The sequence below is a fragment of the Cupressus sempervirens genome, chromosome 5 (genome assembly GCF_028749045.1).
Source record: "Cupressus sempervirens isolate cs-2001-9-10 chromosome 5, ASM2874904v1, whole genome shotgun sequence".
Classification (NCBI taxonomy): Eukaryota; Viridiplantae; Streptophyta; class Pinopsida; order Cupressales; family Cupressaceae; genus Cupressus; species Cupressus sempervirens.
In genome coordinates this window covers 1,047,754,654-1,047,898,832 of record NC_143122.1, presented here as the reverse complement: position 1 = coordinate 1,047,898,832, position 144,179 = coordinate 1,047,754,654, and positions in this window count along the sequence as shown.

Sequence of the window (144,179 nt, the reverse complement as noted above, 5' to 3'; positions counted from 1 at the left end):
GTCCACAACTATAGTTTGTAACATCCATTCCATATTGAGTACTTTCATCTTTATGTTGGACGTTCATAGTTTTTAGTACCTGCTAGAGTTCCATAAAAAGAAGCTCTTCATCACAGAAAGGGAACATGCCTTATTTAAAGTTGTGATTTGCACATATTTTCCTTGGTCTAATGGAATCCAGCTACATTTTTTTTTTCTTCTGAACAACTGATTTGCAAACTGATCCATCGATCAAACTGACTGGAATCCACTTTGAGCATTGAATCATCACTTAAAACTCATTTTATCACTATTCTTTTAAACTATGATTCGATGATAGGAAGGCTTGATAATTGGCTTTAAAAAATGACATAAAAACCTAAGCAGGCTTCAAAACTTTGAATATCTTATCTCTCTGACACATTTTACAGGCTTGCCAAATCTTGTCACATGACAACATCAAGGTCAAAAGATATCGACCTCTGAACATGTCTTCTTAAAATTGCCTATAGATGGTTTGAGCTTTGAAAACTGGGCAAATGGGCGTTTGAAGGCTTGGAAACTAGGGAGTTAGTATGTTGTCATGAGGAGAATGTAATCCTATGATTTGGGCTCATGATGAATCACATGGCACATTTGGCGAAGGTCTAAAGTTAGCTACATGGATTTGCATGACTGAAACATTAGTAGAAAAGTGTTTTTTGCAAATGGAATGACCCTGGGAAAGTGTGTAGAGGAATTTGTCAAGTCTTGAAAACTAGCACACTTGTAGTATTTTTAATAGTAGAATGCAAGGGAGAAAACCATTCAATCTAGGAAAATATGGATTTAAAGATATGACATCCTAAACAGGGCTCCTGATCAATCTGTATTTTTGATTACTAGTGAAACCTTATAAATTGCATCTAGAACCACGTTTGAAAACTAATCAAACGGATTCTTCATAAGCTCAAATCTAGAGCATAGCAAGTGTCCGAACCCTAGAAAATGATGCAAAAGGAAATTTCTTATTTGGGTCAACTAGTCAAAAGTTATAACTTGTCAAACAGAGCTACCCAGAAATATCAACAATATGCAGATTTATAACTGATGCAACTGACCAACTTTGAGACATTCCAAACCTAGTCAAAATATGTCAAAATGACTTCAAACTTAGAAGATATGTTCTTTGATAGCATACTAAACATTCCCAAAGTGGTGGGTTATGAAAAATAGCCAAGTGAAAGATATTCAAAGGAAAATTGGGTTCTTTGTCGTTGTTTGACACTTAGGCAAGAAATGCAGAGCTAAGGACTACTCAAAATGAAATTTTGTAGAATGGTTTGGAATGTCAATTTATCATTATAGAAAGCATGGACAGGTTGAATGCAAGGTGTTAGAAACATAAAACACCACCTAGGCCATATTATGACAGCTGGATACATATGCATGAAAAGTGTTCATAGGGACTCAAAACAACTTCAAATTTTGGAATAGACACTCAAAACAAGAATGCAATTTTGAGCACCAACAATGGCTCTTTCTAGGGATGCATGCCCCTTGCGAGCATGAAAAGAAATCAGATCTCTAGTAGAAGCAAACCACTTCAAAAAATTTCTCCAAACAAAATTTTGAAAACAAGGAAACTATTCTAAGATGATGACCTTGAGCCAACAAAACTCCTCCAAACTTCTTACCTCTATCAAAAACTTGATTCTCATTTATTTCTCCCTGAGGTAAACTAAAACTTTCATCACTTTCACCAAACACATAGAAATTCTCTATTAGCTCAGTTGGTAAAATAAAATAAATTTCTTGACTTACATAATGCATACTAGGGACATCCTTAACATAATGCTCACTATGAAAACAAGGGTCAGCATGCTCAAATATACTAGGATCAAACTGATAACTATCTTCAATGGATGAATTATGCATGCTATCAAATTTTGGAAAAAGATTAGACACACCTTGAAATTGTGTATCTCTATGTATGGCTAGTTGACATTCAAATGAGTATCCAAATTTATACTCACCCATTTTATCCTTATCAATGACTAAAACCAGCCAAGAGATCTCCATTGATTCTTCACAATCAGAAAATGAATTAGTCACATTAAAACATTCATCATAAAACTCCATGCAAGGTGTAGGTAGATTTTCGATAACCTTTTCATCTAACACCTCGTCATGATCATCATAATTGAAATACTGATTAACTCTTACCTCAATGAATCATCATAAAACTTATTATGAAGTGCTAGTTTATTTTCAAAGACATCTTCATCAAGCACCTCATCTTTGAGCTCACAAGATGCAACATCATTAGAATAGTCACAGTCACAAATGGAAGAAGAAGAATTAGATTTGTTGTAGTAGTATGACAATGTGTCACCATTAAACTGATCTTCAACTAAATCTAAAACCTCCATGTCCTCTTCAAACAATGGATTGATAACTCCATGCAGGGATCCTCTTTGAACATTTTGACAAAATATGGGCTGATCATCATCAAGTTCTCCATCATATAAAGCATTAGTATAAACCTTGAAACCATTTCCATCACCATTGTCATGAAAACTTTTAGCATGTGAAGAGGAAAAATTAGAATCATCATTATCATCACTTGAAGACATAATATCCACTTCATCAACTAAGCATGTGGAATATAAATCAATATTACTCACATTGTCTTCACTAAGATGATTCAAATGACTTGCCCACCAATCATTTCTTATTTTATCACTAGGTTTTGTTGTAGTTACTATAGAATTACTCATATTATGATGATTATAGCCACACATAACCCTATAGCATTCATGTACACAACTAGGTAATTGATCTTTGTAAATAATCTCTTTGTCCTCACTTTGTGTACATAACTCCTCTTCAAAACTTTCAACTACATGTTGGTTTATACAACTCAAAGATGGAATATCACTTTCATTTTTAGATCTAGAAGAAGAAGTTATACTTTCACTTGGATAAGGACACTTACTTTCCTCATTTCTCTCTTCCTCCTAATCAGCATTAGACCTGTATGAAGAAGAGCATGTAATATCATTTTCCTCACTTTGATTCGAGTAACCACTCTCATCATCTTCTTCATATGACACCTCTTCATCATATACTAGATCAACAACACCATTCACATCACTTGAAACACAAATTTCAGCTTCTTCACCAATATAAAACTAAGATGAATGCCTTGCAACTTTGTGATTAGTTAAATTCTCAACACAAAGAAAATCATCAATTGGAGAAGCAACAACTGAAAATAAATCTTCTATGTATAACTAATCAAGTGAATCAACCTTAACATCTACTACTGAAGTACTGCAAACATATGCACTCTATTCAGCAAGAACAATATTATCTTTTCTTTGAAACAAAGAGACTTCAACTTCACATTCACATGTTTTTGATTCAGAATTTTCAATAAGATTGTCTAAAATAGTAGGGGAACGTATACACTAATCTGCATTTGAATAGTCAACATGACACTGCCCTTTATTTTTTACTTCATTATGCAAGCAAGCAACCTTAGAGAAATGACTCCTAGTAAGTCCATACTTCAAATTATTCTCAATATCCATAGTAGTCATAAAAGCCTGATATAAAGTTTTGGGTTCTTTATCCCTTAACCAATAACTCATTTTCTTATCAAATGCATCAAGATAAAATATTAGGCATACTTGATCATCTAGTCTACATTTCTGAGGGATCTCATTCAAATTTCTTGCAAATCTAATATTAAATTGAATAACAAGTTCATCATTCTCAATACGAATCCTTAAAAATTTACCATATGAATTACATATGCTTACCCTTTCTCCAAATTGCTCCATGAAGGCCGAATGCAACTCACTCCAAGATGAAATAGAACATGTTGGTAAAAAGGAAAATTATTCTCTAGCATTACCTTCTAAAGTTTGAACAAATAGTTTCATGTGCACATCCTCATGAGTAATCTCATAGTCACCCATCAAATCACTAAAAACTTGAATATGCTGACTAGCTGAAACAGTATGGTTCCCATTAAATTTAGGCAAAAAATTTATAATATCATATGGCATGACTTTTGGGAAACTATAAATACCGTCACAACATAATGGCATGTATCTCTTGGTAGATAAAGATCTATGATTTTGGTCAATGGATTGCATACTAGGTGAAAAGAAATTTTCCATCTCTTGCAAACTTACGACTCACCAAAATAACCTTCAGAATTTATAGCTTGCAGTAGATCTGAGAACTCATCTACCAACTTAAATCTCTAACATATTGCTAGATGTAAATACATTTTATGAAACTATCTTTCATAGAATATGTTGAGATGCATTAAACACTTCTCCTACTTAGTGCTGAAAATCACTTGATAGAGAAAACTTTTGTATAACTTACTTTCCTAAAAAGAAATCTCAAGAAAGAGGAAAATACATTAAATGTGATGCTTGAAAACCACTTTAATGATGTGAACAACAACAAATTCAAATTTTGTCTTGATTTAGTAACTCTTGCATAACATCACCCATTTTCTTTACAACCATTGCCAAGGGCCTGAGATGACTTCATCAAATCTGCATTCCAACTATTGCAACCTTCACAACACCCTCAACTTCACAATTGCATTGGTGCAGAGATATAACTTTGAGTCACCACTCACTAAGGGAGGAAACTTTTTCCCAACTTGCACAAAACAACAAGCTGGTCTAGAATTTATAATGAGTATTTGAAAACTCACACACAACCTTAGAATTTCACACCCTTGAAAAAGTGAAAGAAAACTTATTCTTGACCCTTGAATGCACAAAAATACTTTGTGTTCACTTATCTATTACTAATCTTTAAAGATAATTATGCCAAGAATAAGGCACAACTAAGAGACACAAATCTAGCAAGGAGATGAAAAACAACTTACAACTTCTTACTGCTATAGTATTTTCATTATGTCAATCCCCAATAGAATTTATAATAGGTATTTGAAAACTCACACACAACCTTACCATAGTGAAAGAAAACTTATTCTTGACCCTTGAATGCACAACAACACTTTGTGTTCACTTATCTGTTACTAATCTTCAAAGATACTAATGCTGAAAATAAGGCACAATTGAGAGACACAAATCTAGTAGGGAGATGGAAAACAACTTACAACTTCTTACTACTTTAATATTTTCATTGTGTCAATCACCATTTTTTTGGAGTTCTTTCTTGTAAAGAACATATCAGGTGGATTTAAACTTGATACCAGGAAACAAAGACAAGCACAAGCCTAAGGATGAGCTGAATCCTATATTCAACTAGGCTAAATCACAGTTCTAGGCTAAACATTAACAAAGTCAACAAGACTCACTTCACTTTAGGCTCTACTAAGCCAAGGCGGGAAAACCTAAGGGGTTTATCTCATTGACTTGATATTCTTCTCTGCAAGATTGTCCCCTATAGTAGAAATGGTCAATATCCTTCTATGATTTGCTAACAAACTTCTTGATTGCAGTAGCTAATTACAACCAAAGAAAGTAATAGCAAACAAGCCATGACTAACAATTCTAGTTCTTCAAAACATAAAATGGGAAATTGATATTTAATTAAAGTTTGGATCATAGCATAACCTAGGTATGGAACAATAGAGAACATGTAACCTCCAAGCTAACCAGTCCCTTATCCATTGGGCATCAACTAAACCTTCACATATAGATGGATACCTAAAGTATACTCATACATATGATCTATCTATTTGACTTGCAAACAGACATCAATCTTCATAAAAACCCTCATACATATGGTAAATCCCCTTGGTGTAACCCACAATCTTGTCAATGTAAACAAGCATTTACTTGGCTTCTTTGTTCCAACAACAAGTTTATCCTGACATACAACCTTAATGGATTGCAATTGAGTTCAAGCTCTTTGTTCTCAAACACAAAAGATTGCAAATAATAGAAGAAGCAGATGAGAATAAGAATGAAACTAAAAGAAATGAAGCTCTTGCATTGATTTCCTTGGAATCAATACATCATTTGTATATGAAAAATCAATAAATACAAAATGAATTACTGTATAATATGAAATGCTTCAAAAGAAATACAATATGTTGTTCATAATAGAAGAATACTAAGAAAATAGTATCACAACTATGAGAAAAATCTTAGGAAATTGGAACCAGACTAGTCTCACAATTCTCAAAAAATCTCCAAAGAATTGGAACCCTTAGAAAGAGCAGAAAAGGAAGATATATAGTAGAGAAGATATTTCTGGGATTGTCATCTAAAACTGTTAACTGTCCCACTAGAAATGATCTTTAATCTGCAAATTATTGAAACTAAACTTCCTCATCTACTTGCAATTAAAATCATCAATGGTGTAGCAAAATATCTAATATATCTCACTAAAGCAATCAACAAAATATATCATGGAGAACATATTAGGTACACATCAAATTTGAGATGGAGGCTTGAAATTTGATTTTGGCATGTCACTTTTGCCTTTGCCATGAAATCAACTTGTGCTACTGGCAAAAATACAATTACTTTCAACCACCCTCAAAAACATTCAATTCATCCTTAAAGTTTTTGATGAAGTCACATATGATTAAATACAGGCTATATCTAATCTCAACTTCATCTAAAAACATAAATTCAACATTTTCACTGAGAAGCCCTTGGGAACACAAATCTGCTTGTAGCTACTACTAGTTGATACTTGCACAAAATTTGATTGCAAAAATGGAAAATTCGTTCTTTTCTAGTTTTGTCAGTATATTACACTACCTATTTCACACAAAAATAGTGCCCCTAAGACCAATTTAAAAATCTGGCTCCCGAACTAAATCATAGCATTAAAAATGAAAAATTTAAAATGTCATATAGTTGAACTATATAAAACTTTATAACTCATTTAAAATTTTCAACTTCAAAATTCTGAGCATTGCAAATATTTGGATTTTTATATTTAAATCATTTCCCTTTTCCCTCAAATCCCACAGTGCTAAGTGTCGATCTTTAATTTGAAAATCATCATTCAGGCCAGCCCCATTTCATCCTCCCATTTGAAATATGTGAAACTTTGAATAATATGGGTCTAAGATAGTATGATGAAATTGTAACATAGTAGCCCATATACTTTGAATTTTCAATCATATGATGAGACATTGATAAGCATTTTAATTAATTAAGTATTTAATTAATCCTTATTGTAGCATCATATTATGTTGAAAATTGACTCCTAATGATACAAAAATGCCATAATATCTCCACATTAAAAATTGACCTCCTTGATACTATGACTAATCATAACATTAGCACTCAACATTCTTACCTCTTGCAATCTCACGTGAAATCATAGCATCGAGAAATCTTGACATTCACTCTATGATATTATGAAATTTTGTATTATCATAGTTCTCCAAAAATTTTCCTCTAATCATATGAGAGGGCCAAGTACAACTTCATTGACTCAAGTCAACCTTAATTAGGTAGATGGGACAACCCACACATGGACCTCGCTTGTTTCCAAGCAGCTGTCTCAAAGACAACTGACCTATTGAGCTGGCATTATTATGAAAAAAAAAAAAACCTTCCCACCTTACAAATGTGGGACATATGTTTTAAAATGCCCAACCTCCTCCTACTACTAAACTTCAATCAATATTGCACCTTTCATTTTGGTGTGGGACCATTGTGGACATGGATCCTCTTGCAAACCATGGTTAGTCTTCCTCCATGGCATGATCCTCTTTTAATGCATACAATAAACACAAAGAAAATCCTTCCCTACATATTTTATAAAGATCTCCTTGCATGCTCACAAGTTGTGACTTTCTTGCCAATGTGGGTGCTCGACTCCCATTTCATTTGCCTCTGTTGTGGTGGAGATTGCTCTTCTCAAAATGTGGGACTTTTATTGCTTATGTGTGGAGTGAGCTTCCCTCTTTATTTAGCATGAGGTTCCCTATCATCTTCTTGTTGAGCCATGGATGCCCCTAAGAAAGGATAACCCCTATATTCCTTGGATGTGGATTGCCTGTGAAAAGATGGCATACCCCTCTCCAATATTGCCTTGCATTTCCTCCAGACATGGGATTCTATATTCAAACATGAGTTATTTCTCTTGGCATAGAGTTGTTCCCTCTTGGTGTGGACTTTCCATTTAAATCCATCCTTGTGACCTTAAAATTAATTGTTGATTCTAATAATTCTTCCTTTTCTAATCATGTTAGTCATGAGAGATGATAAGAAAAAGTGGTTGGTGAATCTAAATAAAATCCTCTATCCATGTGATCTTGGAAGTCTTGATGTGCATGCTGCTAGCCATTTGCTAAAATTGTATGTCCGGCTAGAATTCCACCTACAGAACCACAACTGCTATCACTACTAGAATGTTGCATGGGTCCATAACTATAGTTTGTACCATCCATTCCATATTGAGTACTTTCATCTTTATGTTGGATGTTCATAGTTTTAGTACCTACAAGACTTCCATAAAAATATCTTCATCAATGAAAGGGAACATGCCTCCTTTAAAGTTTCAATTTGCACATATTTTCCTTGGTTTGATGGAATCAGTCAGACCCCAAAGTGGTTTCGGCTAAAAAAAAATTTATTTCCAAACAATTGGTTTTACCCTCGTCATCCTTCCTCATCCTTCCAAGACTGGGGCATCATGCTACTAGTATTATCCTCCTAGCCACTATATTTTATTCTTCTTTGATATAACATTACTAATGCTATATCAAAGAGGGGCAAAATGTAGACACCTAAAATTGTCCAAATCCCATTTCCTAGCCAATTAAATAAATACTTATTATTTATTTAATTACACTACCCTTAATTAGATAAATTTTACATTTTTTTAATTATCCTAGCCTTTCCTTGATTTAAATAAGCTAAGGTTTATTTAAATCCTAACCCATTCACTTTAATTAAGTATTTCATTTACTTAATTAGTCCTTACATAATCCCCCTTAGAATTAAATATTACATTTAATCCTATTTGAGCACATGGCTCCTACCTTTAACCCTCACCTAACCTCACTACTCTAACATAACCCACCTTTTCTAAACCTACCCACTTCCTAATCATGCTTGCTTGGCATAATCATCTTGCTAATTACCTTTTAATCCTAAGTGTGTGCTCACACATGTGTGAGAGAGGTTCACACTACCCATATCCCTCATGTCTTGCATGTCTCTTGCACACTTTTCCTCTTGCATGAGAGTCAAGGTGTCTCACACATGTGTGAGAAGCCATGCCTTCTCACACCTCTTGCACACTTGTGCTCTTGCATGAGAATCAAGGTGTCTCACACCTCATTGATCATGTCACCATCAGAGGTTTCTCACACATGTGTGAGCATATTGCCCCCTTTGAATGGTCAAAACCTTAATCCATGTGGAGTCTACTTAGCCTCCACCTCATCGATCCTAAGAGATCCTAGCCCTCCATCTTGCATTCAATCTCAGTCGTCCATTGCATCCTTTTTCCTATAAAGGAGAGCCCTCTCCTCATTTTCAGGACATACCATCTACCTCATTGTTATTCTACTAGATTTTTGAGCAACCACATCCAAAAACAATGAAATCATCTACACTTGGTGATTTCATGAGGTTTGCATAGTGATATTTTCAATAGTTTAATGCTCTTTTTATTTCATGTTATCTTTGTTTACATGTTATCTTGCATATTTTGAGGTTTGCATAATCATGTAGGAATAGATGCATTAGTTTCTTAGTGTTATTTCTTTGATTACATTTTCATGCAACACATTTTGGCATGCTCGATGGGACCCACTTCACGGGTTCAAACTAACTATCTAATGTGTCTTTGAGTGTTTTGTGACTCTAAACTTGTAGGTCAAAGGCTTGCATTTGGGGATCAAGTTTCATGAGGAGCCTCTAATCGAGCCAAGGATCCCATCATCTTTGGAGTGCATAAGGGAAGTTTTCTTGACATATAACACCCTATATTTTATTTCTTGTTGCTCTATTTTCAAGTTCTAGAAGTGTATATACATTGAATACATCTTTTTGCTAATAGGAAAAATTTAGGAAAAAAAAAATATTCCTTCTTTGTTCATAGATAAATAGTTTAAAAGAAAAAAAAAAGGGGTGGGGGGTTACTTTATTCGATTTATGTTTCAAAAAAAAAAAATCAAATTTTAAAAAAAAAGCAATTTAAAAAAAAAAAACTCAAAATCCAAAAAAAATAAAATTAAAAACCAAAAAAAATACTAAAAAAAAAATTTCAATTAAAAAATTAAAAAAAATAAATAAATTTAACAGCCATTTGTTTGCTCCCACAGGCTTAGCACCTGCAAGCACCACCAGCGGCGGTGCCCGCAAGTGCGGCCTGCGGCCTTACCACCGCTAAAACCCCCACAAAGCACCGCCATCATTCGCAACCCGTCGTAAGCTTATGCCGCCCCCACTTTCTCACCACTACTGTCGTCGAAGGCACTGTAACCACCTACAATTGCTCGACTGCAACACCAATTGTAACCTTGTAACTCACGGCTCTGCTCTACGTCCTTTTCCCATAACCCCACTACACCTCTTGAGCATCTGCAAACTTGCCATTGTTTCCATTTCCACCAAAAACCCCTCCTTCTCTGCCGACTAGCAGTGTGAAACCCTGCCATGCCAAACCTGTGCTCCTCCCCTTCCCACAACCCCCTATGTGACATCTGCTTGCTGCTCAGCCGTGAGCCACATGCCCACTTCCCTCCTCCAGTGCCTTGCCACCTCCCTCATGCGGCCATGCCACCTACAACCTCCCAACACCATCGCTGAGCACTCTCCTCTCTATCACACCTCCACTCATTCTCCTCCCTGCAGTCATAGCCCTTCTTTCCTGTCCGCTATTCCCCCCAATGCTACTCCACTCTCCGCTCAACCCCATCGTAAATCCCACTCCACTTATCCCGCAGCTCACCCTGCAAATGCTTTGCTTATCCCACTCAAACCCTCCCCTCCACTACCTACCACAAACTTGTCTTCTCGACTCAACAACCTGTGTCCACCAAAACCACTCCGCCACTCTCTCCTTGCTACAAAACCCTCTACTCCCCTGCTGCTCCTCCGCCTATGGTAGAGAAAGCCCTAGCTCCACTTCTATTCTCTTTTTTTTAATTTTCTTTTAATATTTAGCTTAATTTAAAAGCATTGATTGTTTTGTTTCAACTTTAACATTTATCTTTTTAATGCACCACCTAGGTTTCATTTCTTTTTTGTTTAAAAACATCAAAAAAAAAAAAAAAAAATTGCATGACATTCCCCTAACCATCAAATTTTTGCTTGCAGGTCACTAATGTTAGCACTCCATCAGTAGTCCACATGTCCTTTTAGACCATAAGAAGCAACCTTTGTTTTTTTCTCATAACTTGAGCATACAAGCTCCATTTTTGAAAAACGAAATATCATCAGAAAGCTGATTCTGAGCCCATTGTCATGGTGTTGATTTTATGATATTTTGATGTAGTTTATATCTCTAACTTTTTTTGTCAAAAATGAAACTTTGTGCTAACACTTTCATTGCAGGGTTTTCAAGGCACTAACTTGTGCTTTTGCAAGGGTATTTTGTCACTAGCTATATTTCTTGTAGATTTTTTCTTTAATTTTTTTTTGGGAATGAACTTGCATGATTAAACACTTGTCATTGAATGCATGGTTAAATTCTAAAACAATCACACTCAATCTTGAATGCATGGTTAATTGAATATTTTTTCTTTGGAATGAATGACAACATAATCTTGAATGTCTAAGGATCAATGAACATTGTAATACATATTTCATTTTGGTGCTTAAAATGAACGCTCACTCAATCTTGAATGCCTAAAAGGAAATTTGATTCTTTCCTTATCAAATTTTCTTATGCACATGCTCGATTTACTTTCTTGTTGACGAATCCATGCTTTCATTTATGTTGACGATGATTTCAAGTTGGAAATAACATTGTATGGTTTAATCACATGCGTCTTCAACATAGATTACAAAACCTAAAGTTTCATTGGGAAATAACACATGTCTTTTAAAACCCAAGGCCACTTATGTATTCTCTCCCTCACGCCTTCAGGTGATCTTGGGTGCACAAGAAATAAGTGGTCTTGTTTTCTTTTTTTAGGAGGCTTGCTTGGGGATTTCATCACCCCTTGGGATGACCTCAACTCTAGTGTTCTAGCAGAGTATAAAAATCGGGAGGTGAATCAAAAGACACCTCTCTTGGAAGCATAATATTGTCACTCTTGGCTAAGCCCCAAAGAACTTTATACCTTTGGGAAGTGAAGAAGGAGATTTGGGTTACCGTCTCCCCCTAGCTGTGTGGCAGTATTTTCTTTCATCTACATATTTGAGCCTCATGTACCTTGCGTATATCGAGGATGCCTTTAGTTGATCCTTGTACATCCTAGTCAAAACCTTATAGGATTGTTGGTGTGTTTGATGTTCTTGAGTGTTTGAAACACACTTTCCTTGTACATATTTCATTGTATATATTTTGCATCTCAAATTTGAAAAACCCAAAAACATCATAAAACATAAAAATCCAAAAAATTGTAAAAGTTCAAAAATCCAAAAATTTCAAAAATAATTTCAAAAACAACAAAACAAAGTCTTGGTTTAGATTCCCCTAGTAAAGTTTTCAACATCAATTCCACATCACATCTTCTTTCCATCAAAGTCATCACCCTCATATATCTTGTCTTCATCATTCAAACCATTTCCTTGACATCTTAATCATCTCTATTTTTCCACATCATTTCCTTGTCATTCAATCTAATTCCTAATCTTCATCCTAGTCATTTTTCATCATCATCCAGATCCAATTTCCTCTACCAATATCATAATGCATTCTTAATTGAATCCTCCACATCATCATCCTTTTAATCTAATCCCTTGTCAAATTTAGTCATTTTAGATCAATTCTTAATTTGATCAATTTACATATTCCTCCATAATCAATCTTTCTAATTTCATTCACATTTTCTTCTAATTCAACTTTTCATCAAATCTTCTACTTTGGACGTAGGAACATTTTCATAAACATTGGGCTTTGATTCTAATCTCATATTCACTTGTTCACAATCTCATAGGGTTTTTATCAAATCAAATCAAACCCTAATTCAATCAAATCATATCCAATCAAATCAAATCCAATATCAAATCAAATTCAATCAAATCCATATCAAGTCCAATTCAATTCAAATCAAATCAAGTCAAAGTCCAAAGCTCGTAGTCCTAAGTTCATCTTCCATCCATCATCAAATCTTTCATCCCTCTTCCTCTAGCATCTATGGATCTGAATTTGCTTAATCATATGGTTGACAATCTTCAAAGACAATGCAGAGTTATACCTCCCATTCAACTTGCATATCAAATTCATCCTCAACACTTCATATCCAACTCTCATCCACCTCATGTTCATTATTCTTCTACCTTTGACAAGGGAAATCCACCTCATTATCCTTCAACTCCATACAATTTCATTCATAGCCCACACAATTCCCCAAACACAAATGCCCTTGCCATGGAAATGGAATAGTTAAAGAATTATCTCTTAGCAAGCCAATAGAAAAAGTCCACCTTCCATGACATGTGTCCTCTTCCTCCATGTTTCAAAGATCCTAGTCCTCATGTCCCATCCAACCCCAACCCTCCATGCAATGCCCTACCCATACCTACACCTTCACACAATCCTAATCCTCCAAAAACATCATCCCCACCTCATAAGGTGTTTTTCACATCACTCTTGGCTAAGTGCCAAATACAAAATGAAGAGAGCCAATCACCCACAGTGATAACCCCAATTCCACTTCAAGACCTTCATCTAAAGCATGTCACTATAGATTCCTCTTCTCCTCTAGATCTGAGCATCCCTCCATCCCATCATTTCCTTATCCCTCAAGATCCATTTATCTCTCCTATTCTATCTCATTATTCCCTTCCTAATCAAGATCAAGACGTTCCATGTACCACACACCTTACCATTTCCATTCCATCTCAAGAGTTAGCCTCCATAGATCCTCCACTTCATGAAGAGGTTTCTTCTACTCCATCCAGTAATACTCCCCCATGTCAAGATCAAATCACCCCATCTCATGGTTCCATTCCCTCCACTCCATTCAATGATCCTATTCCATCTTATGATCCATGCATTCCACTCCATGATCCTATTCTAAGTCAAGATCAAAGAACCCTTTCATTTTCCTTTCATGATCCCACTCCATCACAAGATCCTTTTATCCCTTATGATACCCCTTGCGATCCTACTCCTCCACATGATCCTATCATACCTATCCAATCCACTCATGAACCCCATATTCCTAGACTCGCATATTGTGCTAAAAATAATAAGTATCACATTGAAGAAAACATGACTCAAGATGTCGGTATGCCTTCCACTCCTTCGAAATCCAACATTCCTCCTTCCAAACCTACAGCTTCCCATCATTCATCTTCCAAGTCCATTCTAGGCCCTTATCTTCCATCCATTCTAGGTCCTTATGTTCCATCATCAAACCCTTCATCCCTTCCATCCATTTTGGGTCCCTACATACATCCATCCACCATTTCCATGTCTTCCATTTCATCCTCTCATACTCCTAATAAGGATCAAGAAAGGCACACGTCCTTGAATTCCTTCCAATGTCCACCATCCATTTGCTCTCCTTCATGCACCCATACCATAGCCAATGAAAGAAAATTGGGTGCTAAAGGAAAAAAAAATAACGTCAAAAATCCACAAAAGCCCAAGGATCAACATGTCCCCTCTAAAAGACATGTCCAAGAAAGGAAAAATCTGATCCAAAAAAAAATTAGAAAGCCAGAAAGGCTCAAAATCAAAAATGCAAAAATTTTGTCAATACCAAAGCTACTTAATGTAGCAGTAAATCTCAAAGAAAGATTCCAAATGACATCTAATTCTACCAATCCAAAGGCTTCCCTCATGCATAAATCATCCAAGCTTCCATCTTCCATCTCCATTTTGGGTCCTTACCTAAATCCATCATCTCCTTCCTCCATTTTGGGTCCTTATATCCCAAAATTGCCTCCTTTCCATCACCCTTCAAGGTGTGTGCCAATAACGATCTTTTTGCCTCCTTCATCCACTTCTTCACAAGTCTTCCAACCTAGCATCCATCAACCATGTCTTCTTCCCACCCACTCCACCCCCTTAATCCAACCTTTTTCATAAGCCATTTTCATCCATTCACTATCCTATCAACATCTATGAGAAAATATTAAAAATTCCTTGAAAATAGAAAAGACATAAATATCAAGGGATACCATCCATGAAAATAGATGCTTGAGTCCTCCCTTCATTTTCTTATCATGTATCCATTTCCTTCCACTTCCACTTATCCATCCATTCACTTTTCCTCTTTCACTTGCACTCTACATTGGGGGCAAGCTCCATCCATACCAAACTTCCATCCTTCCATCTACATTCTTTGATCTTGACTTTCACTTTCCTTTCATTCATCCATATACACTTTTCATATCCCTTGCACATTGCCCATACTTTTTCCTACATACTTCCATAATTCTTCCATATAGTTGATCTTGACATGTTCTCCATATCTCGCATTCCATAGTCCTTCTCATGTTCATCCATTTTCCATCCATACTCCTACATACTTCCATCTGTCATTCATATGTCCTTGATCTTGGTTATCCCATCCATTTCATCCACTTCATATCCCACATTTCCTCCATACACTTCATATCATTATCCCTTTTTCATACCCTTCCTCCCATATCCCTTATCCATTCCCCTTTCAGTCCCATGCTCGTGATCACCACTAGAGGCACAACAACAAAAATGTTCATACATGCTTTGGAAGAACATGCCTTCTCTTCCTCCATACACTAGACTTCCTACCATCTTTCCATTTTCACACACATTTTCTTCCATTTTCATATCCTTGGTATGGAGCATATGGACTCCTTCAAAACATGATCCTTGGCTCTGCATTTTTTGATACCATATCATTTGGCCCCTCATATCCTTTCACTACTCCATTCATCCATTGACTCACATTGCTTTTCCTCCATTTAGCCTGCCTTGGCTTTCCTTTTTCATTTGTCCCAATCCATTGTATTCCACATTCGTTCAATCAATTCATATCTATATATTCTATCTCACATTCAATCAATCTAATCCTTCCAATCACTTCAATCAAATTCATTCATCCTCTAATTCAATCAATTTTCAATTCTTCTAATTCTTTCACATCAAATTGATTCTACTCTCATCATTCTTCATCCTATCAACATCATTCTTCCAATCTCATCCATGTTCATTCTTCTATCCACCATAAAATAAAAAAAATAAAAAAAATAAAAAACTCTCACTATGCAATCAATACTAATTCAATCAATCTAATCTTGCAATCTTGTACATCAATCTTTAATCACTTCATCAATTTGACCCAATCAGCTAATAATCCATTAACCATATTCAACATTATCATGCGATGAATCCTTCCCAATCCTTGGATGTGCATTACACTTATCGTTAGCCTTGCCAACCTTAATCAATCATCATCAATCAATCCATTAATGGGTTTTCAGCTTGACTAGGGGCAAAGTTTTGGTTTGTTATGCCTGATTGCTTGTTACTTGTATGCATTAGTATTTTTTTCATTTCTCATGGTCTTTGCATCCTATAGTCCCAAGAATCATGGTCTTCCATATCATGGTTTCATAAGGAATATGGTTGTATTAGACCCCTATTTTCATGTACTTGACACATTGTCATCTTGGTTCCTCATACCTTGGTGCATAGTGTTGAGTACAATATCAAACTTAGGTTGTTCACACCATTTTAGCATAGCTTTATCGCTCTTTTCATTTTCCCCTTTAGATCCATTTTGAGAAAACATTCATGTTCTCCTAACTTGCATGTCCTCTTGAGGGGGCATACCCTTTCACCCTCATCATCCTTCCTCATCCTTCCATGACTGGGGCATCATGCTACTAGTCTTATCCTCCTAGCCACTATATTTTATTCTTCTTTGATATAACATTACTAATGCTATATCAAAGAGGAAAAAATGTAGACACCTAAAATTGTCCAAATCCCATTTCCTAGCCAACTAAATAAATACTTATTATTTATTTAATTACACTACCCTTAATTAAATAAATTTTACATTTATTTAATTATCCTAGCCTTTCCTTGATTTAAATAAGCTAAGTTTTATTTAAATCCTAACCCATTCACTTTAATTAAGTACTTAATTTACTTAATTAATCATTGCATAATCCCCCTTGGAATTAAATATTACATTTAATCCTATTTGAGCACATGGCTCCTACCTTTAACCCTCACCTAACCTCACTACTCTAACCTAACCCACCTTTGCGAAACCTACCCACTTCCTAATCATGCTTGCTTGGCATAATCATCTTGCTAATTACCTTTTAATCCTAAGTGTGTGCTCACACATGTGTGAGGAATCCTCACACATGTGTGAGAGAGGTTCACACTTCCCATATTCCTCATGTCTTGCATGTCTCTTGCACACTTGTCCTCTTGCATGAGAGTCAAGGTGTCTCACACATGTGTGAGAAGCCATGCCTTCTCACACCTCTTGCACACTTGTGCTCTTGCATGAGAATCAAGGTGTCTCACACATGTGTGAGAAGCCATGCTTCTCACACCTCATTGATCATGTCACCATCAGAGGTTTCTCACACATGTGTGAGCATATTGCCCCCTTTGAATGGTCAAAACCCTAATCCATGTGGAGTCTACTTGGCCTCCACCTCATCGATCTTGAGAGATCCTAGCCCTCCATCTTGCATTCAATCTTAGCCATCCATTGCATCCTTTTTCCTATAAAAGGAGGGCCCTCTCCTCATTTTTAGGATGGACCACCTACCTCATTGTTATGCTGCTAGCTTTGTGAGAAACCACATCCCACAACAATGAAATCATCTACACTTGGTGATTTCATAAGGTTTGTATAGTGATATTTTCAATAGTTTAATGCTCTTTTTATTTCACGTTATCTTTGTTTACATGTTATCTTGCATATTTTGAGGTTTGCATAATCATGTAGGAATAGATACATTAGTTGCTTAGTGTTATTTCCTTGATTGCATTTTTATGAAACACATTTTTTCAGCATAACTCCCTTTGATCTCCCATCCATTTTGAGAGAACATCTATTTTCTCCTAACCCACATGTCCTCTCAAGGGGGCATACCATTCCACCCTTTTCATCCTTCCTCATCCTTCCATGACTGGGGCATCATGCTACTAGTCTTATCCTCCTAGCCACTATATTTTATTCTTCTTTGATATAACAATGCTATATCAAAGAGGGGAAAAATGTAGACACCTAAAATTGTCCAAATCCCATTTCCTAGCCAATTAAATAAATACTTATTATTTATTTAATTACACTACCCTTAATTAAATAAATTTTACATTTTTTTAATTATCCTAGCCTTTCCTTGATTTAAATAAGCTAAGGTTTATTTAAATCCTAACCCATTCACTTTAATTAAGTACTTTATTTACTTAATCAATCCTTGCATAATCCCCCTTGGAATTAAATATTACATTTAATCTGATTTGAGCACATGGCTCCTAGCTTTAACCCTCACCTAACCTCACTACTCTAACATAACCCACCTTTGCTAAACCTACCCACTTCCTAATCATGCTTGCTTGGCATAATCATCTTGCTAATTACCTTTTAATCCTAAGTGTGTGCTCACACATGTGTGAGGAATCCTCACACATGAGTGAGAGAGGTTCAAACTTCCCATATCCCTCATGTTTTGGATGCCTCTTGCACACTTTTACTCTTTCATGAAAGTTAAGTTGTCTCACACATGTGTGAGAAGCCATGCCTTCTCACACCTCTTGCACACTTGTGCTCTTGCATGAGAATCAAGGTGTCTCACACATGTGTGAGAAGCCATGCTTCTCACACCTCATTGATCATGTCACCATCAGAGGTTGCTCACACATGTGTGAGCATATTTCCCCCTTTGAATGGTCAAAACCCTAATCCATGTGGAGTCTACTTGGCCTCCACCTCATCGATCCTGAGAGATCCTAGCCCTCCATCTTGCATTCAATCTTAGCCATCCATTGCATCCTTTTTCCTATAAAAGAAGAGCCCTCTCCTCATTTTTAGGATGGACCATCTACCTCATTGTTATGTTGCTAGCTTTGTGAGCAACCACATCCCACAACAATGAAATCATCTACACTTGGTGATTTCATAAGGTTTGTATAGTGATATTTTCAATAGTTTAATGCTCTTTTTATTTCATGTTATCTTTTTTTACATGTTATATTTCATATTTTGAGGTTTGCATAATCATGTAGGAATAGATACATTAGTTGCTTAGTGTTATTTCCTTGATTACATTTTTATAAAACACATTTTTGCAGCATAACTCCCTTTGATCTCCCATCCATTTTGAGAGAACATCTATTTTCTCCTAACCCACATGTCCTCTTGAGGGGGCATACCATTCCACCCTTTTCATCCTTCCTCATCCTTCCATGACTGGGGCATCATGCTACTAGTCTTATCCTCCTAGCCACTATATTTTATTCTTCTTTGATATAACATTACTAATGCTATATCAAAGAGGGGAAAAATGTAGACACCTAAAATTGTCCAAATCCCATTTCCTAGCCAATTAAATAAATACTTATTATTTATTTAATTACACTACCCTTAATTAAATAAATTTTGCATTTTTTTAATTATCCTAGCCTTTCCTTGATTTAAATAAGCTAAGGTTTATTTAAATCCTAACCCATTCACTTTAATTAAGTACTTTATTTACTTAATAAATCCTTGCATAATCCCCCTTGGAATTAAATATTACATTTAATCCTATTTGAGCACATGACTCCTACCTTTAACCCTCACCTAACCTCTCTACTCTAACATAACCCACCATTGCTAAACCTACCCACTTCCTAATCATGCTTGCTTGGCATAATCATCTTGCTAATTACCTTTTAATCCTAAGTGTGTGCTCACACGTGTGTGAAGAATCCTCACACATGAGTGAGAGAGGTTCACACTTCCCATATCCCTCATGTTTTGGATGCCTCTTGCACACTTTTCCTCTTTCATGAAAGTTAAGTTGTCTCACACATGTGTGAGAAGCCATGCCTTCTCACACCTCTTGCACACTTTTTCTCTTGCATGAGAATCAAGTTTTCTCACACATGTGTGAGAAGCCATGCTTCTCACACCCCTTGATCATGTCACCATCAAAGGTTGCTCACACATGTGTGAGCATATTGCCCCCTTTGAATGGTCAAAACCCTAATCCATGTGGAGTCTACTTGGCCTCGACCTCATCAATTTTGAGAGATCCTAGCCCTCCATCTTGAATTCAATATCAACCATCTATTGCATCATTTTTCCTATAAAAGGAGAGCCCTCTCCTCATTTTCAGGATGAACCATCTACCTCATTGTTATGCTACTGAATTTGTGAGCAACCACATCCCACAACAATGAAATCATCTACACTTGGTGATTTCATGAGGCTTGCATAGTGATATTTTCAATAGTTGAATGCTCTTTTTATTTCATGTTATCTCTGTTTACATGTTATCTTGCATATTTTGAGGTTTGCATAATCATGTAGGAATAGATGCATTAGTTGCTTTGTGTTATTTCCTTGATTACATTTTTATGCAACAGACCATCCATCACCTCAAACTGACTAGAATCCACTTTGAGCGTTGAATCATCACTTAAAACTCATCTTTTTGTTGTTCTTTTAAATTGTGATTTACTGATAGGAAGGTCTGATAACTAGCTTTAAAAACTAACATAAACACCTAACCAGGCTCCAAAACTTTGAACATCTTATCTCTCTAACACATTTCATAGGCTTGCCAAATCTCATCACATGACAAAATCAGGGTCAAAAGATATCGACCTCTGAACATGTCTTCTTAAAATTGCCTATAGATAAACATGTCAAAAAGCTAGAAAATGTGTTTGGTTTGAGCTTTGAAAATTGGGCAAATAGGAGTTTGAAGGCTTGGAAACTAGTGAGTCAGTATGTTGTCATGAAGAGAATGTAATTTTTTGATTTTGGGCTCATGTTGAATCACAAGATGCATTTGGAAAAGGAATAAAGTTAGCTACCTAGATTTGCATGACTAAAACATCAGTAGAAAAGTGTTTTTTGCAAATGGAATGACCCTAGGAAAGTGTGCAGATGGATTTGTCAAGTCTTAAAAACTGGTACATTTGTAGTATTTTCAGAGTAGAATGCAAGGTAACAAACCATTCAATCCAAGAAAATACAAATTTAAAGATATGACATCCCAAATAGGGCTCCTGATCAATCTACATTTTTTATTACTAGTGAAACCTTATAAACTGCATCTAGAATCAGGTTTGAAAACTAATCAAACAGATTCATCATAAGTTCAAATCTAGAGCGTAGCAAGTGTTTGACCCCTAAAAAATGATGCAAAAGGAAATTTCTTATTTGTGTCAATTAGTGAAAAGTTATAACTTGTCAAATAGGGCTACCTAGAAATATGAACAATGGGAAGATTTATAACAGATGCAACTGACCAACTTTGAGATGTTTGAAACCTAGTCAAAACATGTCAAAATAACTTGAAATTTGGAACATAGGTTCTTTGATAGTATACTAAAATCTCCAAAGTGGCAAGTTATGAAACATACCAGGTGAAAGATATTCAAAGGCAAACTAGGTTCTCTGTCATTGTTTGACACTTAGGCAAGAAATGCAGTACTGGGGACTACTCAAAATGAAACTTCATAGAATGGTTTGGAATGTCAATTTATTATTATAGAAAGAATGGAAAAGATAAATGGAAGGTGTTAGAAACATAAAACACCACCTAGGCCATATTACAATAGCCAGATACATATGCATGAAAGGCATTTATAGGGACTCCAAACAACTTCAAAATTTGGAATAGACACTCAAAACAGGAATGTAATTTTTAGCACCAACAATAGTATCATCATCATTCATGCTAACAACATCTCCATTGTTGGACACATCTACACAATAAAAAAGGCTTGTTGAGCTCTCTTGCCATGGTTTGCACCTTTTTTGTCTAAACTATATGTAAACTTTGTTTTTGTTTTGTCAATGCCATAATATTTATTAATTATCTTTGCATGTTAACTTATTATGCTCTACATTTTGGCATGCCCAATGGGAGCCCACAATGGGTCATTCTCTTATCATTTCTATCTATTTTTTTTTCTTACTAACCAACTAATGTGTTTTGTTGTTTGAATGAATTGCAAGGTGATTTGGTTGTTTTTGTAGCTTAGGATAATCATTTGGGAAGAAGACATATCAAGTTAAAACATTAAAATATCATCAAACACCTCCTAATCACTTGGGAAAACACATTTTAGACCATTTTGGCACTTTCACCCTATCTTTTTGTGCCTTTACCACTTACTACTACACATTTATTCACTCCATCAATGCTTTTATTCTATATTTTATCACCTTTCTTCAATCTATCTTGGACCGTCTATGTTCTCTACCTTATTGCACATTCATTCCTTACTCTTGCACATCCATTCATTACTCCTATTCATTGATTCCTTACATCCATTTCTTACTCTCATGCATATATTCCATAATTTTGTGCATCTATTCTTTAATTTTGTGCATCTATTCCTTACTTCTTTGCATCTATTCATTAATTTTGCATATCTGTTCCGTACTTTTGTGCATCCATTCCTTAATTCCATGATTTTGTTCATTAATTTTGTGCATCTAGTCATTAATTCCACACAATTTTTAATTAATTCCATGCATTTGTGCAATATTTTTGTGCATCCATGTAGTAATTCCACACATGCATGTAGTATTATTGCACTTTTGTGTAGTGTTTCTACAATAGTTTGATGCTTTTATTCATTATTTTTGTGCATATTATTATGTATTACTACACATTTGTCCTACATTTCAGCGCATTCATTCTGCCTGTAGGTGCATTTATTTCATCATCTAACCAAGTGTTGTCTCATTTTTAGGTTGAGGAGCATTTTCACTAATATTGTGCTTGTAGGTTTTTTGTTGATTTTTTAAAAGTTTGTTTAGAAAATTTACTTATATGCTTAACCATGGTTTAAAACTATCACATTTCAATTTGGGTATGCAACTTTATCAAATTAAATCTTGAGTGCTATAAAGAAAATTTAAAAAAAACTCAATTTTCAATATAATTAATGACTAGACAGAAAACACAATCTTGAATTCTAAGGACCAAAGGACCATTTTCTATGCATCACACTTCAATTTGGGTATAAAATAATTTCACACATTCTTGAATGCTTAAGGATCAAAGAGCATTGCAAATAGCACACTTCAATTTGGAGCTTAAAAAGAACTCAAAAAATCTTGAATTCTTTAGAGGTAAAACACTCTTATTCCCATCCTTTTCAAAGCTTTCAAGCATGATTTATTTTGTTGACTTGATTTATTTTATTGAACATCATTGTAAAGTTGGAATAAACCTTACATGTTAATCATGAGTTTCTTCAAATCATTGTTAGAAAACCTAAAAATTACAAAGAGGAATGAACTATGTGTCTTATGTGTTTTTCAACACATCTTTGAGTTATAGATTTTTTTTTCAATGTAGAACCCTTTAAATATGTAATGCATGCATCCAAAGTTTCTGGCAAGATCATTCACAACATATTAGGAGTGCTTCTAGTGAGTTCATCATCCTCTAGAAAGCACATCCCCTTTGGATAGAAGCTCCAACCGGTAAACCTCTCTAGCTAGTATATAAATGAGAAGAAAGGTAAACATTTTTCTCAATCTAGGTCAAGTTTTAGAAATGCATTTCTAATGGTAGTTTCAGGTAGAAAAACTTTCCCATGATTTTAGCATGGTCATAATAGATTCTTAATAAAATCACATGCATAACAATTGTTTGACATGACTCCATGGATCTTACTACAAACCAATTTAGTAGCTACCCTTTATCCTTGGTGTGTTAGTCATGGTGGAAGAGAATATAAGGCTTCTCTAAAGCTACATGACATATGTGTTTACCCTAGAAGAGGCATAAGGATACTTGGACTTTATCCCCAAGAGTTACTATCCCTATAGAAGGAGGATTTCTATTTTTCATACCTTGAAGGATCATTGGCATGTAAGTTTGTCGATCAACTCTTGTATCAACTCACCTCTTTGATTAGAGTGAAATATCACACTAGATCCAAAAAAACATCAAGATGTGCTCCTCCTATCAAGCTTAAGGAGAAACACATTGAAACCAAATTGACTATAGGGATAAAGTGTGCTTAGATTGTCTTATTTGTGAAATGACCTCATATTTTTTAAAAATAAAATATACACATTAGTCACCATCAAACCCTTTTGCTAAAGAGATCACTTGTTTGTCTCTCTCAAAGTTACCTTGTCCTTTGAGAGATTTTTTTCTCACAATACACCATATCCATTATCAAAAGAGTCTTATCCTTATTGTTCCAAAATGGTTATTAGTAAGTTCATTCACAACAACCCAAACTCTAGTTTTCTCCACTTTATATCTTGTATTATCCATTGATAGAAATATTTTTTTTCCCAAAGATTCATATTTTCCAACCTAAGTAAAAGGCATACTTAATGTAGTAACTTCCTTGAACTAAAGTTGAGATAAACCTATGGCCAATTAGTGGAAACATCATGTCAGCTGAACCAAAACCCAAGTTTAAAAAGGTCAAACTTAAGCAACCAATAGTCTACAGAGAAATCAAAGTTGGAAGAAAGAAACACACACCCAATCCAAGACATGGAAAACTAGATCAAATTGAGAAAGAAGTTATTGATGTTTCCCTAAAAATTGAGTGTGATAAAAGATTCCAAAACATGACCTTGAGATGCAAAGTCAATCCAAGCCTCATCAAATACACTAGCTACAACCACTTTGATTAGGTCCGTTTTCTTCTACACACACTTTACACTTATCACATCATAGATTTTTCCCTTAGGGTTATCATATAAGTTATCATCCCCTTTAGGAATTTAGACCCATCATCCTGAGATCATGCTTTAGGAACCCATCCCCATCCAACTCACATCATAGATCAAAATCCTCCATCATCGTTATCATCCTTAAGCATTTGGTGTCACTTTGTTAGAGTTGTCTATCCTACATCCTACATCCATCATACTATCACAATTATCTCTTTGACTAATCATTTTCTAGGGTGGTCTATCTTTTTCACTTGTGTCCCTCATCACCTTGAGATAAAGGTTGGGCTAGACATTTGATCATCACTTATCTTTCAAAGGGTCATAAGTCTATCCTAGAGTTGACAATATCATCATATCTTGAGCTTACACATAGGAAAATGTCTCTTTTAATTTGACATTACCATCACCAATCCTTTAGGTCCCCAAGATATCTTAGCATTAGAAGAAAGATCCTCCAACATCCTCCTTTTCATTTATCAAACATCCCGATTATAAGGATTAACCACTGGTAGAAATAAAAGTTACACAAAAATATAACCAATATCAAAAAATAATATAGATCACATAGAAGAGAACATAAGACACAAACAATTAATGTGGTTCACCCAATCCCTAGGTTACATCCACCAATAGAAATTCCAATATTATCATTATCTAGTGATTACAATCTACAATCACTTATAGCTCAATACCATTGCAAGAAGCTACAATATCAACATACATTATGAAATCCCTAACCATAAGCCATTTTCTACAAGCTTTTTTCACTTACAAAATTAGGGCTAGAATAAGTCATCCAATAGAAAAATAGCAATTAATGCCCTTTACAATAGTAGGGTAATTTTTGGCTTCAGGGTCGTAGCCGAGTATGTGCAAGATCATGGCATGCCAAAAAGTGGTGATGTGAAAAATATGTAGTTTTGAAATATTTAAAAACATTTAAAAATCTACTTTGACTTTTTTCACACCCATCTTGATACCAAACTAGAAATGTGATACCTTCCCTAATCAAGTACCCAATTTGAGAACGAGTATTTGATTTGAGAGTGGGTATTTGATTTGAAAATGGGTATCTGATTTCATAATGGGTACCCAATCTATGGGCCAAAATCATGGTGCCAAAATCAAATGTAAAGAGAGTGGGGACCAAATTTTAAGATAAATATTGATTTTTATTTACCAAACTCAGAGGGGGTATCAATTTTTAAGTTATAACAAGTCCTAGTATAATATAGTTATACAATTTTTTTTTTTTGGGGGGCGGGGGGGGAATTATTATATATGGTTCCTAAAATTTATTATATAGTATTAAATAATAATAATAACTTATTATATAATTATTTTATATAGTTAGTACTTATTATATATTATTATATAATAATATATTATAAATATTAATATATAGTAATATATATTATATATATTATTGTTATATATATAATATATATATATATTATAAACCTAGGTTAATAAACTATATGTGTTAGTATAAAAATGGTTTTGAAACTTGAGTGCCAACACACTTAACCACTTTCTACATTGAAGCCGAGTACACTATGTATGCCGAGCCACAAAGTGTGCCAAGTCAAGAAATCCATCAGGTGCCGAGTGATCTTTAGGTTTTGAGCAACCTTTAGGTACTGAGTGAAGATCAAGTGCTGAGTGACTAGAGGTACTAAGCATGATCTAGGTGCCAAGTCATAAATGATGCTGAGCAAGATAGGAGCATATACAAGAGCAGAGTTACAGAAGGTGCTGAGCATCAGGAAGTAGTAAGTACCGAGTAACTTAGAATCAACATATGAGTTTGTAACTTCACAAACTCATATGTGAACCATTTTCATGGCTGACATATGATGAATCTCAGAGGATTTAAGTGATAAGATCAAATCATTTATATTTCCTATGCAATCTTCATGTAGCCAAGAAGAAAAATGGAGAAGGCATGCAACCGATGATAAAAGTGCAAGGAATAAGCAAAAATCAGAGATTAAATATGGATCATAGATCCATGTCTAACCCTAAGTATTTGAATGTCTTTATAAGGAATACTAAGTCTCATTATATGGAAAGGGACTAAGGTGTGGAAGGTAAACTATTTTCAGAGTGAAGTAAAAAAAGACTTAGAGGAAGAGATTAGTAGAAGGATATTCAGTTAATCAAAACAAAGCAGGGAATACAAACGAGTATTAGATCTCAGAGGATCAAGGTTAGAAGAAAGTAGATCAAGTGCCTATATTCAGCAATCAAAGATTGTAAGCTATCAGGTTTATTATACCTAATACTCTTTAGCCATTGTATTAGAAAGGAAATCCTATGATGATAGGTTAGCTTAACAACTATTTTGTAGATCCTTTAGCTAGGTGACTAAATCCTTTGATAGGGTAACATTTTATGTAAAGTGATTGTAAATCCTTTAACCAGGTCACTATTGATACAATGTAAATCCTTTAACAGGGCAGGCCTTTAACAGGGTAGACCATCAGAAGTGGTCAAACATTATTACTGCAGTGATTTTGTGGGTATCGTCCCCACCCTAGTTTTACCTTCTTATTTTTGGAGAGTTTCTAGGTTACCAAAATCTCAAGTGTTATGTGGTTATGCATATTTGCTTCTCATGGTTGCTTAATGTTTATATGCATGCATGTTCATTTCAAAGATATGTTATTAAGGATTTAAAATATATTAGAAGCTAATACTTCTAATTCAACCCCCCCCCCCCCCCCCCCCCCTCAGAAGCATTCTTTCCAATAAGATATTCCAACAATTGGTATCAGAGCTTAGTTTCTCTCAAAAAGGAGCCTAACAGCTTGGAGGAAAAGATCTAAAGATGGAAGTTTTCAAATTTGGAAAGATCATTGAAAACCACATGATAGATGTGCATCTCACTCTACAAAAAGTAGAGGAAGCTAGAATGGAATTAAGAAAATCTTTGAAAAGAAGAAAGGAGATAGCCATAGCTGAAAATGTCATACACTACAAGGAGATTGATACCACACAAGTGTTTTCCAATGGAGACACTAAAGAATTTGATGCAGCAATAGCAGAACTGATGGAGAAAAATGAAGTTCAAGAAGAAGAGATAAGATCTCTCAAGATGGAACATGAATCATAGGCCATAATGTTATGTGAAATCATTGAACAAAAGAAAAGAGCAGCTGAGGACAAAATCATGATGGAAGATGACAAAAGAAATCTTGCAAATAGACTAGAAAAAAAATGTACTGAATTAACAAGGATCTCAAACATGAAGATGGATACACTTGCTCAAATGATGAACCTTCATCATGAACTTAATATGAAAGATATTGAGATCTCTACTCTGAGGATGCAGAATGAACAATTGCAGAATGAATTGAACAAAGAAAAAGAGATAACAGAGAATTTTAACAAGTCAAGTGAAGCCATAAAATACTTTGAACAGTTGCTGAAATTCCCAAAATCAGCCCATGATACATCAGGACTTGGATACAATAGCACTGAATTTGGTGAATCATCAAAGAGTGTTGAGAAAAGAAGTGACAAAGGTAAGGATTCTAAACCCACTTGTCATTACTGTAATAAAAATGGACATACTACTAATATTTGCGGGAGTAGAAGAATCAATCAGCCAAACACACACAAAAGCAAGAGTTATTATCACAAGTGGAACATGCAAGGACATATCACACAAGATTGTAAATCCAAAATCCCAAGAACACAAAGATTTGATGGACATTGTCATAATTGCAAGAAATATGGACATAGGGCATTTGAATGTAGATCAAATCCTACATTGACATCAAATCAACCAGCAAAAGGGAATGAAAGTCACTACCATTAGGATTATAACACCAGGTACAGTTGTCACTATTGTTAGGAATATGGACGTATACCCCAGCATTGCATAAGAACACATTTCAAGGGGAACTATAAAAGATGGTTGAGCTAAATCACATGTTTTAGTTGCTTGAAAATTGGTCATACCAAAAAAAACTGTCCTACAAGGTCCAAAGCACCAAATACTGAAGCCAACAAAGGAAAAGAAAAGATTGATGTCATAAGAGGACAAATGAATAAGACTTCAAAGAAGAAAGATGAGTGTAGTACATAAAGCTAAGGGATCACTTCACCAAGTGATCAAACTTCATCAAACTAAGCATAAGAGAGATATATGGGACTGATATACAAAGTTATATCATACATCAGTCCCAAGACAAAGAAGCATTGAAAAGAAGAAATAAGCATAAGATAAGATGCTAAGATTAAACTTGAACAATGATGCCGAGTTGTCTTTGGATGCTAAATGAAATTGCTTTGGATGTCAAGTTATCAACAAAGTAAGTCGATGTCGAGAAAGTATAGCTACCAAGTGGATGCCGAGTTGAAAAACATTTAGAAGCCGAGTGATAGGTGTAGGTACTAAAATGCATTAAATGCAAAAGTTTATTTTTCCGCTTAAAAGTAAAAATTGATTCATTCTTGAGCCATTCAAATGAAGAGCGATTTCCTTGAGCACGATTGAGTAAATTTCAAGCTTTCAACTAGTGATTTGTAGTAATTTAGCATCTACCCAAGCGATCTAAGTATCTATCCAAGTATTTCCTTCAAGTGCTGAGTTTTATAGTTTGAGAAGTTTACTTTAATCGTTAAAACCCTAGTTCAAATATAAATGGCGTCTAGTTCAAAAATGACCCAAGGGAAAATAAGCCATGAGATTCAACTTTTTAGCAACGAAGTTGAGCAACCTGAGTTTAGACCTATACTAGAGGTTGCATACAAAAATGATCCCACTGGTACCCTATCTGCCATCTCTAAAAAAGTAGTTATGGTTCAGGATGTGCGAAAGTTCCATAATTGTAAAATAGGAGCCATAGCAGATTTGGAAATCTTTAATGCTTATGACAAACTCTGTGAAAATGGTATTCTGAAAGATGAGTTTGCTGTCATAGAAAAGAAGGGTTTAACCAAAGCCCTAGTTTTCCCAATCGTATTAAAAAATGAGTGGATACGCATTATACTCAGTAGAATCCATGATGGATCATTTTGGTTAGAACAAGGACCAGTCAAAATTACTAAGAAAATGGTTCATGGGGTTACAGGTTTTCCAACCCTAGATCGGGCAAAGACATTAAGAAGTGAAAAGAAGGAAACAATTGAGAAAAACAGAGGTGCAAAATGGAACAATAGAGGAATGACCATAGATACTATTACTGATCCCCATCTAGACTTTGTTGTAAGGATAATATCACAAAAGTTTTACCAATCTAGTAGGTTAAATAGTGTACCCTACATAGCAGTAGGTGTGGCACATAAACTTGTAAAGAAAGACCACACCTATGACCTTGTAGAGCTCTTGTTGCAATAGATCAATGAAAATCTTGGAGCTATTAGAAAGTCCAAGGGAGCACAATGTAAATTTGGTTCAATGTTGATTTGTATGTTCTTCTATGTAATGAAGGAATTCCCTTTATTTGGCAAAATCAATTGCAGTCAGAATAAAACCATTGTTGATCAAATTAATGATTTCATTGGACAAATGGGAGATAGCTTTGATGATCAAATGTCTATCTATTTTGAGGATTTCAAAAATGCAATGAAGAAAAGAATGAGAATACTAGTTTCACTAGTAGAAAAGCATATAAATGACATATGTTTTCTTGTTGATATTGATTACACTTACATTCAAGTAGTCCTTCCAAGAACAAGATGGCTTAGACCGTTGAGATATGAGCTCAATGTTGACCAAGCTTTTGCAGCCATCACAACATTACTTGCAGAGGAAATGGAAAAATCTACCAAGGCATTTGGAACATATGACATTGTAAAATCAAGAGTTGTTACAGAACTCAAGACAATCTCAGCAGTAAAGAAAAAGGACAAGCTAGTAAAGCAGATAAAGAAGAAATTTGGTGTTGGAGAATCAAGTGCAGTAGGTGAAGCAGAAGAGATTAGTGAAGGAGAAGAAGAAGGTAAGCCAGAATAAGAGCCACTTGAATTGCCTCAAAGTCAAGGTGAAGAGAAAGATGAGAGTGTCGAGGAAGTAGAAACCAAGGAAGCATGCATTAGAGGTAGAGTCATCAAAAGGAAAACAAAGACACCTCCTGCTTCTCAGCCTTCACCAAAGAAAGTTGCCATGCAAACACCTAAGAAGCCAACAACCAAAGCTACAACAAGGGCCTCTACCCAAAAGGCTAAAGAGGAAGCCACAAAGAAGAAGAATACAAAGGCACATGAAGAGCCAAAGAAAAGGAAAAGATATGTGGCCCAACCTGATACTGATGAAGAAGATCATACTGAAAAGGTAAGTCCTCCTAAATCTTCAATTGATATATTATATGAGAAGATTAGGAATGGAGACTTAAATGAAATTAAAAAGATTGATTTCAATAAGTTTAGTAAAGAGGAACAAAATAGCATAGAAGAATCAGTCTATGCATTAATGGCACAGTTCAAGTATACACCTCTTAAACTAGATGGACAATTACCAAAGGAATTGTCTAAAACTATAGAAGATAGATGGCATTTCTATCTAATGATGAAAAAAGAGATGAGAAAATCAACCCTAGCGAACCTACTACCTGATTTAACAAAAGAACAGGTAACTCAAGCATTCAAAAGGCATAGCAAAAGGTTTGCACTTAAATATAGGACATTCTCCATCCAACAAAATTAAAGAAGTTGTGTAGAGAACAACAAGGGTTTGGAAAAACTTGTACAAGACAATTGAAGATGTCCTTGAAGAGGTATACAAAGAGGAAGCTGATGCTAAACCTAAAGAAAGAAGGAAGAGGAGAGAAGAGAAAACAGAAGAAGAGAAAAAAGGTTGAAGAAGAGGTAAACAAGAAAGAAAGAAAGGAGGAAGGAAAAGATGAAGACAAAGGAACTGATGAACAACAAAGTGTGCAAGACACAAATCTTTCACCTCCTAGCCCACCTCACTCACCTACCACACCTACAGAAATCATAAAGATTAAGGATTTTGTTGACACCACATGTCAAAACATCAATCCATTAACTGCAGTGGATCTTACTAAGATCCTTGACCAAACAACTCTACAAGCACAATTGTGTACAAGTCCTATATTGGTTAGTGTGGATAATCTTCAAAAGTTAGTAGATAAACTCAAAGAAGCCAAGGTGTTACCAGAAGAACCACCTCAAACCATTCAAACTATTGGGCTTACATTTCTACCACCTCTATCACCACCAAGGATAGCCATTCAAGCTCATTAGGAGCCGAGTACAACAACAGAGAAAGTCACAAAGATAACACTTCAGACATCAAGTACACCTCCAACAAAAGTAACACAAGAAGAAGACAAGAAAGAAGAAGAGGACAAAGAATAAACACAAGATAAAGAGGAGTCTACAATACAAACTTTGGTTGAATTACCAAAAATAGGAACTCCCACCAAACCCATTCATAAGTTGAGTACTAAAACAATGACCTTACATGTCAGTACACCAAGTTCAAGTTCTACTAGGGTAGCTAGGACCATTCATTATGGTATTCCTGATCTTGATGAAGAAATTAAAATACCCTATTATGATTCAAGCACTCTAAATGAGGAAAAGATGAATGAAATACAGAGTGCATTGGATAAGAGAAGGAGGCAAGAGGCAATGAGGAAAGACTACAAATACAAGTAGGTAATGAATGAGATAAAAGATATATTCATGGATGCTTTTAGTCTTCAACCTCTAGATGCAAACAGGCCAATACTTGAGCAATTATCTAATATAGTTGACCAAATAAATAATGAAGACCATGATACTAATGTAAACCTAATGGAATGGTCAGAAAAGAAGTTTGTAGGCAAAGTCAACTAGAAAATAGCTAATAACATAATTTTGGGATAGGTTGACCTAGTCAAGAAATTGGAAAATGTAAAGAGTGTATTAGGGAACATATTTTCCCTTTATACAAAATTGTGTGATTTTTCCAAGTTCACACAAGAAATAAATCAGAAAATTTTGAACCTTAAGAGTAAATTAAAGCTCTCCAGCACACAACTACCCTCAAACCCTACACAAAGTGAAAAGTAATTTGCTCAAACATTACACACTCAGAGGGAATTAGCCGCATTATCAATAGAAGAGGCCACTATCAAAGAAAAGCTGATGCAAATTCAAGCCTCTGTTACTCCTCACTTAGAAGTATTGCACAAGGAGAAAATGTATGCAGAAACAACCCTGAAGAAGGATCCAAATATTTCTACACATGAAGGACTTGTTGATCTCAGAGTAGAGCTTTCAATCTAACAAAATTCATTAGATATTACCTTAAATAATTGGGATGTAGCTCTCCAAATACTCCTTGAGGTAAACAAGACATTTTTGGCCAAGCATTGCATTACTATTTAGGACCCTTTAACATCCATATCAAAAAGGGGGAGATAATATTGTGAAGATATATTAAAGAGAAAATTAGGCATAAACATTAGGCATTGGCATGAACAACTCAATGATCAACTCAGGGGGAGTTATAAGAGTTATAATAATTTTGAGGTATATATATTGTAAGTTACAAATTTTTGATAGACCTCTGTATATATACCAAGAAGATCAGTAAACATACTCATAAGATTAGATAAATATTGCTTAGTTAAGTGTTTTTGACACTCATGTGAAAGGGGAGATTGTTAGTCTAAAAATGGTTTTGACACTTGAGTGCCAACACACTTAACCACTTTCTACATTGAAGCCAAGTACATTGTGTATGCTGAGCCACAACATGTGTCAAGTTGGGAAATTCATCAAGTACCGAGTAGCCTTCAGGTGCTAAGTGAAGATCAAGTGCTAAGTGACTATAGGTACCAAGGATGATCTAGGTGCCAAGTCATAAATGATCCCGAGCAAGATAGGAGCATATATAGGAGCTGAGTTATAGAAGGTGTTGAGCATCAGGAAGCAGTAAGTGCCGAGTAACTCAGAATCAACATATGAGTTTGTAACTTCACAAACTTAGATGTGAACCATTTTCATGGCCGATGTATGACGAATCTTGGAGGATTTAAGTGATAAGATCAAATCATTTATATTTCCTATGCAATCTTCATGTAGCCAATAAGAAAAATGGAGAAGGCATGCAACCAATGATAAAAGTGCAAGGAATAAGAAAAAATCAGAGATTAAATATGGATCGTAGATCCATGTCTAACCCTAAGTCTTCAAATGTCTTTATAAGGAATACTAAGTTTCATTGTATGGAAAGGGATGAAGGTGTGGAAGGTAAACTATTTTCAGAGTGAAGTATAAAAAGACTTAGAGGAAGAGATCAGCGGAAGAATATTTAGTTAATCAGAACAAAGTAGGGAATACAAACGAGTATCAGATCTCAGAGGATCAAGATTAGAAGAAAGAAAATCAAGTGCCTCTATTCAAAAATCAAAGATTGTAAGCTATCAATTTTATTATACCTAATACTCTTTAGCCATTGTATTAGAAAAGAAATCCTATGATGATAGGTTAGCTTAACAGCTATTTTGTAGATCCTTTAACTAGGTGACTAAATCTTTTGACAAGGTAACACTTCATGCAAAGTGATTGTAAATCCTTTAACCAGGTTATTATTGATATAGTGTAAAGCCTTTAATAGGGCAGGCCTTTAATAGGGTAGACCATCAAAAGTGGTCAAACATTATTACTGCAGTGATTTTGTGGGTATCATCCCCACCCCAGTTTTACCTTCTTATTTTTGGAGGATTTCTAGGTTACCAAAATCTCAAGTGTTATGTGGTGATGCATATTTTCTTCTCATGATTTCTTAATGTTTACATGCATGCATGTTCATTTCAAAGATATGTTATTAAGGATTTAAAATAGATTAGAAGCTTGTACTTCTAATTCACCCCCCCTCCGCCCTCTCAGAAGCATTCTTTCCAATAAGATATGCCAACAATATGATGATCTATGTTCTTAGGGGTTTCCCTAGGTACATATTGGTGCAAGAGCACCTAGGGGTGAGGTTAAACCCTTACTCAAATTTTGGTTTGTAAATAGTTAAACCAACCATTGTGTGACTAAGGACTAAATGTAAAGTCCCAAGACAGGTTTAGGAGGTGTGATTAGGTAAGCATTAAGTGTAAGTCAAGTTTTTGCCAATTAGGTCCTATTAAGCATTATATTGCTCAAAATTGCTCTATAGGATAAAATATGGTAAAATTTTTCAAATAGGGGAAAAAACTATAAAAGGAAGGTCCTTAGGTGTTTTAGGTTCATTTTATGAGATTTAAAACCAAACTAGACAAGTTTCCTAGATTGCAAAATTGCTCATTGACAACTTTGCAATTTTTGTAAAATTTTGCAAAATTGTAAGAACATTTTTTGCACATTTTGAAGGAAGGGAAGAATAGGTAGTTATGGCTTGAACCAAAAAACAAGATGGATAGGAGAACCTATTTAAATACCCTCCAACTCATTTCTAAGGGTTGGTTGAATCACTTGTACAGACAGATCAAAGAATTAGAAGAATTGCTGACAAAAAAAAAACTTTTGGAAGAATTGATTGAATAATTGAATTGGTTTTCTTTTTGTTCTTCATGGAATAGTTTCTTGTTTCCATGTTTTGAATTTTTCCCATGTTTTTTTGATCAAGAGTAGTCATTTTGTTAGTTTTTCAAAATTAGTTAGTTTTTGCTTACCTTTTGTCCAATTTTGTGCAACTCGCAACAAAATGGCTATAGCTTGATTTTACATGGTCAAAACACTATGGCCCTAGGGAATCAAGTAATATCCTCTATAAATATCTTAAATGTAAATTTTAGTGTATGTGGGAGTCATATAACCATTTTTATAAGTGAGCCCTAGGGAAGCAAATGAAGGCTTGGAAAGGCGCAATGAAACTTGTTGTTAAATTTTAGAATGATCATAGGATTGGCACATACCAACCTTGAAGGGGAAATGGTGAAGTTTTAATGTGTTAAAAAACTAGAGGAGGAGGTTTGATACTGAGTATAGAGCATTTGGAAAGTCTTTTTCTGTCATTGCCCTTGAAACCCTCAAAATAAGGGTTTTCTAGAATTGTACTATATGGACACCGTAGATGTTTGAAACCAAGAAAATATTCAAACCCTAGTTAATGTGGAACAATTTCTAGTAAACATCAATAGGATTTTTTAAGGAATTTTGGAATTTATTGCAAGCTCCTTATTTTTAGGAGGGCTAATTGGGGCTCTTAAGGCTAAAAGGACAAATAAAGAATTTAGGAGTTGTGGGTTAGTTAGATCTATTAGGTAAATGTAAAAAGGCATGGAATATGTCAAGAACCTTAAAAGGAAGGTGCAAACTTGATTTTGACCCTCTGGTGGCATTTGGTGGAGTTTTGGCCTAGTAAGCCAAACAAGGAACAAATTGGGTTTTGGAGTTAGAAGGAGTAGAAATTGATTTGATTGGTGAGTTTCTTAGAGAAAGGGGACTAGGAAAGAGTCCTCTAGGTTGGGGTTAGAGAGGTGACCCTAAGTAGGCTAAGAAGCAATCTTGATAGAGAAAGACAAGCTCTAAGTGAAGAAGCTCCCCATCAAAGTGGTATCAAAGCCATAGGATTGGAGCTTATGGTGGTGTATTGTATTATACTGAATCATGTGGATTTTCAAAGATGGTAACTAATGCACAGTTGGCTAAGGAGGTGGATGAGTAGAAGAAGCTCATGGAGGATAAAATTAGGTTACTTGATGAGGTCATAGAAGAGATGAAAGACAAGTCAAAAGAATTGGAAGATGTAGACCTAGCAAGGGAAGATGAAGACACCAATAAAGGAAAATAGAAGGTGGACTTGGAAGATGAAATACCTGAACATGATCCTCCACTTGGTGAAAAAGAACCTTTCCTCAAAGACCTCAAGACATTTGGAGGAAAGAATATTGAGAATGTTTCACTATTCCAAGGCAAGATGGATGTAGAGGTGGTCCTATAATGGATTGAAAATATTGAGAATTACTTTGAATGTGAAGGGACAATAGAGGCTCAGAAAGTGAGATTTGTAAAGGCAAGAGTGATAGGATAGGCACTAACTTGGTGGAAGATTGTGTAAGAGGAAAGAGAAACTAAAGGAAAGAAGGCAATAGCCAATTGGAAGGCTATGTTAGAAAAGATAAAAGAGACTTATTGGCCAGAGGATTATGACATCTAGGAAAGGTACTTAAATGGCCTTAAGTTGTCTATTTAGGATGAATTGAGCTTATTTAGTCTCACCACATTGCAAAGGATTTTTTAGATGGCTAGGAATGTGGAAGAAAAATTGAGAAAAAAAGGTGATTCAAGTTCCAAAGGTAGAGGTAGAGGTAAGTATTTTAGAGGTGGCCCAAGAGGTGGTTCTAGTGGAAGGGCCAATGAATAGAGGATCTATGGAGATTCCAAATGGAATGAGGTAGCCAGTGAGACCACTCAAAGGGGAGACTATAGCAGAGGTAGAGGATCCAATAATGGTTATAGAGGTAGATATGGGAATAGTAGTAGAGGTTCACACTTTAGTAACATGAAATACTACCACTATGGTAAGTTAGGACATCTTGGCTATAGATGTCTAGAGAAGGCATCAACATCTTATATATAGAAGAAAATAACTTATGTCCAAGAGGAAGATAGTTAGAAAATATAGGAAGTGGACCTTGACATAGAGAAGGGTGAGAACCTCATGTTGAGGAGAGTCTTGGTTGAGGAGTCAGTGAAGAAGGAACCCAAGAAGAGAAGAGAACTTTTCAAAACTACATGGAAGATATTAGGAAAAGTATGCAAAGTGATCATAAACTTAGGTTCTATTGATAATGTATTGTCAAAGGAGGTAGTAAAAAGGCTTTGTTTGATAAAGATTCCACATGTGTGTCCTTACAAGGTGACTTGGTTGAACAAGGGGAAAAATATACTAGTGAATAAACAAGTATGGGTAGACATTGGTAAGTATCAAGATAAGATCCTATGTGATGTTCTTCCCATGGATGCTTGCCATTTGATGTTAGGAAGGGCTTGATAGTATGATGGGGAGGCAATTGAAATGTCCCTTTTCTGATTTTTTATGATATTTCCAACCTTTAATCAGATCTTTAAGATCAAACAACTAATATCACAAAGATCCTCCAAATTTCTCAAGAAACCCCAAATTGGGTATGCCAGAAATTGTGCCAAAAGCTTCACAGCTTCACCTATTATTAATAAATCTAGAAGTGGAAATTTTTATAGGAATTTCAGCAGCATAAAAGCCTAAAAAATGATATTTCCAGATCCGTATAGCATTTACACAACAGTTCTCAAATGTAGGACAAAAACTATGCTCATCGGGCTCCCGAAATTAACACAAAAATGCCCGAAAACACCACAAAAATACTAATAATCTATCTCAGAAGTTTAATCATGTTCCAATACATATATTTAGATCTATTTTAAAACTTTAAATTCTGAAATACAGCAGCAACCCAAACTGATATGAAATACTCAACTGAAAACACCAAACTCATACAAAAAACACACCCGAAAACCCACAAATCTGCACTATTCAGCACAAAGGCAAACTATGTATGAGCATGCACATGGAATGGATTCAAAATCATTTCCTTAGCCTTCTTGGAAACCTACAAACTCCCATTCTTGGGTCTCCCTGGAAACCTGCAAACTCCCGTTCTTGGGTCTCCTTCTCCATAGGTTTGGCAGCCTCTGAAGAATAACAAAGAATGAGCAAAAATCAAGTTCTGGAATCTCCCCAAAATGCCTCCAGACCCCTTAAAAGAGGGCATAACTGTAACTCACATCCAAGAGAGGTTAATGGAACATATTTTAATAATAATTTTCATTTATTAGTCCAACGGTTTCCAAAGATTAACCCCCTTTTTTTGAAACTTCACTTTCTTGGGCCTGCCTGCCTTAGCAAAGATTATTATTTTTTTATTATTTGAAAAGGGGACATGAAAGAAATACATCATGGATAGGAAAGTACTCTTTCAAGAAGTATGGAGTCACCTATAAGATACACTCATTGGTGGAAGAAGATAAGGTAGAGAAGGTTGTTGCTAAGAAATTGTTGATGAGTGGAAAAGAGTTCCTCAAGGACTTAAAGGAAAGTGAAGGAGTAAGGTATGCCATCATGGAAAAGCCAAGGGAGGAGAAGTCATTAGTGCCACCTATACTTACAAAAGTGCAAGATCTATTTGATCAATTCAAAGACATTATTTGTGATGGAGCACTAGCACTATTACCTCCTAAAAGGGCCATAAGTCATCAAATTGACTTCATGCCAAGAGCATCCTTTCCAAACAAAGCTGGATACAAGATGAATCTAGAGTAGAATAAGGAGATATCCAGACAAGTCCAAGAGTTTCTTAATCAGGGGCTAGTTAGTAAGAGCAGTAGTCCATGTGTAGTACTAGTTGTCATAACACCTAAAAAGGGGGGTAAGTGGAGAATGTGTACTAATTCTAGGGCAATCAATAGAATCACTATTAGAAATATAAGAGGAGTAACTAAGAGGGGAGGGGTGAATCAATTACTACTATAATAAATCCTAGACCCCTTGGATGTCAAATAAAATTTATACTGATAAAACTAATTACTACTGATACACACAAAAAAATTTGTAACTCAATAAATGCAAAGTGTGTATTACTTTAGTAGATCTTAAGATGTTATTAGTAATTTGCTTGTAAGCATGAAAGAATGAACACATGAGACATTAGGATTTAATGTGGAAACCCAATTTGGGAAAAACCACCAAATGTAACTAGTTATTATTTTTCACTCTTCTGAAGTGAGCCCTATTAGGAGCCAACCCTATTAAAGGTTACAAAACACATTGTTAGGTGTAACCTATTAAAGGATTTAATCACCCTGTTAGGAGTGGCCTTGCAAAAGGTCTTGAAACAATTTAATGGAATTTCCACCTTGTTAGAGGATTTACAAATGGCTATTAAACCAACTCTATTAAGAGATTTTAGATCACTGCTACAATGGTTAGAGAGGAACAATGAAATGACCTGATTGTAATGCAACTGAATTGTTGATTCTAGATCTTTTTTCTAGTTCATACTTGATCCTTCTTGATCAAGTAACACTTTTTTGCTCCACAAGGATACCTGCTTATCCTTCAAGTTTACTTCCTCTCTTCTTATCTCTTTCAACTTATTCAACTTGCATCTCACAAACTTTGAAATCACAACTTGACTTGTTACTTATATCTTTTAAATTGCAAAGTTAGCTCAAATACAAATTAGAATAACCAATATTCATCACCTCACTAAGATAAAATCAATAGATAAAATAATTAAGCTTTACATGCCAAAATTAGAAAGTCCCTTGGTAGCCAATTCAACTCAATAGAAACTGATTGTAAAGCAATTTCCTGTATTAACCAACAGAAGCTCAATTAACACTACAAACTTACAAAATTCATTTGGTAACCAAGTGAAATATATTAATACTAACTTAGTTCAACTTTCCCTTTGTTAATTGAGTGAACTTGGTTAACACTATTTTCTACATAACTTCCTTCTATGCCCGAGTGAGCTTGGTAGATACCTCCTTTTATACAAAGTAAACTCAAGAATGCTCGATAGACTAGGAAAACTATCTTCACTAACCAAGTGAGCTTGGTATGCACTAACTATCAACTAATTTGACATTTTTGTAGCATCAAAGAAAACACACAATTAATCAATTGTATCCAACAATCTCCTTATTTAGCATTGATGGCAACATAATGTGTCATAGTAGAACAAAATTTTGAGAACAAGAATCACTCTATCAGAGAGTTTCTCCCTCTTTTATTTTATACAAAAAACTTCTCCTAAAGTGTTCTCCCTCTATGAATGAACTTCTTAACTTCTTCCTTCTACAAAATTTTAGAAAGATATGATAGTAAACTTCTCCCTCTTTGACAACGCATGCCAAAGACAATTATGATTAGTAGCAATGTACCTTGAGTACAGATTCATCTACGATATGTCTTTGCCAATACTGCATCAACTGATTGATCTTCAACTTAATTCTTGTTGATGCACCACTACTTTTTATTTAGTGAGCTTTAGATAGGGTAATGACCCCTAGATGAATTCTTAGCTACAAAAATGCATCCTTAGGTAATGGCTTGGTGAATATATCTACAAGTTTTTCTTTTGTATGCACATATTCTAGTTTGATTTCTTTGTCCTAAACTAAGTCTCTTACAAAGTGATATTTTATAGTGATGTGCTTTGTTTTGGAATGCATCACTAGATTCTTTGATATCTTGATTACACTAGTGTTATCATAATACATCACTATTGGCTCTTTGATTTCAACCTTTATTCCTTCCAACAACTATTTGAACCAAACAATGCTAGAGAAATTCACTGTTACAATATGCTTCTGCTATAGATTGAGATGTGTGGTTTTGCTTCTTGCTTGTCCAAGATACCAGCCTTTTACCAAGAAAAAATGCTTCACCACTAGTGCTTTTTCTATCATCAAGATTACCTACCCAATTAGCATCAATAAATACTTTTAAGTTAAGGTTGCCTTCAAATTTGTACCATAAGCCATAGTCTTCAATACCTTTTAGATATCTCAAGATTCTTTTTATTGCCATCATGTGGTTTTCTCTAGGTTTAACTAAGAATCTTGCTACTATTCTAACTACTAAGGCAATATCAGGCCTTGTATGTACCACATACTATAATTTTCCAATCATTGATCTATATAAGGTTTGATCTACTTCTTTAGAGTCATCATCTTTGGTAAGCTTAAGTCTAGTACACATGAAGGTTCCAATTGGTTTTGAATCTTCCATTCCAAATTTCTTGAGTATCTCTTTGATGTACTTAGATTGAGTGATATAGATACCATTTCTATTCTTTTGTATCTGCAACCCAAAAAGAATTTTATTTCACCAAACATGGACATTTCAAATTCTTTATTCATTTTTTCTAAAAATTCTTCACATAAGTCATCATTTCTATGAATAGAGTATCATCCACAAATTTTTTTTCGAACACAATCTTCTTAACTAGTCCTTCCTTGATATATAGACTACTATTATCATTTGTTCTTTGAAAACCAATCTTTATCAAATAGTTATTTAGTCTTTCATACAAAGCTCTAAGAGCTTGTTTTAGACCATATAGGGCTTTCTATAATTTGTAAACCATGTCCCTTTTATCTGGATCAACAAAACCTTCTAACTATTCAATGCAGACTTCCTCATTAAGAATTCCATTCTAGAATGTAGATTTAACATCCATCTAATATTCTTTGAATCCTTTGTGAGCTGCATAAGCCAGTAAAGTCCTAACATCTTCTAATCTTGCAACAAGGGCAAAAGTTTCATAGTAATTAATAACTTGTTGAGAATAGCCTTTACATACCAACCTTGCTTTGTTTCTTGACACTTTTCCATCTTCGTTCAGCTTATTTTTGAATACCCATTTTGTACTAGTCACATTTTTATCTTTGGGCCTAAGTACAAGAGTCCAGGTTTTATTCTTTTCTATCTATTCTATTTCTTCATTCATAACCTCAATGCAACTTTCATTTTCCAATGCATCTTTAACACTTCTAGGTTCAAATTCAGCAAGTAAACATGTACCTTTTAGTTTTCTTCTTGTCATTATTCCATCTTATTTGTCTCCATTGATCTAATAAAGTGCATGATGCCTTTTGAAATATTTAGCCAATACAGGTTCTTTGACTTTTGAATGAATTGAGTTGTCTACATTTTGAATCTCAACTTCAAACTTGAGTCCTTCTATCTATGGCTTAGGTTCTTTAGACTTGGTATGCACTAACTCAGTAGCCTCTAAATGTGACTTGGGTCCCTATGACTCAGTTTGCACTTCTTGCAACTTAGTAACTAATGGAGATTTGTAGAGGTTGGAAGTTGAAGTTTCTTTTTTGTCAAATGTGTTTGGTAATGTTTAAGGTTCATAGTAGAAAAATCTTCTATAGTCTTCTGGTTCCTTTTTGCTTTCTTCTTCAGTCTTTTTTGCAAACTCATCAATTCTCACATGTGCACTTTCTATGATTTTGTGAGTGGATAAATTTATACATTTGTATGCTTTACTCCTATAGAAATATCCTAAAAATAAACCTTCATCACCTTTTACATCAAATTTACCTTTTCTAGATTCTTTCAAGATATAACATTTGCTACCAAATACTTTCAAGTAATTTACATTGGGTTTGTAGCCATACCATAGTTCATAGGGAATTTTGTTTGAGCCCATCTTCAACTAAACTTGGTTCAAATTCTAAACTGTAGTGCTGATAGCTCCCTTCCAATATTTGGTAGCTACATTCTTTTCAATCATTAGTGTCCTTGCATAATCCATGATGGATTTGTTTCTTCTTTCAGTTATTCCATTCTGCTCAAGAGTACAAGGGGCTAATACTTATCTTTTGATTCCTCTTTCAATGCATAAATTTTTGAATTCATTTGAGATGAATTCACCACCTCTATCTGATCTCAAGAATTTCAACCTTTTTCTATTTTCTTTTTCTACTTTAGCCAGATACCATTTGAATTTTTTAAAAGCTTCTAATTTTTCTTTGAGATACATAATAGTCTTCATTCTAGAATAATCATCAACAAAAAGAATGTAAAACTTTTCTCCACTATAAGTTTCTATTCCAAAGGGTCCACATAAATTAGTATGCACAATTTCCAAGATATCTTCTAACTGATAGTTTTTTCTTTTAAAACTAGTCTTTCCTATTTTTACCAATTTGGTAATTCTTGCATAATCCAATATCAGGTTTCTTCAAACTAGGAAGACCTCTTACCCTTTTGAGGTTGCTAATCTTGAACATATTATCAAAGTTTACATGACATATTCTTTTGTGCCATAACTAGCTTTCTTCTACTTGAGTAATAAAACATGAACAATCACTGAGATCAAGATAAAATTAGTTACCTTTTGTTTGCCTACTTAATCCAATCCGATTTCCTTGGTTATCCAATAGTCTTGCCTTGCCATTCATGAATTCTACCTTGAATCCAATGTTGTTTAGCTGTGATAAACTCAATAAATTAGTTTTAGTCCTTCAACCCAATAAGCATTGTCACATACAAGTTCATTGGTTAATGAGATATGACCTTTTCCTTTTATGCAATAAGGTTCATTGTTTCTAAACCTTACACTACCTCCATCATAGTGCTCAAAATATTCAAAGCTAATTTTTTCTCTAGTCATATGGTGAGAAAATCCACTATCTATGATCCATGTGTCATTTTTACTAACATGAGAGACAAGTGCCATCTTATATCCTTCATCATCAAATTCATCTTTTACAACAATATACACTATTTCATCTTCACTATTATCAGAATCTTTATCCATAAAACAAATTTTCTTACCTTTTTCTTTGTAGGATTTGTGACCTTTGAATTCCTTCTTGCTTTTGTACTTATGGCTTTTCTTCTCTTCCTTGCCTTCTTTGTTTGGACACCTAGTAGCAATATGACCAATTTCTTCACAAGAGAAACATATTAGAGGGCTTTTACCATTGTACTTTCCTCTACTCCTAGAATATTTCTTTGCAAGTAGAGCTTCAACAATTTTAAGATCACTATCTAAAATTTCTTTAGTTTCTTCCTCACTTTCTGATTGATTTTCTTTTATTCTCCTGCCTTTTCTTTGAGTGAGAGTTTAACTTCAAATACAGATTTAATAGTCTTGGAAGTAGGAACATAGTTGTCAAAGTTGTCTAGTTCAAAAGCTGTCAGTCTTCCTACTAAGGCATCCAAACCTATCTTGTTATTTGGATCACATCTCTTTTCTTGAATAGAAAATACTATAATTACATAGATGTGAAGTAAATTTTTGAGTATTTTACTTACAACATTTTATTATTTGATTTCTTCTCTAGATGCTCTAATTGCACTAACACTGGCCTTGATTCTTTCCACATATTTTGCAACATTTTCATCTTCTCTCATTCTCATTTTATCAAATTGTCCTCTAAGGCTTTCTACTTTGGCTCTTCTCACATTATCATCTCCTCTATAGATTTCTTTCAATTTATTCCATATATCAAAAGTAGTTTTGCAGTCTTTGACCTCATCAAATTCAACATAACTGAAAGTAGATGTAATGTCAATCATCATGATGTTATGGTTCTTTTTCTCAGCAATATCTTCAACTGAAAATGTTCCAATGAGAGTTTTATTCTTCATCAAGATATTTTCATCTTGAATAACTAATGGTAGCTAGGTGAAGGCTCATAAGTCCTTGCCATGTTGCAAAGTTATATTTGTTTAGCTTTGGAATCTCTCTCTTGTAAGACATCTTGATCTTTAGCTTAGGTCCTTGAAACCTTCTCTATAAGCACCAAAAGCTCTGATACTAGTTGTTGGAAATATAAGAGGAGTAACTAGGAGGGGAGGGGTGAATTAGTTACTACTAAAATAAATCTTAGATCCCTTAAATGTCAAATAAAATTCAGACTGATAAAATTGATTATTGTTGATACATGTAAAAATTGTTGTTACTTAGTAAATGTAGAGTGTGTATTACTTTAGTAGATCTTAAGATGTTATCACTAATTTACTTGCAAGCATGAAAGAATGAACACATGAGACACTAGGATTTAACATGGAAATCCAATTTGGAAAAAACCACTAAATTTAACTAGTTACTATTTTTTAGTCTTCTAAAGTGAGCCCTATTAGGAGCCAACCCTGTTAAAGGTTACAAAACACATTTTTAGGTGTTATCCTATTAAAGTATTTAATCACCATGTGAGGAGTGTCCTTGCAAAAGGTCTTGAAACAATTCAATGGAATTGCCACCTTGTTAGAAGATTCACAAATGGCTGTTAAACTAACTCTATTAAGAGATTTTAGATCATTGCTACAATGGTTAGAGAGAACAATGAAATGACCTAATTGTGATACAACTAAATTTCTGATTGAATAACATTTTTCTACTCCATAAGGATACCTACTTATCCTTCAATTTCGCTTCCTCTCTTCTTATCTCTTTCAACTTATTCACCTTGCACCTCACACACTTTGAAATCACAACTTGACCTTTTACTTATACCTTCCAGATTGTCAAGTCAACTCAAGTACAAATTAGAATAACCAATATTCATCACCTAAGTCAACTAGAATCAATAGATAAAGTAATTAATCTTTACATGCCAAAATAAGAAATTCCTTTGGTAGCCGGCCTAGCTTGGTAGAAACTAATTTTGAAGCAATTTCCTATGTTAACCAATAGAAGCTTGGTTAACACTATGAACTTTAAAAATCCCTTTGGTAACCAAGTGAAATCTATTATTACTAACTTAGTTCAACTTTCCCTTCATTAACCAAGTGAGGTTAACACTATTTTCTACATAACTTCCTTTGATGCCTGACTAAGCTTGGTAGATACTACATTCTATATAGAGTAAACCTAAGAATGCTCAATATACTAGGAAAACTATCTCTATTGACCAAGAGAGCTTAGTATGCATTGACTATCAATTGATATGACATTTTTATAACATCAAAGACAACACACAACTAATCAATTATATCCAACAATCATAATTAGATATAGATTTCCTATTCCTAGAATAAAAGATCTAATGGATTATCTTGGTGGAACTAGATACTTTTCCAAAATTGATCTCAAGAGTGGTTATTATTAGACTAGAATGAAGGAGGGTGATGAATGGAAGTCTATATTTAAGACTAATGAGGGTCTCTATGAGTGGTTGGTAATTCCATTTTGCCTTAGCTAATGCACCACGTACCTTCATGAGAGTCATTAATTAATTCTTGAAAGATTATATAGGAGTGTTTGTTGTTGTGTACTTGGATGACATCCTCATCTTAAATATGACAAAGGAGGAGCATATGAACCATCTCAAAATGGTGTTGATGAAACTTCAGGAAGAGAAGTTGACAGTGAATCTTGAGAAGAGTGAGTTCATGAAGAAGGAGCTAGAGTATTTGGGTTTTGTAGTATGCCAAGGAAGTTTGAAAATGGACAAGAGAAAGGTATAGGCAATCTTGACTTAACCTACTACAAGATCTTCTATTGAGGTCAAAATTTTTCATGGACTAGTACAATTTTATAGGAAGTTTGTGAGGAATTTAAGTGATATTTGTGCACCCATTAATGGCACCATTAAGGGAGACATGAAGAGAAAGTTCATATGGACCAAGGCTATAGATTAAATTTTTTAAAGGTTGAAGAAGGAAATGGTAACCCAACTAGTATTCATTTTCCCTAGTTTGAGAAGCCATTTGTGGTAGAGTGTGATGCTAGCAACATAGTAGTTGGGGTAATATTAAGCCAAGAGGGCAGGCCTATGGCATTTTTAAGTGAGAGGATGAATGAAGCTAGGACACAACATTCAAAATATGACTTCAAGCTCTATGCACTTGTTCAAGCCCTTAAGAAGTGGAGGCATTACCTTTTGCCTAAGGAGTTTGTTGTCTTTACTGACAACCAAGAACTAAGATTTATAAACTTACAAGAGAAGCTAAGATTGAGACACATTAAATAGATGGAGTTCTTTTAGTCCTAAACTTTCACTATCAAACACAAGAAGGTCACAAATAACAAGGTGGAAGATGCTTTAAGCAGGAGGTTGTTGACAAATACAAGAAGTCAAGTTGCAGAGCATAGGATCAAAAGGATTCAAGGACATGTATGATGAGGATACTAATTTCTCAAAAGCCTACAAGGTATGTACTAACTTTGAAAATCATTACAGAATGGGTTGTTGTTTAATGGTAAGCAATTGTGCATCCCAAGGGGATCTGTGAGATAAAATCTCATATAAGAGAAATACAATGGAAGAATCAGTGGAAATTTTTGCCTTAATGAGACCCTAGATCTTATAGAAAAGTTTTATTATTGGCCCAAGATGTAGAGGGATATGAGGAGATATGTGGAGCTATGTGGTATATGTCATAAGGCAAAGGAAACTTTATCCAATGTAGGATTTACCAACCTCTACCCATCCCCAATAGACCTTGGGAATGCATCAACATGGATTTCATAGTAGGCTTTCCAAATAATAGAATAGGGTTAGGTAGTATATTTTTGGTGGTAGATAGGTTCATCAAGATGAGCTATTTCATCTCATGTAAAACAAAACATGATGCAAACAACATAGCTAATATTTTCTTTAAGGAGGTGGTCATAATACATGGCTTACCAAGGAGCATAGTTGCTAATAGAGATGTCAAGTTGATGGAGAATTTTTGGAAGACCCTATAGAGGAGGTTGGGTACAAACCTATCCCATAGTTCTTCCTATCATCCCCAAATAGATGTGCAAAAAGAGGCCATCAATAGAGCCCTAGGAAACATCTTAAGGTTTCTCACCAAGGAGTATGGACAAAGTTGGGAACAAGTGATACCTCCAGTAGAATTTTCCTATAATGATAGCAAGAAAAGGAAAATAGACTTAAGTCATTTTTAAGTAGTTTATGACACATATCCAAGGGGTATAATGGAGTTAAGGGGACTACCAACACATGACAACATCAATGGCCATGTTGATGATTTTGTTCAATCTATGAAATAGGTAGATGATCAGGTTAAGTAGACCTTGATGGAGGCAAATCAAAAGTTGAAGGAGAAGAAGAATGAGGGGAGAAGAGAACTACAATTCCAAGTGGGAGATTTGGTTATGGTCTAATTGAAAAAATAAATATTGCATAAAGACATCGCTAGTAAGTTGAAGATGAAGAGGATTGGATAGTGCAAGGTACTAGAGAAGTTTGGACCCAATGCCTATAAAATAGACTTGCCTAAAGACATGGCTATCTCCTCCACCTTCAATGTCAATGACTTGATACCTTACTATTGGAAGGTCCTAATGGGAATAATTCTTCTAAGGGGGGGGGGGGGGGGGGGGGGGGGGTGAATTAGAAGTACTAGCTTTTGACCTATTTTTAAACCCTTAATAACATATTATTGAAATGAACATGCATGCATATAAACATTATGCAATCATGAGAAAAATACATGCATCACCACATAACACTTGAGATTTTGGTAACCTAGAAACCCTCCAAGAATAAGAAGGTAAAATTGGGATAGGGATGATACCCACAAAATTACTGCAGCAATAATGTTTGACCACTTCTGATGGTCTGCCCTGTTAAAGGCTTTACACTATATCAATAGTGACCTGGTTAAAGGATTTACAAACACTTTACATGAAGTGTTACCCTATTAAAGGATTTAATCACCTATTTAAAGGATCTACAAAATAGCTATTAAGCTAACCTATCAACATACGATTTCCTTTCTAATACAATTGCTAGAAAGTATTAGGTATAATAAACCTGATAGCTTACAATCCTTTGATTTCTGAATACAGGCACTTGATCTACTTACTCTGATCTTGATCCTCTGAGATCTGATACTCATTTTTATCCCTTGCTTTGTTTTGATCAACGGAATATTTAACTGCTGCTCTCTTCCTCGAAGACTTTATACTCTTTACTCTAAACTTTAGTATAATTTCCCATACACTCCTTCATCCATCTCATATACAATGAGATTTTGTCTTCCTTATAAAGACATTCAAAGACTTAGGGTTAGATATGGATCTATGATCCATATTGAATCTCTATTTCCCACTCATTCCTTGCACTTTTGTTATTGGTTGCATGCCTTCTCCATTTTTCTTATTGGCTGCATGTAGATTACATAGGAAATAGAGAAGATTCAATCTTATCACTTAACTCCTTCGAGATTCATCATATGTCGGCCATGAAAATGGTTTACATCTGAATTAGTGAAGTGAAAAACTCATATGTGCATTCTATGTTACTTGACACTTGCTATTTCCCGATGCTCGGCACATATAACAAACTGTCTTACTCAGCTCTTGTTGCATTTCTATTTTTCTTGGCATCGTCTGTGACTCAACGCTTAAATATCACTTGGCTCCTGTGTCATGGTCAGCACCTAAAGTCACTTAGCACTTGATCTTCACTCGGCACCTAAAGGCTGCTCACTGCCTAAAGATCACTCAACACCTATTTGGTTTCCTGACTCGGCACATGTTGTGGCTCGGCATACATAGTGTGCTCGGCTCCAATGTAGAAAGTGGTTAAGTGTGTTGGCACTCAAATGTCAAAACCATTCTAAGACTAACACTTTCAAGGGTCAAAAGGTTTATGAAGAAGAGCATTAGATAGAGCTAAACACAGATATATCAGACCTATAGGTACCTAAAGGAAAGCAACCACAAGTGGGCAAGATACTAGATTCTAGAGTGAAAAAGAGTAGAAGAAACAAGGTTTATAAGGAACATCTAATGAAATGGTTAGATACACCTAAAGCTAAATAAACTTGGTTTTATAATATTGATTTCAAGAAGCATGGCATCAACAAAGGAATTCCTATCTCCAAAGGTACCTTAGACTTCTTCTTGTAGGGGGAGAATGGTGCAAGAGCACCAAGGGTTATAATTAAACCTTCACTCAATTTTTGGTTTGTAAATGGTCAAACCAAACATTGAATGAATAAGAACTAAATATAAACTCCCAAGATAATTTTAGGAAGCGTAGCTAGGAAAACGTTAAGTGTGAGTGAAGTTTTTTCCAATTAGGCCTTGTTAAGCATAATATTGCTTAAAGTTGCTCTATAGGACAAAATATGGTAAAATGTCTGAAATAGGGAAAAAAATGTAAAAGGAAGGTCCTTAGGCATTTAAAGTTCATTTTTTGAGAGTTGAAACCAAACTATACAAGTTTAGAGGTGTAGATTGAAAAATTACAAAAGTTATCAAATTGCTCATTGACAACTTTGCAACTTTTATAAAATTTTGCAAAATTGCAAGAGCAAATTTTGCATAGTTTACATAAAAGGAAGAATAGGTAGTTATGGATTTAAAAAAAGGAAAAAATGGATAGGAGAACCTATTTAAACACCCTCTTACTCATTTATAAGGGTTGGTTGAATCACTTGTATAGACAGATCAAAGAAATCGAAGGATTGCTGAGAGAAAATAGACTTTTGGAAGAATAGGTTGAATAAATGGATTTGTGTGCTTGCTATTCTTGATGGAATAGTTTATTGTGTCCATGTTTTGAATTTTAACCAGGTTTTTTTGATCAATATTAGTCATTTTGTTAAGTTTTCAAAATTAGTTAGGTTTTTCTTACCTGTTATCCAATTTTTTGCCACCAGCAAAAAAATGGCTATAGCTTGATTCTTCATGGTCAAAACACTATGACCCTAGGGAATAAAGTAGTATCCTCTATAAATATTATAAATATAAATTTTATTTTGTGTGGAAGTTAGATCATCATTTTTGTAAGTGATCCCTAGGCAAGAAAATGAAAGCTTGACAAGGTTCAGTGAAGCTTATAGTTGAATTTTAGAATGATTAGAGGATTGGCACATGCCAAACTTGAAGGGGAAATGGAGGAGTAATTTTTAATGTGTCTACAAACCAAAGGAGGAGGTTTGATAATGAATACAGAGCATTTGGCAAGATTTTTTCTATCATTGCTCTTGAAACCCTCAAAATAAAGGTTTTCTAAAATTGTATTGTACAAACACCATAGATGTTTGAAACTAAGAAAATATTTAAGACCTAACTGATGTGGAATAATGTCTATTAAACATCAATAGGATTTGTTAAGGAATTTTGGGAGTTATTTCAAGTTCCTTATTTTAGGAGGGATAAGAGGGGCTCTTAGGGTTACAAGGACAAACAAAGAATTTAGGAGTTGTGGGTGAGTTACATCTATTAGGTATATTTAGAAAGGCATGTAATGTGTCAAGAACCTTAAAAGGAAGGTGTAAACTTGGTTCTAACCCTTTGGTGGCATTTGGTGGGGTTTTGGCCTACTAAGCCAAAAGATGTATAGATAGGGTTTTGGATTTAGAAGGAGCAGAAATTGAGTTGATAGGTGATTTTCTTGGAGAAAGGGGACTAGGAAGATATAATATTTTGGAACATCTTAGAAAAATGCCAGCCCAAATCTCCAACCTACATTTACTCTGTAGAAGCCCACTTTATAGAGAAATCCTTAGCAATGCCCTCCACAAATCTCATGTCCCCTTGATATCAATGATGTAGAGTTTAGAAACCTAGTGGGACACCTCTCCACATCATGTGTGTTATCCTTAAAACTCTTTGATGTTCCAAAAATTGACCTAGATTACATCCTTCCACTCTACATAGTCATCATGGTCTTTGACTTCACTGTAAAAATGATCATGATAGATAATAGGTCCACCTTGAATCTATGTACTTTGAGGTTCATTAAATAAGTAGGTTAAACTAAGGAAAACATTATTAATGAGGTCATCACTATCAAATCCTATGACAACTTGGAATGAAATACATAGGGAACTATCTTGTTTCCCATCAAAGTTGGGCTTGCTACTCAAGAAATAGTGTGCCATGTAGTTGATCTTAACCTACCTTTCAACATCCTCCTTGGCCAAACATGGATTCATGCCATGAATACCTTTTCATCCACTTATCATCATTGTATCATTTTTTTTCATCATAGCACTGAGATACATTCGTGTTGATCTAGAACCCTTTACATATTGCAAAATGGTAGAAATATCCTATGAAAACTATTGCCTAGGTATTGAGATCAACACTACCATTGCTAGCTCTTCTGGTACATTCAATGACCCCAACACCATCTTAGCATCTACACTCTCTATTGTTAAGATCAACTACCAAGGTTATGGTGAATATAGTCTCTTAGATGCATTTTTTGTTTGGGCCTTACCTCTTGAACCACACACTTGGGGGCACCCAACCTATCAAGGAATAGTGTATTCAATCTAAGGATTATTTTTTCTCACTATGAGGTGCATTTAATCTTGGTAACCTAGGGATGTATACTTGAAATGGGTAGCATAGTATATACACTAGGTCTCTTAATGAGTCATTATGCTTATGCTATACGAAAGTAAAATGCAAGTAAAAGAACCTACACTATTGCTACAAGAAACTAACATGCTTAACTCTTTACTAAACTAAATACTAGAAATGCAATGAAATGCTAACATATATTCCAACTCAGTTCATCCACTATAACTATTCTCATAGATGCTATAGGAACCTTCACAAAGTATGATGCTGCATGAAGGAACTTACAACTTCTACTTGCAATACTTGAAATGCTTGAAAATAAATCTATACTACTCTAATCTAATCCACCTCCCAAGTGCCCCCCCCCTTGGTTGGCTTCTACTTATCTACTAACACAAGATATAAGCCAAAAACTATTTCATTATGATTTAGAAATTCATTACATGGGAACAATACATAGAATAGTAAAAATAACTCACTGCAAGAGTTAACAGTTTATTTTCATAAAATTTCTTCTTCTAACCCCTAACATAATTGGCATGATCTTATAAATAGAATATTGACACTTATTCTGAAATAGAAAAGAAAACAAACTAGCTATAAATCTATAGGTGAAAAAGAAGGAAAGATAACAGCTCAAGGTGGGAATAATAAAGTCTAAACAATTCCTTTGACATAATAATCAATGTAAAGAATTTATTAAGTCTTCATAGCTCCTCCATACTCGTAGCTATGTCCTTTGGTATTGTTATGATTTTTTCACTGTGGCTAAACCTCAATGTCTCTTCTCCTTGAATGCTATTGGCTATCTTCAACATTCATCTTTGAACTCTTCCAATCATCTTTAGCTTCATTGCTAATAGGTTAGTTATAATGCAGAGATATTTGAAAATAAGCATGATCAAATTAAATTCAATATAAGAACACACATTCTGATGATTATATGAAATATTGCATACTATATATAATATTGGCAAAATATGACATGCTATCTATCCATAGGTTAATCATTGGTTTAGGTAGACATAAGTTCACAAATGTCTTGATGAAAATAAAACAGAGTGTTCAACAAAGTGTTTAAAACTATCATAAAATAAAGGTAATAATTAGCCTCATCATCTACCCCTTGGTAAATTTATTCTTGTCCTTAAGCATTGCATTTCCTAGTGAGTGACTTAAATTCCCCAACTTCAATCCTTCCTTTCTTGTTGCTCTTGAAGGTATAATAAAATCCTTGTGTTCTTTCCCAAACCTCCCTTCTATTGTCCTCCTATAGCTTCTCAAGTCTATTAACATTAATATCATACAAGGGCCACATGAGCATTGGAGGTTGCATAGTGAGTGGGCACCATAGTTTTGATCTAGCCCATTTCCTTAACTCTAGATACTTTGGAGCTCAGTGAAGGACAACCTTCAAATTGATGGTGTTGGTGTTTTATTTTGATGTTAACAGTACTAAAACTACTAGGCGACAAAAGGCTTAGTACCTAGATATCAGTACATACACAACCTAAAGAATAGCCAATTCTCATTATCACTTGCATATGCAAAGTATTAGGACCCAACTTCAATAAAACCTTAGACAGTTTTCTACTCTTTTGGCTCTGTAAAACCAGGGCGGGTGCACCCGGGGATGGTTCAAAGATGGAATAATTGTATGAGAATTATCCTTAGTTTCATTTTGATTCTCATCTCTAAATCCTTAAACATATAAGTAAATAACTGATAAACACATCCCTTGAACAGATATGGCCAAGAAATCTTCTATAGCTCTGCAGATGTTTCCAACAACAATGGCTAAATGAAGCTAAAACAATCTAGGCAGGCAAGTGCTGGCCAACTTTGAAAATCTTACAGGAAAGATAAATGAAAATTGATTTTATGATGTATTTTGAAAAAGCTAGTTATAATATACTTCTCTTTTGGCTGAAATACTCTCGATCAGTGCCTAATCCATTGGGAATTCAGAGTCAAGTAAATTCTTAGATCTAATTTGTTGCCTTGCAACAAATTTTCATCAGCAATTCTTACCAGAATTTATCATTCAAGAATCCTTATTAACACCCAAGCAACCTCATCACATTTATCAAAGCCTTTACTTAATTCATTGAATTAACATCAATAACAAATGGATGTACAGTCTTACTAAATTGCAATCAATTGCATAAGCTTTTACTCACACAACATCAAGGTAACTCAGTATTAAAAAGGAGACAAAATTCAGAGAAGAACAGATATGGGGACAGTTCATAAATTGTATTCATTTCCTTTTAAAATGATATATCCTTTACAAAAAACCCAGAAAAACCTTCAGAGAAGAAGCACAGTCCTTTTTACATTCATCCATCTCTCAGAGATTTTGACAGAAAAAGCATACTATAAATTTCTTTCCAAAAATGTTTGGACCAAAAAGGAACTAAGCACAACACTTAGTGAAAACCAAATTCGGACCCCTCTTTAGCCTTGGGATCTCACTTAAATAATGTGAGATGCAACAAGCTTCAGGCTACAGTAGGTGACAGGTGTCCTTCTTTTGAAAAACAAAAAACAAGAATAACAGAACAGTTGATTACAACAGCATTTCTTGGCGGGTCCCTTTCTGTTATGCCTCTTGGTTGTTATGGTCTGTTCTCGCAATCATTCCTCATCTTCAGAGTACATATCCATAAGGTCTGCAAGTGATGTATCATCTTCTGTTGCATGCAAAATCACTTTAACCTGGGGATTTTCTATGTCATCATTGCTGACTACAAGAGTAACTATTACTCTTACATCTTCACCGTCATCTTCTCCTGACATCTGTTCACTAAACTGATCTTTCCATCTGTTGAAAGTATCATCATCTGGCCAATCAAAACTTAGGGTTTCTCTTTGTATCTTTATTAAAGAATTGGCATTATCTTCTAATTCATCGAATTCTTTTCTTATATCAGCATAATACAATTGTATCTTTACCAGCTCTTCATTTGTCTTCGCCCAAAACCAACAGCCAGTCTCACTGATGATGTTTGTTATTCTGTTATCAAATAATTCATCCATTTCCTTTTTCCATTTGTCCTTTTCTTTTACTGTATCAACAATTTCTAAGGCACAAGGGAATAGGGTGAATTTTTTAGCAAGATATCTTGAAAAACAGAGTGTCAATTTCCTCTGTAAAGAATCTCTTTTATTTTCAAAGTTATCTAATTGATTTAATAAATCAAAAATTCTTTCAACCTGATGGTAAGGCATTTGAACTGCAGAGATACAAACAATCGTGACATCATTATTCCTCTGTCTCCACTTCTGTGCAAGGGAGTCTAGTCCATTCTTTCCTTTATTTAACTCATCTATGAGGGTTACAATCCTGGTCAGCTGGTCATAAAAATCTGACCATTGTATTTTATCCCTCAAGTATGTCACACCCTGCTTCCATTTTTCTTCCTGCTGATTTCTAAATTCTATCTGCCACTCATGTAATTTGGTTTTTTCTGCTTCAAATTCCTCTGCAGTATAGAATTGGGGTCTTTTAGGGGTGTCAGGTATCTCAATAATAGGGGTTAATCCCACAGATGACTGTGGGGGATATGCAATTCTCAATGTACTGGATTCTCCCACTTTTCTCTTTCCAAGTACCTTTTCCAATTGAGATATCCTGTTTTCTAACTCAATTCTCCTCTTCACCTCTTGATTATATGCTTCCACCACTACTTCATATTTATTATGCATATCCATCATTTCCCTCTCTTCTCTTTCTGCAGTAGCCAGGGCAAATTTAGAATAATCCACATTCATGTGGGCTGCCTGTACATTTGAAGTGTCAGCAACTCTTCTTACAATGATACTCCCTGTCAATCCTGAGTCATCAGGCTGTGATGAAGTAACTTTGGATCCTCTTCTCAGGGACCACATAACAAGGGCAGCTTGATCATTGCTGAATGCTGTACCCAAGAATTCCTCTTTATTCGGATCCTGGAGTCCTAAATTATTTGAAACAGAATTAAAAACTAATGCGTCAGCAATGTCCCAATTGGGCAATAATAAAACATTAGCATTTTTTACCATCTGTCTTCCCTCATCAGGGGTTATATTTTGGAACTCTTGAACCATTTGTTCCTTTATTGTATTTTGAATGGAGGTCTCATCCATTTCTGGATGTTCTGTTCTCATATTATTGCACCTCTGCTCAAAAATGTGCATGTTTACTCTCCACGCAAACTGATGGAAAGCTCTAGATCTTACAAAATTGTTATCAGACAAAAAATGCTGACTGGCTTGTTCCAAAACAGGGTCCAATTCCCTTCCTCTGAAATCTGCTGTAGTTAATTCAAAACTTGGTACAGGGGTTTCCTGAGGGTTGCCTTCATCAATCTCTGCTTGTGTAACAAAAATTTCTCCTTGTGACCCCATTTGTTCAAATTGCTCACTGGTGAGTTGTTCTTCCTCCACTCTCATTGGGGTTTGAGAAGGTGAGCCACTTTCATCAGGGGATTCTTCCTCCCTTATTATTCTTCTTCTTTTGGGGGAAGGTTCAGGGGGTCTTTCTCCTAGGACAGTGCTGGAAGATCCAACAATCTGTTTTTCTTTATGCACAACGGGCACCTACTGTCGGACAATAGTATATCCTGTTTTCTTCCGTACCACCAGTGGACCTACTCCAATATTGGGAGTGAAACCCAATTTTCTCATAATTTCTCTGGCTTTATCTGGAAAAGAATTAATAAAATGCTGTTTCTTCTCATTCATTACCTCCATTATCTCAGAGAAATTACTCATGAGCTTATGTACTTTATCTGCATTGTTTGCAGCATTACTAAGAGGACTGAAATTTTTATCAAAACAATTAATGAATTCCAAAACTTTTGAATAGACTCTCCATTTTTCTTTCTTTATTTCTTGCTCATGGAGAGAATATTCATTTCTTATTACATCTTCTGGAAAATAGAATTCATGCTGAACTGGACGCAGCTTGATTCTCAATCTAAGGGCAGAGTTAAAAAAACCTTCTGTATCACAAAAACGAGAGTGAGACATTGCCATTTTGTATTGATCCAAAAATTTATGGAGAAAGGCCCACCCTTCTTTAGTTATCACAAATTGGTGGGCTATAGTACAAGTAGGAAAAATTGATCCTGTCCCCCTTTTGTGCAAAAAGGCCTCCTCCACTCCTCCTAACTGCCACAAAAATTCAGCTATCCCTACCTTCAAGGGTACCTGATAGGGTAACACATGGGGTGTTCCTTTGAAACCATAGACCCTGATGACCGTTGAGACTGAATATGGGATAATATCTCCCCAATTATGTGAAACCTTTAGATTGTGGGTTTTGTCCATAGGCCTGATAAGGTGCATTAATGCCTTAGGGATTCTGGGATTGTCACTCAATAAGAGGCACCTTAGTTTGGAGGCAAAGTGCCTATCAAATCTGACGAAGCTAGCATTTTCTGCTTCCCAGGTCATGTCTGCACTCCATAATTGGACTGGTAGTGCTTCCCCTTCTTGTTCTCTATTTAAAACCATTTCTTTACCAAAATAAGTGGCCCCTTTAAAAAGAAACATATGCATCAGTAAGGAATACTGACCCCAAACCTTTTCCACCTTGCCCTGTGCAATCCCCACCAATCCATGATGGATCTCATTTGCCAAGTAAGATGCAAAATCAAAAATTATTTCCACACCAAAAGAAGAGATTTGGGTGATCATATACATGAAGCTCACCGGAATAAAGTCTTCTTCGCCCTCTCCGAAGACTTTGCACAGGGTTCTATATATCTCGACTGCCCTGGCATTAAAACATGATTTCTTGAAGGGCTCTTTAGAAGATGATGTTATGGTTGGGAGGCCTCCAATTCGGCCTATGTGGGCTTTCAGTGCACCCTGTCTAACTACATCCCTCTTGGATATATATTCCTTTTCTAAATCTGTCAGATTAATGGGCACATGATACATGGTGAGGGGTCCCAGACTGAATACCTTCCTAATCTCCTCGGGACTGATGGTAACTAAAGCCTCACCATCTATTCTCCTCACTACCTTAGTGGCTTGGTCATAGTTTTTTGCTATGGCTTCAAGCAGGTCAAAATCCATGAACACGCTGGGAACAACAAGCTTCCCAAGATCAAAATTCCAAATGTTGGCATGAGGGGCATATAACTTTCTCTCTGCAAACCATTTCTTGAATAAACTCAAACCAGTCTGAGCAGTTTGAGCATCCCGGACCCAATTACCCTTATCATACAATCCATCAGCTACCCTAAGCCTAGGATTGAGTGAGGTCAACCTCTTAACTTGCACCATTTCTACAGTGGACTCAGGAAGTAACTCAAGCAAATCATCATGCACATTTCTATCCAGGTAGTTTACTGCTCCTGTAAATCCCTTCTTAGGAGGCATCTTGAGCTATCCTCTTTAAAACTTAAAAGCTCACAAAGATGATGGCAGTTTTACTTACTTAAATTCTGTCTCAATTTTCCTTTGAATTCCTGCAAAATTTCAGCGAACAGATAACTTGACAATTTCTTATCAACCTTGGCACGCTTTTCTTTCAGTAATAGCTTCTGCACAGGAATGGCTTCAAATCTTTTCTCGTGTGAAATGAAACTGATGCAATCTCTCTGTATTATACTCTGTTTTTTCTCACGGACGAAGCTTTCTTGTCTAATTAATACAGAGAGTGGCACTACATTTTTAATTTAAAACTGCGCCGTTGATCTTCAAAGATCCTACGATCATGCGGTACAAAGAGAACAACTAGGAGTTACACTTGCCATGTCAGTCATATTACCCAATGAGAGCTTGCCATGTACATAATTGTTTCTTTTGATGGCGCTTACCTTTAAACCCACTGACGACGGAGAACACGTGTCAGCATGTCGCTACTTCGTTATGCATAAAGAACAAGCACCTTTCCATAACGAGGCGGCGACAACCGTTGATCGGATCAAGAAATGATCGAAAGATACGCTACAGGGCTTCTTAAGAAAGAAGGCGATGGACCCATCTTGCTATGTCGCTATAATTATCTTCCTTGCTACTCTTCATAACGAGATAGCGAGCTCCGTTGATTCACTTCAAATTGACGTTCCAGATTTCTTGTATATTTAGTCAGGTAGGCATTTAATGAGAATCGGATCTCTGCACAGCTAGCACATGTCAAATTTTATCAGTCACCTATCATTACACGTCATCATAGATCTTGCCAATCTTTTACCACTTTACGGGCCCTCGCTAACTCGCTAACGGTGAAGAACCTCAATTTTCCGATAGCGAGGTAGCGAGCTTTGGCACTTTAAAGGATTCCGTGTCGGAAAAAGCAAGGGGGTACCCGGTAATTACTTCTGTTTAATTAAAACTGATTCTGACAACAGTATTTACGACAGGTCATGCCACCTAGTGTAATTATGACACAAGCAAGATGCAATGTCATCATTTTAAGATTTTCACGTGGCCTCGCTACTTCGCTAACGGTGAAGTGCCTCAATTTTCCGATAGCGAGGTGGCGGTACTTCCGGAAAAATATCAACATTTCGGCTCTGATGTCAGATATTCTAGTGGGTCCTTTTCCCCCTTTTTACGGCGAATTGCTAAGTGTACCTGCACAATAAAGCAATTAAATAGCAAATCTTCGATCGCCGCACGTTCACTTCATGGTCCCACCGCTTAAAAAACTCGACACTCGCTATCTCGCTATACTTAATGAGCATGCAACTTTCAATAGCGAGATAACGCCAGTGGTAGATCTAATCAGATCTGACGGTTGGGACAAATAGTAAGAAAGGTAACCCGGGAGAGAGGAAAAGGAATACGGAAGCATATTCGCTTCTTTTGAATTTTGAAAATTTTCGTGCCCGACCTTTCATAAATAGAGATGAATGTAAGGCTTACAAGGTGAATATTTCTCACAGATGGTTTATCCAAAACCTTATACTTCATTTAGACATAGATCACCTGACCTTTCTATGGTTTAACTGAAAAAATTTTTACTGCAGAAAAAGTCAGACCAACAGTGGCTCTGTCTGGGGATGATAGACTACTTGAGTCTATGCAAGGATTCAGAATCTATGGGAGAGCAGACCACACATCCGGGAAATGACAACTTCTTCAGAGAGCACTGAGCAACACACAAAAACAAAAACCCAGACTGTACAAGGATTTACAGAAAACAGGAAGCTGGGAAAACCTAAAACTAATGTTCATGGAAGAAACTAAGTATTTTTTCAAGAAAAATACCTCTTCAAGAACTGTCCATGAACTGGCAATTCAAGAATATTATCAAATACATCTTTGATTATATAGGAATGTTCACCCCAAGTATTCTCAATGAGATATGGGCCTAACCAAATGGGGTCAAATTTGCCATGTTTTCCTTTATCTTCAATTCTGGCGTTCCACATTAAGACTAGGTCTCCATTTTCAAATTTCTTGTTTACAGTTCTTTTATCATAGAGTGTTTTGACTTGTAACTGCAATTTTTGATTTCTCAGAGATGCTTCTCTTCTGGCTTCGGTCAATCCTACCAGTTCATTCATTCTTTCTTTCATTTCATCAGTAGTATCTTCATCATATGACTGGATGTAATTGTATAATCCCATCAAATTGTTCTGGGGCATTCTAGCTTGAATTCCATACACTAAATCAAATGGAGCCACCCCAATTGCCTTCTTTACAGTTACTCTGTCGGCCCATATTGCCAACTGTAACTTGGAATCCCATGCCCTTTTATTATCGTCCAAGGTTCTCTTAATGATTTTCAACAGGCTTTTATTTGTGGACTCAACTTGTCCATTCCCTTGTGGATGATATGGGGCAGACGTTGTTCTTGTCATTCCATATTTATCACAAAAATTTATGAATTCCTCAGACCTAAAACACATAGCATTATCTGTGACAATTTTCTGTGGACATCCAAATCTGGAAATGATATTATTCAATAAGAAATTATTTACTACTTTACTCGTTGCATTTCTGGTAGGGATAGCCTCTACCCATTTTGTAAAGTAGTCAGTAGCAACCAGAATCCAGCAATAGCCAGTACTAGACTTGGGAAAAATTTCTCCTATGAAGTCCAGACCCCATTGTTGAAAAGGTGCTTTAGTTTCAACTGGCTTCAGTGGAGTACTTCCTGAGAATTTCAGCTTCCCAGCAAATCTTTGACAAGGATCACATTTTTTAACCATAGCTTGAGCATCTTTGAACAGAGTGGGCCACCAGAAACCAGCTCTCATTATCTTATGCGCAGTAGTTTTGGCCATGTAATGTCCTCCACATACTCCAGCATGCATTTCTTTCAAAATCTCTTTTGCCCTTTCTCTGTCAACACATTTCAACAGAACTCCTTCAAAGTTTCTCCACCATAAGTTATTTTGAACAATTGCATACCTGATGGCTTGCAATTTAATATTTCTTTTTTCATTATCAGGCAGATGGGGAGGAACTTTCATGTGTTGCAAATAATGTATAACATTAATGTACCAGTCACACTGGTCCATGTCGCATAAATCAGTTCTGAAATCATCATTTACTAGGTTTATCTAATTAGCTTCCAGGTTAGTTTCAGCCATAAGTTTGGCCAAACCTTGACCTCTGACTAACTTAGTTATCTGCATATCGATGTTGAATTCTTGGATTCTATTGATCCATCTGCATCTCCTTTCTGACACTTCCTGCTGAGAGAAAATATCTTTAACTGCAGCACTAGGTACAAAGGCAATAATAGTTGCACCTATCAAATAACTTCTGAATGCTTTTACAGCCTTTACCAAAGCATATGCTTGTTTTTCATTTATTTTGTACTTCAGTTCAACATGCTGCAGGGATTTGCTAAAAAAGGCAATAGGCTGTTCATACCCTTCTTGGTTTTTCTGTAATAAAACTGCAGCCACAGTATGGAATGATGCAAATGAAAAGATATGCATGGGTTTTGTATAATCTGGGGTCCTTAACACTGGAGCATTTTTTATCGCAGTCTTTATATCCTGAAATGCCTGTGAAGGTTCACCATTCCAGTCTATAACAGCTCCTTTCTTGAGCATTTTTGAAATGGGTCTACTGATTTCAGCGAAATTTGTAACAAACCTCCTCAGAAAATTAACCTGGCCAAAAAAGGACTGTATACCTTTCACGTTTTTAGGTTTAGGGACTTTATCAATAGCCATTACCCTTTCTGGGTCTATTTTTACCCCATCCTTGGACACTATGTGTCCTAATAACTTTCCTTCTGTGACCCCAAACGAGAATTTCTTTGGGTTTAGGGATACCCCATATTCCAGGGCTTTTATAAAAATTTTGTTCAAGTGTTTGCAGTGATCTTCAGCCTTATTAGAATACGCTGTAAGATCATCCTGGTACACAACCATAAATTTGTCAATATATTCGTGAAATGCTACATCCATGGCTCTTTGGAAAGTAGCTCCTGCATTAATCAAGCCAAAAGGCATCCTCACATACACATATGTTCCCCAAGGGGTTGTGAAGGCTGTTTTGAACTGTTCACTTTCTTTTACTAGAACTTGATTATATCCAGAAAAGCCATCCATCATTGACATTAATTCAGAGCCGGTCACTTGTTGCAACATGGCTTCCATATTAGGTAAGCCATAATTATCTTTTAGAGATGCAATGTTTAGATTTCTAAAATCCACACAAAGCCTAATATCTCCATTCTTTTTTCTTACAGGAACAAGGTTTGAAACCCAAGTGGAATGCCTAATTGGTTTGATTATTCCACCATCTCTCAGTTTTGTCAGTTCTTCCTACATTTTTGGGGCAAGGGTGGGATTGATTGGCCTCTGCTTTTGCCTAAAGGGTTTTACATTTTCTTTCAAGGGTATGACATGCTGGAAAAGGTCCTCCCTATAAGCTTTAAGGTCATCATATGACCAAGCAAAAACATGCCTGTACTTTCTAAGTAGGTCAATCAATGCTTTTCTGATTTGAACTGGCAGATCTTGGCTGATGTAAACCTTTTTAGGGATTTCATTCGTTCCCAAATTCACTTCTTCTAGCTCCTGCGGTTTGGGGTCCTTTATTTCCGATCTCACTCTATCTTGGTTATCAAAAATGTTCTCCAAGACTACCAACCCCTTAGGCATCTTATTTGTTTTTAATTGCATGATTTCTTGACCAAAAATGGTTTCCTTCCCATTTATGGTTTCAATCAGTCCATTGCAGTCCATCTCCTGCCCATGGTATCTGTCTTCATTTAGCAAAAAATTTGTGATATCTTTGTCATCTTCAAACACCTGCCAATTGTCAATGTTGTCAGGTATAGAAGGTCTGTTTTGAATCTCAATCTGGGAGATTCCTGCAAATGATATTTCTTTTGGTTTGATAGCTACATTGGCCAGAAGATCAGCCATTTTATTCTGGGTTCTATCTCTCCATGAGATCCCAAATGCATCAAAGAATTCTATTTGATCCCAGACCTCGTTTCTATATTGTTTTAATCTCCTATTTTTTGAGGAGTATGTTCCTTTAATCTGAGAGATGATCAATTCAGAATCCCCTATGACATACAATTTCTTAATTTTGTGATGTGTGGCCACTTTGAGACCTAGCAACAATGCTTCATATTCAGCAATGTTATTTGTGCAAGCAAACTTCAAGGTGAATGAATACCTGAAGGTGTTATTTTCAGGGGATACAAAGACTACACCTGCCCCTGCACCTTCTTTAGAACTAGCCCCATCAAAGAACATTGTCCACAGTTTTGGTGAATTCATGCAACATTCAACCTCATTTTCAATGATATCAGGTAAGTTTTCCACTTCTTGAATAATCAATTCAGCCCTGAAAGCATTAATCCCAGTGTCTAGGAAACAGGTGGTATCTTTGTCAATGTCTTCACCTAAGATGTGGTTAACCCTTGGTTCCCTATTTACCCTGACAGCTTTGTCTCCTATATGGAAAGTGGCATAAGTAAGGTCACACTGTAGGCTTCCCCCCATGGCGGCACTCCATTTTCTGGAAAGTAGCATCCTGTAATGTGGGGGTATATCCACTACAAGGACAGACATGGTTAATTCCACCTCAGGAAATTCAGCCAGTTTAAATGGTAAGGCATTTATAGTACCTATTACTGGAACCTCTCTAGCATCCATCCCTCGGCATCTACCTTGCTTAGTATCCACCTTCAATCCTAGGGCTTCCATTACTTTAAAAGGCATTATAGTGTTGGAAACTCCAGAATCTATCATACAATTTTTCAAGGTTTTCCCTTTTATGATTAAACTAAGGAAAAAAGGATCAATATCTTGTATGAACGCAACTGATGAATCATCTAAGAACATCTGAGGAATCTGGGATATAATACCATTGTCCTCTATTATTAATGGGGTCTGTTGGGCTATAGCTTGATTATCAATACTATTGTTGTTTGCTATTCCACCCAACCATGACAAAGCCTTATTTTTATGCTCTTCAATTCTAAAGAGCTCAGACAAGGGTACTTTCACAGTAATTTGAGATAACATGGTAATCATATCAACAAGTTCAACTACAGTAGGTTTTACAATAGTACCTAGGATCGGAGTCTTTTGAGTAGTGGGCACCACTTTTAGCTTGACAACATCCGGTTCTGATTTCTCTAGTTGCACTACGGTCTTTGTTGCTTCAACTTTCTGAAATTGAACCTTCTTTTTTGGTTCCCATTTCTGACCCTTGTTCTCCTTGATCTTAGACACATCTATACTGACTTTCTTGTGTTGATCATCTGTCTTATGAGTGGTGTCTTTGATGAACATACTAGATGGCCTTCCTGCCTCATTACTTATTGCTCTATTTCTCAAATTGTAATTACTGTGGACTTGTGAAATCATTTCGGCTGTAATTCTATCAATTTCCTCCTTGGAGGGGATTCTTAGGTTTGTGAAACCTACTTCAGAAAATGTATTGCATACCTTATCTGTATCATTCTTTTCATCATCTGCAAATATTTGCTGATGATGTAACTGGTAAGCAATTCTCTGGCTGGTAACATCATTCTCAGGTTCTTCTGAATCAGAATCTATCAAATCATCAGATGTGTTCGCCATATTGCAACTTATATCATCATGGTTCTTTTCTTCTGTTTCTTCTTCTGCTTGCACTCCTTGAGCTTGGGCGAATGATTGGGCAATAGCACAATAGTCAGCAGAATGAGGTGATTGGCATATAATGCACCAAGGTACATCATTATTCATATTTACAGTGTTCCTTTGCAGGGGGTCTGGGGTACCCTTATCCTTCATATTTTGGATCTGGTTAGGAACTGGTTTACCATCTTTCCATTGGGTGGTGTAAGGGTAATTCTGCATCCTAGGCTGTCTATTGAAATTGCTGTTATTCACAGGGGCTCTCTCAGTAACATTTGTCTTATTGAAATTAGTGGGATTCATTTTCTTAAGCATTTCTAAAACATGGCCTATAGTAGGTTCTTCAGGCCTTTTTCCCATGGATGTTTTGTCACCTTCCCTTTTATTATTATTCTTAGGGTTGAAAATCTTAGGATCATCCCTTCTCCCTAATTTGCCAGAGGCCTTTCTATTATTTTCTATATTCACTGCAACTCTATAGGCATCTCTCAGAGTTTTAGGATCCTTATCTCTCAGTTGGTAGGCCATCTTGCTATCAAAGGCATTGAAGTAGGTTGTAAGACAGACGTCTTCATTTAACCACATAAATTGAAATAGTTTGTACATTCCTTTCTGAAATCTCACATTGAAATCAAATGTGGATTCATTTGGATTCTTCTTGATATTGTTGAACTCATTCAACATGAATCCTGCATTGGTATTGTCCCCATATTGTTCCTTGAACAATTTCTCCAAATCGCTCCATGAAGTAATACTATCATCAGGCAACCTCCTGAACCAATCCCTTGCATCCTCTGTGAGTGAATGCACAAATAATTTCATCACCATGTCCTCATGTTCAACTTCATAATCATTGAGCATGTCAATGAAAATTCTCAAATGTTCTTCACCAGTGACAGCATTATTTCCAGAAAACTTCACCACTTTATCCCTTAAATCAAAAGATATGGGATGGGGGGCACCAGGAATACCAGCAAATGATATTTGTCTATATTTTTCGAGGTATATAGGTTTCTTCTGGAAACCGAGAGCGTTAGAGGTACTAGCTGCATTAGCTTGAGTTAGGAGAGCAGCTTGGGATAGCTGTGGTGGGACAAACGGGACTTGAGTGCCAATATTGGAAGATGAGGTAGGAGCAGGTTGGGGTGCTTTCTGAGTCGGGATTATGGGAACATTAATTGGTGCAGGATTTGTAGGTGGGATAGACAAACTAGGCCATGAATTTAATGCAGAATTAGACTTTATGAATTGGATTTTCCTTCTGGTCTCTGCGGCCTGAGCTTCATTTTCAACCTTCTCAAGTTCTTTTGCAAGGTCTTCCTTCTCCTTTCGAGCCTTCTCTAGTTCTAGGTCTAATTTTGATACAGAGGGTTGTATAGATTTGCTCGGTATAGCTTGAGGCTCCTTTATTTGGATTCCTACAGCCTTGCCTTTTCCTTTATCTGGAACTGTTCCAGTGGGCTCTATTGGATTAACTTGAATGGGTTTATAAGCTTGAACTTGAGCAATAATTGGTTCTTGTCTTTGATTTAGGAGTTTTTCCTGTTGTTGAACTTTAGCTCTTAGATTATCAATATTTCCAAAGACGTCCTGATGGAGAGTGGGGATATTCTCTTCTAGTTTTTTATTTTGCTCTTTCAAAGCAGCCATCCTTCTTAGCAGAGTATCTCTTTCTATTATTGCATCCAAAGTGGCTCGCTCCCTTTCTTTTTCAAGACGGATGCACTTAGCTTCTTCCTCAGCAATCCATTTCTTCAAAAATCCTATTTCAGATTGCACTTCTTTAGAATCAGCAGAGGTTGCCTCGGAATCAGCAGGATCATCTAGATCTATAAGGTTCGGTTCCATATATGGGGCTACTCTGGGATTAAAAAGGTTATCAGATGAACTTCTGAATCCTAGCCTACAATTTATATCTGCTACAGGCCCTGGTCTGGGTGAAGCAATTCCCATAGTAGATACATCTTTATCTTGAAAAACTCTCTGATCTGGTAATGGGGTACTGAAAATACCTCCTAAAAGTCTTGTATTTTCTGATTCAGAACTAAGCGAAGATGATTCTCTTGCTATTATCGGTTGATAATGGGAATTTACAGAGGCATTACCTCTAGGCTTCCAAGTAGGATTTGGATCTATTCTTTTCTTATTTTGGTTCTTCCTACCACCTTGGGGTAAATCAGTATACATTGATACATCGGGATTGGCTCTCATGTAAGCCCTTGTGTTTTTTCTCTTGTCAGCCATATTTTTCTTTTGTTACAATAAGCACTAGCTTCAAAACCTTGACTGAGTCGCCACCCTTTTTCGGGAAAATACAATAACACTCGTTACTGACAGAAAGAAAACAATACACGAGCGGGAACAAAAATACGGCACAAAGAGATCAATCACTGATGTTGTAAGACTGCAACTCTTGCTTGTTAGATAAGACACTCGGATAAGCTGGATGTGTCAGTGTGTAGCAATGGTACTTGGGTTTATATCTTCATATTTTCTCAAGTTTTGACACTATGAATTTCCCCAGCAGAGTCGCCATTTTGTTGGTGTTTTATTTTGATGTTAACAGTACTAAAACTACTAGGCGACAAAAGGCTTAGTACCTAGATATCAGTACATACACAACCTAAAGAATAGCCAATTCTCATTATCACTTGCATATGCAAAGTATTAGGACCCAACTTCAATAAAACCTTAGACAGTTTTCTACTCTTTTGGCTCTGTAAAACCAGGGCGGGTGCACCCGGGGATGGTTCAAAGATGGAATAATTGTATGAGAATTATCCTTAGTTTCATTTTGATTCTCATCTCTAAATCCTTAAACATATAAGTAAATAACTGATAAACACATCCCTTGAACAGATATGGCCAAGAAATCTTCTATAGCTCTGCAGATGTTTCCAACAACAATGGCTAAATGAAGCTAAAACAATCTAGGCAGGCAAGTGCTGGCCAACTTTGAAAATCTTACAGGAAAGATAAATGAAAATTGATTTTATGATGTATTTTGAAAAATCTAGTTATAATATACTTCTCTTTTGGCTGAAATACTCTCGATCAGTGCCTAATCCATTGGGAATTCAGAGTCAAGTAAATTCTTAGATCTAATTTGTTGCCTTGCAACGAATTTTCATCAGCAATTCTTACCAGAATTTATCATTCAAGAATCCTTATTAACACCCAAGCAACCTCATCACATTTATCAAATCCTTTACTTAATTCATTGAATTAACAGCAATAACAAATGGATGTACAGTCTTACTAAATTGCAATCAATTGCATAAGCTTTTACTCACACAACATCAAGGTAACTCAGTATTAAAAAGGAGACAAAATTCAGAGAAGAACAGATATGGGGATAGTTCATAACTTGTATTCATTTCCTTTGAAAATGATATATCCTTTACAAAAAACCCAGAAAAACCTTCAGAGAAGAAGCACAGTCCTTTTTACATTCATCCATCTCTCAGAGATTTTGACAGAAAAAGCATACTATAAATTTCTTTCCAAAAATGTTTGGACCAAAAAGGAACTAAGCACAACACTTAGTGAAAACCAAATTCGGACCCCTCTTTAGCCTTGGGATCTCACTTAAATAATGTGAGATGCAACAAGCTTCAGGGCTACAGTAGGTGACAGGTGTCCTTCTTTTGAAAAACAAAAAACAAGAATAACAGAACGGTTGATTACAACAGCATTTCTTGGCGGGTCCCTTTCTGTTATGCCTCTTGGTTGTTATGGTCTGTTCTCGCAATCATTCCTCATCTTCAGAGTACATATCCATAAGGTCTGCAAGTGATGTATCATCTTCTGTTGCATGCAAAATCACTTTAACCTGGGGATTTTCTATGTCATCATTGCTGACTACAAGAGTAACTATTACTCTTACATCTTCACCGTCATCTTCTCCTGACATCTGTTCACTAAACTGATCTTTCCATCTGTTGAAAATATCATCATCTGGCCAATCAAAACTTAGGGTTTCTCTTTGTATCTTTATTAAAGAATTGGCATTATCTTCTAATTCATCGAATTCTTTTCTTATATCAGCATAATACAATTGTATCTTTACCAGCTCTTCATTTGTCTTTGCCAAAAACCAACAGCCAATCTCACTGATGATGTTTGTTATTCTGTTATCAAATAATTCATCCATTTCCTTTTTCCATTTGTCCTTTTCTTTTACTGTATCAACAGTTTCTAAGGCACAAGGGAATAGGGTGAATTTTTTAGCAAGATATCTTGAAAAATAGAGTGTCAATTTCCTCTGTAAAGAATCTCTTTTATTTTCAAAGTTATCTAATTGATTTAATAAATCAAAAATTCTTTCAACTTGATGGTAAGGCATTTGAACTGCAGAGATACAAACAATCGTGACATCATTATTCCTCTGTCTCCACTTCTGTGCAAGGGAGTCTAGTCCATTCTTTCCTTTATTTAACTCATCTATGAGGGTTACAATCCTGGTCAGCTGGTCATAAAAATCTGACCATTGTATTTTATCCCTCAAGTATGTCACACCCTGCTTCCATTTTTCTTCCTGCTGATTTCTAAATTCTATCTGCCACTCATGTAATTTGGTTTTTTCTGCTTCAAATTCTTCTGCAGTATAGAATTGGGGTCTTTCAGGGGTGTCAGGTATCTCAATAATAGGGGTTAATCCCACAGATGACTGTGGGGGATATGCAATTCTCAATGTACTGGATTCTCCCACTTTTCTCTTTCCAAGTACCTTTTCCAGTTGAGATATCCTATTTTCTAACTCAATTCTCCTCTTCACCTCTTGATTATATGCTTCCACCACTACTTCATATTTATTATGCATATCCATCATTTCCCTCTCTTCTCTTTCCGCAGTAGCCAGGGCAAATTTAGAATAATCCACATTCATGTGGGCTGCCTGTACATTTGAAGTGTCAGCAACTCTTCTTACAATGATACTCCCTGTCAATCCTGAGTCATCAGGCTGTGATGAAGTAACTCTGGATCCTCTTCTCAGGGACCACATAACAAGGGCAGCTTGATCATTGCTGAATGCTGTACCCAAGAATTCCTCTTTATTTGGATCCTGGAGTCCTAAATTATTTGAAACAGAATTAAAAACTAATGCGTCAGCAATGTCCCAATTGGGCAATAATAAAACATTAGCATTTTTTACCATCTGTCTTCCCTCATCAGGGGTTATATTTTGGAACTCTTGAACCATTTGTTCCTTTATTGTATTTTGAATGGAGGTCTCATCCATTTCTGGATGTTCTGTTCTCATATTATTGCACCTCTGCTCAAAAATGTGCATGTTTACTCTCCACGCAAACTGATGGAAAGCTCTAGATCTTACAAAATTGTTATCAGACAAAAAATGCTGACTGGCTTGTTCCAAAATAGGGTCCAATTCCCTTCCTCTGAAATCTACTGTAGTTAATTCAAAACTTGGTACAGGGGTTTCCTGAGGGTTGCCTTCATCAATCTCTGCTTGTGTAACAAAAATTTCTCCTTGTGACCCCATTTGTTCAAATTGCTCACTGGTGAGTTGTTCTTCCTCCACTCTCATTGGGGTTTGAGAAGGTGAGCCACTTTCATCAGGGGATTCTTCCTCCCTTATTATTCTTCTTCTTTTGGGGGAAGGTTCAGGGGGTCTTTCTCCTAGGACAGTGCTGGAAGATCCAACAATCTATTTTTCTTTATGCACAACGGGCACCTGCTGTCGGACAATAGTATATCCTGTTTTCTTCCGTACCACCAGTGGACCTACTCCAATATTGGGAGTGAAACCCAATTTTCTCATAATTTCTCTGGCTTTATCTGGAAAAGAATTAATAAAATGCTGTTTCTTCTCATTCATTACCTCCATTATCTCAGAGAAATTACTCATGAGCTTATGTACTTTATCTGCATTGTTTGCAGCATTACTAAGAGGACTGAAATTTTTATCAAAACAATTAATGAATTCCAAAACTTTTGAATAGACTCTCCATTTTTCTTTCTTTATTTCTTGCTCATGGAGAGAATATTCATTTCTTATTACATCTTCTGGAAAATAGAATTCATGCTGAACTGGACGCAGCTTGATTCTCAATCTAAGGGCAGAGTTAAAAAAACCTTCTGTATCACAAAAACGAGAGTGAGACATTGCCATTTTGTATTGATCCAAAAATTTATGGAGAAAGGCCCACCCTTCTTTAGTTATCACAAATTGGTGGGCTATAGTACAAGTAGGAAAAATTGATCCTGTCCCCCTTTTGTGCAAAAAGGCCTCCTCCACTCCTCCTAACTGCCACAAAAATTCAGCTATCCCTACCTTCAAGGGTACCTGATAGGGTAACACATGGGGTGTTCCTTTGAAACCATAGACCCTGATGACCCTTATGACTGAATATGGGATAATATCTCCCCAATTATGTGAAACCTTTAGATTGTGGGTTTTGTCCATAGGCCTGATAAGGTGCATTAATGCCTTAGGGATTCTGGGATTGTCACTCAATAAGAGGCACCTTAGTTTGGAGGCAAAGTGCCTATCAAATCTGACGAAGCTAGCATTTTCTGCTTCCCAGGTCATGTCTGCACTCCATAATTGGACTGGTAGTGCTTCCCCTTCTTGTTCTCTATTTAAAACCATTTCTTTACCAAAATAAGTGGCCCCTTTAAAAAGAAACATATGCATCAGTAAGGAATACTGACCCCAAACTTTTTCCACCTTGCCCTGTGCAATCCCCACCAATCCATGATGGATCTCATTTGCCAAGTAAGATGCAAAATCAAAAATTATTTCCACACCAAAAGAAGAGATTTGGGTGATCATATACATGAAGCTCATCGGAATAAAGTCTTCTTCGCCCTCTCCGAAGACTTTGCACAGGGTTCTATATATCTCGACTGCCCTGGCATTAAAACATGATTTCTTGAAGGGCTCTTTAGAAGATGATGTTATGGTTGGGAGGCCTCCAATTCGGCCTATGTGGGCTTTTAGTGCACCCTGTCTAACTACATCCCTCTTGGATATATATTCCTTTTCTAAATCTGTCAGATTAATGGGCACATGATACATGGTGAGGGGTCCCAGACTGAATACCTTTCTAATCTCCTCGGGACTGATGGTAACTAAAGCCTCACCATCTATTCTCCTCACTACCTTAGTGGCTTGGTCATAGTTTTTTGCTATGGCTTCAAGCAGGTCAAAATCCATGAACACGCTGGGAACAACAAGCTTCCCAAGATCAAAATTCCAAATGTTGGCATGAGGGGCATATAACTTTCTCTCTGCAAACCATTTCTTGAATAAACTCAAACCAGTCTGAGCAGTTTGAGCATCCCGGACCCAATTACCCTTATCATACAATCCATCAGCTACCCTAAGCCTAGGATTGAGTGAGGTCAACCTCTTAACTTGCATCGTTTCTACAGTGGACTCAGGAAGTAACTCAAGCAAATCATCATGCACATTTCTATCCAGGTAGTTTACTGCTCCTGTAAATCCCTTCTTAGGAGGCATCTTGAGCTATCCTCTTTAAAACTTAAAAGCTCACAAAGATGATGGCAGTTTTACTTACTTAAATTCTGTCTCAATTTTCCTTTGAATTCCTGCAAAATTTCAGCGAACAGATAACTTGACAATTTCTTATCAACCTTGGCACGCTTTTCTTTCAGTAATAGCTTCTGCACAGGAATGGCTTCAAATCTTTTCTCGTGTGAAATGAAACTGATGCAATCTCTCTGTATTATACTCTATTTTTTCTCACGGACGAAGCTTTCTTGTCTAATTAATACAGAGAGTGGCACTACATTTTTAATTTAAAACTGCGTCGTTGATCTTCAAAGATCCTACGATCATGCGGTACAAAGAGAACAACTAGGAGTTACACTTGCCATGTCAGTCATATTACCCAATGAGAGCTTGCCATGTACATAATTGTTTCTTTTGATGGCGCTTACCTTTAAACCCACTGACGACAGAGAACACGTGTCAGCATGTCGCTACTTCGTTATGCATAAAGAACAAGCACCTTTCCATAACGAGGCGGCGACAACCGTTGATCGGATCAAGAAATGATCGAAAGATACGCTACAGGGCTTCTTAAGAAAGAAGGTGGTGGGCCCATCTTGCTATGTCACTATAATTATCTTCCTTGCTACTCTTCATAATGAGATAGCGAGCTCCGTTGATTCACTTCAAACTGACGTTCCAAATTTCTTGTATATTTAGTCAGGTAGGCATTTAATGAGAATCGGATCTCTGCACAGCTAGCACATGTCAAATTTTATCAGTCACCTGTCATTACACGTCATCATAGATCTTGCCAATCTTTTACCACTTTACGGGCCCTCGCTAACTCGCTAACGGTGAAGAACCTCAATTTTCCGATAGCGAGGTAGCGAGCTTCGACACTTTAAAGGATTCTGTGCCGGAAAAAGCAAGGGGGTACCCGGTAATTACTTCTGTTTAATTAAAACTGATTCTGACAACAGTATTTACGACAGGTCATGCCACCTGGTGTAATTATGACACAAGCAAGATGCAATGTCATCATTTTAAGATTTTCACGTGGCCTCGCTACTTCGCTAACGGTGAAGTGCTTGAATTTTCCGATAGTGAGGTGGCGGTACTTCCGAAAAAATATCAACATTTCGGCTCTGATGTCAGATATTCTAGTGGTTCCTTTTCCCCCTTTTTATGGTGAATTGCTAAGTGTACCTGCACAATAAAGCAATTAAATAGCAAATCTTCGATCGCCGCACGTTCACTTCATGGTCCCACCGCTTAAAAAACTTGACACTCGCTATCTCGCTATACTTAATGAGCATGCAACTTTCAATAGCGAGATAACGCCAGCGGTAGATCTAATCAGATCTGACGGTTGGGACAAACAGTAAGAAAGGTAAACCCGGAGAGAGGAAAAGGAATACGGAAGCATATTCGCTTCTTTTGAATTTTGAAAATTTTCGCGCCCGACCTTTCATAAATAGAGATGAATGTAAGGCTTACAAGGCGAATATTTCTCACAGATGGTTTATCCAAAACCTTATACTTCATTTAGACATAGATCACCTGACCTTTCTATGGTTTAACTGAAAAAATTTTTACTGCAGAAAAAGTCAGACCAACAGATGGGACTATGTGGCTCTGACTTTTTAAGTGTCTCAAATAATCTAGTCCATTTACTTCTGACACTATCCATGGCTATTTAGAAGGAAAAGTAGGGTAAGTTCTCATAATTTGCATAGGCCTTTGTTCTGGCAGTGAAGATTCCATCCCTTACTCCCTTGTTCTTATCCACATAAGTTAATCTAAACTAGTTCCTAAGAACTTCTAGTTTACTACTCTCAGCTCTTAATGGCAAGGACTCTATTCTTTTCTCGTCTCTGTAATTATTCAATTTCCTATCATAGTTTGCTTCATTATACATCTAGGAAATCAAAGCCCTCAGATGTATATCCCCTATATAGAGTAAAGGATTCCATTGGGTTTTTGATGGGATAGTAAAATTGTGCACATATAATTAATAGAGAAAATTCTGCTACTAGGATGGCAGAGTCTGGTATAAACCATAGAATTCATGGGCTAATTTGAATTCTGCATTTATATTCTTAAGGGTTAGCATAAGTTGGAATAAAAGAAATTGTTCCTTTTAATATAGAGCATAAATCCATGGTGGTTGTCTATAGACAAGTCTTTAATCAATCAATTTGAGGGCATGATCCATCATTTGTTTTTGATTTGCTAATTTCTCTTTCAAATCAGTAATTTCTACACTTAGAGACACTATGTCTTTCTTCATTCTCTTCCTCTCTTCTTCCCATATTGTTTTAGAAAACATATGTTATCCAAAAAACTAGAAAAAGAGTTTCTACAGGGTAATCGATCCCCTATCCTCTTCATGGTTTATTTTCCTCTTTCTCTGTTCCCACCATAAATTTTCTACAAAATAAATAAGGCATGTTGATTTATAGGGAACTAGGCCAATGTTTGGATAGAATTTCTTAGGAACTGTTTCATCTCTACAACTTGAAGTACCTGGTTGGCCTATTGAGGTATCATTTTGATTTTCATTGACTTCAACCCTACATTCCTCATTAGGGTTTTTAGGAATGTTTATAGTTTCAGGATGAGGAGAGTTATCATGAACAATTTGTCTAGGGGATTCTTTAGTAGATGGCTTGGATGAATTGGATTCTTTAGAAATTTGTCCTCTCATTCTAGGACTTCTTCTTATAGGGGTTTCTTCTGGAATCATAGCCTTCTACCTACCTCTTCCTTTTGGTGTCTCTATTGCAAGAGTAACTACTATAGGACCCATCTTAATTCTCTTTTGCCTCACGACTATAGGATTTGACTTTTTTCTTACTAGAGCACAGATCTCTTCTTGCAATTTCTATTTTCTATTTTCTCGGCTAGAGATTTTTGAGTTTCTTGCACATTTTCTTGTATGTTGCTTTGCACATTTTTGGCTTTATCATCTTGAGTGCTTTGCTCAGTAGGTTCATTAGTGGGAACTACATTCTCCTCACTAAGCTATTCATTAAGGGAAGCCTAGGGTTGTACGGTTTTGGCTTGGACAAATTCTGCCCATGACATGGGAGAAACATCCCTAAATGATCTTTCTATGAGTAATTTAATTAGGGCATGATGGGTCATGAAATTTTCCTTTTGCTTTTGGGTTTCTTCAACACTAATACATAGCATATTGTACAAGAAATTAGGAACATTTACTGGATGATTATGCCTTATACAACTGAGCAATTTAAAATGATGTGCATTTAATTATGAAAATATTCATTAACATGTGAGGTACCTAATAATGTGCATAGCTAGCTCATTGTATAGTGACAGAAGAGATGCTCTTTTGCAACCTTTCTTGGTATGACAAACTAAGCCTAGGAAAATCTTGCATCATGCAAATTAGGATAATGTTCTCATATTGTTGGTAACCTAGTTAATTCTTCTATTTACTCTTCTATAGCAACCACCATTAAACCCAACATAGAAGCTTCTCCTTTATCAAACGTCCTTGTGAATTTTGTGGTTTCTTCTTCATCAAATGTAGTTAACATTAAGAAATACCCTAACTAGCTAGATGCATTAAATCTCCTCGCTATCTCTACATCTAAGAGCAAAATAGTATGCTCCATTGGTTCTCATCACTGCAATTGTCCACCCATTTCTACTTAACACTTTCACTATCTACACTGCTTGCACTATTTCCCCCTTATGAATTTAAGCTTCTTTTGTTGTTGTTTTAGACCCATTTTCACACTTCATTTGATAGGTAATTAATGACATAATGATTCATTATGAGCAATAATATCATTTTAATGAAAGTATATCATGGATATGTGTGAAAATTGTTCGAAAATGGGATTCATATCACTTGAAATTTAAATATAGGTCACATCATAGCTTAACAATAAGAAATTATTCAAGAATAAGGGGTACAACATGTAGACACTTTTGTACCTCTGAAAATTGAATTCCATCAATAAAGGAAATATGAAGATTTGGAAAAAAAACTTTACGAATAAATAGGAATGTCACTAGGTTTTAGTAACCTTCCTTGCCCCCTATGAAATATGGACAAGTGTCCACACTTGTTAGACTTAGTATAGGGTATGGAACTAGCATAATGTTGCCATAATATAAAGCATGCAATGTTAAATATAAGAAATGAAATCTACATACTATAAATGAATAATAATTTGAAAATCATATACCTGTTAATTGATTGTTGCACATACCAAAAGGTAGTGGAAGTTACATCAGTAGTGACAACATCCATCAGCAAACTTGTAGTGTTTATTGAAAGCATTAGAAAATAATGATGTGGAAGGTGGGTGGGTGGAAGATAAAGAAATGAGATGAGGTGGATAAAGAAGAAATAAGAAGGTGAATGGAGAAGTTTGGAACTTTACATGGGCATGAAGTTTTTATTATGGGCATGCACAAAGAAATTAGTGTTGAAGAGATACAGGTGGAAGGTTAACACCTTTGGTTGCAGGAAGAGTTACCTAGGTTGTGTTTGAATTTGGTCGTTGAAATTGCTATAGGAAATTATCTTTTGTTTGGGGCAGTTTATATAACTTGAGTTTGTGACCATTGACTAAAAATTTAAAAGGCATTGGATCAATGGTAGTTAATTGGATAGCTCCATTTTCAAAGACATGATTAGTTTTATATGGACCTAACCATCTTATTTATAGCTTACCTGACATATCTTTAAATATGGAATCATATAGTAGTGCCCATTCACCAACTTGAAATTGTTTATTGCTAATGTGGGAGTCATACCATTGTTTTCTTTATTTTTGTATAATTTTAGTGTATTCCAAAGTAGCTTTGCACATTTCATCCAAAGAGTTAAGATGTAGAAGACATTCTCTCTATGCTGCAGGAAGTTCAACATCCAACTCCATTGCAGTTCTTAAAGTTTTATGTTCAAATTCAATGGGGAGCATTGCTACTTTCCCATATACAAGCTCAAATGGTGTAAACCTTGTAGTAGTCTTCCATGTTGTTCTATAGGCCCAAAAAACTTCTAGTAATCTGCTGGTTTGATCCCTACATTGCAAATGCACTATTTTTGTTAGGATGTTCTCTATCTCATGATTTGTGACTTCTACTTGCCCATTAGCTTGAGGGTGATAAGGAATTGATTTTTGGTACTTGATGTTATATTGTTTCATCACTTCTAAGATTAGATTAGAGGTAAATTACACACCTTGGTTAGTGATTAGTTCTTTGGGTACACCATAGCAAGTAAAAACTTCTTCATATAGAAATTCTATAACTTTTTGATCACAAGCATGCTTCATGGCTTTGACTTCAACCCATTTTGTCAGGTAATCAGTGCACATAAGGATATATGATTTCCCATCAAATGGAGGATCAATTGGATCAATGAAGTCCATGCCCCATTTATCAAATGGTGTTAACACCATCTATGGATTAAGAGGCATTTTATCTTTTCTTGTTGGTCGGCCCATCCTTTGACACTTATCACACTTCTGTGTATAGTTGGCTACATTTTTGTGAAGTGTAGGCCAATAGTAACCAGTTGTCAAGATTTTCAAGGCTATTCTTTTTGTTGCAAAGTGCCCTCCACATAGTTCATTATGACATGCATGTAGAATGTCATATATCTCATCTTCTCTCACTCATATTTTCATAACTTGATCAAGTCCAGTTAAAATAAGAGATTATCTATCCAAGAGAAATGAAAATTTTCTCTAAAAGAAGCTTCTTCTCTTTTAATAAGAATGTTCTAGCATTTTATTAGCTACAATGTAGTTAGCAATGTCTTCATACCATGGAGTTTGAATAGCAATATAAAATAAGTGCTTACTGGAAATGCATCATCTACTAGAGTAGTGTCATTGTCATCATGATGGATTCTTGATAAATAATCAACTACAACATTGGCTCTTCTAGGCTTATCAATGATAGTTATATCAAATTCTTGCAACAATAGTAACCATCTTGCTAACCTACCTATTATAGTAGGTTTGTTCATGAGATATTTAATTTTTGCATGATTAGTATGAACAAATATGGGATAGCCAATTATGTAATGATGGAATTTGTTCAAGGCATAAACTACTACAAATGCTAGAATTTGTACAAGGCATAAACTACTGCTAATAGTTCCTTTTCAGTCACTATGTAGTTTAATTATGGTCCATGAAGGCTCTTGCTAATATAATATATTGTATTTTCAAGATTTTGAGATTGTTTTCCTAGAACTACACCTATGGAATAGTCAGAAGCATTTGTATATATATGAAAAGGAAAATTCCAATCAGGGCCTTGTAAAAATGGGGTTGTAGTGAGAAGTTTCTTAAGCTACAGGAAGGCTTCATTACATTCAGATGTGCAATTGAATTCAAATTCATTTGTGAGTAATTTGTACAAGAGACTAGCTATTTTTTGAAATCTCTTATGAAACATCTATAATATCTAGCATGACCTAGAAAAGATCTTACATCTTTCAATTTTTTAGGTATGGGAAATGTTTGAATTACCTCTATCTTAGCTCGATCCACTTGTATTCCTGTAGTTGATATGAAATGACCAAGTACCACACCTTCTTGCATGAGCATGAAACATTTTTTGCTATTAAGTACCAAATTATGTTCTTGAAACCTTACTAAAACTTTTTCAAGATTCATCATTGCTTCCTCAAAGGTGACTCCAAATGTTGTGAAATCATCCATATATATTTCCATACAATCATGTGATATATTAGCAAAGATGCTAATAACAGCTTGTTGGAACATTGTAGGAGCATTACATAGACCAAATAGAAAAAATAGAGTATGCAAAAGTACCCCATGGTCATGTGAATGTGGTTTTCTCTTGGTCTTCAAGAGCAATATTGATTTGATTATAACCACTATACCCATCTAGAAAAGATAAATACTTCTTTCCAGCTAGAGTGTCTAGCACTTGATCTATAAATGGTAAAGTAAAGTGATCCTTTTTGGTGGCATTGTTCAATTCTCTATAATCTAGAAAAATTCTCCATTTTCCTCCCTTTTTGGGCACTATGACCAGGGGTGACATCCATCTACTATTAAATATAGGATGAATAAAACCAACATCAAGCAATTTTTGCAATTTAGTTTTAACTATTTCTCTAAGGCTTGGATTTATCCTTCTTTGGGGTTGATGGAGTTGTAGACACCCTTCATTGATGTATATCCTATGGGTGTACAATGTAGAACTCAACCCTTTCTTATCACCATAGTCCCATGCAAAATCTTTTTCATGCTTTTGAAGCAATTTTGTTAACTATTCCATTTGTGTGGATGTTAATTTGGGGTTAACATGGAGATTATGACCTGTGGATAATTCAATAGTAGTGGTAGACTCTATCATAATAGCTTTAGAGATTGGACTTATTTTTGATTCACATGGTAAGAATGGATGAAGAATATAGGGTTCTTTGAGTACAGTACAATTCTTATCACATTCCTAATATATGATTAATTCCAACATAGAACTTTTAGATACATCTTTTTCTAATACACAACTATTAGCAAGAATACTCTAAAATACTAAATATTCCTCCTACAACATTAGAAAGGATTTTCTGAGTAACATTATGAGCTTTACTATAAAATTTAACTCTTCTTCTTCATCCTCTAAATCTAGCCAAATAGATGTGCTCAAATCTAGCAATGGTTGTGTTGGAGGATATAAATCAAATTTCTTTGTCACTTGGCCATTGGATATGGTCATATTCCTTGATCTACAACTTATATTTGCATCAGCTATAGCTAACTATGTTTGATCTAGGATGACAGGGTAACCAGATAGATCAACTTTGGGGGATATAATCATGAAGTCTGCAAGATACTCTAGAGAGTCTAAGGTCACAACTATGTTTTCTATTATCCTATCAGGGGTGATAGAGAATTGTTTGTAAGTTGTAGAATTGTTGGAGTAGCCCTTAATCCTTCTATTTTCAACTTCTTCATAGTGTCCTTGGTCATGACATTTATAGCAGCACAAATATCTATTAAAGTATTTTTAACAAACTGCCCATTTCTACTCACATCCACAACTAGACTACCTAGATTAGAATATTTTGGTGTGATCAATTTTCCTAACATAATGTCATTGAATTTTCCCACAACATGGACAATGGTGGGGTCCTTTTTCTTCCTTCCAAGCTTCTTTAGGTAGGCATCTCTAATGGATTTTCCATAGATTGGAACATCTTTAATGGCTTGGAATAGGGGTATTTGGACATGCATGTTCTTTAACTAATCAACAATATCAAAAGGTTGTTATTCTATTTGTATAGGTTTATTTAAGCTTTTTTGGAAAAGGAGGTTCCACTACTAGTTGAGCTTGGGTTGAGATAGTGACATTGGTTGGGTCAACCTCTTTAGCAACTGAGGGTTCTGATGCTATAGGAGTATCTAGTATTTCAGTTATAAGAGGTGTTTTAGGTGGTGGTAAAGTTGTACTAGATCTCATATGTATATCTACAACACTTAGAGTGTAAGTATGATGTTGTTGAGCATCAACAGTATACATGGGTTGTTGTGGCTATTGGCTATTTGGATTTGGCTAAGGTTGTGTAGGAAACTATGTCTACTTTTGAGGTCCAAGATTTATAGGTGGTGGCATTAGAGTAGGTTATTGAGTTGGGGGTGGTAATTTTAGAGTACTAGTATTTCGGTTAGGCCATTATTGGGATCCCCTCCATTGGTTTATAGACTATTAATTCCCTTGGGGTGGTTGCCATTGGTTCTGTTAGTTTTGCTAGTAGTTCTATTGGTTCTGCCATTGGTTACTCTATTGGTTGGGCTAGGATGGTTAGGAATTTTAAGGACATTGGGGTTGTTGTAGATTGCTTTTCCCAACATGATTCCAATTAGATTGATATTGTGGAGGACCTTAGGAATTATGGTTTTTCCATTGATTACCATATGAATTTGAATTTTACAAAGGGTCTTAAGGCATACCTTGACATTTGGCCCATGGCTAGCATTGAGCAACATAAAGTACTTTCTCATCATCTCCATCTATCTTGAGGTACTCAGTTGGAAGATGTTGGTTCTCCATACTTGCAACCAATTTGCATTAGCAATCCTTCTTTTGCATCTGATAATGAGGGCAGTATTCAACTAGTTGTAACTTAGCTTCTACATACTTCTTCTCTACAATCATTGTGTCAAGATGTATAGAAACATCATTTATGATTCCTACTTCAAATTTGACAATAGGTTAGATATCTTGAGCTTCAAAATGCCTTGGCTAATTCCTTTAGTGACTATGGAACAAGGTCCTCGATGTTTCTTCATAGTTGACCTTGAATAGTTTTGATAGATCCTCTTGAGGTCATCCCAGGAAGCCTGATATACATCACTACTAGCCATTAGGTCTAGTGCTTCTAGACTATTATCATTCACACCTCTTAGAAAGACTAGCTTTTGTGAATCCTCAAACAACACATGCTAAGGGTTCTTTTGTAGTGTATACAAGAAATGTGAAACATATTTATCCAAATTTTTTTCCTCCTTCTATGATATCCTGAAGACATCATATACTCTTGAACCAAATGCTTTTCAATACTCTTTATATTTATCCAAAAATAGATTTTGCATTTCATCCCAAGTTCCTACTGCATTGGCTCCTAAGCCCATGAACCATCATAGAGCTGGCTCTTTCAATGTTGTTGGAAATAATTTGAGCTTATGGGCATTAGTTTTGTAGTCAAAACTACACCAAAGTATGTCAAATTCAAACAAGAAAGTATCAAGGTTTTCAGTTGCAAAGCCATAGAACTTTGGAAGAGTAGTTGCAAGTATATTCTTGAGATTATCAATATTTATGAGTCTTGGGAGAGGAGATGGAAAAGTAGATTGTTCCATTACTAGAGGTATTAGATTATGAGGTTTCTTCTAAAAAGGAACATTGAGTACTCGATTATTAACAACTGGTGGATTTAGAGTAGTATTATCAAGGAAACTGGACAAAATTTTAGCAAAAGGTTGAAGACCACTTGTATCTATAGGTTCTTCTCTTGAGGATGATTCTATAGGAAAAACAAGGCTTGCATCTTCAAAGGAAATTCAACTTCAAATTCTCCAATTTCTTTATTCAAATAAATAGACCCCCATGGATGAAATCTACCATATTCATCTCATCGTCTTCCTCTTCGATGCATGCAATTGAATTCTTCACTCTAGTGAAGAAAGGTTTAAAAGTAGAAATTTCTAAAAACTTTATCTAAGAACTATGACTCAAGAATTCTCCTAGCTTGACACCATCCTGACAATAGTGCCAAAAATGGTCTACCTCACAATAGGTGTATGATAAGCATGCTCAAGGCCATGCTTAGGAATAGTGTATTCAATCTAAGGATTAATTTTCCCACTATGAGGTGTATTTAATCTTGTCAACCTAGGGACGTATACTTGAAATGGTCAGCATAGTATGTGCACTAGGCCTCTTAATTAGTCATTATGCTTATGCTACAGGAAAGTGAAATGCAAGGAAAGGAACCTACATTATTGCTACAGGAAAGTAACACACTTAAATCTTTACTAAAATGAATACTCGAAATGCAATGAAATGCTAACATATATTCCAACTCAGTTCATCTACTATAATTATTCTCACAGATGTTGTAGGAACATTCACAAAGTATGATGCTATAGGAAGGAACTTACAACTTCTACCTGAAATACTAGAAATGCTTGAAAATAAATCTATACTACTCTAATCTAACCAACCTCCCAAGTCGGCCCCCTTTGTTGGCTTCTACTAATCTACTAACATAGGATATAAGCCAAAAACTATTTCATTACATTTCAAAAATTTATTAGACGGGAACAATACATAGAACTACAAAAACAACTCACTACAAGAGTTAATAGTTTGTTTTCATAAACTTTATTCTTCTAACCCCTAGTACAATTGGTCCAATCCTTATAAATAGAAGATCGACATTTATTCTAAAATAGAAAAGAAAATAAACTAGCTATAATTCCGCAGGTCAAAAAGAAGGAAAGATAATAGCTCAAGGCAGGAAAAAAAGATAATGGCTCAAGGCAGGAATAATAAAGTCTAAATAACCATTTTGACATAATAATAAATACAGAGAATTTAGTAAGTCTTTATAGCTCCTCCATACTCGGAGTCATGTCCTTTGGTACTGTTATGATTTTTTTCACCATGGTTAAACCTCATTGTCTCTTCTCCTTGAATGCTATTGGTTCTCTTCAATGTTCATCTTTGAATTCTTCCAATCATCTTTAGCTTCATTGCTAACAAGTTAGTTATAATGTAGAGATATTTTCCAATAAACATTATCAAATTAAATTCAAATATAAGAACACACATTCTGATTATTATATAAAATGCTACATACTATATATAATAATGGCAAAAGATGACATACTATCTACCCATAGGTTAATCATTGGTTTAGGTAAACATAAGTTCACAAATGTCTTCATGAAAATAAAATAGAGTGTTCAACAAAGTGTTTAAAAATATCATAAAATAGAGGCAATAATTAGCCTCATTAGACCCCACATGTGAACAAAATGTATGAACATTTTCTAAGTTTTGTGTTGTATTTACAGAGTTTTTGCACTCTTGTATGGGTTAGTATGGATTAGGTTGCATGATCTAACTTCATGAAAGATGTATATTTTTTAAAGCTTTCTTTTGCATATTCAATTATGTTTCCAAGTTGTGGGGTTGGGAAGTTATATTGTGTTTAAGGTGATTGGACTTTGATTTCTATTTTATAGAGTTTGAGGGACTAAAATGATCCTAACTTGATCATCCATGGTTAAAAATGCACAAAACCTCATGGAATGATAGGTTAGAACTTGTACATACTAGTTTTTTTTTCATTTTTGTCTATTCTATTAGGATTAACCACAGACAAAAATAATAGTTACATACAAATATAACCAATATCATAAAATAATAAAGCACACAAATAGAAGACAAGACATAAGAATTTAACATGGTTCACCCAATCCTTTGGCTATGTCCAACAAGAGAAAGTCCAATATTATTATTATCTAGTGATTACAATCTATAATCCTTTACAACTCAATACCACTACAGATAGCTACAATATCATCATACATTTTGAAATCCCTAACCCTAAGCCATTTTATACAAGCTTTTGCTACTTACATTAGGGCTAGAATAATTTGTCCAATAGAAAAATAGCAACCAACACCTTTTACAACATAAGGTCATTTTTGGCTTTGGGAGTACTACCCCCAAAATCCCCCATAGAGGCATTGCCCCTCAACCCCAACTTTTACTATGAAAAGGAGCACAACTAGGGTGCTACCCTAGGACCCTATCTTGGGGGTGATTTGACCAACCCCGTGTAGAAATAATATGAGGGAAAATCATACTTAATAAACCTCCGAGTCTGATTAGGCTCCACATCAAAAAATATTACACTTGGAGACTAATTAGACTCTACAATAATAACCTTCCACTTAGAGACTGATCATAGCACCACTAAACTTGTATCTCCCACTAGAATATCAAACTACCCTAGACTTTGTTGTTCTTTTATTCTATTCTATTTAGAAGACCAACCAAAGATAAAGAGGAGTTCAACTTCTCCCTTTTTATTACCTTGGTAAACATAACTACTAGATTATCATTTATATGTATCTTTGCCAGTTTTAATTGTCCATCATCCAAAACTAGCTGAATGAAATGGCACTATAATTATATGATTTTTGTCTTTGAATGTAGAGTAGGATTCTTCACAAAATGAATGAAACTTGGGCTATCTATAAACAAATAATTATCCCTCTATGGGTGTCCCAATCCTTTCATGAAGACTAAAGCCATACCATCTCCTTGGCTACTTGTGTAGCAACAACATACTCTACCCCTATAGTGGATAAAACATTAACCTTTTGCAACCAAGAAACCCATCTCATTTCTTCCCCACTAATAGTAAATACATAACCTATAGTACTCCTCATGGTATCAATATATCCTACCAAATCTAAGTCAACATAGCCTTATAAATCAGTAGTAGAGCCCCCAAAATGTAAGCACTTACTAGATGTTCCTCTCAAATATCTAAGAATTTATTTAATTGCATTCGAATGCTCAAGCTCTGGATGACTTATAAACCTACTAATGACTCCCATTGCATGTGCAATATTTGTCCTAGTACACATAATAGAAAACATTAAGCTTAAGATAATGTCAATTTATTTTGTCTTCTTATCTCTACAAATCTTTATACCAAGGATTTATTTTTCTACAACCAAATCCTTCATAGAAAATGAATGTGCTAACTATTTCTTTAACCCCTTAATTTAATCCATGTTAGACCTAGCTACAAGCATATCATCAGCATATAAACATAAAATAATAAAGCTATCATAATCCAACCTCTTAAAATAAATAAAATAATTTGAATGATACCTATTATATCCATGCTCATGCATATAACTGTCAAATTTCAGATGCCATTACCAAGGTGGTTGCTTCAAGCCATATAAACTTTTCTAATATATATATATTCATCCAAATCACTATAAAGAAAGGTTTTCTTAACATCAAGTTTCTCCAAATGCAAATCTTTAGTAGGCACAATACTTAAAACAATGCAAATAGAAGTCATTTTAACAATAGGAGAGTATATCTCATCAAAATCAATGCCCCTTTTCTATGCAAATACTTTTACAACTAACCTAGCTTTAAATATTAAACCAATGCCCTTTTTATGTGAAAATTCTTTTACAACTAATTTGGATTTAAATATTTTCTTACCTCCACCCTCTTCTTTCAACTTGTAAAACCATTTATTCTATAAAGCCTTTTTATATATAGGCAACTTGTATAAATCCTATGTCTAATTTTTCAGAAAAGAGTCCACTTCTTTCATTTAAGACTGCCACTGATTCTTTGTATCCACCTATACAATGTCATTATAACATTCATGTTTACCAATATCAGTAAGTAAAATAGAATACAAAGAGGGAGAGCATCTTTTTGGAGGTCTACATAGCCTTGTTGACTGTCTAACATTCACTGGAGTGTGTGGTATTTGTTGTTGGGATTGTTGCAGATTATGAAGAACTACTGGAACATCATCTTTTGGAGTATCATCCAATGCTACATAATTATTTTATTTCTTCTCATGGTATTGCAATAGATCTATGTACAACACTTTCTCATTAAATATGACATCCCTTCTTACAATTTTATGATTTTTAAAATCCCAAATCCCTTAACCAAATTTATTAATGCCTTATCCAAAAAATACACATTTATTTGACTTATCTTCTAGCTTAGTTCTATTTTTAGGATTTGTATATGAAAATACTTCACAACCAAAGGTTTTGAGAAAAGAATAACTCACCTTCTTACCAGTCCATGCTTCCTCTAGAATACCACAATCCAAAAGAGTAGAAGGACCTCTATGAATCAAATATATAACAATACTGATAGCCTCTATCTACATGTTTAAGGGTAGCCCAACATGAAACCTCATGCTCCTTGCATGCTCCATTATTGTCCTATTCATGCATTTATCTACTCCATTCTCTTGTTTTCTATCGGTAAATGGATTTTCCTTCACACTATAAACCATCAAAATAACTCTTATTTTCCAAAAAATAAAGATGCAAAAAGATACCAATAGTTGGGTCACTTTGCTATTGAATTATTAAAGCACCCTCTAAATTTTATGCTCCCCAATTAGATTTACAATGAATAAGATTTAAGAAAGATTTTAACCTAAAAGCAAAGATTGTTAGAATATGAAAAGATTGATAACATAGAAAACTAGTGCAAAGAATAGATATCTAAACTATGAATGTGAATGATACAAAATCAAAATAGCAACATAGAGTTAGTCTCCAAGAGAGTAATGCAAATTCTAGAATCAAAATAGTATTAAGAGGATGCAAAAGAAATCAATTACAAATAAAAGCTAGGTAGCATGCTTATAAAGACTAGGAAGAGGGAGGAGGTGGCAACACCAACCAATGAGGAGCAACCATCTAACAGACTACAGATAGCAAAGTATCTTCCTAAGATAGTTAATGGATGCTCACATGTAGTAAGGTGGCACCTCGTAACCACTTTCTAAATAAGACATGCTTTATTAACCTAAGAAAGATTATTAAAAGTGTAGAAATTTTTTTTAACAATATAGAGAAAAATAAACAACCCACTAGGAAATTAAAAAACTACACTAACACCCCCCATAAGTGAAGCTTAGGTGGATGGAGAAATGGGTCCCAAGTCAGGCTTGATGAGGTACCCATGTACATAAAAGTCTCCCAAAAGAGAGAGAAAAGATACTCCACAAAATAAATTAGGACTCCGAGTGAGAGGAAGAGGCCCCCCTAAAAGATGAAGCATATCGTACCCCCAACAAAGCTCACAAATTTTTTCTGATAGATCCACTTACATCGAACAAGTTTTCTTACCTTAGGAAGAGGGACAAGATCCCAAGTGTGGTTCCTCATCAATGACCTATACTCTTCCTACATAGTTGTATCCCACTCAAAAATACTAGAAGCCTCATGAAAGGATGGTGGATCTGAGGCAATAGTAATGAAGACATGTGGAGCATCTTGGAATTGTGAACAATTCTGCCTAGTGCTTGATGGATCCCCAACCCAATCACCTATAGAATGAAAATCCTGTTTAGCCAAAGTGGACTAGAAGATGAATAATTTGAAGAAGAATCATCAACCCATGAATGATGACTAGGAGAGGAAGGAGGTGAGTCCTCTAAATCACTCTCTACATTGGAAGTGGAGGTAGAAGACTAATCAGGTGAATCTGACTCATTAGAAGATCTGTCATGTATTCCAAGTGTCTCCAATGTCAAAGTAGAAGGAAACCTTATGACCATGCTCTACTGGTTAAGCTGATGCAAGTAGTAGAAGTTAAAAAGGCCAAAGTGGTCATGCCATAATTTACTCACATAATTACAGTGAGTGAGCAAAATAGTCAAAGGAGGCTCAGGAACAAAGTGAGAAAATAGATAGAGTCATGACTAATGATCTACTCTCCCAACTGCAACTATAGAATCATTGTGCAACTCACGTATCTCCACTAAATCAAGAGTGAATTCAACCCGCTTACTTGAACTTGTGTGAGTGATTTGGTATACCGATAGGAGATTAGTTAACAATGAGGGTACACAAAGAACATCATGAAATGTGCAATCCCCCACATCAATAGACCCTCTCCCACACACCTGAATAGGAGTTTCATCACCCATCAAAATAGAAGGCATAGTACATGGCTCCAAGGATGTAAGTTCTTCCTTAGATGAAGCCATGTGGTACAAAACACCTTAATCAAGAATCCAAGTGGATGGTGAGGAAGAAATTGCAACAAGGGCCTTGCCCTTTCCTTCCCCTTGTTGTTTTCTTTTTCCTTGTTAGACCAAGTTCATTAGAGCTTTGTTTGATAAACTCAGGAACACTAATATTATTATTCTCAAGAATGTATGTCAAGTGATCAATTTTTTTCTTCAAACATTTATGGTCAGCATGACTAGGTCTTTTACAATAGTCACATTTGACCTTTTCTTTCTTAGGCTTATCACCCTTGGAAGATGGGGTATCAATAGTTTCTTTTGAAGCAACTGATATTTGATCCTTCTTACTATAATAATATTAGTGTTCCTGAGTTTATCAAACAAAGCTCTAATGAAAAGCTCATCTTGTTCCATATGCCTCATCAGGAGAAATAGACAAACATAATGTTCCATATGCCTCATCACATTTGTTAAACCACTTAGGCTTATCTTCATCTTTATTAGATTCAGTTTCAAGTCTCATAGTTATCTTGTTTAATCTAGCTTTCCTTAAGTGAATTGTCATGTGTGATTTCCACTCAAAGTAATTGTATGGAGTTAGGATGGGCATATTTGTTTGATCCATGATGAAGAAATGCCAAAAAAAAAAGAGAACCTAGCCACGACAATGCCCCCCCCTTTTTACTCAATTAAAGAACCTCCCCCCCCCACCAAAAAAAAAAGAAATATGATTTGTCACTTTATTTTAGTGCATTTGAAACTACCACTAGAAAGAATTACTTAGTGTTCTTGATTTCAATGCATTACAATCCCTCATGAAGAGCATGTGGTGAAAGTGAAATTTGGGCTCAATAATCAAGGAAAAAAATAGCACTACTACAATCTTCTAAAAAAAATGCACTTTAAAAAAAGGAATTGCCTCGATATGAGGTGGTATGAGAAAGTTATGATCCTCCAGAGTTTTCAAAATGAGGACTGTGTATAGTCATCACCGAGAATTTGCAATTTCTAAAAAAATTATGCATGAAAATAATAAAACAACTCCACTAGTGGATAGAGCACAAAACAATAGCCAAGGTCATACCAAGAATTGTCAAAATCAAAGTTTGTATGATCAAGAATGAGGCATTTGAAAATTGCATTCAAATCTATGACTGCCAATGGAGAGGGGTACGACTATAGCTTTTTGTGCTTGATTATGAAAAATATATAACTTACATGGAAAAACTAAAAGATACCTAGATAGTTTTTTGGTGCTACAAACAAAACCTAGAAAGTGTTTTTCTTGCTTATGTATAGAAGATGTAGCTATAGTGTAAATTAGATGCCTTTACTAACAAAAAATGACTCCAAAAACCAATAAATGACCTCAGCAACCAAAAGATGACATGAAAATGTTGAATTAGCTTCCTAATTCTATCAATGGCATGCTGGAACCAACAATACTGATTGAAAACTTCAAATATGCATGTTGGATGTTAGATTTGTGTTAGAAATGCTTTTAGAATAACTGAGGGGGGGGGGGGGGGGGGGTTCGGTGAATTAGTTATTCAAGGTCAAAATTTCTAAATAATTTTTTTTTCATACTTAGCAAGTTACTCTAAATCAATATGCAAGCATAACACATGAGAGATCAACAAATAATATAGTGATTTATGTGAAAACCCAATTTGAAAAAAACCACCAATAACATGCTACTCAATTCTCACTCTTCTAAAGTGATGCCCTATGAAAGGTTTTCCCTATTAAAGGCTACAACACACTATTAAATGTGACCTGGATAAAGGGTTTAACCACCTTGTTAGAAGTGGGCTTGTTTAGAGGACTTTAGAACATTCACTTGGAATGTGACCCTATTAAAGGATTTTAAAATGGCTATTAGACCAATGTAAGTCCATAGGATTTTACCCTATCTTGCACAATTCTTAGAGAGTAACAACAAGGGCTTTTGATCTGATACAACTCACAACTTATCTTGCAAATTTTAGATCTCAATTCAGCTCTTCACAATTTGCCTGGCTTTCAGTCTTTGCAACTTTGATAGCTTGACCTTATTTCAAGCTTTGCCTCCTTGAGTCTCCATACTCAATATACTAGTGTAATCTCCTATTTGACCACTTATCAAAGTAGAGTCTCTATGCTCTATACTTCCTTCTCCTCTTGATGTCTTCTCCTTGACACCTTTCAACCACTTTGCAATTTTGGCACACCAACAACTCTAGCTTCAAGGAGTCTAGAATTTATTTTCCCACTCGATTCTTTCCTCCTTTAATATTAGTTTGAATGAATGGTAAGATTCATTGAATCTAATCCATATAATGTTCCTTCTAGAAACATCATGAAGAATCCTCTTGAATTTTCTTTAAAATAGTTTACATAAAATTTTGCACCACCAACTCATCATCCTTATCCTCAGAATGACCTTCAGAAAGAAGCACAACTCATTCTATATTCATGTCTTCTTAGAGAATTGATAGAGAAAATACATCTTAAACTTGCTTTCAAAATTTGCAACAAAAATAGACTAAGCATATTACTTAGAAAATAGTATTCGGACCCTTCTTTAGCCTTGGGATCTCACTTAAATAGTGTGAGATGCAACAAGCTTCAGGCTAAAGACAAAATGACAAAAATGTGAGTAATAGAAAATTTTTTACATCAGACATTCCTTTTGTGGGCCCTTTTGTTACACACTCATGTGTTGCTAAGTTGGTTTCTATTCTGATCCTTCCTTGTATGCAGCAGCCAAATTAACCAATAATGAAGTTTGTTCTGATGATGGCACATCAACCTCCACTTGTGGGCTTTCACCATCTTTATGCTGCATGGGGGAAATAAATTCTACCTTTTCCCTTTCTTTAGTTGTATTGGCATCCTGTGGTCCTGGGTCTGTAGCTAAAGGTAACAGATTATCCTTGTCTTCTTCTTTCGATTGGGTATGAGTAGTGACAGGGTCAGTGATTTGGATCTCCTCACCTTGTATTTCATCACTATCATCTTCATCTTCATCAAACTGCTCAACAGGAGCCATATCTGCCATCCATTTGTCAAATAATGTATCATCTGGCCAATTGAACTATAAAATAACCCTCTGTCTTTTTAAGACATATTTAGCATCATTGTTAATGGTAACAAATTCTTGCTTTAAAGAATCAAAGAATATTTGGTCCTTCACCATTTCTTCTATTGTGGCAGCCCACCATGCATGCCCTAATTCATTAATGACTTGATTCATTCTTAAATAGAATAAATCATTGAGTTCCTTTCCCCATTCATCCTTGCCTTTCAAATTATTCTTTTTGTCTAGGGCATGAGGAAACAAATTGAATTTCTAACTCTTATATTTCTCAAAATAGCCTACTACTACTTTTTGTAAACAAATCCTTTTATTACTAAAATCAGTAAGATCAGAAACAATATCAAATGTTTTTTCAATTTGATCAAAAGAATTATCTATAAAGAGAAACACAAAAGTGTTATTTCTTTCTCCCTTGTCACCCATTTATTCGAAATAGGCATTAGAGCCTCATCATTAGACTTCAAATCCTCCCAAATACTGATCACCCTAGCCAACTGATCATAAATTACTGGCCATTCAATCTTGTCTCCCAAATATGTGAGAGCTTTTCTCAATTTATCTTCATATTTGGATTCCAATTCTACATGTAAAGCCTAGAGTTTACTTTTTTATTCTTCAAAGTCCTCAGTAGTGTAGTATTGTGGCCTTTGGGGTGTATTTGGTATTTCTATGAGAGGGGTGGACTTAAAAGGTTCAACTGGGGGGTGAGGGTTTGTTATTTTTGGCCTAGTGGTTTTTCCCAATAGCTTGTTTTCAAGCTCAATTCTCTTTTTTACTTCTTTATTGTAGGCATCCACCACTGTTTCATACTTACTCTGCAGATCAGTCATTTCCTTTTCTTCTTTTTCTACAATGGCCAAGGAAAATTTAGAATAATTCACATTCATGTGGGTTGCCTGTACATGTGAAGTGTCAGCGACCCTCCTCACAATGATACTCCCTGTTAGTCGTGAATCATCAGGCTGTGATGGAGTAGTCCTAGATCCTCTTCTTAATGACCACATAACAAGAGGAGCTTGGATATTACTGAAAGCTATTCCCAAGAATTCCTCTTTATCTGGATCCTGTAATCCTAAATTATTTGACACAAAATTAAAAATTAAGGCATCAACAATATCCCAATTGGGCAATAATAAAATATTTGCATCTTTCACCATCTGTCTACCTTCTTCAGGGGTTATATTCTGGAACTCTTGTATCACTTGTTCTTTTATTTGATTCTAAATAGAGGCTTAATCCATTTCTGGATGCTCTATTTTCATATTCCTACATATTTTCTCAAAAATGTGCATGTTTTCTCTCCACGCAAATTGATGGAAAGCCCTAGATTTTAAAAAACTGTTATCAAACAAAAATTGCTGACTGGCTTGTTCTAAAATAGGGTCTAATTCCCTTCCCTTGAAATCTGCTATAGTTAATTCAAAACTTGGCACAGGAGGCTCCTGGGGTTTCCCTTCATCAATTTCTGCTTGAGTAATAAAAACTTCTCCTTGTGATCCCATTTGTTCAATTTGCTCATCGGTGAGCTACTCCTCCTCAATTCTCATTGGAGTTTGGGAAGGTGAGTAACCTTCGTCATGTGATTCCTCTTCCCTTATTATTTTTCTTCTTTTGGGAGAGGGTTCAGGGGGTCTTTCTTCAAAAATAGTACTAGTAGATTCAATTATCTACTTTCCTTTGTTTATAGTGGACATCTGATCCTGAATGACAATATATCTTGTCCTCTTTTGCACAACCAATGGTCCTGCCCCTATGTTAGGGGTGAAACCCAATTTCCTCATTACTTCCCTGGCTTTATCTAGAAAAGAATCAATAAAATCTTGTTTCTTCTCATTCATTGCCTCCATTATTTTGAGGAATGTACTCATGAGCTTATTTATTCTATCTGCATTAGTTGCAGCATTACTAAGAGGACTGTAATCCTTGTCAAAACAATTAATAAACTCCAAAACTTTTGAATAGACTCTCCATTTCTCTTTCTTTGTTTCTTGCTCTTGGAGAGAATATTCATTCCTTATTACATCTTCAAGGAAATAGAGTTCATGCTGACTTGGACGATGCTTGATCCTATGTCTAAGAGCAGAATTAAATAAATCTTCCGTGTCACAAAAATGAGAGTGAGATACTACCATCTTATACTGATCCAAAAATTTGTAGAGGAAGATCCACCCCTCTTTAGTTATTACAAACTAGTGAGCTATAGTGCAAGTAGGAAAAATTGATCCGGTTCCCCTTTTGTGCAAAAAGGTTTCCTCCATTCCTCCCAACTGCCATAAAAATTCAGCTACTCCTACCTTTAAAGGTACCTGATAGGGTAGTACATGGGGTGTCCCTTTGAATCCATAAATTCTAACGATAGTTGAGACCGGATATGGGATGATATCTCCCCAATTATGTGAAACTTTTAGACTATGGGGTCTTTCCATAGGCCTAACAAGGTGCATTAGTGCCTTAGGAATTCTAGGATTGTCACTCAATATGAGGCATCTTAGTTTAGAAGCAAAGTGCCTATCAAATCTAACAAAACTGGCATTTTCTGATTCCCCAATCATGTCTGCACTCCATAATTGAACTGGTAGTGCTTCCCCCTCTTGTTCCCTATTTAAAACCATTTCTTTACCAAAATATGTAACCCCTTTAAATAGAAACATATGCATCAATAGGGAGTACTGACCCCAAACCTTCTCCACCTTGCCCTTTGAAATCCCCACCAATCCACTGTGAATCTCATTAGCTAGGTAAGGTGTAAAATCAAAAATTATTTCTACACTAAAAGAGGAGATTTGGGTGATCATATACATGAAGCTCACAAGAATAAAATCTTCTTCACCCTCAACGAAGACTCTGCACAGGGTCCTGTATATCTCTACTGCCCTGGCATTAGAGCATGATTTCTTGAAAGGTTCTTTAGAACATGATGTTATTGCTAGTAGGTTTCCAATTTTTCCTATGTGGGCCTTCAGTGCACGTTGTCTAACTACATCCCTTTTTGACATATATTCTTTTTCTAATTCTATCAAATCAATGGGCACATGATACCTAGTGAGAGGTCCCAAATTGAAAACTTTCCTAATCTCTTCTGGACTGATGGTAACTAAAACTTCACCATCCATTCTCCTCACTACCCTAGTGGCTTGATCATAAATCCCTACCACGGCCTCAAGAAGGTCATAATCCATAAACACACTGGGAACAACTAGCTTTCCCAGATCAAAATTCCATATATTGGCATGTGGGGCATATAATTTCCTTTCTGCAAACTATTTTTTGGACAAACTCAAACCAGTTTGAGAAGTTTGAGCATCTTGGACCCAATTACCCTTATCATACAATCCATCAGCTATCCTTAGCCTAGGGTTCAATGAGGTTAACCTTTTAACTTGTGCTATCTCTAGAGTAGACTCAAGGAGCAACTCAAGTAGGTCATCATGCACATTTCTATCCAAATAGTTTATTTGACCTGAAAATCCTTTCTTCGGAGGCATCTTGGATTATTTTTTACAGAACTAAAAAGCCTAAAAAGATTATGGTAGTACTACTTACTTGAATTCTGTCATTTTTTTCCTCTGTATTTTTGCAAACTTTCTGTGAACAAACAATTTCACAAATTCTGCCAGACTTCAGCACGCTTTCCTTTAGTAATTGCTTTTGCACAGGAATGGCTCAAAATCTTTGCTCGCGTAAGATGAAACTGATGAAATCTTCTGTGGTATACTCTATTTTTTCATGCACAATGCTTTCATGTCTAATTAATATAGAGAGTGGTACCACATTCTATGTTTAAAGCTACACCGTTGATCTTCAAAAATCCTACGATCATGTGATATGGAGAAAACAACTAGGCATTGCACTTGACATGTTGGTCAATTTATCCAACAAAAATTTACCATGTACATAACTCTTTCCTTGATGGCACTTATGTCTGGACCCACTGGAAACTAAGGACACGTGTCAGCAGGTCGCTACTTTGTTATGCATAAAGAACGAGCACCTTGCCATAGTGAAGGAGTGACAACCACTGATCTGATCTAAATTTGGTAGATGATATGTTACTGGGCTTGCTCAAAAAGATGGCCGTGGGCCCTTATTTGCTATGTCACTATATGTATCTCCCTAGAACCTCTTCATAGTGAGAAGACGACAGTCGTTGATTAGAGACCTGATCAAAGGTAGGGAAACTACACACAGTTTTTTGACTTATACTCGCTACGTCGCATAGCTTAAATAACATGAAACTTTTCAACATGAGAGAGCGAGGATTGTTGATTCTATTCTAATTTGATGCTTAGGATCTCTTGCACATTTGATTAGAAGGGCATTGATGAAGTATGGAACTCTACACAGTTGGCAACCTTTACGATCTTACTTTAATCCTAGTCATCATTCCACATTACTAAAGGTCCTACTGGCTCTTGATTTCACGGGGCCTCACTACTTCACTAACAGTGAGATGTCAAATTTTTTCGATAGCAAGGTAGCGAGCTCCAACAACTTTAATAAATTTTGGCACTGTGAAATGCAAGGGTCCATCAGATTATTATTGCTGCTATTAACTGCTTCTGACAATGGCAGTTATTACTTATCATGCCACCTGGATTAGTCATGGTACTGATGAATTGCAATGTTACCAACTCTTCATTTTCATAGGCCTCGCTACTTTGCTAATGGTGAGATGTCAAATTTTTTCGATAGCGAGGTAGCGAAACATCAGAAAAATCATCATTCCGGCTCTGACTTCAGACTGCTTCTACTGGGTCCCCTTTCCTATTTTGACGGTAATTGCAGTGTGTACTTGACTAATAAATCGGCTAGAAAACAAAGTTTTGACTGCAATATCTTCATTTTGCAGTCCCATTTTATAAAGTTTTCAGCACTTGCTACCTCGCCATACATAAAAAGTGCCCATGTTTGCAAAGTGAGGTAACGAAAATGGTGGATCTACTTAGATCGAACGGTTGGGGAATATGAGAGGAAAGGTATCTCGGGGCCACAGAAGATGAAAAGAAAACATAATATTTTCCTTATTTGAAAATTCAAATATTTCATGCCTGAGAATTTATGAATAGAAAGAAACGTAGGGTTTTCACAAAGTTTTTTCAAAGGCTAGCAAATGGATGAATTATCTAGAAACCCTATGTTTCACTAGAATGAAAAATCTAACTTTTCTACAATTGGACAAAAGACTTCTCTCAAACAAAAAGTCAGACCAACAGTGGCTCTGTTTGGGATGATAGACTACTTGAGTCTATGCAAGATTTCAGAATCTATGGGAGAGCAGACCACATACTTCGTAAAAAAGATAACTTCTTCAGAGAGCACTGAGCAACACACAGAAACAAGGAACAAGACTGCACAGGGATATTTACAAGGACTTACAAAATATACAAAATGTACAAAATAATAGGAAACCCTAAAACTACTATTCATGGAAGAAAATAAGTATTTTTCAAGAAAAATACCTCTTCAAGAACTGTCCATGAACTGGCAGTTCAAGAATATTGTCAAATACATCTTTGAGTATAGAAGAATCTTCACCCCAAGTATTTTCAATTATATATGGGCCTAACCAAATAGGATCAAATTTTCCATGTTTTCCTTTATCCTCAATTCTGGCATTCCACATTAAGACTAAATCTCCATCCTTAAACTTTTTCCTTATAGTTCTTTTATCATAGAGTGTCTTGACCTGCAATTGCAACTTTTGGTTCTTTAGAGATGCTTCTCTTCTGGTTTTTGTCAGTCCTACCTGTATGCCTAAAATGTGAGCACACTTCTATGAATAATTATATTCAAGATTACTCAAGAATGAGGTCTCAAATGGCGATTCATAGCTCTCTAGTCATGGAGTGCAAGGGTTTTTCAATGGAGGCCCTCAGTTTGACCTAGTTCATGCCCATGCAAGTACACCATGAAATGAGAGATTCAAAGATCTAAAATGCATGCAAATGGACATGAAAACTAATCCATACGATAACAATGCAAGAAAAATGCAAAATTTAATCTATGAAAGCAAGATCTAATCTTATGAAAGCAAATATGACTCTAAACTAACATGCAAATGCAATGATAAAAGCCCATGATGAAAGCCATGGGTGCAAGAGAGAATGAGACAAGAAGATAGAAGTTCTCCACAAAAAGCTTTAACATTCAAAAACTCCTTCTTCAAAAATTGCTCTCCAAACCTACAGTATAACAATAACATCATCCATGTCTAAAATGAGGAGAGAGCTCTCCCTTATAAAGGAAATTATGGAGGTGAGAGGCTTCTCACAACCAATATGGGATAATAGAGTTTGATCCATGTGAGACGAAATTCCACCAATGAGAAAAGAGGAGTGGTTGAGAAGAAAGTGAAAAGATAAGTTCCACTTACAAATATGTGCATTTAAGTGTAGAAATTAAATAAAAGAATTTATTTTATTTCCCTTTCATCAACAAGAGATATTTAAGTGGGATTTTTATTTAATTAAAAGGGAGCAAGTTCTTTTAATTAAATAAGAGATATTTAATTAAATTAAAAGAGGGGTTTTTCTCTTAATTAATTAAGTGCTGATGAATTATTTAATTAAAAGAGAAGTTTCCTTTTAATTAAATGGGGACTTATTTTATTTAATTAAAAGAGGAGATTTTCTTTTAATTAAATAAGACTTAGGATAAAATGATCAACCTTAGAAATAAAATAATCGAATTTGATTGATTTAAATTGATTTAATAAAATATTGCAAACCATTGATTCAAGAAATTTGATAAATTGATAAATTGAATAATGGGGGCCCATAGTCTAGGCGACCATTTTAGGTTGTATACATTTGCCCCTCTTTGACTAATGTGTGATCGATTTGGGAACACATGTAGTCAAAGAAAGAAATTGAATCAAAGATTGAAGTTAATAATTATTGCCCCCTCATGATCGAAATCGAAATGAGATAGAGGAGAGACAACAAATTGATAAATTTGATCAAATCAAACAAAAGATAAGGTTCTTGATGTAAGATGTAAGATATAAGAATCATTGAACCAAGGTAGAACATCAAGCATGAAATATTATGCCCCAAAGGTGATTTTAGAAGAAAGGAAGTGGGGGATAAAGAAAATGGAAGATAGGAGTTTGAAAGATATGGAAAAAAAATAGAAAGAAGAAAAGAAAATGCCCCAAAATCAATCAACTGTTTAAGATAGAAATTTTGATTGAGATCATGAAAGAAGATAAGGAAATGAAGATCAAAACATGACCATAGTTGATTAAAAGTCCACAATAAAGATGAAGGGAGAACCCTCTCAAACTCATAATGCAGCCTAAAAATGCAAACTAACATGAAGTCTAATAATGCAAGCTACATGAAAATGCAATGGTGTACTTGCAAAAGAGCAACTATAACATAGGATTTTGTGTTCATCATTCATTAGAGAATGTAAAGAACTTGTTTTCATCATTGGGCCATTATTAACGGACATCAAAAAAATCACACAATCATTACTAGTCACAAGTGCAACTATGAAGATATCTTTCTCATTTAATTAAATAATTACATTTAATTAATCAAGATAGGTGCATTTATTAAAAGTGATTTAATTTAAGGATTGGTTCCAAAGTTGATGATATGAAGACCAATTGCTAAGATTTTAAGGACTATCTCTAGAACAAAGCTTAATCCCAAGGAATCCAAGCAGAGCACCTAGATACCTAAGATTGAAAGCATTTAGAAGATTATCTCCAGAACGGAGCCTAACCTTCAAGGATCTAGATAGAACACCTAGATACCTAAGATTGAAAGCATTTAGAAGATTATCTCTAGAACGGAGCTTAACCTTTGTTGTTGTTTGAAAATGTTACCCGTTTCCAATTATCCCCATGAGAATATGACACATTTAGGGGCAGCTAACTCCCATTATCAACATATCATTTCAGACACAGGGCCAACTATAAGGCATGAACCTTCTTCTTCTTTAGGCTCTGCAAAACCTAGGCAGATGAACTTCTTTAGATCTGACTATGCGACCAGTGCAATAACCAGTGCATACGTTAATATATTCATGTTCAGTCTGTTCACCTTATGAATTAGACAACAATATCCAATATAACTCCATACTTTCTCACATCCTTCTTAATTGAATCTGCAACCTTGTCTGAAACCACAAACAATTACATGACTCCTTGAGACAAAGGCAAGCAAACTTCAAACATACAACCGGAAAATTGCAAATAGGTTCAAGATCTTTGTTCTTGAACATATAACATTACAAACTCAATAAGAAAGGAGACAGAGTCATATTGAAATTCAAAACCTTCTGCACATTGTATTTATCTCCTTGAAATAAGTACATTAGGGATGCATAAAACAAGATACAAGATCACACTATTGTATCAGAACTATCTATGAAATCCATATGTTGTTCATACAAGACATGTTGGGTATGTGGCTTTCACAGCCTGAGAAGAGCTCTAAAAACTGGAAGAATAGAAAACCAACTAACCAACCCCCTTTCTCTAGCCTTGGGATCTCACTTAAATACTGTGAGATGTAACAAGCTTCAGGCATAGAGAACTAACAAGTGTCCCTTACAAAAGATATCACAAGTTTGTAACAGAAGAAAGAAGAAAAAGATTAACAAAACATCATGTAGATCAAAAATTCTCCTGTAAGCTTCTTTTCTGTTACCACTTTTTGCTGATTCGGCTCTACCACTGATTTGTTGTATGTGCAACTGCTAAGACCGCCTTATCAATGACAAAATCAACTCTAAAAAATACACACCAACCTAGGCCCGTGTATTTTTTCAAGATGACTACTTAATGAGAATCATCTTTACTTCCCACTCTTTACTGATCATGCCATGCTTTAGAAATAATAGAATCATTACTTAGCATGTAGTATAGAAGCTAAAAAATAATGTGGTTATTAAAAATAACAAAATAGAGATGCTTTGATCCCCAACCATGTCTTCTTCCTTAACCAACTTCTTGCCAAAATTTGCCATCTACTGACACAAAAAGGGGGGACACACACAAAAATTGAAAAAGACTATACCCCAGGGTATAAAATCTTCTTCACCTTCTTCCAAAACTATGCACAGGGTCTCAAATATCTCTGCTACCCTAGCATCAAACTAAGATGCTTTGAAAATTTGTTTAAAAGATGATGTTTCTGCTGAAAAGGTTGTTAGCTTACAAAGTCTATTCCTTGTTCTTCTTATCACCTTGGTGACTTGACTATGACACCTGATTACTAGCTTTCCTCTATTAAAAAACCATACACAGGCATATGAAGCTAACCATTTTCCTTTTCTGAACCATCCTCTAAAAATAAATAAATCATTTTTCAAAGTATTAGTGTCCCAGAACCAACTACTCTTAACGAACAATCCTTCCGCTATCCATACCCTCAGACTTAGTGAAATCTTTAGAAACATCTTTTGAATAAATCACCAGGACTGGAAAATGCAGAGACTTTGGTATTCAAACTTACCTGAAGCCTTTTCTTTTATCTCTATAACTTCTACATTTTATCCTTGAGCCAACTACTTGACACTCATGCCAAATTTATCTCAATCCTGGCAGTAATTTTTCCGTTCAGAGATGACTCACAAATTTCTACTCGCACAAGTTGATATTGGGAAAATCTCACTTGTTACACCCTGTTCTTTACTTTCACATGTGAAGGTTTTCATGTCTCATTAATATGCATAATGATACCACCTTCAATAGTAAAATATGCACCGTCGATCTTGAAGATCTTATAAGTTGAAAATGTGAGCATGACGGCTTCAAAATCCACTAGGCAAGCTAGTCCAGAATAACCCAATCATAATTAGCCATGTGTGCAATTTATCTTTTAGTGCATGCTTCTCGCTTCTAAGAAATGCAAACGCGCAAGAACCACAGATCTAAATTGAATCAATGACCTGAGTCTGCCCCACATGTCAGGCTTGCGCACTCCCACATTTCTTATCTTGCGAGCATGTTGATATAGTGAGCCAGCACCTTTCGTCGATTTAGAGAAGGTCGATGGTTGATGAAATTTTTTTTGAATAACTATTGCACTGTTCCTTTATCACAAAACATGTGATATTTCAAAATGGCATGATTTGGTTAATTTTGACACGGGTCCACAATCATTTTACCCACATTATAAAATCATACGGAGATAAAATAATGCAGGCAAACGCTAGCCCTTGATGCTGGCTTAGATTGACGGTGATTCAGAGTTTCAAAAATAGGCGGCCCATCACCATGATCCTAACTAATGAGAAAATACCTTTTACTACATGTGTTCTAACAAGCCTGACTGTGGCATTCAAGACTTTGGTGCCCATGACATCGTTACTTCCTCGCATTTTGGTCCCACTGTGCCACGCATCGCAAAGTGGCACGCTCGTAATATTTATCTACCTCTTATCTTGAAAATACAAGAATGCCTCATCCGTCGATCTCACATAGATCGATGATGTTCATAACTTGTCTTCTGTGCTCGTACAAACATCTCCTTGTGTCTTCATAATGGAAAGATGTCACTTATGCGCTTGCCCACTTTATTTAAATCATGCTCATCTTCATCTTGTGGGCAAGTGGCATCCGGTGATCTCAACCAAGATCAATGGTGAGTCAATCTTTTTGAAAAATCTTGGACCCACGTAATCAGACTATGCTATGTGCCCTCTTTGCGCTTCCCTACATTTTGTAATGGCCTTGCATTTTGAAAATGCGAGAATGCTTGGTCCGTCAATCTGAACAAAATCTATGATTTCTGAGACTTGCATGGTAAGTTTGAAAAGCAACTTTTTTGGAAAAAAGGTGTAAACCCTTATTACCTTAAACTTAAAGTAGATTTAATCAAAAAATTATTTCAAGTTTGCCTAAGGTTTAAAAGGGCATGCTCTGAGTAAGAAAATGAGAAGGGGCTACAGGATTTCAAATGACTTGGTGGATTTGTATAAGGAAAGGTTCTTGACTGAACTCTACATATTAAATGGGGTAGAAAGCAGATTTTAGGATTTGTTCAAAATAAGAATTTGTCATATAACTCAGAATGACAAATTATCATGATGGAAGGCTTAGGCAAACTGAATGGAAAGTGTCAGAGACATTGAACATCTTAAGGACCTCAAAAGGATAGTCGAGTGCACATTCAATTATGGGAATTCATAGGGCTTGACTTTCTCAAAATTTCAAATGGATACTCAAAATGGGAATGCAGTTTTGAGCGCCAACAACCTTCAAGGATCTAGATAGAACACCTAGATATCTGAGATTGAAAGCATTTAGAAGATTATCTCCAGAACGGAGCTTAACCTTCAAGGATCCAGATAGAACACCTAGATACCTGAGATTGAAAGAATTTAGAAGATTATCTCTAGAATGGAGCTTAACCTTCAAGGATCCAGATAGAACACCTAGATACCTGAGATTGAAAGCATTTAGAAGATTATCTCCAGAATGGAGCTTAACCTTAAAGGATCCATATAGAACACCTAGATACCTGAGATTGAAAGCATTTAGAAGATTATCTCCAGAACAAAGCTTAACCTTCAAGGATCCAGATAGAACACCTAGATACCTGAGATTGAAAGCATTTAGAAGATTATCTCCAGAATGGAGCTTAACCTTCAAGGATCCAGATAGAACACCTAGATACCTGAGATTGCTAAAAGATAACAAAGTCTAATCATGAGTCATAGAATCATCCCCAGAATGAGGCTTGATCCTCAGGAGTCAAGGTTTAGACTGTCCCAATACCTGTCCATCGAACTCTGAGAGGAGCTATTATAAGGTTGATCAATTGATGAAAATATAAGATAGATAGCAAAGATGCCAGATAGAAGGGAACAAGATGCCCCGAGTGATGAGATGCCCCAAGTGATGAGGACATAAGATGGGAATGAGATGCCTCGAGAAATAAGTATTCAATGATGTAATCATCTTGCCCCTTGGGGAGCGAAATTGAAAGATGACACACCAGAAATATGATGTAAAGCAGTATATCAATTTTGAGATTCAAAAGAATGTAGAAGAAATCAGAATGATCTAAAGAAAAGATGAGGAGATCAGAATGATCAGAAGAAATTGAAGAGATCAGAACAATCTGAAGAAATGTGGAAGTTGATCCGAAGTGATTTTGAGGTCCAAAAATCCAAGTTTGATTTGAAAAGATTGCAAGAATCACAAAAGTATCAAAAGAATTTGGATTGCCCAAAATTCTAAAATGCATTTTTGAGCCACTTAAGTGGGTTAGATTTTGAATTTGATCTCGAAAAAAATGGGTTCTAAGCAGCCAAAGTAGCCAAAAGAGTGATTAATCGATCATTTGTGTAGTCGTGAAGAACATGATACTGTGAAAAGATCAACAATCCCTCATCAGAGAAGGTGAAAGTAGATTCGTAATTGAATCGCATGCTTATACAAGTGAAGTATGCAATACGAGACTATGTTAAATGCAACCCTAGGTCTGGTTACCAAGCCTCAATATTTAATCATCATCAAATATAGAACAAAGCTCGTAGGTCATACAATTTCCATTGACATTACAATCATGGAAATATGAATATAACATACCTTATTGGTTTGTCAAGATTAAATGTAAGCATTCGAGGCACAAGAAGCAAGAATGACTAGAACATTTGTCCCTTTTAATGTAGCAAGTTAACATAAGCATAAAAGCATAAACGCTAGGATGACCAGAATGTTGCTTGCATGATAGGCACACCAAACACATAGGAGATCCCTCTTATGCTAAGCATTCAGTATTCATTCTGTCCACAACAACCCTTGCGTTCGTAACCTGAGATAGAAGTGTGCTAGATATACTCGTAGTGACCCGTACATTCACTGAGCAGGACGAGTATTAGTATTTACTATAGCATGAAGAGTTCACTTCAACAAACAAGGAGAAGCACCAACATTATTGATGTATTCTTATAAAATGAGTCAAGGTACACACGGCCATCCAATACGAGATGGAGGCTCTTATAGTGGACACCTCTTTTATAGGAGTAGATCAACTTATTGGAACTAAACCGCAAATAGCAAGCAAAGAAAAAGATCATGCCTCCAATCATTACTTCTCTAGTCGAAGATGACATCATCAAGTTGCTTGAGGAGATATGATAAAGAAAAACAAAGAAAATGCTCAGCATATCCAAACAAGTACATCAGTTTTGAGTTCAATGTTTTGGGATTGATGTCAAGTGCTAATGTCCAGAATACATTTGAAAGAAATCTCTTTAGTAGGGTGACAACAGTAGGCAGACACAGTCAGAACGATTGGTGACTGATGTCAAAGAGGAATCTTCATGATGAAGAACCTAAAGAGGACTGGGCGATAGTAGACAGACATAGCCAGAATGATTGATGACTGACACAATAGAGATCTTCCATAAATGAAGCTGGATATGTGACCTAAGCAATAGTAGGTAGACATAGCTGAAACAATTGGTGATTGTTGTGAAAGAGATTCTATGAGGAGAATCTTGAAAAGTGTGACACTAGCGACAGTAGGCAGATGCAATTTGAAACAACCGGTGACTGACATAATAGAGGTCTTCCATAAATGAAGCTGGAGACGTGACCTAAGCAACAGTAGGCAAACACAACTGAAACAACTAGTGACTATTGCGAAAGAGATTCTATGAGGAGAATCTCGAAAAGCATGACTCTAGCGACAGTAGGCAAATGCAATTTGAAACAATTGGTGATTGTCATGAAAGAGATTCTATGAGGAGAACCTCGAAAAGAGTGACACTAAGGGGGGATGCCCCCGAGCTGGGACAAGACTCAATCCATGGATACATGAGCAGGAAAAGTAGGAAAGCAAAAGCGTGAAAGTGACTATACAGAATAGCTAGAAGATGCACTTCAAGATGGAGCATTGGGAACAAGAGGCGCTTGTTTACCAGGTTTTCACCTTCTTGGCAAGATTTTCTTTTTTTGCTACCATTATGCCTATTTCCAGGTTTTCACCAATGTCACTTTTCTATTTTTCAAATTTTTTTTGTATTTATCTCTTTTTTTCTCCTTTTTTTGTATTTTTTTGAGATCTTTCAATTTTTTTGGTGTTACCAAGGTGCCTATTGCTAGATTTTCACCAGGATAACTATTTTTTCAGGACTTTTTCCAATTTTTAGATTTTTTTTCAAATTTTTAGAACTTTTTCAAAGATTACTAGCTCTCAAGAAGGATTAGCTTGATTTTGAATTAGTGTCTAGCAAGGTGTAGGACAAGATGTAGTAGCAAGCGAGTGGATAAGAAGAGATGAAAAGGCAAGGAGTATGAAGCAGTGAATGTTACCCTCAAGGAAAGGCTTCACAAGATTACCCAAGCTAGGGAAAAGGAGATAACAATATGAGCTCTTGGTGTAGTGAAGGGTGTCATGTAAGTAATCCAAGAAAGTGACCATGTCAAGAGATTTCCAAGAACTGAGTTTTCTTCTCTCCTTCATTGATCAAGATCGGAGGGTTAACTGAATAGGATAATAATGTTTGTCATGGAGGTAATGATTGAGTGACTTGAGAGGAGGACATTTGAAGGATAAGCAAGATCATGATAGGATGTCATGGATGGAAGAATTACACATGATGCCTGTTTACCAGGTTTTCATCATGGTACTTATCCAAGGCGCCACAAGAAGTGGTTTTCACCATAGGACATATTTATTTATCTTTACTTTGACTACCAAGGTGCCTGTTTCTAGGTTTTCATCGAGGCACATTTTTAAATTTTTTTTTCTTTATTTTTTTTTGTGATTTTTTGATTTTTAGAGTTTTTGGAAAGAATTCAAGCCTTCTTCAATTTGAATAGTGCTCCTATAAGAAAGATAATTTATGATAAGCCAAGGCCATAGCAAGGTACACTCAAAGATGTTGATAAGGTAATGGAAGCAAAATGATAGAAAAATGAGAGGTAGATGGAGGATAAGTTTGTTGGTTTTGGAAGACTAAAACAAGCAACAATGGCAAGCAGGCATAAGATTTAGAGAATCTCATGAGGGTGGATGAGATATTAGGCAAGATCAACATTGACACACACCTTGAAGGGTAGTGGAATGATGGAGGAAATATGGATGAAATAGATTGATGCTTAGATATATGAGGTAGCAAAGCCATTTTGGAGAGGGGTGGAGTAGAAGGTTTTGAAACCTTTTTAGGAAGATGTTGGAAAGGAGATGGAGTGGAAGCCTTTGGAAGCTTAAATGTCAACTTTGATTTATTTTCAATATTCAAGTCCTTCAAAAGAGACTTGGGAATCCATATAGATTTTGATTTTTCATTAGATGCTTTGGAACACATTTCTTCAATAACAGATTTAAGAACCCATACTTTCTTTGGTTGAGCTCTTTGAATAGTGGACCTTTGTGGTCTCTTTTCTATATTTTCCTTCTTAACATTCACATGTCGATTAGAGGAGACATAGTGAACTTTTGAGGATGGATTCATGCACTTCTGTTTGAGTTGATCATACAAATTTATTCCAAAGGACTTAGGACTTGTGGATGAATGAGGAAAATATGACTGGTTTAGATGGAAAGGTGAACATGAAGAGTTCAAGCATGTGTATCTTTGTTGATCTTGGGGTAGGGTAGGAGGAACATGTAATGAGTTGAGCATGGAAGTAGGAGATAGAGGAACATAAGGTCCCAATATGGATGGAAGACTTGAAGGTTTTAGCTTAGATGGATAAGGACCAAGAATAGATTTAGAAGATGTGAACAGACCATGAGTATGGATATCAGCATCTTTAGAGTGAGCAAAATGACCAAAGCCATCAATAGATTTATGAGGAACTGCTATAGGAGCAATACCTTTGACAGGAGTATTTAAAGCTTGAGCATAGATTGGAAGTGAATGTAGCAAGGTAGAATAAGAGAGCGAGGGAACACTTTTCTCTTCAAAGGGAAATTTTGGTAACATAGGAAAAGTATCCTTCTCTTGATCTTTTGTAATCTCCTTAAGGATGGTGGAAGGAATATCTTGATCTTGCTTAGTAAAGGTGCATGACATGGGAGATGGAGGACTATGTGGCTCTTGAGATGGAGACACGAGATCTTGGAAGACTTGAAAGGGGATGAGGAATCTTGGTCTTGATCAACACTTGTTTCTTCATCATTTAAGTGGCCCTCTTGACATGAAACCAAATCCAAGGATAAGGGAGTATCTGAATCTGTACTTGAATATATTTCTAGAGTCTCCATAATAGGCTCTTGAACGGACAATGGAGGAATAGTTGGATTGGGGATAATAGGAGGAGCAACACATGGAGGTTTTGGATCTTTGCTTTGTGTAGTATGGGAGAGGTTTGCAGCTAAGTCAAGATTAGCTTGAGTTTCCATTAAAGGTAGTCCTTGAGGGTACACATAGTCAACTAGGGGAGGAGTGAGTTCTTTTGGTGAATATGGGTTGGAAAGATTGGACAATTTAGAAGGTGGATGTATGTTGGAGGCAATAGAAGTTGTGTTTGAACCATTACTAGACATGGTTTCATGAGGTTGATCCTTCTTGAGAGTAGAATCTTTAGTAGTTGAGAGCTTAGATTTTTGAATTATACCATTGTTAAAGAGATCTTGGATCTTGTTTTTCAGCTCCTTACAATGGAAAGTTTTATGTAAATTATGTCTATGATAGACACAATAGTTACTCATAAAGGAAACTCCCGCCAAAGTGAGCTTAGGTAAAGTAATGAGTTTTTCTTCAAGAAGTTCTTCCAAGATTAATTCATAAGATTTTCCCAAAGGTGTGAAATCATGCTTTGGTTTAGGTTCCCGAGGTTTGTTTTCAAAGATATTCCTAGATTTCTTGGGCATATGTGAAGTGTTCTCAGATGTCTTGGATTCAAGATCATAAGAATGTGGATTTTGATTGTCATAGGAGGAAGGGAAAATTTCTCTCAAGGAGAATTTTTTTGATGATGTGTTTTCCTCTTCTTTTAGTCTTTGAAGTTGAGCACTCATTGATTGGATTTGTTGCTTCATGTTTTTGATAAGTATCTTTTCTTCCTCACTTGAAATATTGGATTTAGCACATTTTTTGTTAGCCATTTTGATGTCCTATGTTTCAAGTAGTGACAGTCAAGTTTTAGAACATAAGTCAAGTTGCCACAGTCATAGACAATGACAAAAAACAAAAGCTTAGACAAGGACCACACTAGAACTTAGTCTCAATGGGACAAGATAAGAGTGTTGTATACTAAGGCATGAATAGTCTAATTTGAAGGCTAGAACAACCAAAGATTATGAATATCATAACATTGAGTACAACAAGCACTAAAGGACAAGAGAAAGATAACTGAGAGACAAGACTAGTTAAAATATGGATCGCAAGTCATTAGCTAAGCAGGATGCCACTATTTCAGGACTGTTTACAGATAGAAGGCAGATTTCAATCATTTTGAGTAAGCAAGCAGATAAACAAGCATGTAGAACAACAAGTAGGTGATATCAAGCACATTTGAAAAGAATGAGCAAGGGCAAAAGAAACCTTGTGCATGAACAATCAAGTGACTTAGTTTGTGCTAATTCCTAAGAGAGCTAATTGTGTATGTTTTCAAAGATTTTTGCAATCATTGCACACATTCCTAGAAAATGAAAAAGTTTGGCCTCTCTAAGGTTTTTAGTAATGGTTTGACTCTGCAACTTTTATGACTCACAGGGGTGACCTACAATCCTGGCGCATTGAGGTTTTGACACAGTCTGAGAACTTAATCTTCAAGAGCTTCTGGGGAGATCTGACAACCCACAATGAACCACACCCGTGGAGATTTCTTCCACAAGGACATTTATATAGCAGTTGTCACTACCATGGCGAAAATGGCTATTACCGCTTGAGGTTCCGTCAACACAGTTTTCCCTATAGAGGGATTGTCTGCTATGGTTAACCCTCTCTAAAGGTTACTGACTCACAATAGTGTACCACAAGGGGACTTAGCTTCCAGATCCAAGGTTTTGACACCTTTTCACTTTTAGCCCAATCAAAGCAGACAGATTAATTCGACATGCTAAACTAAGAGTATCTCTTAAAGATCTATGATATCAACTCCCAGTGATCTATCAACCTCTCCGGACAATCAACAAGTTGAAGATTCATCTATCTGTGAGATGCTCAAAGTATCCTCCCCACCTACAAGGAATCCATAGTAGAGAGGAGTTTCACTAGGAACCCACTCTCTCAAGATCCATGAATAGTTTTCATGAGGCTTAATTACTATGTGTGTACATATGTTAATTATCGAAAGAAAATCTATCCAAAAGAAACCAAAGAGCACAAGTGGTACACTTAATGCTTTAACTAATGTGAGGTGAGTCCAAAGATGTGGAACATTTAACCCCTCACACAAGCCAAAACGAGTCCACAACTCAGAAACTAGTGAGTTCTAAAAAGCACAAAAGGGTTGCCTAGTGGAACATTTAACGCTTCTGTCCTATAGACCCCTCCCCATTTAATGTGGTACTGAGCTTGCAACCATAGGGTGGAACGAAGGGCCAGTGGATTAGTGAGTCCAATAACCCAAGATAGCTAATTAGATCTATCACAAGTAACTAAGCCTGCTAAATGGAAACTAATGGAGATCACAACCTAGTATCAAATTATGCATGTGTTGTAAAATAAGAACATGAAAGGAAATACACACACAAGCTTGAAACAAGAGATATTAATTTTAGCTCCAAATGAAGTGTTATCAGTCAAAGAAAATTATCTAGTAATCCTCATAATGCATCTTTTCTTTGTTCTACCTTTCGTTTACACTTGATCACTCGCTCGCAATGAACAAAGCAACAAAATCATGAATGCAATATATGTCAACTCATGCAAAATCAAGGTTAGATCTAAAAATATAATTTTTAAGAGTGATGATAATTAGCAAGTAACCCAAATGAAAGCCCACATTATGCATTGATTCATTGTAAAAATGAAATGCAAACTATTCATTCAATGCCTTTTTTTTTTCAATTGATTTTTGACTTAGTCATAAAGATAAGATCTACATGGTATGAATTCGGATCCAAAACTCAAAATATAGAAAAGTAACCCATATAAAAAATTAGAGAGATTTCCAAAAATGCAAAAATTTTAAAAATGTCTTTTAATTTGTGCCCTAGGGAGTTGTTTTGTCAAAACAGACCAGTTTTTGAAAATTTAATTATTGACCCATAATATGACCTCTAAAATTGAAACACAAAGAACCAACTCTATTTAAAATTCCAAGAGCTTTTCGAAACTGTAATTTTTTCTAAAAAATGTGCTGATTTACGCCTGAAAATGATTTTTTATGAAAAATGAAGAAAATATCATAAAAACTCGAAAATGTTTTCAAAAAGTCTAAAAATTGGACCAAAGCTTCTTGGATATATTTTTGCCACATAAAAAAAATTTCAGATCAAAATACACATCCGTTTGAAATATATGAGAAAATCTTTCGAATCCAGGGTTTCTTTGAGTCTACAAATAGATCTGCACAAAAACCAGCAAGCAAAGGTGGGTTGCCCCATGGTGGACACCAAAAATGTATGCCTAAAATGTGAGCACACTTCTTTGAATCATTATATTCAAGATTACTCAAGAATGAGGTCTGAAATGGTGACTCATAGCTCTCTAGTCATGGAGTGCAAGGGTTTTGCAATGGAGGCCCTCAGTTTGACCTAGTTCATGCCCATGCAAGTACACCATGAAATGAGAGATTCAAAGATCCAAAATGTATGCAAATGGAGATGAAAACTAATCTATATGATAACAATGCAAGAACAATGCAAATTCTAATCTATGAAAGCAAGATCTAATCTTATGAAAGCAAATATGACTCTAAACTAACATGCAAATGCAATGATAAAAGCCATGGGTGCAAGAGAGAATGAGACAAGAAGATAGAAGTTCTCCACAAAAAGCTTTAGAATTCAAAGACTCCTTCTTCAAAAATTGCTCTCCAAACCTATAGCATAACAATAACATCATCCGTGTCTAAAATGAGGACAGGGCTCTCCCTTATAAAGGAAATTATGGAGGTGAGAGGCTTCTCACAACCAATATGGGATAATAGAATTTGATCCATGTGAGACGAAATTCCACCAATGAGAAAAGAGGAGTGGTTGAGAAAAAAGTGAAAAGATAAGTCCCACTTAGAAATATGTGCATTTAAGTGTAGAAATTAAATAAAAAAATTAATTTTATTTCGCTTTCATCAACAAGAGATATTTAAGTGGGATTTTTATTTAATCAAAAGGGAGCTAGTTCTTTTAATTAAATAGGAGATATTTAATTAAATTAAAAGAGGGATTTTTCTCTTAATTAATTAAATGCAGATGAATTATTTAATTAAAAGAGAGGTTTCCTTTCAATTAAATGGGGACTTATTTTATTTAATTAAAAGAGGAGATTTTCTTTTAATTAAATAACACTTAGGATAAAATGATCAACCTTAGAAATAAAATAATTGAATTTGAGATTTGAATTGATTTAATAAAATATTGCAAACTATTGATTCAAGAAATTTGATAAATTGATAAATTGAATAATGGGGGCCCATAGTCTAGGCGACCATTTTAGGGTGTATACACTACCAATTCATCCATTCTTTCTTGCATTTCATCTATAGTATCTTCATCATACACATGGATGTAAATGTAGAGTCCCATCAAGTTGTTCTGAGGCATTCTGGCTTGAATCCCATATACTAAATCAAATGGAGCTACACTAATTGCTCTCTTTACAGTTACTCTGTTAGCCCATATTGCCAACTGTAACTTGGAATCCCATGCCTTTTTATTATCATCCAAAGTTCTCTTAATGACCTTCAACAGGCTCTTATTTGTGGACTCAGCTTGTCCATTCCCTTGTGAATGATATGGAGCAGATGATGACTTTGTCATTCCATATTTATCACAAAACTTGATGAATTCCTCAGACCTAAAGCACATAGCATTATCTGTTACAATTTTCTGTGGACAGCCAAATCTAGAAATAATATTATTCAGTAGGAAATTATTGACCACTTTACTTGTTGCATTTCCTGTGGGGATAGCCTCTACCCATTTTGTAAAGTAGTCAGTAGCAACCAAAATCCAAGAATAGCTAGTGCTAGACTTGGGGAAAATCTCTCCTATGAAATCCAGACCCCATTGTTGAAAAGGACCTTGAATCTCCACTGGCTTCAATGGAGTCTTTTTTGAGAATTTTAGCTTTCCAGCAAACCTTTGACAAGGATCACATTTCCTAACCATAACTTGAGCATCCTTGAAAAGGGAAGGCCACAAGAATCCAACCCTCATTATCTTATGTGTAGTAGTTTTGGCCATATAGTGCCCCCCACACACTCTAGCATGCATTTCTTTCAAACCCTCTTTTTCCTTTTCCTTATCAACACATTTCAATAATACTCCCTCAAAATTTCTCCACCATAGGTTGCTTTGGAAAATTACATACCTGATGGCTTGCAATTTAGTATTCCTCTTTTCATTTCTAGACAAATGGGGAGGAGCTTCCATGTGTTGCAAGTAATATATGACATTGGTGTACCAATCACACTGGTCCATGTCACATAAGTCAGCTCTGGGATCATCATTTACCGAATTTATATAATTAGCCTCTTGATTAGCTTTAGCCATGAGTTTGGCCAAGCCTTGACCCCTTACTAACTTTGTTATCTGTATATCGATGTTGAATTCTTAAATTCTATTGATCCATCTACATCTCATGCCTGATACTTCTTGTTGAGAAAATATATCCTTAACTACAGCACTAGGTACAAAAGCGATCACAGTAGCACCTACCAGGTAACATCTAAAAGCTTTTATAGCCTTTACTAAAACATATGCTTTCTTTTCATTTAATTCATACTTAAGTTCAGCAGGCTGTAGTGACTTACTAAAAAAGGTAATAGGCTGCTCATATCCTTCTTGATTTTTCTGCAATAAGATTGCAACCATAGTGTGGAAGGATGCAAAAGAAAAAATATGCATGGGTTTTGAATAATTTGGGGTTCTCAATACTAGAACATTTTTTATTGCAATTTTAATATCTTGGAATGCTTGTGAAGGATCACCATTCCAATCTATAGTGGCTCCCTTTTTGAGCATCTTTGAGATAGGTCTCCTGATCTCTGCAAAATTTGTAACAAATCTCCTAAGGAAATTAACTTGGCCAAAGAAGGATTGAATTCCTTTAAAATTTTTTGGCTTGGGGACTTTGTCAATAGCTGCTACTCTCTTAAGGTCTATTTTCACCCCAGCCTTAGACACTATATGTCCTAGTAGTTTGCCTTCTGTGACTCCAAATGCACATTTCTTTGAGTTTAAAGAAACTCCATATTCTAGAGCTTTTGTAAAAATTGTTTCCAAATGTTTGCAGTGATCTTCAGCCTTATTAGAATATGCTGTAAGATCATCCTGGTACACAACCATAAATTTATCAATATAATCATGAAATGCTACATCCATGGCTCTTTGGAAGGTAGCTCCTGCATTAATCAGGCCAAAAGGCATCCTCACATATACATATGTTCCCCATGGGGTTGTGAAGGCTGTGTTGAATTGTTCACTTTCCTTTACTAGAACTTGATTATATCCAAAAAAACCATCCATCATTGACATTAATTCAGAGCGAGTCACTTGCTGCAACATGGCTTCCATATTAGGTAAGCCATAATTGTCTTTCAGAGATGCAATGTTTAAGTTTCTAAAATTCACACATAGCCTAATATCTCCATTCTTCTTCCTGACAGGAAATAAGCTTGAAACCCAGGTGGAATGCCTGATTTGTTTGATTATCCCACCATCTCTTAGTTTTGTCAATTCTTCTTGCATTTTTGGGGCAAGGGTAGGATTGATTGGTCTCTATTTTTTCCTGAAAGGTCTTACATTTTCCTTCAATGGTATGACATGCTAGAACATATCCTCTCTGTAAGCCTTAAGGTCATCATATGACCAAGCAAAAACATGTGTGTATTTTCTAAGTAGGTCAATCAATGTTTTCCTGATTTTAACAGGCAGATTTTGGCCAATATAAACCTTTTTAGGAGCTTCATCAGTACCCAAGTTTATTTTTTCTAATTCCTAAGGTTTGGGGTCATTAACTCCTGACTTTACTCTGACTTGGTTATCAAAAATATTTTCCAAGACCACTAACCCCTTCGGCATCTTATTTGTTTTCAATTGCATAATCTCTTGACCAAAAATGGTTTCCTTCCCATTTATGGTTTCAATCAGTCCGTTGCAATCCATTTCCTAATCATGGTACTTGTCTTCATTTAACAAAAAAAATTTAATATCTTTGTCATCCTCAAAAACCTGCCAATTTTCAATGTTGTTAGGTATGGAAGGTCTATTTTGCACCTCAATCTGAGAGATTCCTGCAAATGATATCTCTTTTGGCTTGATTGCTACATTTGCTAACAGATCAGCCATCTTATTTTGAGTCCTATCTCTCCATGAGATCCCAAATGCATCAAAGAATTCTATCTGATCCCAAACTGCATTTTTGTATTGTTTCAATCTCCTATTCTTGGATGAGTAGGTTCCTTTGATCTGAGAGATAATTAGTTCATAATTCCCTATAACACATAATTTCTTAATTCTATGATGTATGGAAACTTTGAGTCCTAGCAGCAATGCTTCATATTCTGCAATATTATTAGTGCAGGAAAACTTCAAAGTGAATGAATACCTAAAAGTGTTATTTTCAGGGGACACAAAAACTACACCTGCCCCTACACCCTCTTTAGAACTAGCCCCATCAAAGAACATTGTCCATAATTTTGGTGAGTTCATGCAACATTCAACTTCATGTTCAATAATAGTAAGTAAGTTTTCAACTTCCTGAATAATTAATTCAGCCCTAAAAGCATTAATCCTAGTATCTAGGAAACAAGTGGTATCTTTGTCAAATTCTTCTCCTAGAATGTGATTAACCCTTGGCTCCCTATTTACCCTAATAGCTTTGTCCCCTATATGAAAAGTGGCATAAGTGAGATCACATTGCAGGCTTCCCCCCATGGCAGCACTCCATTTTCTAGAGAGTAACATTCCATAGTGTGGAGGTATATCTACCACAATAATAGACATGGTTAATTCTACTTTAGGATATGCAGCCAGTTTGAATGGTAAGTCATTTATGGTACCTATGACTGGGACTTCCCTAGCATCCATCCCTCTACATCTGCCCTGCTTGGTATCCACCTTCAAACCTAAGGTTTCCATTACTTTGAAAGGCATTATAGTGTTGGAAGCTCTTGAGTCTATCATGCAATTTTTTAAGGTCTTCCCTTTTATGATTAGGCTAAGGAAAAAAGGATCAATATCTTCTATAAATGCCACTGAGGAATCATCTAAAAACATTTGAAGAATCTGGGATATGATACCACTATCCTCTTTTACTAATGGGGTTTTTTGGGACACAGTTTGATCTATAACAATATTATTGTTTGCTATTCCACCCTACCATGATAAAGTCTTATTCTTATGCTCTTGAATTCTAAAAAGTTCAGACAAGGGCACTTTTATAGTAATTTGAGACAACATAGATATCATATCAACAGGTTCAACAACAGTGGGTTTTACAAGAGTACCTGGAATTGGAATCTTTTGAGCAGCAGGCACCACATTTTGCTTGATAACATCAGGTTCGGGTTTCTTTGGTTGCATAACTGGTTTTGTTGGCTCACTTATCTGAAATTGAACCTTCTTCTTTGGTTCTCATTTCTTACCATTATTTTCCTTGATCTTGGGCACATCTACATTGACTTTATTTTTTTGATCATTCATCTTATGAGTGATTTCTTTGATGAATACACTAGATGGCTTTCCTGCATCATTATTTACCGTTCTATTTCTCAAATTGTAATTACTATGGACTTGTGAGATCATTTCTACTGTAATTCTATCAATCTCCTCTTTGGAGGGCATTCTTAAGCTTGTGAGACCTACATCATAAAATGTACTACATACCTTATCTGTATCATACCCTTCATCATCTGAAAGCACTTGTTGATGATGTAAATGATAAGCAATTCTCTGGCTAGTAATATCATTTTTAGGCTCTTCTGAATCAAAATCTATCAAATCATCACACATGCTTACCATATTGCAACTTATATCATCATGGCTTTTCTCTTCAGTTTCTTCTTCAGGTTGCACTCCTTGACCTTGGGCAAATGACTGAGCAATAGCACAATAATCAGTAGAATGAGGTGAGTGACATATAATGCACCATGGTACATCATCATTCATATTTACAGTGTTCCTTTGCAGGGGATCTGGAGTACCCTTATCCTTCACATTGTGGGTCTGGTTGGGAACTGGCTTACCATCTTTCCACTGAGTGGTGTAAGGGTAATTTTGCATTCTAGGTTGCCTATTGAAATTGTTGTTATTCACAGGGGATCTTTCAGCAACATTTGGCTTATTAAAATTAGTGGGATTCATCTTCTTGAACAATTCCAAAACCTAGCCTATAGTAGGTTCTTTGGGCTTCTTTCCTATAGGAGTTTTGTCACCCTCCCTTTTATTATTATTCTTAGGATTAAAAGGCTTTGGATCATTCCTCCTACCTAGTTTACCAGATTCCTTCCTATTATTCTCTATATTTACTATAATTTTATAGGCATCCCTTAAAGTCTTAGGATCCTTATCCCTCAATTGATAAGCCATTTTTCTATCAAAAGCATTGAAATATGTTGTGAAATAGACATCTTCATTTAACCTCATAACTTGAAATAATCTGTACATACCTTTCTGGAATCTTACATTGAAATCAAATGTAGACTCATTTGGATTCTTCTTGATGTTGTTGAACTCATTCAACATGAATCCTGCATTAGTGTTGTCTCCATATTGCTTCTTGAACAATTTCTCCAAATCACTCCATGAGGTAATACTGTCATCAGGCAACCTCCTAAACCAATCCCTTGCATCCTCTGTTAGTGAATGCACAAACAATTTCATTACCATATCTTCATGTTCAACTTCATAATCATTCAACATATCAATGAAAAATTCTCAAATGTTCTTCACCAGTGATAGCATTATTCCCAGAGAACTTAACCACTTTATCTCTTAAATCAAATGATATGGGATGTGAAGCACCAAGAATACTAGCAAATGATATTTGTCTATACTTTTCTAGGTATACAAGTTTCTTCTGGAAACCAGGAACATTTGAAGTACTAGCTATATTAGCTTGACTCAGGGGAGCAGCTTGGGATTGTTGAGGTGGGACAAATGGGACTTGGGTGCCAATAGTGGAAGATGAGGTAGGAGCAGATTGGGGTACTCTCTGAGTTGAGATTATTGGACCACTAACTGGTGCATGAATTGCAGGTGGGATAGACAAATTGGGCCATGAAGCCAATGCAGAATTAGATTTTATGAATTGGATTTTTCTCCTAGTTTCTACAGCTTGAGCTTCATTCTCAACCTTCTCAAGTTCTTTTGCAAGATCTTCCCTCTCTTTTCAAGCCTTCTCAAGATCTAGATCTCATTTTGATATGGAGGGTTGTATAGGTTTTCTTGGTATAGCTTGAGGCTCATTTATTTGGATTCCTATAGCCTTGCCTTTCCCTTTATCTGGAGCTTTTGTAGTGGGCTCTACAAGATCCACTTGAATAGGTTTATAGGCTTGGATTTGAGCAATAATTGGTTCTTGCCTTTGATTTAGGCATTTCTCTTGTTCTTAAACTTTAGCTCTCAGATTATCAACATATCCAAAAACATCCTTATGGAGAGTTGTGGTATTTTCTTCTAACTTTTTATTTTGCTCTTTCAAAGCAGCCATCCTTCTTAGCAAAGTATCCCTTTCTATTATGGCATCCAAGGTGGCTTTCTCCTTCTCTTTTTCAAGATGAATGCATTTAGCTTCTTCCTCAGCAATCCATTTCTTCAAAAATCCTATCTCAGAGTGCACTTCTTTAGGATCTGCAAAAGTTGCCTTTGAATCAGCAGGGTCATCCAGATCTATAAGATTTGGTTCTACATATGGGGCTGCTTTGGGATTAAAAGGATTATGAAATGAACTCCTAAATCCTAGCCTATAGTTCATATCTGCTATAGGATCTGGCCTTGACAAAGCAATTCCTATAGTGGATACATCTTTATCCTGAAAGACTCTCTCATCTGGTAATGGGGTACTGAAAATGCCTCCTAAGAGTCTTGTAGTTTCAGATTCAGAGCTAAGCAAAGAAGACTCTCTTCCTATTACTGGTTGATAATGGGAATTGACGGATGCATTACCTCTGGGTTTCCAAGTGGGATTTGGATCTGTTTTTTTCTTATTTTGGTTCTTCCTACCACCTTTGGGTAGATTAGTATACATTGATACATCAGGATTGGCTCTCATGTAAGCTCTTGTGTTTTTTCTCTTGTCATCCATATTCACCTTTTATTAGAATAAGCACTAGCTTCAAATCCTTGACTGAGTTGCCACCCTATTTTGGGAAAATATGTAATGACACTTTTGCTGACTGAAGGAAAATAATACACAAGTAGAAAAAAAAATAGCTAGCATAGACAGACCAATCACTGATGTTGTAACACTGCAACTCTTGCTTGTTAGATAAGACACTTGGATAGGCTAGATACGTCAGTGTGTAGCAATGGTACTTGGGCTCTATCTTCTTTAAATTCTCAATGTTTGTCACTAAATAATTCCCTTATAACCACAGGAAAAACTTAGATACCATGACACACACGTACACATCAGGACCAAAGAAATTGTAGTACTTTCTCACAAATGTGTTGGACAACTCCCCAGCAGAGTCACCATTTTGTTGGTGTTTTAAAATGTACTAAAACTACTAAGCGACAAAATGCTTAATACCAGAATGACAGTACATACACAATCTAAAGACTAGCCAATTCTGATTAACAATTGTATATGCAAAGTATTTGGACCCAACTTCAACAAAACCATAGATGGTTTTCTACTCTTTTGGCTCTGCAAAACTAGGGTGGGTGTACCTAGGGATGATTCAAAATTGGAACAACTGTATGAGGATTATTCTTAGTTTCATTCTGATTCTCGTTTCAAAATCCTCAGACATATACATAATTCTTTACTAACTTGATGAACACATCCCATAAAATAGATATGGCCAAGAATTCTTCTATAGATCTTTAGATGTTCTTAACAATAGTGGCTAACTAAAGCTAAAACATTCCATGCAGACAAGTGCTGGCCAACTTTGAAGATCTATAGGAAATAAAAGTAAAATTTGATTTGATGCTACATTTTGATAAGCATTTATGATATATTTCTCCTTTAGCTATATCAACTTGATCAGTGCCTAATCCATTGGGGTTCAGAGTCTATAGCAAGTTCTCAGAATTAGTTTGTTGCCTTACAACAAATTCTATCAGCAATTCGTATCAGAATTCATCATTCAAAACCCTTTCCACTACTAAAGAAACCTTATCACATTCATCAAAGCTTTTATTTAATCCATTGAATTAACATTAGTGATAAATAGATATACAACCTAACTAGATTGCATTCAATTGCACAAGCCTTTACTTATACAATATCAAGACAACCAAGTAATTGAAAGGAGACAAGATTCAAAAAGAACTAATATGGGGACAGTTCACAATTTGTATTCATTTTCTTTGAAAATGGTATATCCTTTACAATAGACTTAGAATGACCTTCAGAAAGAAGCACAGCTCATTCTATATTCATGTATTCTTAGAGAATTGACAGAGAAAATATATCTTAAACTTTCTTTCAAAATTTGGACCAATAACAGACTAAGCATATTACTTAGAAAATAGAATTTGGACCCTTCTTTAGCCTTGGGATCTCACTTAAATAGTGTTGAGATGCAACAAGCTTGAGGCTAAAGACAAAATGATAGGTGTCCTTTAAAAGACACTTACATATACATGTAACAAGATGACAAAAATGTGAGTAACAACAAAAGTTTTACATCAGACATTCCTTTTGTGGGCCCTTTTGTTACACGCTCCTGTGTTGCTAAATTGGTTGCTATTCTAATCCTTCCTTGTATGTAGCAGCCAAATTAACCAATGATGAAGTTTGTTCTAATGATGGCATGTCAACCTCCATCTGTGAGCTTTCGCCATCTTTATCCTACATGGGGGAATAACTTCTACCTTTTCCCTTTCTTTAGTTGTATCGGCATCCTATGGTCCTGGGTCTATAACTAAAGGTAACAGATTATCCTTGTCTTCTTCTTCAGGTTGGGTATGAGTAGTGACAGGGTCAGTGATTTGGATCTCCTCACCTTGCATTTCATCACTATCATCTTCATCTTCATCAAACTATTCAACAGGAGCCATATCTGCCATCCATTTGTCAAATAATGTATCATCTGGCCAATTGAATTGTAAAATATCCCTCTATCTTTTTAGCACATATTCAACATCATTTCTAATGGTAACAAATTCTTGCTTTAAAGAATCAAATAATATTTGGGCCTTCACCATTTCTTCTGTTGTGGTGGTCCACCATGCATGCCCTAATTCATTAATGACTTGATTCATTGTTAAATAGAATAAATCATTGAGTTCCTTTTCCCATTCATCCTTGCCTTTCAAATTATTCTTTTTGTCTAGGGCATGAGGAAACAAATTGAATTTCTGACTCTTATATTTCTCAAAGTAGCCTACTACTACTTTTTGTAAACAAATCCTTTTTTTACTAAAATCAGTAAGATCAGAAACAATATCAAATGTTTTTTCAATTTGATCAAAAGAATTATCTATAACAGAGAAACACAAAAGTGTTATTTCTTTCTCCCTTGTCACCCATTTATTCGAAATAGGCATTAGAGCCTCATCATTAGACTTCAAATCCTCCTAGATACTGATCACCCTGGCCAACTGATCATAAATTAGCAGCCATTCAATCTTGTCCCCCAAATATGTGAGAGCTTTTCTAAATTTATCTTCATATTTGGATTCCAATTCTACATGTAAAGCCCACAGTTTGCTTTTTTCTTCTTCAAAGTCCTCAGTAGTGTAGTATTGTGGCCTTTGGGGTGTATCTGGTATTTCTATGAGAGTGGTGAATTTAAAAGGTTCAACTAGGGGGCGAGGGTATGTTATTTTTGGCCTAGTGGTTTTTCCCAATAGCTTGTTTTCAAGCTCAATTCTCTTTTTTACTTCTTTATTGTAGGCGTCCACCACTGTTTCATACTTACTCTGCAGATCAGTCATTTCCTTTTCTTCTTTTTCTACAGTGGCCAAGGAAAATTTAGAATAATTCACATTCATGTGGGCTGCCTGTACATGTGAAGTATCAGCGACCCTCCTCACAATGATACTCCCTGTTAGTCCTGAATCATCAGGCTATAATGGAGTAGTCCTGGATCCTCTTCTTAATGACCACATAACAAGAGTAGCTTGGTCATTACTGAATGATGTTCCCAAGAATTCCTCTTTATCTAGATCCTATAATCCTAAATTATTTGACACAGAATTAAAAATTAAGGCATCAACAATATCCCAATTGGGCAATAATAAAATATTTTCATCTTTCACCATCTATCTACCCTCTTCAAGGGTTATATTCTGGAACTCTTGTATCATTTGTTCTTTTATTTGATTTTGAATAGAGGCTTAATCCATTTTTGGATGCTTTGTTTTCATATTCCTACATCTTTTCTCAAAAATTTGCATGTTTTCTCTCTACGCAAATTGATGGAAAGCCCTAGAGTTTACAAAACTATTATCAAACAAAAATTACTGACTTGCTTGTTTTAAAATAGGGTCTAATTCCCTTCCCCTGAAATCTGCTATAGTTAATTCAAAACTTGGCACAAGAGGCTCCTAGGGATTCCCTTCATCAATTTCTACTTGAGTAACAAAAACTCCTCCTTGTGATCCCATTTGTTCAATTTGCTCATTGGTGAGTTGCTCCTCCTCAATTCTCAATTGAGTTTGGGAAGGTGAGTAACCTTCATCGTGTGATTCCTCTTCTCTTATTATTTTTCTTCTTTTGGGAGAGGGTTCAGGGGATCTTTCTTCAAAAATAGTACTAGTAGATTCAATTATCTACTTTCCTTTATTTACAGTGGGCATCTGATCCCGAATGACAGTATATCCTGTCCTCTTTCACACAACTAATGGACCTGCCCCTATGTTAGGGGTGAAACCCAATTTCCTCATTACTTCCCAGGGTTTATCTAGAAAAGAATCATTAAAATCTTGTTTCTTCTCATTCATTACCTCCATTATTTTGGGGAATTTACTCATGAGCTTATTTATTCTATCTGCATTAGTTGCAATATTACTAAGAGGACTGTAATCCTTGTCAGAACAATTAATAAACTCCAAAACTTTTGAATAGACTCTCCATTTCTCTTTCTTTGTTTCTTGCTCTTGGAGAGAATATTCATTCCTTATTACATCTTCAGGGAAATAGAATTAATGCTGACTTGGACGACGTTTGGTCCTATGTCTAAGAGAAGAATTAAAGAAATCTTCCGTGTCACAAAAATGAGAGTGAGATAATGCCATCTTATACTGATCCAAAAGTTTGTAGAAGAAGATCCACCCCTCTTTAGTTATTACAAACTGGTGAGCTACAGTGCAAGTAGGAAAAATTGATCCTGTTCCCCTTTTGTGTAAAAAGGTCTCCTCCACTCCTCCCAACTACCATAAAAATTCAACTACTCCTACCTTTAAAGGCACCTAATAGGGTAGTACATGGGGTGTCCCTTTGAATCCATAAACTCTAATGACAGTTGAGACTGGATATGGGATGATATCTCCCCAATTATGTGAAACTTTTAGACTATGGGGTCTGTCCATAGGCCTGACAAGGTGCATTAGTGCCTTAGGAATTTTGGGATTGTCACTCAATATGAGGCATCTTAGTTTAGAAGCAAAGTGCCTATCAAATCTAACAAAACTAGCATTTTCTACTTCCTCAGTCATGTCTGCACTCCATAATTGAACTGGTAGTGCTTCCCCCTCTTGTTCCCTATTTAAAACCATTTCTTTGCCAAAATATGTAACCCCTTTAAATAGAAACATATGCATCAATAGGGAGTACTGACCCCAAACCTTCTCCACCTTGCCCTTTGCAATCCCCACCAATCCACTGTGAATCTCATTAGCCAGGTAAGATGCAAAATCAAAAATTATTTCTACACTAAATGAGGAGATTTGGGTGATCATATACATGAAGCTCACAGGAATAAAATCTTCTTCACCCTCTCCGAAGACTCTGCACAGGGTCCTGTATATCTCTACTGCCCTGGCATTAAAGCATGATTTCTTGAAAGGTTCTTTAGAAGATGATGTTATTGCTAGTAGGTTTCCAATTATGCCTGTGGGCCTTCAATGCACCTTGTTTAACTATATCCCTTTTTGACATATATTCTTTTTCTAATTCTATCAAATCAATGGGCACATGATACCTAGTTAGAGGTCCCAAATTGAAAACTTCCCTAATCTCTTTTGGACTGATGGTAATTAAAACTTTACAATCCATTCTCCTCACTACCCTAGTGGCTTGATCATAACTCCTTTCCATGGCCTCAAGAAGGTCATAATCCATAAACACACTGGGAACAACTAGCTTTCCCAGATCAAAATTCCATATATTGGCATGTGGGGCATATAATTTCCTTTCTACAAACCATTTTTGAACAAACTCAAACTATTTTGAGAAGTTTGAGCATCTTGGACCCAATTACCCTTATCATACAATCCATTAGCTATCCTTAGCCTAGGGTTCAATGAGGTTAACCTTTTAACTTGCACTGTCTCTATAGTAGACTCAGGGAGCAACTCAACCAAGTCATCATGCACATTTCTATCCAAATAGTTTATTTGATGTGAAAATCCCTTCTTTGGAGGCATCTTGAATTATTTTTTTATAGAATTGAAAAGCCTACAAAGATTATGGTAGTACTACTTTCTTGAATTTTGTCTTTGTTTTCCTCTATATTTCTGCAAACTTTTCACGAACAGACAATTTCACAAATTCTGCCAGACTTTAGCACGCTTTCCTTCAGTAATTGCTACTGCATAGGAGTGGCTCAAAATCTTTTCTCGCGTAAGATGAAACTGATGAAATCTTCTGTGGTATACTCTATTTTTTCATGCATGATGCTTTCATGTCTAATTAATATAGAGAGTGTCACCACATTCTATGTTTAAAGCTACGCCGTCGATCTTCAAAAATCCTACAATCATGTGATACAAAGAAAACAACTAGGTGTTGCACTTGACATGTTTGTCAATTTATCCAATGAAAATTTACCATGTACAAAACTCTTTCCTTGATGGTGCTTATGTCCGAATCCATTGGCAACTAAGGACACGTGTCAGCAGGTCACTACTTTGTTATGCATAAAGAACGAGCGCCTTGCCATAGTGAAGTAGCGATGACCATTGATCTGATCTAAATTTGACAGATGATATGTTACTAGGCTTGCTCAAAAAGATTTCGGTGGGCCCTTATTCACTATGTCGCTATATGTATCTCCCTAGAAACTCTTCATAGCGAGAAGATGATGGTCATTGATTAGAGACCTGATCAAAGGTAGGGAAACTTCACGTAGTTTTTTGACTTATACTTGCTACATCACATAGCTTAAATAACATGCAACTTTTCAACAAGAGATAGTGAGGATTGTTGATTCTATTCTAATCTGACGCTCAGGATCTCTTACACATTTGATTAGAAGGGCATTGATGAAGTATGGAACTCTGCACAGTTAGCACCCTTTAAGATCTTACTTTAATCCTAGTCATCATTCCACGTTACTAAAGGTCCCACCAGCTCTTGATTTCACAGGGCCTCACTACTTCGCTAATGACGAGATGTCAAATTTTTTTGATAGCGAGGTAGCGAGTTCCAACAACTTTAATGAATTTTGGCACCATGAAATGCAAGCGTCCATCAGATTATTATTGTTGCTATTAACTTCTTTTGACAATGGTAGTTATTACTTATCATGCCACCTGGATTAGTCATGGTACTGATGAATTGCAATGTTACCGACTCTTCAATTTCACGGGCCTCGCTACTTTGCTAATGGCGAGATGTCAAATTTTTCTGATAGCGAGGTAGCAAAACATTGGAAAAATCATCATTCCAGCTCCAACTTTAGACTACTTCTACTGCGTCCCCTTTCCTATTTTGACAGTAATTGCAGTGTGTACTTGACTAATAAATCAGCCAGAAAACAAAGTTCTGACTGTCGTATCTTCATTTTGCAGTCCTATTTTATAAACTTTTCAGCACTTGCTACCTTTCCATACACAAAAAGTGCCCATGTTTGCAAATTGAGGTAACGACAATGGTGGATCTACTTAGATTGGACGGTTGGGGAATATGAGAGGAAAGGTATCTCGGGGCCACAGAAGATAAAAAGACAACAAAATATTCGCCTTATTTGAAAATTCAAATATTTCGTGCTTGACAATTTAGGAATAGAAAGAAATGTAGGGTTTTCACAAAGTTTTTTCAAAGGCTAGCAAATGGATGAATTATCTAGAAACCCTATGTTTCACTAGAATGAAAAATATGACTTTTCTACAATTGGACAAAAGACTTCTATCAAACAAAAAGTCAGAACAACACATCTAGTCCACAAAAGGCAAGGTAAAAAATTTGTCAGCTCAAATTTGGGGAATCTTTGACTTTTCCAATAATGCAATAGCTTGGCACTATTGAAATTTTGGTGCTCAACACATACTATGTTACTCCACATCAACTACATTTTATTGATGCTCGACACCTACTGTGGATTCACTCAACATACACTAATTTTTTCTAATGCTTAACACTTGCTACTTTGCTTGGTACCTAAACATGCTTAACTCCTTTTGTATCACTCGACACATACTAGATTTTTCATTTGCTTGGCACTAACTAAAAATCTACTTGGCTCAAACTAGCCTACTCAGCACTCACTAATGAGCTTAGTTGAGCTTTGCAAACAGCCTTGTTGCAACTTATTCTTCTAGTGTTTTTAATTGTGGACAACATCTGTATCTTCAAGTATATTGTCAATACATCATTTTACCATTGTCTTAATTTATCTTTGCACTTCATTATAAAACCATAACTCAACCTTTCCCTTAGATGCTTTTGTTACATCTTGTTGATTAAATCCTCTTCATCAATTAAGTGAGAGTACTTGGATCTTATAAGTAATTATCATTCTAGAAAATAGCAAGTTTGACATCAATGACAAAACAATGATTGAAAACATTCTTTAACAATAATCTCCCTCTTTGCAATCAATCTTCTTCATTCTTCAACAATAATATTTTTGATTAGATTTCCAACAATCTCCCTCTTTGGCATTGATGGAAAACCAAATTGATCAACCAAGCTATCAAAATGCCAAAAATAAAAATGTGTTACCATTAGTTTTCACAACTCTCTTTCTGATCTATTATCCTAATTTCTTTGCTTGTACTTCTCCCTCTTAGTTGTTGTATGTTGTTTCTTTCCTTTCTACTATATCTAAAAATCCATTTTCTCCCTCTTTATTGTGGCTTATCATTGTTCACTTTGATCTCTTACTGCTCCTAACTCCCTCTTACATTATTTCTCCCTCTCCATACATTGATCATGTTATGTTATTATAGTATCAACTTCTTCTCCCTCTATCCATTTGATCCTATAGATTTAATTAGTTTCTTGCTATTTCTCCCTCTATCAAGTTGAATGTTGTTGATCAAATATTGTTGATTAGTTTCTTTCTACTTCTCCCTCTTTGGAAATAATGCCAAAGACTTATTGTTTCGACATCTTAACATGCAAGTGTAGCATTTGTAGGTATTCCAATTTCTCCTTCTATCACCTTTCTTGTGACTAATTTGGAACTTTGACACTTTGATTACTTCAGGCATGATCCTAAAGTAAACATCCTTTACATCAATTTGTAATATGTCAATAATCAACTCATTTGATGCAAGGAAGTCTTGATGCATCTCAAGTAGCCTTGGCTAGGGGTATCACCCCCAACTTACCTCTAAGATACTCAAAAGAATCTTTAGGTAGTACTCTTTTAAAGATGTTAGCAATCTATTCCTTTCAACTGACATATTCCATCCTTACTTGCTTTTCTTTCATTAATTCTCTTACATAATAATGCTTGATTGTAATATGCTTTGTTTTGGCATGCATTAAAAGATTCATTGATATGTTGATGGCACTTGTCTTATCACAATAAAGTATCACAGGTTTGGTTACCTCTTCCTTCATGCCTTGCAATTGATGCTTAATCCATACAATATTAGTTTAGTTGATAGCAGTAGCAACATATTCAACTTCTATTATGGACTATGAGGTAAAAGTTTTCTTTTTGCTGGTCCAAGTAATCAATCTTTAACCTAAGAAAAGTGCTCCTCCACTGGTACTTTTTCTATCATCAATATTACCTCCCCAATTTGCATCAATGTAGGCTTTCAACTCAAACTTTTTATTCCTCTTGTAGTATAAACCAAAGTCATCAGTTCCCTTTAGGTACCTATGTATTCTCTTTACTACCATCAGATTATTTTCTCTTGGATTAGAAAAAAATCTTGCCACTATTCCAATAGGCAATGCAATGTCTAGTCTACTATGTACAACATACTACAACTTTTCAATCATTGATCTATACATTATCTAATTTACTTTAGCCGACTCATCATTTTTGGATAACTTATGTCCTATTACCATTGGTATACTAATTGGTTTTGAATCTTCTAATCCAAATGTCTTGAGTATCTCCTTGATATATTTTGATTGGGTCGCAAATATGCCATGCTTCAATTAATGTACTTGCAATCCAACAAAGAACTTGATTTCTTCAAACATTGACATCTCAAACTAATGTTTCATTTGATCAGCAAAATCTTTCATAGAACATCTTTTCCTCCAAATATTATATCATCAACAAAGATTTCAAATATCAAAATGTATTTACCTTTTTCTACCTTGCTGTACATGTTGTTGTTGTCATCTGTTCTCTCAAATCCTATGTTCACAAGGTATTTATGTGATCTCTCATACCATGCTCTAGGTGCTTTCTTCAAACCATAGAGTGCTTTATGCAATTTTCAAACCATATCCTTGCTGTTGTTATCAACAAATCCCTTAGATTGTTCTATGTAGATTTTCTCTTCTAGTATACCATTCAGAAAAGTGGACTTCACATCCATTTGATAGACTTTGAAACCTTTATAGGTAGCATATGCAAGTAGTGTTCTTACTCCTTCCATTCTTGCAATAGGGGAAAAATTTTCCCCATAGTCTAGTCCTTCTTCTTGTGCATAGCCTTTGCAAACTAGTCTAGCCTTATTTCTTGTTATGTCACCATTCTCATCAATTTTGTTCCTAAAGACCCATTTGATACCAATTACATTTTTGTCAACTAGTCTAGGAACTAGGGTCCAAGTTTTGTTCTTCACAATCTAGTCTATCTCCTCTTCCATAGCTTTATGCCAATTATCATCTTGTAATGAATCTTTCACTATTTTGAGTTCAAACTTCTTAGTAGACATGATTTATTCCTTAGTCTATTCCTTGTCATTGGTCTTGCATCCTTGTCTCCAATGATTTTTTCTACAGGGTGATGTCTTCTCACATACCTGGCTAGTCTTTGTTCTATCATTCTTTCCAAGTTTAGTTCTTCAGCTTTTGAATCACTTTGCACATCACTCTTTGGTATTTCATTATCTCTTCCATGTCTACTAATTTTAGAGTCCAAATGTGCATTGTCTTCATTTTGTAACTCAGCTTCTGAATGTAGCTTGACATTCACTAGATGTGACTCAACTGATACTTCAATTTTTTGTTGATTCCCAACTTGATTGGAAGCTTTATCTTTAGTTGGAATTCCTTCAAATAAGTATATAAATTATCTATAATCTTCTGATTTCTTGGATTCAACAACTTGGACTTCTGCATGCTCACCAAAATTTACATTTGCACTCTCCACATTCTTGTTAGTGTTAGTATTCAAACACTTATATGCTTTTCTTCTAGTGGAGTATCCAAGGAATATGCCTTCATCACTCTTTCCATCAAACTTGCCATTCCTAGTATCATTAAGAATATAGCATTTACAACCAAACACTTTGAATTTTTTTACATTAGGTGAGTGACCATACCATAATTCAAAAGGTGTTGCATTTGTATCTTTCTTAACTTGTACTTGATTCAGGGTGTAAATAGTAGTAGTTATAGCTTCTCTCCAGTACTTTAGAGCAACATTTTTCTCCATCATTAATTTTCTAGCATAGTCTATCATTGATCTATTCCTTCTTTCTTCAATGTCATTTTTTGGGGGAGTTCTAGGTGCTAATGTTTGTCTCTTGATTCATTTGTCATTGCAAAATATCTGAAATTCATTTGATGTAAACTCTCCTCCTCTGTTTAATCTTAGGAACTTCAAACTTTTACTTGTTTCCTTCTCAACCCTAGCCAAATACCACTTAAACATTTGAAATGCATTAGACTTTTACTTTAAGAACATGGCAATCATCATCCTAGAGTAGTAATCCACAAATAGGATTATTTATATCTCTCCTTGGTAGCTTTGTACTTCTATTGGGCCACATAAGTCTATATGGACTAGCTCTAGTACTTATTTGGAAGTGTAGGTTTTTCTTTTGAAACTTGACTTAGTCACCTTTCCTAGTTGACATTATTTGCACATTGTATTTTTAGATTTCTTTAGCTTAGAAAAACCTCTGACTTTCTTCTTTTTGCTGATGCTAATCAGATTGTCAAAGTTAACATGACACAACCTTTTATGCCATAGCCACACATCATCAAGTCTAATAATAAGATAGGTTGCATCTTCCATATCTAGGTAAAATAGATTACTCCTAGTTTTTTCACCTTTTCCTATCAAATTTCCATCAATGTCATAGATTTTGGCCATTTTGTTTCCAAATTCTACTTTGCAACCTACATTTCCTAACTATGATACATTCAACATATTTTAGTTTAGTCTTTCAATATAGTATGCATTATCACATGAAATTTTCTCTATAAGTTGAATAGAACCTTTTCTTTTGATTTGACATGAAGCATCATTTCCAAATCTAACACTATGTCCATTATACTGGGTTAAGGTAATAAACTTAGTTTTGTCTCTTGTCATGTGATGTGAGCATCAACAATCTATGATCCATTTGTCATTCTTGTTCACAAAGGTTACCACTATTTTTGTCTCATCTTCATCTAATTCATCCTTCATGGTTACATAGACTACTTCATCATCATTCTCATCAAAATCTTCTTCAACAATGTAGCATCTTTTGCCTTTGTCCTTGTAATCTCTGTTATCATCTTCTCTTTTTTTCTTGTAATTGTTTTCTTCTTTGTAGTTCTTCTTCTATGTACACCTTGTAGTAATATGTCCTACTTCATTGTAATTAAAAAAAATGATAGGTAGTTTACCTTTGAATTTTCCTTTGCCTCTATGAAATCTTCTAGCTAGTAATGCTTCTAGTTGTTCCACATCTTCCTCATATGTGCTACTATCACTAGATGCATGCTTTCCTTTTCTACTCTTCTTCTTTGATTTGACCTCCTTAGTATCTTTCATTGATTTCTTAGCCCTGAAAGTAGATTCAAGATTCTTAGGTCTATAGTTATCAAAATTGGACAACTCAAAAGTAGTTTGTCTCCCTATCATTCCTTCAAAAGTTAGCTGATTTCCTAGGACACACCTTAGCTCTTGGATGGCTAAAACTCTAATAGCATAGATGGGGAGAAAAGTTCTTAAGTATTTCCTATTGATAGTATCATCTTCCAAATGACCACCCAAACTCTTTATTGCACTTATCACTTCTTTTATTCTAGAGGCATATTGAGCAACATTCTTACCTTCCTCCATTTTCATGTCATCAAACTTTCCTCTGATGCTTTCTCTTTTTTTCTCTTTGGACATTCTAATATCCTCCATATATATATAATAGGGCTTTCCACATCTTGAATGTAGAATCACATCCTTTGATGTCATCAAATTTAGCATAGCTAAGTGTAGAGGCAATCTCCAACATTATCTAATTATGCTCCTTCCTTTTGTTAAAATCATCTGTAGAAAGGGGTCTAGCTAGATCTACATGTTCCACTCCAATTGAGGTTTTTTCATAATCACCTATTGATCCAAGGTGTAGTTTCATTAGGATTTTCCATGTACCAAAATTATCTTTGTTGAGCTTGGGAACTTCTCTCTTGGACATCTTGATCTTCCTGCTTCCAATACCTTTAAACTAAATCAATAGATGGCTCTGGTACCAATTGTTAGAAATGCTTTTAGAATAACTGAGAAGAGGGGGTGAATTAGTTGTTCAAGGTCCAAATGTCCAATTAAAACTTTTTTCACCAAGTAAAGTGAGCCTATTAAACTATTCATTCATCCAATCTTAAACTTTCCTACTTAGCAAGTTACTGTAAATCAATATGCAAGCATAACACATGAAAGATCAACACATAACATAATACTTTACATGGAAATCCAATTTGAAAAAAACCACCAATAACATGCTACTCAATTCTCACTCTTCTGAAGTGATGCCCTGTGAAAGGCTTACCCTATTAAAGGCTATAACAACACACTATTAAATGTGACTTGGTTAAAGGATTTAACCACCTTGTTAGAAGTGGGCCTAGTTAGAGACTTTAGAACATGCACCTAGAATGCCACTATATTAAAGGATTTAAAAATGGCTATTAAACCAACCTAATTCCATAGGATTTTATGCTAGCTTGAACAATTGTTAGAGAGTAACAACAAGGGCTTTTGATCTAATATAACTCACAACTTATCTTGCAAATTTTAGATCATAGTGTAGCTCTTCACAATTTGCTTGGCTTTTAGTCTCTGCAACTCTAATAGCTTGACCTTCTTTCAAGCTTTGTCTCCTTGAGTCTCCATACTTGATATACTAGTGCAATCTCCTATTTGACCACTTATCAAAGTAGAATCTCTATGCTCTATTATTTCTTCTCCTCTTGACGTCTTCTCCTTGACACCTTTGAACCACTTCACAATTTCAGCACAAAAATTAACTCTAGCTTCTTGACTCGTGACTCCTTAAATAGAAGTCTAAAATTTCTTTTCTCACTCAATTCTTCCCTCCTTTAATCTTAGTTGAAATTAATTAGGTAGGATACATTGAATCTAACCCATATCTTGTCCCTTCTAGAAACATCATGAAGAATCCTCTTGAATTCACTAAAAAATAGTTTACATAAATTTTTGTGCCACCAACTCATCATACTTATCCTCCATCTGGTTCACAAAATTCAAGGTAACAATTTTTTTGACTCAAATTTGGTTAATCTCCAACTTTTTCGATAATAAAGTAGATTGGTGCTATTAAAATTCTAAGTGCAGTCAGCCTCTGTATCTTCAAGTATATTGTCAATACAGCATTTCACCATTTTCTCAATTGATCCTTGCACTTCATTAGAAAACCATAACTCAACCTTTCCCTTAGGTGCTTTTGTTACATCTTGTTGATTAAATCCTCTTCACCAATCAACTAAGTGATAGTACTTGAATCTTATAAGCAATTGTCATTCCAACAAATAGCAAGTTTGACATCAATGACAAAACAATGATTGAAAACATTCTTTAACAAAAATCTCCCTCTTTGCAATCAATCTTCTTAATTCTTCAACAATGATGTTTTCAACTAGATTTCCAACAATTTGAGATTGAAACCCTAGAGATTAAAAATATTTTTCTCAAAACTTTTCTCATTCTCAAAATCATCCAAAGATGCAAGAGAAGAGCATACTTCATTTTTTTCAAAACTACAATAAGATTTATTAGCGTGCCCCCCCACCCCCCCCCCCCCCCCCCTCAAATCTCTCAAATAAGGAAACTAAAATCTACTCTTACACATAGAAAAGCTCTGATACCATGTTAGAACCTGAAAAAATTGATAACCCAGAAAACCAGTGCAAAGAATAGATATCTAAACTATGAATGCAAATGATGCAAAATAAAAATAGCAACATATAGTTAGTCTCCAAGAGAGTAATGAAAATTCTAGAAGCAAAATAGCATTAAGAGGATTCAAAAGAAATCAATTACAAATACAATCCAAGTAGCATGCTTATATAGACTAGGAAGAGGGAGGAGGTGGCAACACTGACCAATGAGGAGCAACCATCTATCAAACTATAGATAGTGAAGTATCTTCCTAAGATAGCTAATGGATGTTCACATGTAGGAAGGTGACACCTCACAACCACTTTCCAAATAAGAAATGCTTTATTAACCTAAGCAAGATTATTAAAAGTGTAGGAAAAAACTAGCAATATAGGAAAAAATAAATAATCCATTAGGAAATTAAAAAACTATACTACCAAAGGTTACCCGCACTATTCTTAGATAAGGGAAAAATTATTAAAACTAAAATAGAAAGAAAAGACTTAGCATACAGAAATGGAAGCATACAATCTTCACACACATACATGCACTCTAAAAGAAAGAGAAAGATTATACAAAGAGGCATAGCCCCTGTAATAAATGAATATAGTAGTAGAATTTGATTCCATTATTCAGCTTTGATTCACACCTAAATCAAGAATGAGAACAATATGAAGCACACAATTTTCAAAATGATAGAACCTTCATTCAACTCAAAAACAATACTATTTTTGAAAGTACTACTAACAATCTAAAACTACCCCCTTTACACAATCTGAATTTTTCCCAAATGTGCAACACACAGTCTACAAAAATAGTAAAATCTTTAGGACTCTCCATAACCCTAAAAATGAGAAGCAAAAAATCTTCCCTTTTTAGAAAAAGAAGAAACCCATCTTTGGCTTTGAGTTGCATATTTATCTTTCCCCTTGGATCAGTTTATTTTTAGCTACTAAAATTGATTCTTGGAAATTATCATAAATTAAATCTCCTTTCCTTGATCATTGTTCATGGTCACTTTCCTTTATCCATTTCCTCCTATAACATAAAGTATTTATAAACATTATAATTAAGAACTTATGTATATCATTTTATAGTATTTATAAGAAGATTTTGACATGTGGTATTTATCAGTGATGAAATGTTGTCATCTTTTCATTATTGTCATGATAGTTTTGATAGTTCATAGAAATGATCATAACTTTTGATCAGTAATAGATCCAACAAAACCTTTTGGGGAAGCTTTATAAGTCTAGAGATACTAAAACATATCCAATAATTAGCCAAATCTAATTGTTAGATTAAAAGTTATGGCTGCCAAAATATGACTACTATTCTGTGATTTGCATTCTATGATTGTTAGTGCTAATTCGACGGTGCTACACTCATCAACCCATAAATTTTGATTCATAATGAATCTGATATAAATTGTCAAAGGATATTTAGAGAATTAAGTTTGACAAGAAATATTTGAAATTCAACCCAATCCAACAGTCAGATTGAGAGATATGGCTCCCAAAATATGACTCTTGTTCTGTGCAATATTTATACTTCTGGTTGATATTGTGTGTAAGTTTGATAGCATCAATGTTTTGAATCATACTCAATGATCCATCATCAAGATGAGAGAGCTAAGAGAAAATACTTAGTTATTCTATGATTTGCATTATGTGACTATTAGTGCTAACTCAATAGTGAAACACTCATAAAATTTTAACTTTTGATCCATAATGAATCTGATAAAAATATTTGGAGGAGATTTAGATAATTAGATTATCCAAGACTTATCTAAAATGTAGCCCAATATAATAGTTGGTTTGAAAGTTATGATCCCCACACTGAGATTCAATTTTTAGTTTTTGGAAAATATGTTATAGTTGTGTAAACTAAATCTTTGAACTACTTAACTTCTTGAACCACTAAATTAGACACATAATCATGTCTCTAAGTTGAACTCTAAATTTCAAGCTGAACTTCAAGCTAGGATATCTAAATCTACATATCAAAGTCTAACTTGGATCTGCATTTGAACTTTGAACTATTGAGTCATATTGAATCAATGAATCCATTTGAAAAACATATTGAACCTTCATACCCTTTGTACCCTTTGAACCATTCAAACATTGTTCAAATTTGACCAGTGAATTTGCATCTAAATTCACATTCTAAGTCTGAAAATGGTGTACATATGAAAATGAAGTTAGGATTTAGGTTCTGAAAACTCAAACTTTTAACCATTGAATCACTAAAACCTATTCAATAGGCACAAGATTTTTAGGACCATTTTTACCATCTGAACCTATTTTCTCAATCTCAAGTTTTGGCATATGCATTATGAGATTTATTATTATAACAATCAATATAAACATTTCCTTCTTGAAACAAGACTCCATAAAGTATTTTTCAACATGGATTAGGGGAGATTGAGAGGCAAAATATGAAAAAGTTATTAAGGGGATTGAGTTACCAAGATTTAAAATTGGGGTTTAGAATGCCAACTAATATTGGCTCGAATTGGGGAGCATGTGCTAAAAAGTGCATGAAGAATCCAACATCTCTAGTCAAAAGATCAGTGCCTAGTCCAATGGGAAACAGAGTCATAGTCTATGACCAAAAGAGGAGGGGCTTCTTGTAGGGAGAGTAGGGAAATAACAAAAGAAGATGGAAGGAAAAAATAATGTACTCTAAGAACCTTAAAAAAAAATAAGGCAGTAGTAAGTAGGAACAAGTAAAACTAAACTACACATGACCAAAAACTTTATTTACACAAGACAGGGCTGAGAGCCCACACTTCTAGAGGATCATTCTGCTACTTATGTAAAACCATCAATTAGCTATGAGAAGTATCTTCTAGTATGGAAGAGAGATTGGTACTTGAGGCATTTCATTCCAAACCAACATTTAGCAACTATTGCAACAAGGTATTCAACTACCATATGCCAAAATGTTAAAATCAAATCAAATCCAAAAACCCAATTCTCATCATAAATAACCGGTTGCAATACCTTGGCATCATTTTGAATAAAAGTATACCATCTATAGCCATGTCCTACTCTTGAGAAAAGAAAGCTAAACCATGGATGAAAGAGGCATTAGGGAAAAGCTTTGTAGAAACATGTGAATCAACCTTTGGATCTAAGCTTGTTGAAAGTCTACTTTCAATAAGCCCATTAGTAACTTTATTCTTAAACTAGAATGCCTCCAACATTTGAGGCTAGGACCACTTCTCTTGAGTTTTAGTAAGATCAAACAAGAAAGCCTCATATTCAATCTTTTCATCAACTATGGAAATTTTAAATTCTGATTCATCAATTATCACATCATGGACAACATGGGACTCAACAAAGAAGGCATCAATATTCTTATATTTGGAAACTAAAAGCATCAAGTTTTAGGCATCATTTACCTCAACTGTATATAGGTCATCTTCACTATGTAACTCAATAATCCTTTGGACATCATCCACCAAGTCATCTTTAGTTTTCTCAAAAAGCCATGTATTATTCATTGAAGGAGCTTCTAACCAGTTGTCATGTTTTGGACTGGTTGTAGCTTCCTTGCTTTGCTAATGTATGTTCATACTACTAAAAATTTCAATATGGTCTTCTTCTTCTTCATTAATATCACAAAGATCACAAGGGATGAAGAGAGGATTATCCCTAATTTCAAAGTCCTCCATATGTTCAGCATGAGAGTATAATGCATTCATGTTGCTCCAAATAATCTCATCATTGAGATTTTTTTATTGTTCTCTACTACTGTTATCTTAGCCATAGTCTTGCCTTGACATGCAAAAGAAAAATCAGAATTCATAATTTCTTCCTACATGTTACAAACTGAATTATTCTCATGACATATAGTTAAAGGCAAATATTTTTCAAAGCTACTTTCAATGACAATAGGATCAAACTCAGCATAAGAAACTTCCTCTCTTGAAATGGAATAAAAATCTTCATTAGGTGAAGACATAACCTGAAAATTCACTTCAGGATTTCTTTCTTCAAAAATATTTTCAGCATGCAAAGAAAAATGGACAAGAAGTACCTTTTGTTTACAATATTCATCAAAACAAAAAGATTATTCCATGAGCTAGTCATGAATATTTGTTCCTAGAGAATCCTCTTTATTTACATTTCCAATATAGACCAAACTTTCAACTTTCAACTTAATGTAGTTCTTTGCCATTAAAATGCTCCAAAGTGGAACAACTATCATCATTTTTAGAATTTTCTATATCAAAATATGCAAAAATTTTAGGCAAAATTTTATTGTCTATACCCAAAGCTTCTTGGGGGTGAGCTTGATAATCAAAGACTGAGTAAATGTGAGAGATGGTTATTAATGGAGGTTTTTTGTTATCAACCATCAATTCTTCTTTTAGCCTTACTGCTCTCTTTACACAATCTTGCAAGTCTTTTAATTTGTGAAACCTTGCATAAAGGCTTTTCCACAACAACCAAGATGTGGAGTCCTCTTCCATGCTTATATTGTTCCTAATAGCTCAAGAGATGCTTTCTTTGTATCAATCTACAAACTTCTGCAATACTTTATCATCCATCGAATAAAGTTCCATGGGAGAAGGATTTGGCCTTGTCTTTCTCATGGCTTTTATATTCGGCATGGTCTTTACAAAAATTTGCTAATCTCTTGCACATAGATATAATATATTTCACCAAGAAAAGAAAACCATTGATCTATCAATTCTAAATCCCCAGTAGAGTTTCCAAAAATATATTGGTAAATAGATTTGTCTTCACACTATAAACCATCAAAATAACTCTTATTTTCCCAAAAATGAAGATGTAAAAAGTGTTAGAAATGATTTAGAATAATTAGGGGAGTGAATTAGTTATTCAAGGTCCAACATGTCCAATTCAAACTTTTCATCAAGATGTGCCCATCAAACTATTTATTCATCCAAGCTTTAACTTTCCTGTTCAACAAGTTATTGTAAATCAACATGCAAGCATAACACACAAGCAAATCAACACATAACACAATGATTTACATGGAAACCCAATTTGGAAAAAATCACCAATAACATGCTACTCAATTCTCACTCTGCTGAAGTGATGCCCTATGAAAAGTTTTCCCTATTAAAGGCTCACAACACACTATTAAATATGACCTGGTTAAAGGATTTAACTAGATTATTATAAGTGGGCTTGGTTAGAGGACTTTAGAACATTTACTTGAAATAACACCCTATTAAAGGATTTACAAATGACTATCAAACCAACCTAAGTCCATAGGATTTTCCTTCTACCTTAACTAATACAATTTCTAGAGAGTAACAATAAGGGGTTTAGACCTGATTACAAAATACAACTCAACCTGCAGATCTTAGATCACTTCTCAGCTCATATCATTGCCTAGCTTTCAGTCTAGACAAATCTTGACAACTTTCCCTTCTTTCAAGCTTGGTCTCCTTGAGTCTCCATGCTCAATGTACCAGTACAATCATCTCTCTCTAACCACTTGTTGAAGTAGAGTCTCTATGCTCTATTCTTCCTTCTCCTAGATGCCTTCTCCGTAACACCCTTCTAACCACTTCACAATTTGGCACTCTAGAAACTCTTGCTTCTTGGTCTGTGATTCCTTAAATATAAGACTTGGAGTTCCTTTCCTACTCAAATCTTCCCTCCTTAGTTTTCAATTTGTATGGATTAGGTAGGATTCATTGAATCTAACCCATATTTTGTTTCTTCTAGAAAAATCATGAAGAATCCTCTTGAATTTGCTCAAAAATGATTTACATAAAATTCTATGCCACCAACTCATCATCCTTATCCTCCAAGTGGTTCACAAAATTCAAGTAACAACTTTGTCAGCTTATATTTGATGAATCTTTACCATTTTCAATAATGTAGCATCTCGACACAATTGAAATCTTGATGGTTGACACATACTTTATTACTTGGCATCAACTATGTTTTACTAATGCTCGAAACCTGGAGTTCACTCAGCACCTACTAAGATTTTATGATGCTTGGCATATGTTACTTTGATCAGCACTTGAACTTCACTTGGCACCTAAAGTTTACTTGGCACACACTAGATTTTTTTGTTGCTCAGCTCCAACTAAAAATTTTGTCAACTTCAACTAGCTTGCTCAGCACCCACTAGTGAACTTAGTTTAAGCTTTGCAATCAACTTTTCTCTAACTTATACTTCTAATATTTCTTAGTGTGACCAAACTCTTTCTCCTTGAGTATGTTACCAATACATCATTTAACCATTGTCTTAACTAATCCTTGCACTTCATTACAATATCATAACTCAACCTTTCCCTTAGGTGCTCTTGTTAAATCCTATTCATCAAATCCTCTTCACCAATCAACTAAGTGATAGTACTTGGATCTTATAAACAATTATCATTCCTATAGATATTAGGTTTGACATTAATGGAAAAACAATGATTGAAAACATTCTTTATCAATAATATCCCTCTTTCAATCAATCTTCTTCATCAATGATCTTTTCAATCAAATTTTTGACAATCTCCTTTTTTGGCATTGATGAAAAACCAAAGTGATCAACCATCAAACTAAACTATTCAACCACATGCTAACTAAGTTAGAATAGTAAATCAAATGCCAAAAATTAATTGTGTTTTAATTTCTACTTCTCCCTCTTAGCTGTTGTATTCTTTCTTACATTTTCTTTCTTCCTTCTTGCATTCACTCCCTTTGTATGCATTGCTTATCATCTGCTAATTCTTTGTTCTGACCAGCTTCTTCATATTCTCCCTCAAACTATTGATCAAATGTTGTTGATAAATTTCTTGACATTTCTCCCTAAATCTTCATTTGATTAGTTTCTACATTTTCTCCCTCTTTCTTTATTCTTTATCAGTTGTTGATCATTTTTTTGCTATTTCTCCCTCTTTGCTAGTAATGCCAAAGACATATTATTTGAGCATCTTATCATGCAAGTGTAGCATTTATAGGTTCACTCAATTTCTCTCTCTATCACTTTTCTTGTGACTAATTTGAAACTTCATCACTTCAATTACTTTAGGCATGAATCCTAAAGTAAGTATCCTCTGCATCAATGTGTAATATCTCAAAAATCAACTCTTTTGATGTAGGGAAATCTTGCTTTTTCTCAAGTAGCCTTGGCTAGGGGTATCACCCCTAACTTACCTCTAAGATACTCGAAAGCATCTTTAGGTAGTGCTTTTGTGAAGATTTCAGCAATCTATTCTTTTGAGCTAACATACTCCATCTTCATTTTTTTGTCTTCCACCAATTCTCTTACATAATGATACTTGATTACAATGTGCTTGGTTTTGGCATGCATTATAGGGTTCTTTGATATGTTGATAGCCCTTGTATTATCACAATAAAGTATCATAGGCTCATTCTCCTCTTCCTTTATACATTGCAACAAATGTTTGATCCATACAATATTGGTGCAATTGATAGTAGTTGTAACATATTCAACTTCTACTATAGACTGTGAGGTACAACTTTGCTTTTTGCTGGTCCATATAATCAAATTTTTTCCCAAAAAAAGTGCTCCTCCATTGGTGCTTTTTCTGTCATCAATATTACCTCCCCAATTTTCATCAATGTAGGCTCTTAGCTCAAATGTTTCACTTCTCTTGTAATACAAACCAAAGTCATCAGTTCCTTTTAGGTACCTCAGTATTCTCTTTACTAACATTCAATGTTTTTCTCTTGGATTTGCAAAAAATCTTGCCACTATTCCAACAACTAATGCAATGTCTAGCCTACTATGTACAACATATTGCAATTTTTCAATCATTGATCTATACAATATCAGATTCACTTCAAATGACTCATCATTATTAGATAACTTGTGTCTTGTTACCATTGGTATGCTAATTGGTTTTGAGCCTACTAATCCAAATGTCTTGAGTATCTCCTTGATGTATTTTGATTGGGTCACAAATATGCCATGCTTCAATTGATGTACTTACAATCCAACAAAGAATTTGATCTCTCCAAACATTGACATTTCAAATACATGCTTCATTTAATTAGAAAAATCTTTACATAGAACATCTTTTCCTCCAAATATTATATCATCAACAAATATTTCAAATATCAAAATATCTTTACCTTTTTAAGCTTTGATGTACAAGTTGTTTTTGTCATTTGTTCTCTCAAATCCAATCTTCACAAGAAATTTTTGAAGTCTCTCATACCATGCTCTAGGTGCTTGCTTCAAACCATAAAGTGTCTTATGCAGTTTGCAAACCATATCCTTGTTGTTGTCATCAAAAAATACCTCTAGTTGTTCAATGTTAACTTTCTCTTTCAGTATACCATTTAGAAAAGTAGATTTCACATCCATTTGATAGACTTTGAAACCTTTGTAAGTAGCATATGCAAGTAATATTCTTACTCCTTCCATTCTTTCAATAGGAGCAAATGTTTCGCCATAATCTAGTCCTTCTTGTGCATAGACTTTGCAAAATAGTTTGGCTTTGTTTCTTTTTATCTCACCAATGTCATCAAGTTTGTTCCTAAACACCCAATTTGTACCAATTACATTCTTATTAGTTGGTCTAGAAACTAGGGTCCAAGTTTTGTTCCTCTCAATTTGGTTTATTTCTTCTTCCATAGCTTTATACCAATCATCATCTTGTAGTGCATCTTTCACTATTTTGGGCTCAACCTTGCTCAATAGACATGATTCATTTCTTAGTATGTTCCTTGTCATTGGTCTTGCATCCTTGTCACCAATGATTTGATGTACAGGGTGATGTCTTCTCACATACTTGGCTAACCTTGGTTCTATCCTTCTTTCCATGTTTGAACCTTTAGCTTCAAAATCATTTTTTTCTTCTTCATCTAGTACTTCATAATTTCTTTCATGTATACTATTTTTATAATGAAAATGTACATTTTCTTTATTCTACAACTTGGTTTCTAAATGCAGCTCATCATTCACTAGTTGTAACTCAACTGATACCAAGATTTGTTGTTGATTTCCAATTTGATTGGCAACATTATCTTCAATAGTCATTCCTTCATAGAAATATACAAAGGATCTATAGTCTTCTGTTTGCTTGGACTCATCAATTTGGACTTCTATATGTTCATCAAAATTTACATTTTCACTCTCCACAATCTTGTTAGTGATAGTATTCCAACACTTATGTGCCTTATTTCTAGTGGAGTATCCAAGGAATATTCCTTCATCACTTTTTGCAACAAACTTGTCATTTCTAGTATCTTTAAGAATATAGCATTTACAACCAAAGACTTTGAAATGTTTTACATTAGGTGAGTGACCATTCTGTTAGAATCTGATAAGATTAATAACCCAAAAAACTAGTGCAAAGAGTAAATATCTAAACTATGAATGCAAATGATACAAAATCAAAATAGCATCATAGAGTTAGTTTTTCAAGAGAGTAATGCAAATGTTGGAAGCAAAATAGCATTAAGAGGATCCAAAAACAAGAGATACAAATACAAGCCAGGTAGCATGCTTATATAGGCTAGGAAGAGGGAGGAGGTGGCAACACCAACCAATGAGGAGCAACCATCTATCAGACTAAAGATAGCAAAGTATCTTCCCAAGATAGCTAATGGATGATCACATGTAGGAAGGTGACATCTCATAACCATTCACCTAATAAGACATGCTTTATTAACCTAAGCGAGATTATTAAAAGTGTAGGAAAAACCTAGCAAAATAGGAAAAATAAAAAACTACACTAACACCCCCCCATAAGGGAAGCTTAGGTGGATGCTAACCTAGCAAAG